At 55.7% G+C, this 136,778-nt stretch overlaps 7 protein-coding genes and 1 non-coding gene across 32 annotated transcripts in view; 3 read left to right on the forward strand and 5 right to left on the reverse strand.

Moving 5' to 3' along the window:
• Positions 1-3,460: 3,460 nt before the first annotated feature.
• On the reverse strand, positions 3,461-64,630 carry Kcnq2 (potassium voltage-gated channel subfamily Q member 2). Of its 20 annotated transcripts, none has more exons than XM_074075126.1 (18): positions 64,283-64,630; positions 45,460-45,550; positions 44,329-44,455; positions 43,806-43,981; positions 42,700-42,825; positions 39,051-39,161; positions 38,377-38,472; positions 33,214-33,308; positions 32,920-33,018; positions 28,868-28,936; positions 25,289-25,318; positions 20,723-20,776; positions 16,736-16,959; positions 15,986-16,091; positions 15,317-15,448; positions 13,491-13,598; positions 10,490-10,613; positions 3,461-9,810 (listed from the first exon to the last, which is right to left on the reverse strand). In XM_074075126.1, exons 1-18 carry the CDS (start codon positions 64,576-64,578, stop codon positions 9,085-9,087), a joined length of 2,790 nt encoding a protein of 929 aa, XP_073931227.1. In that variant the 5' UTR covers positions 64,579-64,630; the 3' UTR covers positions 3,461-9,084. The 20 variants fall into 20 exon arrangements, with proteins under 20 accessions (XP_073931227.1, XP_073931226.1, XP_073931229.1 ...); XM_074075125.1 differs by having other exon boundaries at positions 15,986-16,094; positions 64,283-64,629; XM_074075128.1 differs by lacking the exon at positions 32,920-33,018 and adding an exon at positions 32,031-32,060 and having other exon boundaries at positions 15,986-16,094; positions 64,283-64,628.
• An 8,882-nt stretch (positions 64,631-73,512) lies between these two features.
• On the forward strand, positions 73,513-73,642 carry LOC141423751 (small nucleolar RNA SNORA51). Its single transcript, XR_012448569.1, has one exon. It is a non-coding gene; the product is annotated as a small nucleolar RNA SNORA51 (small nucleolar RNA).
• Positions 73,643-75,114: 1,472 nt separating this feature from the next.
• On the reverse strand, positions 75,115-84,690 carry Eef1a2 (eukaryotic translation elongation factor 1 alpha 2). Of its 2 annotated transcripts, XM_020173732.2 has the most exons (9): positions 84,535-84,624; positions 83,482-83,528; positions 83,043-83,251; positions 81,358-81,537; positions 80,469-80,765; positions 78,640-78,790; positions 77,294-77,550; positions 75,976-76,210; positions 75,115-75,536 (listed from the first exon to the last, which is right to left on the reverse strand). In XM_020173732.2, the coding sequence occupies exons 3-9, from the start codon at positions 83,184-83,186 to the stop codon at positions 75,409-75,411; spliced, it is 1,392 nt and encodes a 463-aa protein (XP_020029321.1). In that variant the 5' UTR covers positions 83,187-83,251; positions 83,482-83,528; positions 84,535-84,624; the 3' UTR covers positions 75,115-75,408. The 2 variants fall into 2 exon arrangements, with proteins under 2 accessions (XP_020029321.1, XP_020029322.1); XM_020173733.2 differs by lacking the exon at positions 83,482-83,528 and having other exon boundaries at positions 84,535-84,690.
• Positions 84,691-96,031: 11,341 nt separating this feature from the next.
• On the forward strand, positions 96,032-97,209 carry Ppdpf (pancreatic progenitor cell differentiation and proliferation factor). Of its 2 annotated transcripts, none has more exons than XM_020173726.2 (4): positions 96,032-96,187; positions 96,429-96,508; positions 96,605-96,682; positions 96,805-97,209. In XM_020173726.2, the coding sequence occupies exons 2-4, from the start codon at positions 96,454-96,456 to the stop codon at positions 97,017-97,019; spliced, it is 348 nt and encodes a 115-aa protein (XP_020029315.1). In that variant the 5' UTR covers positions 96,032-96,187; positions 96,429-96,453; the 3' UTR covers positions 97,020-97,209. The 2 variants fall into 2 exon arrangements, with proteins under 2 accessions (XP_020029315.1, XP_020029316.1); XM_020173727.2 differs by having other exon boundaries at positions 96,047-96,187; positions 96,315-96,508.
• A 2,358-nt stretch (positions 97,210-99,567) lies between these two features.
• Ptk6 (protein tyrosine kinase 6) lies at positions 99,568-110,815 on the reverse strand. Of its 2 annotated transcripts, none has more exons than XM_074075142.1 (9): positions 109,521-110,815; positions 108,599-108,872; positions 106,930-107,051; positions 106,264-106,427; positions 105,697-105,850; positions 104,954-105,115; positions 103,476-103,657; positions 102,927-103,080; positions 99,568-102,600 (listed from the first exon to the last, which is right to left on the reverse strand). In XM_074075142.1, the coding sequence occupies exons 1-9, from the start codon at positions 109,756-109,758 to the stop codon at positions 102,413-102,415; spliced, it is 1,638 nt and encodes a 545-aa protein (XP_073931243.1). In that variant the 5' UTR covers positions 109,759-110,815; the 3' UTR covers positions 99,568-102,412. The 2 variants fall into 2 exon arrangements, with proteins under 2 accessions (XP_073931243.1, XP_020042755.1); XM_020187166.2 differs by having other exon boundaries at positions 108,599-108,862; positions 109,521-109,641.
• Positions 110,816-112,181: 1,366 nt separating this feature from the next.
• Srms (src-related kinase lacking C-terminal regulatory tyrosine and N-terminal myristylation sites) lies at positions 112,182-122,352 on the reverse strand. 2 transcript variants are annotated; one of them, XM_020187167.2, is made up of 8 exons: positions 119,257-122,352; positions 116,150-116,271; positions 115,547-115,713; positions 114,792-114,930; positions 114,525-114,683; positions 113,592-113,773; positions 113,352-113,508; positions 112,182-113,126 (listed from the first exon to the last, which is right to left on the reverse strand). In XM_020187167.2, the coding sequence occupies exons 1-8, from the start codon at positions 119,616-119,618 to the stop codon at positions 112,933-112,935; spliced, it is 1,482 nt and encodes a 493-aa protein (XP_020042756.1). In that variant the 5' UTR covers positions 119,619-122,352; the 3' UTR covers positions 112,182-112,932. The 2 variants fall into 2 exon arrangements, with proteins under 2 accessions (XP_020042756.1, XP_073931246.1); XM_074075145.1 differs by having other exon boundaries at positions 112,368-113,126; positions 114,792-114,933; positions 119,257-122,350.
• Positions 122,353-123,683: 1,331 nt separating this feature from the next.
• On the forward strand, positions 123,684-127,457 carry Fndc11 (fibronectin type III domain containing 11). The gene is made up of 2 exons (XM_074075146.1): positions 123,684-124,478; positions 125,905-127,457. Exon 2 carries the CDS (start codon positions 125,915-125,917, stop codon positions 126,998-127,000), a length of 1,086 nt encoding a protein of 361 aa, XP_073931247.1. The 5' UTR covers positions 123,684-124,478; positions 125,905-125,914; the 3' UTR covers positions 127,001-127,457.
• A 1,899-nt stretch (positions 127,458-129,356) lies between these two features.
• Helz2 (helicase with zinc finger 2) overlaps positions 129,357-136,778 on the reverse strand; it is a 14,285-nt gene continuing 6,863 nt past the window's right edge. The window contains exons 9-19 of one of the 2 annotated variants that reach the window (XM_020187165.2): positions 133,215-136,778; positions 132,952-133,070; positions 132,738-132,869; positions 132,480-132,641; positions 132,253-132,400; positions 132,039-132,155; positions 131,773-131,965; positions 131,248-131,601; positions 130,854-131,010; positions 130,604-130,771; positions 129,357-130,522 (exon numbers count right to left, since the gene is read on the reverse strand). The exon at positions 133,215-136,778 is cut by the window's right edge and continues 187 nt beyond it. In XM_020187165.2, the coding sequence (XP_020042754.2) occupies positions 130,398-130,522; positions 130,604-130,771; positions 130,854-131,010; positions 131,248-131,601; positions 131,773-131,965; positions 132,039-132,155; positions 132,253-132,400; positions 132,480-132,641; positions 132,738-132,869; positions 132,952-133,070; positions 133,215-136,778 (5,239 nt within the window). In that variant the 3' untranslated portion in view covers positions 129,357-130,397. Of the gene's footprint in view, positions 130,523-130,603; positions 130,772-130,853; positions 131,011-131,247; positions 131,602-131,772; positions 131,966-132,038; positions 132,156-132,252; positions 132,401-132,479; positions 132,642-132,737; positions 132,870-132,951; positions 133,071-133,214 lie in introns of those variants that run through there. The other variant, XR_012448344.1, reaches the window with a different exon arrangement.

The following is a 136,778-nucleotide window of genomic DNA, read 5'->3' on the forward strand; positions in this document are numbered from 1 at the left end:
AGAGCAGGGAGGCCACACCAGCTCTCAGGTTCTGCCCACAGATGGCTATTTGCCTGGACCCAGTCATTCTGCTGCCTGGGTTTCAGTTTCCAATTCTTTGAATGAACAGATTAGTGCTCTGGGCCCATTGCTATTGCAGTGGAGCTACAGAAGGTGACTGGACAGGTAGTGGGCAAGGAGCCATCAGTCCCGGGGTGAGGAAGAGCAGAGAGTTGGGCTCCCTGGTAGAGACACTGACAGGGTGGGGGGCGGGGGGTAACTGAGGAAGGACCAGGAGGTGATTCCAGGACCTCTTGGCCTCCAAGGTGAGGGGGCCCCAGAATCCCAGCCCTACTCCTGGTGCTCCGTACCTAGGTCTGCACACATTCACAAGGCCTGGCCAGGGAGTGCTTTACTCTGAGATGAGCTGCATGGAGGAAACGGCCCAGGGAGGAGTTCACTGGGCAGATGGGAGGGCTGAGAGGCATGAGCAGCCCTGGACACAGGGCAGGGGCCACAGAAAAGAATAAGATGCAGCCCCCACGTAAACCCTTCAGCCCCCTGCCCACCTCCATCTGGCCCCAACCTGGCTTTGCAGAAGGACCCAGGAGCGTGGGCCTGAGCTGGGCAGGTCAAGGGAGATGGGCATTGTGAGCTTCAGGAAATGAGGCCATCACAGCAGGTCTGTGACGGCTGTCTCCCTGAGTGGCAAGGTCACAGGACAGTCTGGCTCCCTGCTGCTCTGGATGTGGCCCAAGACAGGACAGTCCAGTACAGAGGCCTTTCCTGAGCTTTTGCTCCTAGAAAAGAGTTCCCAGCACTGGGCAGTGTACTCTGAATTCCCAAGGGTCCCAGTTGAAGACCTGACACAAGTCTGCTACCCAGGGGTCTGCCAGCCCCTCAGGAGTCCCACCATGGGCCTGTGGAAGGCTATGCCTCTGTGCTCCACCACACGCCCCCCACCACCACCACACACACACCTGGGTTCTTCTGCAGGCTCAGCCAGGTCCAGGAGACCAGGCCTGGGACACTGCTGACACATGTGGGGGCCCAAGCCATGCCAGCCTTGCCAGCCTTGCTGAGGACAGTTAAAAACAGAGAGGCAAGAGTTAGTAGGAGCCTCTCAGTGTGACCCCCCCATGCAGGGCAGGTCCTGTGTGTCTGGATCTGACTGAGTGGCCCCATCTGGTCTGGATCCCTCAGCCATTCTCCCCGGATGAACACTGCCACCTGGTGGGCATCGTGAGCAAAGCCTCAGCTCCACCATCCTGGGAGGGCTGTCAAGGGACATCCATCCCTAGAGAGGTCCAGTAGCTGGCCTGGCCCATGGTAGGGCTCAGAATTCACTCTCCAGATGCCCCTCAACAGGTGAGCCCCACACATCCCTTAAGCCCACTCAGATAGGTGGCTTTCACCCATTCCTACACTGTGTCCCGCATCTTCCTAAACTGCCACATGCATCCTGGACCTCCCCTGCCCTGTTTGGTGCCCGCAAGTGTGTCCCCTCATGAGCATCCTCAGATAGGAGACAAGTGACCAGGGGCATGGGGGCTGCTGGGGTTAGTGTGTTTGCATAGATGTGCACCTTCGTGTGCAGGGGACACAAAACACCCTGTGGGCACCTGAGACATACAAGGTGTCGACATCTCCATGCAGCAAACACCTAAGGAAACTGTGTCCTTGTCCCCCTCCCAGCTGAGGGTCCCTTTGAGAGGGAGGCCAGTACAGGGAACAAGAGGAGAAGGTGAGCTGTCAGGAGGTTGGAGAGACAGACAAATGGACAGAGACACCACCCATAGGTAGAAGGCACCTGGTGGACATGCAGTGGCCAGACTGTCCTGTCTGGTAGGCTGAAGGACAGGAGGTACCCCAGTGTGGGATCTGTAGTGGCCTCTCCTCTGAAGCCAGAGCAGAGCCTGATCACCTGTCTGCTCCTCACCCTATGGACCATGAATACCCAAGCCCATTCCTGCCCTGAGAAGAGGGTATCTGGGATCACTTGCATGTGGGACCCCAGCTGGTCAGCCCCAAAATTGGTCTGGAAGCCTCCTCCTTGTTCCTTCCTGCCCACCAGGCTGCTCAGCTCTGGCATAATGACCTCTAGACTTCCCCCTCCCGCCACCATGGTTGCCTGAGGAGCCTAGGGGACAGAAGGGTGTGACGCCTGGTGGGGACAGGTGTAGGGATCACTCAGGTAATTCCAAAGAATGGCCAGCCCAGAGGGGGCTCAGCAGTACTCATCCCCTATACTTATAACTGACCAGGGACGCCCCAAGTCCCGTGTCGTCTTATGACAGAGCAGCCAACACTGCTGTCGCCTCATGGGTTGGAGGATGTGGTGCAGGGAGCATGTGCCACACTTGGTTGGGTGTACAGCTGGGGCAGCAGGATCCTAAGCAGGTCAGCGGCCATGACCAGCAGGGGCAGGCATGGCTCCAACCTGGGGTACTTGTCCTTTCCCTCTGCTCTATTTCATGGTGCAGGGGTCCCATTTCTCACAGTCCAGGCAAAACCCTAATCCTAATCCTACAGAATCTCTGGTCACAGGGAAATGAGGCAAGTGCTACAGAGAGAGAGCAAACTGTGTCACCATTCCCCCATGGCTAGGAGGGAGAAAAGAGCCCAGACCACACCCGGCAGCATGGAGACTGTCAGGGTGCCCAGGATCCCTGAACTGCAGGGTGATCCACGGCTGCTGGTGCATCTGAGGGCCTCACCATGTCCACTCAACTGGCAGCACCAGTGTCTGCTGTAAGCCCTGGAGTCCTGTAGACCATCCTGAGCCTGCTCAAAGCCCCTCTCCACCCACACACTCAGAGTGGCGACAGGACATCTGGGTAAAGGCAGCAAACCCGCCCAGAGAACCTATGGCAGTTGGAAACCTACACGGGTTGGGTACTACAAGGCAGCCACAGAGGAGGAAGCTGAGTGTGAGGCCGGGGGTGGGGACGAGGTGGGGAATGAGATGGCTAGACAGGCATCCAAAACAGTAGGGTGGCACAGATGACATCAGAGCCCAGCCAAATACCAGTAGCGAGCTACGCTCTCTGACAGATCCCTGCAGTCCCAGGTGGCCAAGGACACCTCAGGACAAATGGACTCATGGGCTCTAACTTGATGCCTGAGAGCTGGGCTCATTGTGTACTGATGGATGTGGGGGCCCAGGCCAGAGGCTCCCATCCCAGGATCCACTGCTTCTTATGGCTGAGACTCACCTGTGCTTCTGAGGGTCCAGAGAGAAGGCCTGGGGAAAGGTGCCATGGGTGAGTCAGATTCTAGCCTTCAGAGCTGCAAGGAGATAAGTTTCTAGTGTTTCAATGCACCTGGCTTATGGTTATTCAAAGGTGGCCAGTAGCTGACAAAGCCAGACCTTGAGAGTCCATGGGCCTGGTCCCCTGTCCAGCCATCCCTCCCCAGCCTGGTCCCTGGGCTCAGACCAGGAGCCCAGGGACAAGTGCAACAGTGAAGAGGACACACACCATCCAGGTTGAATCACTGTATTTTACTAAGTGCACAGGCCCCTTGGGTGTCCGAATACGGCCCCATGGCAGCAGAACTCTCTGGAATTGTCCACATGCGTACCACTGTGGGATCTGCACCTAAAGTCCCCCACAAACCCACACCAGCCCGTTCACGCGGCACAAACGTCAACCTGTCCATGTGGCGTTAAGTATCTCGGCTAATCCGTTAGAAAACTAGAGTTCATTCCCTGGGCGTCTATCCCTAGAAGACGGCGGTGCACAGTCGAGATCGAAGTGTGCAGGTGGCAACGCGTCACTGGAAGGAAAAGGCCGGGTCGCTACGGCCCAAGGGCACATACGAAATGGTTAGGGTGCAGTCAGTACGAAGGCATTATGAAATATTCTTTGGAGCATGAACAAAAGTGCAAAGACAGCCAAAGGCAACTGCACAGATGGGGAAGCTGCAGCCACCATCACGGCCAGGGGATAGGACTGCAATGGGCAGGGGGGCACGGTATGCAGAGCCGATCCCAGGCACATGGACGGGGTCCAAAGAGATGACCAGCTTTGAGCCCCTCCATGTGTGACAACTGGTGACAGCCCCTCCTGCTGGCACTCATCTCCAGCTGGATCTGTGGACCCTCGTGACCTGGCCTGGAAGCAGGGTCCGGGATGTCTGTGCCTGGCAGAGGCCAGGGGTAAATGTGGTGACCTCGGTGAATTTCTGTCAACATGCATTAAGGCAACGACTTTGTAAAACCCAATCCGAGTTAGATGTGCGATGTTTAGTGACGAATGCTCCTGCTCGGGAGCCCCGGGGATGGCTGGCCTTGGTGACCTGGGGACTAATCCCCTTCTCCTGCGACAGAGTGTCAGACACCATGAGAACCTCAGGGTGGGCTACAGACCAGACCCAGCTTCCTCAGTTAGACAGGGGCACCAAGGCAAGCATCCAAGACAGAGCTCACTCACGTCCTGTCTGAGCCCCAGACACTCTACTTCGGAGGGTCTCCTGGGTAGCTCCTCCCTTCTCTCCACCCTGTTCCCCACAGCCTCTTCTCAAGGCCTGCTATCAGTCCCACCTCATGAGACAGCAAAGTCCAGCAAGCCATGCCTCCTGCCAGTCATGCTCACTCCAGAGCAAATGGCAGGGACCCCTGGGTGTGCCCAGGGCTCAAGTCTCCTAGGAAGGAGAAAGAGCTGGGTCTTTCCCCTGAACCCTGTCTCCATCACACCCTCTCCTTCAGGTAGCTCTCTGTGCTGCCTCTTCTCCTCAGCTCTATTGGGGCCCAGGAGGAAGCTGGGATAGTTAATCTGGGAGAGCTAACCTAGGACAGCCCGCAGGCACCCCAGCAGTGACCCTGGTCTGAAAATTCTACCCACACCCCATGTCCTGCATGTACAAATAGGTAGCCCGGAAGGTCTGTGTGGGGGTTTGGAGGGCTGGTCTGTCCTCTACATGGTCAAGGACAGTGGACAACCACACTGGGGATCTGATCCCAAGCCATGTGCACTGGGGGCCCCATGGGGGCTGTGCATGGAGTCCCTGCCCAGAACCCAGCCCTCCCTCCTGGAGGGCTGGAACCCCAATGCCACCAAGTCACCCCTCCATGGTAGGCATTGCTGTGCAAAATGTCCCTTCCATGTTTGTCTCAAGGAGCTGTGATCTTAGACGCTAAAGTGTTTTCCTGCTGATCTTGCAACATGAGATCCAGGGAGGCATCTCAGCCTCCACTCTGAACCCTATATACAGCTGGGGTGAGGTGACAGAGACACACCCTAGTGTTTTAGAAAAGGCCTCTGCCCTCAGCTCCTTTCACCTTTGGGGAAAAGTCTGGAACTATCTCAGGGCCAAATCTCCACAAAGAACAGGGCAGGGCTGTTCACAGGGCCCCCGAATGTGGGGCTGAATCCAGCCAGGGCAGAAAAAGACAGTGCTTCCTCCTTCTCTCCAGCAAGGTCCTGAATCCATGACCACTGGGGCCTCCAGCTCCATGGGAGAGAAGGTAGTCCTAAACTAGGACACTGAAAGGGAGGGGGCGAGGGGAAGGGGGGGAGAAATGACCCAAACATTGTATGCACATATAAATAAAAGAAAAAAAAGATATGGGTGGCCCTGGCCGTGGCTGTCCTCTGCAGAGAGACCTGGGATGACTGGACCCATAGCTTAGAGGGATCCCCCCAGAGAGGTCCTCAAATTACAGGTTACTCACCAGCCTCCAAGTAGGGGTTTGAAGCAAGGCCCCACGAAAGGAGACAGTGTCACTAAGGGGCAGCTCATGGGGAGGGCCCAGGCCTCTGCTACCCACCTTGTCCAGACACATGTGGGCCCTCACCCTCTAGGTGTCACAGCCATGTAGTCAGGGGGAGACTCTGGGGCTATAATTTAAGGGGACAGAAAGGGAGCTGTTAAGCCAGAAAATGCCTGTGGTGAACAGACACCTGCTTGGGGCAGGGCCTGGGGATGATGAGGCCAGCCACGTGTACCAGGAGGGCACCAGGAGCTAGCCAGCACTTTATGCTGACCTAATGCAAGGACATGTCTGAACCTTCAGTGGACATTGGGACCTCCCTGGCCCCAACCTCAGCCTCTCATCATTCAGCAAGTGGATGGCCCTGCAGCCAGTAGAGGGAAAGGGCAGTGAAGGACCCTGAATGGGCTTCAGGTGTCCCTGTTGCCACTGTCACCTAGGAATCCTGGACAGATGGAACCCTCACCCAGTGTTCAACACTCTGAACCACCTGCATAAGTTTTTAATTCCTTGTAGCACCGCCCCCAGCAGCTTAAATCAGGAAGAGCCAAAGAGAAAAAGGGTGACCCAAGTGGGAAACACAGTGTATGTGCACGTGTGAGTCTGTGTGAGTATGCACATGCCATGTGATTTGCTCATGTGTGTGCATGTGTGAGCATGCAGGTGCGAAATTGTGTACCTGCCATTTTTGTGCACACATGCATTTGTGTGCACCTGCGTGAAAACTGTGTACCTGATATATGGTGTGTGGGCTTGTGTGCATGCATGTTGTGGGTTTTGCCTTGTGTGTACGTACACATGTATGTGTGAAAGCATGTACCTTCCATGTGTGTGCTTTTGTGTGGCATGTGTGCACATCATGAAAGTGTGCACCTGGCATGTGTGGTCTGTGGGCATGCATAACAAATGTGCTGGAAACTAGCCATGGGGTAGCCCCTGGTCTTCCTACAGATTTCGTCACTCATTCTAACCCAAGAAAGTGACAAACCTCTCAGAGGGGCCTCCAGACTCCCTGTTATGCTTCTTGGGGGGGGGGCGGAGCAGGGGCAGTAAGCTCAGGCCTGGGTCTGGGGAAGCCTGGAGAGGGAGCTTCTACTGTCATCTCCTAGAACAGGCCCCAAGCACTCCACTGAGACATGCACCTTCCTCTTCCAAGGGGTCTCATCAATGTTCCTTTCTGATGCAGAGCAGGCCAGTGGTCTAGCCTCACTCTCTCTGCCTGTAACTTAAGAAAGGCCTCCTGCTACCCTACTGGAAAGTCAGGGTTTGAGGGGAATCCACTTGTCCACCATCTCACCCTGCAGAACCTCAGCCTAGGGCACCCCAGGCGCTCACTGCCTCAGCAGCACTGGGAATAGCACTGGAGGCTACATGTCTGCAGGACACACACATCATTGTGGAGCACATGGGACACGAGTTCTGGGAGCAAAGGGTCCCCCTCTCTAGCCCCTGACAGTGGCCGGGCCTCATGGAGAAGTAGTCTGGGGCTGGTGGTGTGTCATAGGAAGGCACACTTGTCCCCCTACTTGTGCTCCCAGCTGAAGCCTCCCTATCCCACCAAGAGGATGAAGAGGACTCAGATACCAGCTCCACCTGGCCCAGAGGGGCTGGTGAAGGGGTGACCACTCATCCTGCCCACATCACATATCTTGTCCAAAACAAACATGGCCTTGAGAACCAGAGGTACTCACGGTGAACCGTCAATGGCTCCAGGCCAGCAGGCTGATGGAGGTGCCTCAGGGTGGAATCCTGGGCAGGTGCAGAGGCTATAGCAGCGACCACACACCACTGATGGCAGACACAGCTCCCCAAAGCTCCTCACATGCCTGAGATCCCAATAGCCAAGCCAAGTCAAATTTCTTCCCAGTGGGCAAGATGGGTCTTCTGCTGACCACGAGGCCCTCAGCCCACCACTGGTCCTGGTCAAAATGGACTTCAAACATGGGCATGAGAAATGGGCCTATGGCTCTTCCTGGATTCACATTCTGGGAGTGCCTATAGCCAACCACCCCAGCCCTTGAACACACACCATTGCAGAGCCTTTCCCCTCCCCCAAACACAGTACTGTCACCCAATACCAAACACCTCTGGGCCAGGTGCTAAAGGACCAGATCTGGGGACTCCACTCTGTCTCTTGGTGCTGGGCTCCTGCCCCTCCAAAGCTGGCAGCTTGGTGGGCCAAAGTACCCAGCACAAGAGGGATGGAGGTCCCAGCTTACCAGGGTCAAAGTAGGGGTCAAGTGTCTCCAGCTCCCCAAACACCAAGAAGCCACAGCCAAGGGACCAGTGAGTAAAACACGAGCGGTCCCTTGGAAAGGACTCTCTGCCAAGCACAGCAGCTATTTTAAGTGGGGGATGAGCCAGCCATTTGAAGAGATGGTGACAGTGTTGTCCAGCCCTGCCTGGGTCTATCAGGGTGGGAGTGGGCAAGGTGGGCCCTGGCTAAGCACAAGAATGATCTGCTCACCAAGTGAATCTCCCCAACTGTTGGCCATACCCTGGAGACTGGCACCCCACCAGGAGAGAGGAGAGTCCACAGGGTGCCAACCCCTAGACCTCTTGGGCTGGGGTACTGATGGCTCTGATGCACCCCAGGAAAGCCCAGGGCTGGGGCGGCCAGTTTCCCCAAGGAAGAGGCTGTGAGAGACTGAGACCAGGAGGGTCAAAGGGCCACTCTCGGCTCCAGTTTGGTCCCTGGGGCCTCACCACTTCCTCAGTTCCAGGAAGAGGTCCTGTGCTTGGAGAGGCTTCTACTGAAAGACCCACTGAACCCGGAAGCTGAGGGAAGATGCTGGCCAGCAGCTCTCTAGCTGGGCACCCAGGGGCCGGGACATTGCCCAACCACGCATATAGACAGACTGAGGGCTGGGTGACACCTCACTGGGGGAGTCAGAAACCAAGGGACACACGGCCAGGGGTGAGGGTGGTCACATCCAAGGCCTGCCATACCCTCTTGGGAAACCCTGCCAAGCCCCAAGGCTGGCCATCTGCAGGGGCTAGACTGGCCCTCACCTCCACCTCCCCAGGGCATGCTCCCAGCCCATGCTTCCACTGGCCATGCCCATCATCACTCCACCCCCCACACACGCAGGGTGGTGGTCTGTCCCCGAGCAGACTGGACAGGGCTGGCCTTGCTACCACAGGGCCTTCCTGGGATGACCAGAGTCCAGCCCCAGCCTCCAGCCACTGGTTGGAAAGGAACTTCTGTAAAATGTCACCACACGGGCCAAGGAACCCTGCCTGTCCACCACCCCACATGGGTCCTGAGAGCTGGAACCCCCGGGTGTCCCCACTGCCCGTGTCACTCTACAAAAAGGTCCCAGAGGACTTCCAGCCTCCAACTAGGAGGTGGACTGGGACATGGCGTAGGAGTCCAGTGGCCCAGTGTGGCCTCACTTCCTGGGCCCAGCCCACCCCACATCTCCAAAGGGGCCCTCGCCCGTGGCAGAGCGCGGTGGGGGCCCGCAGGGCGTGCAGAGGTCCGAGTCTGTGTCAGACTCGCCCTCCGCAATGTAGGGCCTGACTTTGGCACATGGCGCCACAGCTGCGTAGCAGCTGCTGAGGGCATCCAGGCTCTCCTTGGAGTGGGAGATGCTGAAACCACTGAAGGAGCGCTCCAGCTCCTCATGGTCCACGGACGGGATGGAAATGGACGTGTCACTGTCCCGCAAAGCGCCCTCGTGAGGCCTGCAGGCCTGGGCATCCTCCAGCCTCAGGAACTCGGTGCTGGCCCGATTGCCCCCGCTGTAGGCAGACAGCGACCGCTCATGTGTCGGGGGAGGTGGGATGCGCACCAGCGAGCTGTGCTCCCCCACAGGGGAGGTGCCGTGGCGCTGATGGCTCTGCTGCTGCCATGAGGTGGATGGGGGACACTGGGTAGGGGGCATGGCCGGGGGTGCAGCGTAGTTCCTCTGGCCGGTGGAGCTGGTGGAGCGGACGATCTTGATTATGCAGCCATGCTTGTCTGCGTGCTCACGGCTGTCCTCAGGACTGTGGTAGGGTGGTGCCGGCTCTGGCTCCTTGGCCCCAAAATAGGCCTCTGTTTCTGCCGGGGGGATGCCCATGCGCTGGGTGTAGATGCTCACCAGGAAGTCCAGCTTCTTTTCCATGGACAAGACCTGCAGTAGGGCGGCTGTTGGGCCAGGCTTCTGGGGAGGGGAACTCCCATCAAAAGACCCACGGAACCCAGAAGGATGGGGGAGATGCTGGCCAGCAGCTTTCTAGCTGGGGACCAGGGCAAGAGGCATGGCCCAGCCATGCACACAGATGGATCAAGGGAGAGGGAGATTTGGGTTACTCCAGGGGAAAGGGGACCCAGCCACACCAGGGAGCTGCCTCTCCTCTCTCCCAGACTCTGGGCATCTCAGCATTTGATCCCACTGGTCAGTGTGTGGCCTGAGTGCAGGCCAGCTTCCAGGAACAGTCTCCAAGACAAAGGTCATGTATGACGGTTTCTGAGGATACACTCCCAGGAAAGTGGAAATGGATGTCAGACAAGGAGAACACGGGGTAGGAAGGCCAACCAGGCGTGACTTCTGGCAAGTTCCACAGAAAATTACTTTCCCCAAGGGATCCTTAAATGCCTTCATGCCTCACAGACACCCCCTTCCCAGGACACAGAGAGAAACACAAACTGCACACTTCCTACCTCTGGTCATGGCTGTCAGAACGAAAAGCGCCAGAGTGGGATGAGCTCCCAGTGGCGTCAAACACAAAGCAGCCCATGCTGTGCCCTTCCCTCCCACAATGCCTAACCCCCAGCCCCAAGCCTGCAGGCCCCTTCTGAGCCTCTCCCACCTGCTTCTCCACCTTCCCGAGCCGTCCCATCATGCTGGGGTCCTCAGGCAGCTCCGCCTCTGCTGGGCCCTTGGTCCGGTCCTTGTCTGTTATTGCTGGGCCCCGCCCCACGATCTGGTCCACTCTACCGGGAACAGAGACCCGGTCCCCAAGCATGAGTTCAGGGGGGTGTGACCAGGCCCTGGCCCCTTCCTCCTGGGCCAGCCCACAGCCCCCCAGATCTGGGCTCTACATCCCATCCAGAGCCGACCAGGGGGGCAGCAGGCGCCAGGACAGATAGACACGGGTCCTCGTGATCTCACGCTGCCTTCTGACACCCGCTGGTCCTGGGTCCTATTTGTTCCATTCCCTCCCTGGGATCTGGCACATTAGTGAGGAGTAAAGTAAGTTACTTCCACCTGGGTCAGCCCCCAGCTCCACCAAAGGGGTGCTCATCAGCTCCTCCCCTTGTCTAACCCACTCCCACTCTATGGTATGCTGGACCCATAGCAAACCAAGGCCAGGGGGTCAGTGATGACTGCTGGGCACCCAGCCAAGGGGTTGGCACACAAGGGCTGTGCCCTTGCTCTGGAAGCCATACACCTCCCCCCGCAAACTTTACTCCTATGTAATGTGCCACGGAGGCCCTCAGCCCCAATAGATGTGACAGGAATAGAGTTAATGTCTGCAGCGAGGACAACAGAAGCGGGGGTGGTGAGAATTGAGGCTCCATGCACCAGGACGAGGAAGGAGGGACAAGAGCTACACAGAAAAGTGCCAACGCACAACCAGAGGAGAGACGAGCACTGCCAACCAGAGGGTCTATGCATGTACATGTGTGCATGGGTGTGCACACCGGTGTGTGTGCCTTTGAGAATACACTGCACGTGTGCTTACATCCTTGCGAGTATGTGTGTGCAGGCTGCAGAATTCAGTTGCACAGATCTCTATCAAGGTCATAAGTCACTAATGCCAACAAGAAGGGGCCAGTTTCACCCCTCAGGAGCTCTGGTCTGTGTGGCGTGGCATCAACAAACCCCTGGCAGATCCTGTGGAAAGGAAGGGCCATGCCCACGGCTGGTGGGGCTGCAGGAGTGGGTGTGGGCTGAAAACTGCAGCTGTGGAGACACCATTCAGGAACAAGGGCCATACACTAAGTCTACAAGCCAACACTGGACAAGCGGTAGCTCCACAGAGGATGTGGCTGAGCAGGGCCAACCGAGGCGGAGCCACACAGCTGCAGACCCCAGTCTCGCTCTCTGAGATGCAGCCCAGTGCACAAGATGCACCCTTCCAGGCCCACGTGGACTGAACAACCTCACTCTGCCATCTGCCAGCAGGGCGGGCCTGCCTTCCTCTGTGGGATGGTGGGTGACTCTGTCAGTGACTCAGAAGAGGGTTCAGGCTTGTGTTAACCAGATGCAGCCTCCTCATGCTCCACTAGGCTTCATGCTGGGTGCATGCACAGGGGTGGCAGGGACGGCAGGAGAGGACCCTCTGGCTCCAAGCAGACGCCAGTGGCAATGGCGAGGGGACGGGCTTCCTAGTGCTCCAATGCCCACACAGTCCAGGCACAGACGCGCAGCCCCTTCACCCCTGCCACATGACGGGCTGCCTGTCTGGTGGGTTCCAACAGAAGCCTAGGTCCAAGGTTCAGTCTAAAGCTGCCTGCTGCTGGGGCAGCCAGGTGAGGGTCCTCTGAGGACCCTGTGCTGCCTCCTCCCCCTGGCTGGAGCTGGGGAATCAGACTCAATGCCCCATGCTCCATGTCCCTTGAGACTGAGTGCTCAGACTACCCTTTTAGATCCTTCCCCATGTGAATCTGCATGTTCCCTAGTTGCAGCAAGAGGGGACAGCTAAGGTGACTTAAAGTGTTGCAGGGCCACCCCAGCTCGTGGCTTGGATGCCCGGCCACCATGCCCTACAGCAATGTCCAGGGGACAAGGCTTTGGTCTCAGGGTAGAGCAGAATGGTGGACACAGCAGATGGTTTGGGGGCCTCCCTTGCTTAGAAAGCAGCAAACACAGCCCTGTCCACTCCCCTGGGAACCCTCTCTCATGGGAAGAGCCTGCTGGGTTAAGGTGTCCAGCACATTGACTCCTGCTGGTCCCAAGGGAGTGGGCAGATGTTGCACCTGCTGGCTGGCCCAGGTTCCATCAGCTCTGACATCCTGAGCCGCCCAGAGTCCCTCTGCTCCCAGGCTGCCAGGTAGGACAGTGTCTGCCTGCTTTCCCTGCCCCTGGGCTTTCCTCTTCCTGGCCAATCAGACTCACAGAGAGCGGGGCTACGGTCTGAGTGGTCCCAGGGAAGCCAGAAGGCTTTGGTGTCTGAACCATGCAAGAGCCTCCTTTGCCGCCTGACTGTACCGAGCCCCACTAGCCCATCATCTAGCGGATCCCTGCCACTTTCTTTATCAATGACACTAATAATGAGAATGGTAGCATGAGGTAACAGCAGCACCCACAAATCCTTCTAGGGGCCAGGCACCCAGCCATTTATTCCTCACGACAGCTTAGGAGGCAGGTGCTGCTGCTGTCTGCATCGCAGGCCTAAGGAAAGAGCCACAGGGAAGTGGTCCCACCTGCTCATATCCATGCAGCCCTCAAGTCGGGGCCAGGCATGTGGAGGGCACCCCAGCAGTGGGCAGGTGTGAGGGGCCTGAGTCAGTACCCAGGAGGTCACAGTGGCTTTGGCTTGACTTGGGTGAGGGTCTCAACTATTAATGCCCTCTGCTTCTGCCCAGAAACCACCCTGCTCTGGTAGATGTCACAAAGATGTCCACAGGAAAGTGGACCCAGCTGATGGGAGGACTTATGGCACCTCAGATGTCCTGGGGGCCTGGCACTGCCCACCCAGTGCTGGTCAGAAGCAGCCTTCCTAATATGCTTTTTTCAGAAGAGAGAAAATCTAAATGTCCCCATCCCATGGAGAGAACAGTGTGAGCTGCTGCCGTCATGTGGCCTGGAGTGAAGGGTCTAGCCATTTCACAAAGACAGGTCAGGAAGAGGTGCTGTGTCCTAACCTAGGTGAGTACTGGGGTGACTCTCTCGGAGGGGCCGTGGGTCCTTTGGTGGGGTACTTCTTGTGCCGGGGAGTTGAAGGGGGTGGGGGGCCCACAATCATATCTATCCTGGCAGCATAAACAGGAAAAGAGACACCAGCAAAATGCATCATAAAGCAACTTGAGGAGTCGCTGGAAACACACAGAAACAGGAACAACTTAGCAACAGTGATTCTTCTAGAAGCATGCCGCTCAAAACAGGGCATCGGCCAACACTGCCAGCAAAGTGCTGGACTTGCAAGTTGGGCCCCTGGGCAACCTGAGCCTCTGGTGGCTGGTCACAGAAGCATGCAGGTGCATGGAATGGACTGATGGCTGGGAGTAAAATCACAGAAAGGCCCTAGCTATGGGGCAACAGAAACTCAGGGTCAGAGGCCAGGAGCAGGCTGGACCCCTCAGCTGGCTGGTCTGTTTTTTCTGTTTTCCAGACAGAAAGGGAAGGGACAGGAGAAATGTAGGATGAAAGGGTCTGCCAAGCAGAAACAGCTGTGCAGAGAGAGCTGTGGGGACACGGCACAGGGCTCCAGGAATTCTCACTCACCTACTCGTAGCACAAATCCAGCCACCGCTCTGGAGAGGCCAACAGGAGGCCCCAGTCTGAGCCTGGGGGAGGGGGCACAGACCTGGCCCCAGCTGTGGGATCAGCTTAAGGCCTAGCGACCCTTCCTTGGCCCCCATGGCAACCCCATGGGCAGGCACAGAGGTGCGGGAGTAGCTCCCCATGACTTCTGGCTATGGCTCCCAGGCTTCCCTCCCTGTCCAGACCCTCTGATGGAATCAGACCCAAGCTCTACCTCTAGGCTGGGAAGCTGCCACAGCCTCACCAAGGGCCCCGGGCAGGAGCCCTGATGGCAGGAGTGTGTGACACACTTTAGGAGGGTATCCTGCAGGCAGCATAGACATGTATGTGTGTATGTCATATGTGGCTGAGGGTGTACACCTGTGAGCACATGTAAGGGTGCCAGGCTGGCACATGGTCTCGACATGGTGTGTACACATGCCCATACACGCCTACACATGGAGGATGCACTGTCTGTGTGAATGAGCTCAGGCCCTCATTTGCGTGATGATGAAAGTTATTTGTGATTCGTGGAACAAGCCAATTCTCACACACAGACAAGCCACAGATGCCCGCCTACTGCCAAGCTCAAACACACATTCTGCCTCAGCCTGCTGAACAAGAAGTGGGAGCCTCCCCCCCGTAAGGAGGAGGACTCTGTGCTCTGGAAGAAGAGGTGTCGGTATCATGACTGCTGCCTGACAGGGCCCACAGAAGTCCTACAGTTCCAGCTCTCCGTAAAATACTCCCTACCCAACACACGTGTGCACATGAATGCATATACATGTGTGTGTATCACTTCACGCATACACACATGGCACACCACACAGGCACACACCCGCACATGTCATACACACATGCGTGGACACACATGTGCACACATACATGCACTTCCACATACACGTGTGTACACATCCAGAGACCCACACGTGCACTTTCACACACATGCTTGTGCACACAAATATGCATGTGAGCGCGAGTGCACACACACACTTGCCCACCATAGGGCAGGTGGGTAGGGGAGAGAATGAAGAGACAAGAGAAATGTTTAAAAAAACCAAAACAGACACACTGCATGAGGACGTGGCAAAAAGCAATGAGAAGCCAACGTGGTGGGCTGAGCACTGGCCGTATTCTGTACACCTCCCACGCCAGCCCTAGGGTGCCATGCCTTGTGCACCTAGGCCGTGGCCAGAGGGCCCTGCCCTGCCCTGCCCAGGGCTCTTGCCTGGACTGCAGGCTCTTGATTCGGGACAGCATGTCCAGGTGTCCAGCCGAATACTGCTCGATTACATCCATCACGTCGTACGGCCGCAGACTCTCTTTGAACTTCCTCTTGGACACCAGGAACCGCATGACACTGCAGGTAGGTTGGGCTGTGAGCTCCAGGTAGAGGCTGTCCTGCCAGGCCAGACCCCGTGTCCACCTGCTTGCCACCCTCCCAGCATCTCTGAGACCACAGCCCCTAGGGAAGTAATGTCCACTGCATGACTGGTCCTCTCATCTGGGCCTCCCACCTGCCCCACACACTGGCCACTCTCAGTCCTGGCCTCATGGGTAGACTCTAGTGCAGGGCAGCTCCTGGCTGTCCACAGCCTCCTCATCTTGGGCCCCCACTACACCCAGACCAGCAGAGGTCCCTGTGCCCAGTGGGCACCTCAAAGGCCCCCTGCAAATTCAGGCACAAGGTAACATGAGGCATGAGTCACAGGCACGAGGGCTGAAAGGGGTCAGATGTGAGACTCCCTCAGCCAGCACCCCAGGCCTGCCTATGACCTTTCCTCTCCCAGTGGACCCAGCCCCCTGCCTGCTCTGCCTGGCCCCATGAGGACCAGCAGCAGACAGCGTCAAGGAGGCCCTTCCTCACCCCCATCCAAGGCCGAGAGGGGGCCCTCACCACACGGCTCTGATGCTGACTTTGAGGCCGGGAGTCAGATCCTCAGTCACAAACTCGCAGTTGTAGCTCTTGTTGTCCTCAACAATGTCCTCCCCGGGGAGACTTGCTTCTGGGTAGAAGGGAATGCAGACTGTGGGTGAATCAGTCACACACAGGCCTTGGGCCTACAGGTCACAATCCCTAGACAGAGTGTCCCTCAGGTGTCCTGCTACCCAGAGACCCCCCAGCTCTGCCTTCCTGCAGGGAGTGACTCATGTGAGGGTTTGAAAGGGCACCTGCTCAACAGATGAGTGGATGACTTCATGGGGTCCATCCATACACAGAACACCGTTCAGCCAAAGGAGGAATGAAACTCTTGACACCCAAAACATGGAGGAACCTGACAAAACTCAGCGAGAGAGGCTGGCATTGAGTAATTTCCCTCGCATGAAATGCACACAAGAGGAAGCAGAGACAGAAAGCAGATGGTGGTGGCTGGGGCTGAGGGAGGGAAACGGGGTGACTGATAACGGGCTTGGGGCTTCCTTTCTGGATGATGAAAATGTTCCCCACCTGGGCAGGGATCATGGCTGCAAACACTGTGGATGTATGAGATGTCATCTGATGTGAATTTTGCCTCAAAAAAAAAAGAGAAAGGACAGAGGCCCCCCCAGCACCAAGAGGCTCCGCTGATGCCCGGTAGCAGAGAGTCAGTGTTCTTCCCCCGGCAGTCACCCAGACTCAGGGAGAGCAATGCTGTGCCAGACCCACCTTCTGAGTTCTGCCGCGATGCAGCACCCTTGATGCGGAAGGCCTGGCGGGCCCGGCTGCGATCCCCGAAGCTCCAGCTTTTGGGCACCTTGCTTGGGCTATCCTCGAGGCTCTGGTCAGCACTGGGTGACCTCCGCACTGTTTGGGCCTGGGGAGACCCCTTCCCCTTGGCAGCCACGCCTCGGGGGCTGGAGAAGACACGATCTTTCAAACTGACCTTCTGACTGCTCCCATGAGAACCAACAGGCAGACAGACAGACATACACACACACACAGAAAAATAGCGAGAGAGGTCACTCTGGAAAGAACACAGGCCGTTTCTGCTCGCTGCCAGTGCGGCCCCACAAGACAGGAGGGAGACGCAGGTCCAAAGAACAACCAACCACAGGGCTCGAGCAGCTACGGGGGGTGAAGGACAGGGCAGTAGGGGAGCTTGGCCGGGCCAGAAGAGGTTATGGTCGTGGACACCTCGATCACTCAGCCATCACCACTGTCCCTCCAGCCCCTTAAGTCTGTGTCCCCAGATGCCCCAGGCTGGGGCTCTTTCCTGAACCTTCTGTCTGCACTGGCCTGGCCAGTAGCTTTCCCTGACCACCCTTCCAACTGCCCCCAGGAGTGGTGTCCCCCTTCCCAATCTCTCCATCTGCCCCAGGGTCAGGGGAGTCCAGGGCTACAGCCAGCACTTGTCTGGCCACACACTGGCCTTTCTGATGGGCCCTAGGGGCTGCCTGGCCTCCTGTGTGTGGCTTCTGCCCAGCACTTGCCCATCCACCCTGCCAGGACTCATCTGGACCACTAAACATCACTGCTTTTATAAGAATAGTAGGGACAGGTGTCTCCACGGTCAGGCCTCAGCAGTCGCAGGTCTCATGTCCCAAGCCCAGGGTGGGAGGTGGTGGCTATAGCACTGGGGAGGATGGTGGCCGATCCCACAATGCTCTTTCCACCAGGCTTCAGCTTCAAAACTCTTCAAAGTCCTCAGGCCTCCCTTGTCCCCGTTTCTTAGTATCCATGAAGACGGGTCTGACCCCTGAGTTCGCCAAGCAGAAGAAATGGATGGTCTCTGGCTGGGCTGCTGCAGGCAGACATGGCCCCCACCCCCTAGTTTGGGAAGCATCAGTCCCTGGGCCCAGGCTGGCCACCCAATGCTCCCACAGGTGACTCCACCACCACCCTCAGAGCAGATCTCTTGTGAATTGGAAATCTGCTTGTGCTAGCCACATGAGAGCCACGGGACTTACAGGATGGCTTCCAGGCAGAGCCCACGAAAACCCCAGGGTCAGGGAGGCCTGAGGGATCTCAAAGATGCCTCTGAGAGGAAGTTCTAATGCCTAGCACCACTCACTGATATCCATACCCCACCTCCATGTCTTTACCATGGTGCTACCCTAACCCCAAGCTGGAGAGAAAGACGTCCAGCAGACAGCACAGAAGTGACAGCCAAGGAGAAGAGGCAGCCACAGCACCTTGTCCATCCACCCCATGGACAGGGCCAATGCCCTTGGCAGCAGGCAACTTTGGAGACCATCTATGCCTGCTCGGGTCTCTGAAGAAGAGGAAGAAAGAGGCAGAAACCCAGGCTGGGAGCAAGGAGCCCAATCAGGGAGAGTGTGGCAGTAGGATGTCCTGTGTCCTGTGACCATCAGGAGCCAGTGGCATCTTCTGTCTTGGGGCACTGACCCCCAGTTTGTACCTCTGCACCCCACTGAAGCCAACACAGGCAGGTAGGGGTCAAGAACACCTAGAATCCACATGGACTTCTGGTCCCTGTCTCAACAGAGTCCCAGCTGATCCAGCTAGGAGAACTGAGCACTGGGGCCACACAAATGGCCACACCATGCTAAAGGCGTACCCAGGGCCACCTGGGCACCCAGACTTGTCCAGCTTAGGGGGACTCTGGCTTTCAGAATGTTCTTCTTTCCCCTGGTGGGCCCTTCCAGGGGAGCAGGCCAGGTACTAGGAATCCCTCTTCAACATCACTCATCTTCTGTTTTTTCCTCCAACCTTCGCTTTTGGCCACAGCTAAGGAAACGCTGAGTGGTATGGTAAAGTTGACTGGCTGAAACCCAATCACAGGGCCACCTCTTCCCTGGGTTCACAGGAGTCACAAAGCTGACAGCTTGCAGTCAGGAAGCATGAGCATCAAGCATCAGAGCCCTACCAGTTTCCTGCTCCAAGGCAGGCTGGAGCAGCAATGGACAGTGTGGTGTGAGGTACCCACCAGGCCACCAGGTCACACTTGGCCAGGAAGAGGCAGAATGGGAATTCTGCAGGCCCCTCCAGGTGAGAAGCCCCAATGTCAACCAATTCTACTTCCTGGTGGTGACTTCCTCCTCGGCCACCAGGAGAAGCATCCCTAAGGGACCACAGCCCCACACAAGGCTGCCAGGTCATGGAAGAGATGGAACCTCCAGGAAGGAGCTTCCTGCCTGTCTCATCTCTGCTGTCCCCAGCTCTTGACCCTGCACCCACCCAAAGCCTCCACGGAGACCTTGCTGGAGGAGGAGACTGTGGTGCGACGCTCACAGAACCCTCTGGTTCACCCAGCCTTCCTCGCCTGAGGCCTGGATGGCAGCATGGAGTCTTGGGAGCTCCCCTTCACCTCACCTCCCAAGCAAAGGACAAAGCAAATGAAAAGGGGGCTCTCAAGGACTTCCTCTGCCTTGCCAGTGAGAACCTATGGTCAGACCTACCCTGTGTACAAGAGATATGGTGCTGCGGTGTTTACAGGGGCAGAAGTCAACTCAGAAACAACCTGAGAGAGCAAGCAAGCCCCAGCTCTCCTCACCTGCCATCTTCCCTGGGGTGAAACTCCAAGGGAATCAACCGTGAGATGGCCCTCATCCCAGTCAGCACGCAGGGGCCCCGCTCAGCGATGCAGGGAGCCAGCATCCACAGAAAAGTGCCCATATTGGAACTGAAGATGCCCAGGTAGAGCAAGGAGATGCTCCATGGGAATGCACACGGCAGGCCAGAGCGGAGCTTGCAAGGCTCCTGCGGCCCCACACTTCAAAACCCTCTGGTCCCTAAGCAGCCTGACCCAAGCCCCTGCTCCCGAGTCCAGCTTGTGGCCAGAAGCACCCTGGACACAGATCTGGGCAAGCAGGGCAGCTTCAGCCAGGGTCCTAGCAGGCTTCCTCCTGGGGCAGCCCAAATGCCCACATCCCTTTCTGGGATTGCAACAGCCTCCCAGCAAGTGCCCACAAACAGGATACATAGGGAACCAAGGGCCCATGGGGCAAGGGAGAGGGGACCCTGCAAGCCCCTCTCCCAGTGGAGAAGGATCCAAAGCATGCACAGGTGCAGATGCACAAGCATGCTGCTTGGTGCTGACCGGCCACATGCACACGATGGGGGTTCTCGCAGGTGGGCACTGCAGCTACCTGCACGTGGCTGGGCTGCACCAGCCAGGAGGGGGACGGGCAGGATGGGGAGACCAGGAGGCAGGGGCCCCAGAGCAAGCAGGAGGACAGACGCCTTCACATACGGACAGCAGACAGGGAATAGGGACAGGAAAGGTATGGTCAAGGTGCAAAGGGTAGGGGCTTTTCCACCTTCCTGTTTCCAGTATGCCCTAAACCAGGCCTGCAAGTCAGAAGGGGCAGCCATGGCCTTGGGCTCTGGGGGGTCTGAAGAGCCCAGAATACAGCAAGCTACCTCCCTCGGCGAGGAGCTGGCTAAGGATTGGTCCTCCATGCCTAGTAGAGGTGCCAGACTGACCAGCTCCAGGGGAAACTCTCCCTGAAGGGCACTGCGTTGTGTCCAGAGCAGTGACCCTGGCCAGCCAGCCCCTGTTCCGGCAGGGCAGGGCAGGGCAGGGTTGGGCCTGGTGTGGAGGAAAGAGGCCAGGCTCCCAGCTCCACCCTGCGCTCTGCGTCAGGGGAGTCAGAGCTGGGTGGGGAACCACCGTGGCTCGTCCCAACCTCTAATAAGCAGGGCGGGCAGGGGCGTGCAGCGCGGTCAGTCCGTGCGAGCATTGCGTGGTACCTAGAGTGTCCGGGGCAGCATCCACACAGGCACCCTCGGCACGGTCTGCCTTTACTGGAAATGAGGAGAGCACAGTTAGTCCCGGGGGTGGCAACAGGACCCGACCAGAGAGCAGGTACACTGAGGCACCACAACCCCAGGGAGTGCTGGCTCGTCCCCAGCTGCAGAGTTTGCATCTGAGCAGGGACAGCGAGAAGGAGTGTGCGAAAGTCTTCCACAGCCTGGAAAAGAAAACAGTCCCCTATTTTTGGAGAAAAAGAATCCCTGGGTTTTTCCTCCAAAAATACCTTTTCCTTCCAAAGCCAGAGTTTGGGTTCATGTCTTAAACGATGTATTTTTTTTGCTGTACTCATGCCAACAAAAAAAATTAATACATGAGATAAGACTTTGCAAAAGGCTAGTTGTGGATGGACACCATCCAGGACTTAACGCTGCGAAGCATGCGCACGTTAGAGAAAAAAATGTGTGGTTTAGCTTTGCAAACCAATCAGCGAGGTTTCGCCATGCCAGCCTGTGGCCCGGTCGGAATTGGGCCTCAGTTTACCCAGGAGGCAGTAGCTGCCCCTACCTGGAGAAGAAGCTCAAGAGAAGGGGACACCTGGATTTAAAAGGACTTTACCTAGTCCACCTTGGCATGGAGGCCTTAGCAAGAAGAGCTCCATGCAGGGGCTTTAGAAAAGGCCCCTGTCAACTTCAAACTTTCCCAAGAATCCCACAAACCCTTAAGGCTCATTTCTTCACTAGAATATGCACATTTTAAAGTGCAAAATGAAAATAATGAACAATTACAAAAATCCCTTCTCCCTCTCCCTGCCCCGCCTTGCAAGTAGTGCCTAAAGACAGTACTTCTTAAACTTTGCACCTAAGGAACCCAACGTGTACGATGGTCTCAAATCAAAAGCAAACAGTTTCTGGGGACAGTGTTCACGTCTGTTTTCCTTCCCCACTTATCTGAACACCAACCAACGGTCCCTGCTATATGCTGTCCACACAAGCATCTTTCTAACAGTCACAAAGGACACACTAATTCTAACTGGGAGTCTTCTCACAGAGTGCCCTGATGCCCAGGGGGCAGCAGCCTTGGCCTCTCCCCAAGGAAGACCCTGTGCACCCATGGGTTTCTGCCTTAGTTTCCCGAGGGGCTTGGCTTCCAAAAAAGCAGGCAGTTTCAGGTTCCTAGTCGTTCTGAGGTTGTGGGCTGAGGTTGGACGCATGTAGCAAAGCTCCTGGTGACCTGGTCCCAGCACTTCATCATGCCCCCTCCCTACTGTAGTACCCAAGCCCAAACACAGGGCTGCTGCCTGGAAGGTGCTGGCTCCCAGAACTTTGAAGAACCCTAGTTTGGATCCAGCTCTTCCAAGAAGCACCCTCCCTGGACTAAGGCCCAGCTCTGCCATGGGGACATGTCTATACCTGCACAGTCTGGCAGGGTAGCTGCCGGCCACACGGGGCACTGAGACCCAGGGTTGACCCTCTAACTGTCCATTTTAATGAATATCACAGTGCTGACATTTTATAAGAGACAACATGGCCTGAGAGCCTGATCAGAGCTGGGTGGGGGCGCTGCTGACAAGGCTCTCCCTGAACACTCCCTGCCTGGCAGGATGTCGAGGACCCAACATGACACTGTTCATTCTCTTTGGGTTTGAGGCTGGCTCTGGGTTTTCCCTGACCCCATTAGTCAAGTAAAGCTTTATCCCCTCTGAGAATGCCACAGACCTCAAGCCTCAGGCACAAGCTACAGGCAAGTCCATGGGGTCCAGAGCCCATGGGGGTACAGAGATGTCCAGACACTGGCCAAGGCCAGGCAGGACAGGTGGGCACTGAAACATGCAGACACCTCCACACCTGTGAAGAAGAGGAGATCCACACAGACAAGAGGGACAAAGCCGAGGTTGGGGGCTCCTCCAGGCACGGGAGCAGGAGGCAGCGATGGGACATGGGACAGGGGATGGAACCACAAAGGACAGATCACAGCAACACAGGCCTGAGCCCCTGCCCACCCTGGCTCCCTCAATCCAGACCCGGACACACACTCTCCGAACGACTCCAGCCCAGTAATGAGGATATTGCCAGGAGCTGAGGGCCCCAACCAGTCAGGGGCTTTCCACCACATGCCTAGATCCTGAGTGAGGCCAGGAGTGTGCACAAAGGACACACAGAGACAGCTGAGGGAGAGCCCTGGGTCCACACCAGACCCATTAATATCAGTCTGGCCTAGCCAGATGGGGTACAGGGCTCCCACTGGACTGAGCCCAGCAGGCAGCAGGATGCTGGGGAGCCAAACTCCCCTTAGCAGTTTACAGAACATGCCCCTCGCCACGCAGCCTAGGGACAGCCCCACCTGCTACTCGTTACCCAAATCGCAGGCCAATTCTCTGCTCCCCACCTATGCGCTAGGCACTAAAGAGGGGCTGTGACTGCCCCAGGCAGAGGTCAGAGATACCACCCTCCATTACCTGGCCAGCAGGTGTGCACCCCAGAGAAGGAGATTCTCCATTGACAGAAACTGCTCCTCACTCCCATGGTCCCCAGTTGCCCATCAGGTGCCTCAAACCCACCAGGAGCTGAGTGTCCCTGCTGGGGCCCTGGGATCCCTGCCCAGTAACAGCCCCAAAGTGCCACCCCAGTTGAACATGTTATGAGGCATCCCAGGAGGAGGGCCAGGTTGATGGGCATTGGCCTCAGGTAAGGGTGTGGAGGCACAGGCAGGCAGGGACCACCGACACTCAGGGAAGAGACAAAGGAGTGGCAGGGGGTGGAGCAGGGGAGCCACGGAACATACCGGAGAGCCGGGGGCTCCCGTGGTCCTCACCTCGAGTCCTGCTTTCAGGGTCAGCACCTCATCCCAAAAGACAGAGCAGACGAGAAAGGGGCCCGAGAAGGGCAGTGACAGTGATTAAAAGCACTTGGGGGCAGCAAGATTTTCCAGATGGGGCAGGAGAGGGAGAGAGAGAAAGAGAGAGGCTGAGACGAGAACCGCACACTATGGCAGCAAGCATAAGAGCCTCTGCGGCCAGTCACTCCCAGCAAGGACACAGAGCACCAGGTGGGTGGGGGCAGCACAGAGATGGGCAGAGAAGCCTCCAGACTCATTTCCATCCGGGGCCATCTCTGTCCACCTGGGGCAGAGCTGAGGGTCAGCTTGAATCACAGCCTCAGCATCCACCAGCTGAAGGGGCTGGAGCTCCCCCATGTCCCACCAACTCCCAGCCCTCGGATCCCTAGGGGCAGTGCTGAGAGAGGGCTGGACCAGGGCTACCTGAGGGTGGCAGTGAGGAACCAGGGTGGACAGTTCCCCGACCTGGGGCAGTGAGACTGGGTACTCCTTTTCTACTTTGCCCCATCCAGGGCCAGGGCACTGGCTTTCTTATCCCCTTTTGTCAAGGGCAATGCTAGGTTCCACACTAGCCAAGGTGGCACAGCTGGCCACCTCTTTCCAGCCAGTTAGTGTTCTCAGTAGCCAGGGTTTCTGGTCATTTGTCGTCCTTTTCAGCTGGGACAATCTTTTCAATTCAAGGCACTACCTGCTATGCACTCCCCTTTCGTGAGATTGGTGAGGGGTGGGGCGGGGTGGGGTGTGTGGCACGGGGATCATGTCTTTCTCCAACCATCACAGAGGATGGAGTTTGGCCCAATTGTACCTTCCCCCACCCAAGCACACCTAAATGCATGTCCAGCTGGGTCACTCTAAGGTCCAGGAGGGCAGGAGGGGGCAGGAAGGTGTCCATCCGACTCAAGGTATGTGCAGCCAGAGTTATGCAGTAACATGTGGAGGCAGGAAGCACTGAGATGTACCCTGGCTCTGTGGGCTCAAGAGCCCAGCAGGGAGGCCCCACAGGCTGGAGCTTTGGGCTGGACTTTGTGAACCAGTTTTGGTGGTCTTTTCAGTGCTAGGAAGACAGTGGTCAGTTCCTCCTTCTCTACTAGAGCAGAGCTGGCAGTGAGCTCCACCTAACTGGCCTGGACAAACAGCACCTGGGAGACAGGCAGCATTCTGGGGAGGTTGGAACTTCCACTGAGGGTGAGAGAGGGGAGAGGGCATCCACCCCCCTCGGGAGGATAGCAAGACCCTCATGCTTTCCTATTTGTCAACAAAGCAAGGTCCTCCGCCAAGCGTGTGGCATGACGGCCCCTCTGCCAATGTCTAGTTCTGGGTTCTCCTCCTTGCCTGACCCAGATAGGGCTGAGGGACCCCTGCTCAGGGTTTTTAGCTAACAAGCATTGGCTCAGACCAACTGCAAATTCAGGCTGCATCCCTGCAGGAAATACTCTAACAGAAATCCTAGCCTCAGGTTCCCCTGGGAGCTGGGTTTGTAGGTAGGTGGGGGCTCACCCAAGAAGCCCTCAGCTGCTTCAGAATGAGTCCAAAGCCCTCGCAGGAGGCTGTGAGCAAGGAGCAGTGACCCTGGGCTGACTGGGACACATAGTGACACGCTGGCACATGGAAGCACACAGGGCCTGCATGACAGCCCTTGCCCCCTGACACATGGGGCACACACAGAGGGAGCAAGGCCAGATGGCAGGCACACACACACCAGGCAGCTGGAGGCAGGAGGGACTGACCTTGGTGATGGCTCTGGCTGTGGCTCCTTCCTTCAAAGAGGAACAGAGAGTTAGTTGCATAGCTCTGACAACCCCAGGAACATCTGATAACCAGGACAGGGGACTTCCCTCAGCACCCACCTAGGATCCCCCAGGTCCTGACACCCATCCGTCCGCACACTCCCGTGTCGGGCTGCACGTGAGGGGGCCTTAAGGCAGAGATGCTGCCCGCCGAGACCCTATCCCCACAGGGGCCACAACCCTCTGCCCCAGAGGAGGCTCCTACTCCGCATTTATGGTCACTCATTTCAACAGAATCACACTAATTTAAGAAAGTTTCAAAAGGAAATGTTTGCTAAAGAAAGCTCTTGACCTAATGGAATTTTTTTCTGTGTAATCTTATGCTGGGGGATGAATTAATTGTCCAACAGTTTTGCCACCATCCACGAGTCAGTGTTTGTTCCAATGCCAGGGTTTATCCCCAGGTCTGCTTGCCTGGCTGTTTTAGCCATCTGTCTTATCTGGGGTTGATTACTTCTACTGGTAATAGTCATTATAAAGTGAATGAAAGATTGGTACTGGACCTTCTGTAGCTAAACACAGGAAAATGGGGAGTGATTTCACTCGGACCTTCGGAGGGCAGCATGCAGGCCAGTTTGCTGTGATAGTAAGAGGGCTCTTCCAAATAAGAGGACTTCTCAGTGTACTTCCTAATCCTTTACACAAAGGTACTGTGTTGCCACATGGCAGACCAGTGATAACAGAGGAACAGGGTATGGTCAGGCTCCCTGCTTGGGCCTGGGGTCACTGAGGATGCGCCCCAAGCCACTTGGGCTCTGTTTATGCCCTCAGGAACAATGCACCTCAAAGAGGGTTGGACACATATGCATGGACAGAGCCTCCATGGGGCCGAGGCCTGCAGTCATCTGGCAACACCACTGGGAACTCAGATTTGCAGAGCTGCTGAGGATGCTTGCTGGCCTGTGGGGTGCTCAGCCCAGCCACAGCCCTGGGGCTTACAGTTCATCTCTGCCTTGGCTTTCTTAGCTCTTATGTCAAATTACCATGAACTTGGAGAATTTAAGAAATAGAGATTTATTCTTTTTGGGTTCTGGAGGCCATAAATCCAGAGTCATGGTGTTGGCAGGACCATGTCCTCCAATGCACCAGGGAAACTCTGCCTGCCTCTTCCCGCTCTGTGTCCTTTGGCACACAGCTCATCTTTCCAGTCTCTGCCTCCATCATCCCCTGGGGTGCTCTCCTGCATCCTCATGTCTCCTCTGCTGACCCTCATACAGATGGCTGCCCTGGAGCTGAGACTCACTGGACAATCAGGATCTCACTACCTCTGGCAAGGCCCCTTTCCAAATATGCTCACATCCACAGAGAGTCTGGGGCATGGAACTATCTTGGGGGCTAGCATTCAACCCTCTGCAGTCCACTACATGCACGTTCATCTTAGGTCCTGAATACCCTCACCCAAACCAACATCTCCCAAAGTCTCAACCCACTGCAGCATCTGCTCTACACCCACAATCTCCTCTGAATTCTATCAGCTTGTCAAGTTCCACATTCCATCACTCAAATCATCTACAGCCCTTGAACCAGGAGGGCTCCGGGTGCTATCACCCTGGGGCAAAGCTCCTCACATGACCATGAATCTCAAAAAAGAGTTATCAGCTTGTTAACTACAATGGTAGACAAGCATGGAATGACACTCTCTCTCAAACAGGGAGAAGGAGCAAAGGTGACCCTGGCCACCCAAGTTTGAAACCTAATGGACAAATTGCACTTGGCTTCAAGCTCTGGGAATAACCCTTGGCTCTTGCCTCCATCACCCTCTGCTCTGGCTGTGGGGCCCACCCTACCCAGCTCTAAAGGGCAGCACGTATTGCCTCACTCCTGCTTGCAGACCCCAGAAACCCTATGGCCATTCTCATTTCATTTGCCTCCCTCCTTTTCAGGCCACACTGGCAATGTTTCTGCTGCCAAAAAACCTGGGGGACCCAGTGGGACCCAGGAGAGTCCTCTGCACATCTATCCTGGATAACCATGCTGGCTTCCTTCTGGGCTGCAACATAAGTGCCATCACCTGACAGGAAGGCATTCACCTCACTCATCCCAGGGTTAATCCATTGATGGGTTCACAGCTGAATGGGTTGTTAGGAAGTGGAGCCAGGCTGGAGGAAGTAGGTCACTGGGGGCGTGCCTTTGAAGGGTATATCTTGTCTCTGGCCTCCTCTGTGTCTGCTTCCTGGCTGCCATGAGGTCAACAACCTTCCTCTATCACACCCTTCCACAGTGTTCCTGCCTTACCATAGGCCTAAGAACAATGGAGCCCTTGACCATGGGCTGAAAACTCTCAAACTATGAGCCAAAATAAACCTATCCTCCCTTACATTGTTTATCTCAGGTATTTTGTCACAGCAACAGAAAAATTAACAGCTTAGTACTTCTGGCAACACTCTGCTCATGACAATAAAAACTTCTTCTGTCATGATCTTTACTTCCTTTGGAGCCCTCACCACAAGCCCCATTGACACCACCTCTTCAAGGCAACATGGGTTTGTTCCAGCAGGTACCTCAAACCTCCTCCAGCCCCCACTCAGTACCCAGTTCCACACTCACTTCCACATTTTTAGGGGTTTCTTACAACAGCACTTCAAAGTCTGCACTGGTTGGCTAGGGGGTCATCAAGAAATGCCACAATTAGGTGGCTTGAGCCACACAAAGTTATTCACAGTCCTGGAGAAGAGAAGCCTAAAACCAAGGTGTCACAGGGCTGGGCTCAACTCCTGGCTTCTAGGAGAACCCATCACCTTTTCCTGCAATCAGTGGCTCAAGGTGTCCTTGGTTTGTAGTCACATTGTTCCAGTCTCAGCCTTCACTAGGCCTCTCCCCTGTGAGGCCTCCAAACCTCCCTCTCCTTTTATGGACAATGTAATTGCATCCAGAGCCCACAGGGAAATCCAGGATGATGGAGACGGTATTCACAGGTGCCAGAGAAGCAGTTTGGGGAACAGGGTCCACACTCAAAGTCACTGCAACCCTTCTGTCCTGCTGAGGGCTCTTCAGAGACAGAAAATGGCTTGGGAACAGGCTGGCTCTCCACTTCTGTTGAGGGCAAGCCCTCTGCACACCTTTCTCTGTACCCAAGCATGGCAAGAGTCACTGGTTTTGTAATTAAAGGAAGATTAGGAGATGCCACCAGTATATGCATCACCACCCAACACTGGAGAGGGTGCAGGGTTGGAACACCCCTTCACACTTGGGCCCTGAGGATAAGCCATTAGCAGAGCTTCTAGCCCTACTCCTCACCCACACCACCTTCCCTTGTGTCTACCCACTGAACCAGTGGCTCCTCTGGGGACAGAAGCTGCAACATGGCTAGCAGAAGTAGGAAGAGAAGTCACCAACATCACTAAGATCAGTAGCCAAACACAGCCCAGCAACTCCCTAGAGTTCAGAGGCTACTATCTGGGGCCAGCCCCCCGCCCGGGCTTCTTGCCACCGGCCAAGTCAGCTGGGGCCTCTGAAGAAGTCTGAGCTGCCTGTTCTGCCCCAAAGCTCCAGCCCCAGCCTGGGAGACCCTGCACTGACCTGAAGGTGAGTCCAGATTTACTCTTGAGGTTCCTCAGCAGCTCCAGCTGGTTGAGAGGTGGGATAAGTCTGGATGAGAGAAGGAGAGGGGAGTGAGTCTGCACAGGAGCTTCAGCTCAGCCCCTATCATCAGCATCCACTTCACCCACCAGAGCAGGCAGCAAATACCAGGGGGGGTGGGGGTGGCCAGACCTCCACACACACCCCACCCAGGGCCCTGGGCTCAGTGTTTCTGCTTCTGCCAAGCCCCAGGGCCTTCTTTATCCTCTGAGCTGCTCCTGGGGCTTGGGCCCTGGATGTGGGCATTTCCTGTCTGTACCCGAGAGCCCACCCTTCAGCATGAAGCCAGTCAGAGATCAGAGCCCAGGTTGGGGGACTCCCAACCCCTGAACATCCCCAAGGGGCAATGCAGCTGAAGACATAGCACCCCAAGACATTCAGGGCCTCAGGGTCCCCGAGCTCCTCTGCAGAGCTTTCTTCCTGCCAAGGCGGGGACACTGCAGGGGACAAGGTCACAGAAGTAGGCTTTACTGGGCAAAGAGAAGTTCATTTCTGGGCTGTAGGATGAGTGTTCTGGATAGCAGGGGACAACCTCTGGCCTCATCAGGCCCAGTCGCCCTGAGGACCTGGGCAGGTGGCCTGGCTCTGCTCCCCTCTCCCTAGACCTGGCCACACACTCCCCCGAGTGCCACACACCTGGCTCCCGCCTTCCCGCTACTCCACAGCCTCAAGGACAGAGTTTGACCTCAGGGTCAAACTCCTCCCTCCCCACTTCACTCTGCTTGGCCACCCCACTCTCCACCTTAACCCTCAGTTGCCACGGCGGCCTTGCATACTTTGCACCTTCTTTTAGGGAGAAATCTCTGGAGGATGGTAGACCACAGACCCTGACCACTCCTGTCCTGACTCATCCCACACCCTGCTTCAGGATCCCTTTACTCTGCAGAGCCTCCTGTGCCCATCTTTCTTGACCCTCCAGCCGCAGAGTGCAACACTTGTGCCCTTGTGCCCGGGGTCCTGTAGCACAGTTAGCCACCTCCAAGCCCAGCCCTCACCCAGCCCCACTCTCTAAGTGGCCACAGCCCCTTTCTGCATCTCTGCATTCCTCTGCCCACTTCACCCAGCTCCTGAAACTTCTTCCCATCCTTCTGCCCCATACTGCTTCATACTGCAGACCTGCCCAGCACCCTTGTCATTCTCCTACTCCAACACTCAGTTGTTCCCCAGGGCCTCCAAAACAAAACTACTCTGAGCCCACTGGCCCAACTAGCCATATTCCTGGCCCCAGATCCATCCTTGCTCCTCTGCCCAAAAAGAGCCTCTGTGCACTGGGATGCTCACCCCTAGTCCCACCTGCTCTGGACACCACCCCCAGAGTGGTGGGGGACCTCTGGTTATCTGGCCCCTCTTAAATCTATGGGTGTCCCTCCAGCAGGTTGCACAGGCTCCAGCAGGTAGAGCTGCCCCCAGCCCCTCCTGGCTTCCCGCCACCCCCAGCCCAGCAAAGCCAGGCCCTGGAGGGGCTTTGAAAATGCTGGTGGGGAGAGGGAGATCCTGTGAGTTCTTACTGCCTCTCCTCCTCCTCCTCCCCTTTCCCCCCTGTTGCCCTTCCCCCAGGTCACCCATTGTCCAGGTGGGTCAGCACCAAGCAGGAGCCAGTGGCCAGGTTGATCAGCTCCTGCCATGGTGCAGCATAAGCCTGTCCATGGGAACACAGGTGGTCTCCCCACCCCTTGGCTACCCACCCCTGGGCCTGGAAACAGCCCTCCGCCATCGGCCCACACACAGGCCCAGGTTAAAGACACAGGACATCAGCCTTCTGAGACGTGACGCATGCCCAGAACACACAGAGCAGCCACCAGGGCAGACACACGGGGCTGGGCCGTGCATAGCCTGGTCACCTCTGGGCACATGGAAGATGAAGGTACAATGTGCCAAGGGGAGGGTGGCAGGGATCGACACCAGGAGACAACATGGGCTGGTCTGCGGGTTCAGCCATCTTTAAAGACAACTCCAGCCACGTAGGCCAGGGTGGGCAGCTGCAGATATTCGGAGTGTCTTTTTCTTGGGTGAAGCCTGGCTGGAGAGATAGGCAAAAGGAACCACCCAGGCCTAGAAGAAGTCTCCAGAGCCCAACGCAGGCCCCTCGCCTACAGGGGAGCAGGGAGCCCAGGGGTCCAGGAGGAGGACACTGTTCCCATGGCCAGTTATACCTCTGGGGTCTGGGCAGGAGTGGGGGTGGGGGCAGACATGCCCGTGGGGCCTGACCTGCCACTGCCCAGTAGCTCCTCCCTCCTAGGAGTGGAAAGCTTGACCTCCTCACCCAGTCCTCGTGAAGGTTAGCCAACGGGTCACTGCTCCACAAAAGGAGCCTGGGCCCACTGATAGGGCCCTCCTGGCCTGGTCCCCAGGGGGGTGGCCCTACTCTGCAGGGGTCGCTGTGCCACCATCCAGCACAGGGAAGGGACCCTTGCCCCCATCTGAGCAAAGTTTCTGTTTCCCACCTTCTCACACCAACCAAAAGCACAGCCTGGGAGAGGCACAGATGAGAGGTCACTACCTGAAAGAGGGGGTGGCTGCTCAAACAGCTCTGCTCCCAGGGCCTGGACACTTCCCTGATATGGGGGGAACTCAAGCTCAGGGAGGGAAACCCCAGAGGCAGGCAACCCAAGCAGGGGCCCTCTTGCGGGAGCCAGCTTCCACTGGCCTGGGATTCTGGTCTGGGATGTACCCTTGGCTCTGGACAAGGGTCCCCCAGCCACATGGTGAGGCCCACAACCCCCACGCTGCTCTGTTCATACATGGGGTCATGGGGTGGGAGAGGAGGTGGGGGGGGGTGCACAGCTATAAGACAAGGCAGAAAGCAGGCCAAGAAACAAAACACGGACTGGAGTAAGGAATCCAGCAACAAGGAAGCAGCCACTGAGAAAGAGCAGGAGCCAGAGAGGGAGGAGAGCTCACACTGGGTTAGGGAGAAACAGTTGTGGACTCCAGGCAGGGAAGGCTGCAGGTGACAAGGTTGACAATGCCCAGCATGAGGACCACAGGGGCGAGTGCTCTGGGGCCAGTGGATGGGCCGTGGGGGCTCCTGAGGGCTCACCCCGTACCTGCCCCACAGAGAACAAGAACCACACACACAGCTTCTGACCCATGCATGTCCTACCTGGAGGCCCCGTAGGTTTGAGTTTGCGAGCTTTCGAGTGTTTTCACACACACACAAAGGGAAAAGAACCAAAATATTTAAAAGAACGGGATAAGAAAAAGAAAATGAAAAAAAAAAAAAACAGTCGAGGGAAGTGGGGGAAACAACAGAACAAAGAAAATTAGCAGAGGCCCAGTCCCGAGCACAGCACTGAGTGACACTGGACGCCGGAGCTTCCAGAAGGACCAGCAGGGCCAGTCCCAGGCTCAGTGCTCCAGAGGAGCCTGCAGTGGATGCTGAGGGAGGGTCCAGGCAATGCCGCTGTAGAGGACTGGTACCAGTGGAATGGCCTCTGGCCATCATTGCCATCAAGACCCTCAAGATGACCCCAGCCCAGAAATCCCAGGTGAGCTCTGTGTGCTTGAAGAGGGCTCAGGTGGACAGCTGTCTACTTCAGAACAGAGGGTAATGGCAGTGTGAGGCCCACTCTAAGGAGTCTGACCCAGCAGCACAGGCTGCATGGACTGTGTGCACAGACCTCAGTACCTCACCTTAGAGCCCAGCACACACAAGTCTTGGTGGTCCACCTGCCCTCTGCCCAGCTAACCTACAGAGCCTGTTGAGGCTGCTCCCGATGGCTCCAGAGAGGTCCGTCCTGTCCTCCTCCTCTCCTGCCCAAGGACTCCAGGGGAGGGGTGTCCTGGGCTCTGTCCAATTGGGGGCACCCTAGATAATGGAGTTTCCTAACTGAGACCCTCACTGTGGCTAGGGTCACGCCCCTTCCCCCACACAGAGACCCTGGACCTTGGTGGAGGATGGGGCTCTGACTGCCTTCTGCCTAAAACTTGGACCTACCAGTCACTATCGGGGCACAGTGCTGGAGGGGGTCCAGTGCCAAGGCTGCATTTACCTCGTAGGGTACCCTGAAGAGGGGCCTGTCCCCAGTGCCCACAGCAAGGGACAGAAAGCAAAAGGCAGGGAATGAGAGTGAGAAACAAAATCCACAACGCTAAAAAACAAAAGAAAGAAATTAATTTGAAACAAATCACACACAATTCTTTTTTGAAAAATACATTTTAAAGGAAAAAAAAGCAAAAGTCAATCAAAATTAATGAACAACAGAAAATGGGGTTTAACAACAACAAACGGAAATTAAAAAGCAAAGCCACGGTGGAAGGCAGGCAGGCAGAGCTGGGCGAGGTACCTGTACATGGGGACAGTGACTGTGCGCTCGTAGTACTGCCATGTAGAGTGCAGGTCGGTGCGTGAGAGGTTGGTGGCGTAGAACCTCCAGGCGGACTGTGGAGGGAGACAGTCTGGATCAGTGTGGGGCGGCAGCAGGGCCAGGGCAAACCCCTTTCTCAGGGCCTAGCCCACACGGTCCAGGCGGCAGGGGCTTGGGCAGAGGTTCAGGCTGTAGTTCTTGTGCAGTCCTGGCTCTTGTCTTCACTCCGCAGCCTCAGTTTACCCTTGAAGAACAGGCAGGCAAGATGCCTGCCGATGCTGGTGTAAAGTAGGGGGAGCTGACCAACGGATCGGCCCGTGGCTCGCTGCGGTGAGTTTGCAAGAAGCCTTGATGCTGTTTTCCTTCACTGGGTCTGGCTTGATGCTTGGAGGGTCTGTCCACAGTGGTGACCTCACTGCCCTCCCTAGTCCTAAGGGGATGTCACCCTGGACCTCTGAGTGGGGGCCTGCGAGGAGGGAGTAAGGCAGGGACACACCTTCGGCCCCTAGGCACAGTAGCTCCAAGTGGGTCTTGAATGTCTTGAACTTACTACATAGACTGACCTCCACTGGCCTGGGCTTCTTCCTCTTCCCTACCCTTTTGTGTGTGATGGAATACATGTAACGTAAAGCCCACTGCTTTAGCCGTTTTAAAGTCCACACACTGCTATGCACCCATCACCACTAGCTAATTCAGAACCTTTTTGTCCCTCAGAAAGGAACCCCACATTGCTCCCCATTCCCTCCTCCCCAGCCCCTAGCAGCCACCAATCCGCACTGGTCTCCAATTGCCTGTTCTAGAAACGTCTTGTAAATGGAATCACAGCACAGGGCCTTTCTTGTCCTGAGCACGGTGCCCTAGCTTCACGTTCTCCGAGGACTCCTCACACTTTGTCATGCATTCACCCACGGGCGGACACGCGTTGTTCCCGTCTTTTGGCTGTCGTACAGCTATGAACGCTGCACAAGCTTTGGGCTGAACACCTGTTTTCAGTTCTCTGGGGTCTAAACCTGGGAGTGGAATTGCTGGGTAGAATGCAAACTCCAGTTTGCCTTTCTGAGGAGCCTGTGTGGTGGCTTTCCAGAGAGCGGGGGTTCCAATGGCTTCCTCCACGTTCCCGCCAACGCCTGCTGTCCTTTAATTATTTAGGTTTTCTGAGACAGGTCGCACTCTGTATTTCAACTATCCCAGTGAATGTGAAGTGGCATCTCATGGCTTGATTTGCATTTTCTAATGACCAGTGCCTTTGGGCTTCTTTTCATGGGCCTACTGGCCAGTTTATTTTCTTTGCAGAAATGTCTATTGAAGTCCTTTGCCTAACAATCTTTTGGGTTGTCTTTGTCTTTTACTGAAGGGTTGTAAGAGTTCTTCATGTGTTCTAGATACTAACGCTTTACCACACACCTGATTTTAAAATATTTTCCTCCACTCTGTGGGTTTTCTTTTTCCTCCCTTGAGAGTGACCTCTGATGCACAAGTTTTTAATTTGATGATGTCCAACTTGTCTTTTTTTTTATTCATATGTGCAAACAATGTTTGGGTCATTTCTCCCCCTTCCCCCCGCCCCCTCCCTCTCCCCCCATGCCCAGCAGAAACTATTTTGCCCTTATCTCTAATTTTGTTGAAGAGAGTATAAGCAATAATAGGAAGGAACAAGGGTTTTTGCTGGTTGAGATAAGGATAGCCATACAGGGAGTTGACTTGCATTAATTTCCTGTGCGTGGGTGTTACCTTCTAGGATAATTCTTTTTGATCTAACCTTTTCTCTAGTTCCTGGTCCCCTTTTCCTATTGGCCTCAGTTGCTTTTAAGGTATCTGCTTTAGTTTCTCTGCGTTAAGGGCAACAAATGCTAGCTAGTTTTTTTGGTGTTTTACCTATCCTCACCCCTCCCTTGTGTGCTCTCGCTTTTATCTTGTGCTCAAAGTCCAATCCCACTGTTGTGTTTGCCCTTGATCTAATGTCTGCATATGAGGCAGAACATACGATTTTTGGTCTTTTGGGCCAGACTAACCTCACTCAGAATGATGTTCTCCAATTCCATCCATTTACCAGCGAATGATAACATTTCGTTCTTCTTCATGGCTGCATAAAATTCCATTGTGTATAGATACCACATTTTCTTAATCCATTCGTCAGTGGTGGGGCATCTTGGCTGTTTCCATAACTTGGCTGTTGTGAATAGTGCTGCAATAAACATGGGTGTGCAGGTGCCTCTGACATAACCTGTGTCACAGTCTTTTGGGTATAGCCCCAAGAGTGGAATTGCTGGATCAAATGGTAGATCAATGTCCAGCTTTTTAAGTAGCCTCCAAATGTTTTTCCAGAGTGGTTGTACTGGTTTACATTCCCACCAGCAATGTAAGAGGGTTCCTTTTTCCCCACATCCTCACCAACACCTGTTGTTGGTGGTGTTGCTGATGATGGCTATTCTAACAGGGGTGAGGTGGAATCTTAGTGTGGTTTTAATTTGCATTTCCTTTATTGCTAGGGATGGTGAGCATTTTTTCATGTGTTTTTTGACCATTTGAATTTCTTCTTTTGAGAAAGTTCTGTTTAGTTCACTTGCCCATTTCTTTATTGGTTCATTAATATTGGGAGAATTTGGTTTTTTGAGTTCCCTATCTATTTTGGTTATCAGTTGTCAGTCCTTTGTCTGATGTGTAGCTGGCAAATATTTTCTCCCACTCTGTGGGTGTTCTCTTCAGTTTAGAGACCATTTCTTTTGTTGAACAGAAGCTTTTTAGTTTTATGAAGTCCCACTTATCTATGCTATCTCTTACCAACTTGTCTTTTGTTGCTTGTGCTTTTGGTGACATACATGTATAGGAATATAGCTATAAATATGATGAACACCATAGAGCATGTTTTCTTATAAGGATTTTTAGTAGTCCAGCCTGCCCTTGAACTCACGACCTTCCTGTCTCTCCCGAGTGGGATAATTACAAGCCTGCGCCATCACATCCAGCCTCATCTTTTAAGAATGGAAACCTAGTTGTCCCAGTATGATCTGTTGAAGAGACTGGTCTTACCGAATTGGCACCCTTATCCAAAATCAACTCACCACACACGGCTTATTTATGGACTTTTCACTCTACTAATCTATATGTCTACCCTTATGTAAGAATCACACTGTTTTAGCTATTGTAGCAAAACTTGAAATCAGGAAGTGTGAGTCCTCCAAATTGGTTGTTCTGTTTCAAGATTGTCCTGGCCATTCAGAGTCCACTGTTCACTCCACATTCATCTTAGGATCAGCTTTTTCATTTCTGCAAATAAGGGTATTGGGCGTCTGACGGAAATTGCACTGGATCTGTGGATCATTGTTGTTAAGACCATACTAACAAGATTAACTTCCAATCTGTGAACATGTATGCTTCTGCAGGTCCTCATAATTTCTTTCAATGATGCTTCAATTTTAGTGTACAAGGGCCATGTGCAAAAGCCATGAGACCCAGGTAGGCTGACTTCCAGAAAAAGAGAGATAGCCCTCAAATATCCTGAGGGCACAGTGGGCACTGGTGTCTCCTCTGGAGCTTTCCCTCTGGGTCTTTTCCTCCCTGGGATCCGGAACCACACCCAGGTTATAGGCTTCTCAGAAAGTCCTTCCAGTCCCTCTTGCTCCTGAGGCAGGGCTGCTATTGTCCCCATAGCCCAACCTTCAGCCTTCAGACTTGAGGGAAGGTGGGTTTCCCTCAGAGGAGGGGCCCTTTGATCAACTGCTCTGCTGAAGCAGCAGACTTCACCCTGGGGCAGTCATCAACTGGAGATGTGCTGAAAGCTCTGGAAATGCTCCCCTCACCCACCTGTGGGGAAAACCTCCCAGCAGAGCCCAAGACACAGCATATGTCCTAGCAAGGGGGAACGTATGTGCAAATGCAGAAGCAGGGCGGAGGGCATCCCACTGCCTTTGGTGGCACTTCTGTCCTCTGGAGATGTGCAGGCTGCAGTTGAGTGACCTTGATGAGCAAAGAGGGGCTCAATCTATGCCATTCCCTGTACTGTTGAAACCTTTTAGCCATGGACTTGCAGTAGCTTTTTTTCAATTGTCAATAGTGAAGTGAGCTTATGGGCATTTTTATTCTTCTTGGTACTAGTTTGCAATTATAAAACAATATCCATTTGGATTTTTATAGTGAATGATAAAAAACATGCATACATATAGACATGAAAGTAGGCTGGACCCAAGGCCAAGACCACAAGGGCACATCTTTTAAACAGAAAGTGTCAGGAGTAGTCGCTTTCTCCTGTAATTCTAGCTACTCAGGAAGTGGGAATAAGGAGGATCATGGTTCAAGGCCAGTCCAGGCAAAAAAGTTAGCAAGACCCTATATCAATCAATAAGCCAGGTGTGATGATGCACACGTGTGATCCCAGCTACCCAGGAAGTGTAGGTAGAAAGATCTCTGTCTAAGGCCAGCCCAGGCAAAAAAGTGAGACCCTATTTGAAAAACAACTGAAAAGACAAAAGGGGCTGGGGGTATGGCTCAAGTAGTAGAGTGGTTACTGAGGCCCTGAGTTGAAAACCCAGTACCACCAAAAGAAAGGAAGGAAGTGGGGAGGGAGGGAAGAAGAAACAAGAGACAGGGCCACGTCCAGCTGGCAATAAACCCCAACTAACTTGAGGGTCCAGCAAGAATTTCTGCTGTTCAACTAGCAAATTCAGACGACTGATACATCTCCCTGTCCCTGAACAGTAGAACCAGCTGGCTGAGCTCAGGGCAGAATGGCACAATGTCCCCAGCTCAGGCCTGGGGTCACACAGTCATGGCTCAGGCACTCCTCACTACCTGAATGATGACCTAAGTCACAGGTCTGGAACGGGTGTGCTAAGGCATCTGCCTCACAGAATGCTGGAAGGTGACCTGGCAGGTCCCAGAGTAGCCTGGGCTGGACACCCACCAAGGACAGGGCCAGCCAGGATCGTCACCAGGAGCACCTGCAGTGCACCTCCCATGTCTGAACTGTTTCTCACACACGTTCACATTCCCATTCGGGCCCCTGCCAAGGGACAAGGACAGTGGCCCTGTCCACATGGGGAAGGGCCTGAAGACTCCTCAGGCTCAGAAGTCTAACCCACCCTCCTAACTCCTATCTCATCCTCAGGTCAAGGTCAGCATGCTCCACCCCTGGGCAAGACTCACCTGGATCAGACCAGCTGCTGGATTCCGCCTCTTCTCAAAGTGCTTCTGCCGATGCTGTTCCTGGACTTTCAGGGCAAAGCCAGACCCCAAAATGCCCTGCAGGTCACCAAGGTCAGACCAGGTCTGGGACCCATGCCTTCTCAGCCTTTGCCAGAATTCAGGCTTCATGGGTTCCACCCTCCCACTTCCCCAGTCCTTCATTCCCTGGGGACCACACTGGGAGGAACCCTGGGATTTGGGGTCAAGGAAAGCTCTGGCCAGCAGGAGGTGTGGCAGTGCCCACACCGAACTCAAAGGGGAGCCCCCTCCCCTGATCTGTCCACACCAAGGCCACGCCAGCCTCCCTCTGCTGGCCCTGATGGGGTGAAGTCAGCAGAGGCCCTGTCTTCAGCTTGGAATACAACATTGGTCTATGGGAGGAGCCAATCTGGCCAACAGAGCCAGGTCACAAGCCATAGACTGGGATGCCATGAGTGCCCTTGGATTTGGGGAGGCTGCCAGCTCCTAGGTCAGAGCAGCCCCATTCTGGTCCAGAGATAGTACTATCCAGGGGCTGTGGACACTGCAGGGACCCTGTAGGAACCCTGTAGGCCTGTGGTGGCCAGGAAAGCCTGTGGTTGAGAGTCCTGTGGGGAGCCTGTGAGACCCTGTCTCCCCATCAAGGCAGGACTTACTGCAGGCAGAGCAAAGAACGAGACGCCAATGAGGGTGAATGTTGCTGCCAGGAGCCTCCCGTTCCAAGTCTGAGGGTATTTGTCCCCATAGCCAATGGTCGTCAGAGTGATCTGAAGGACAGAGACCCACGTCACTCAGCCAGGCTAGCAATGGCTGCCACAGAGTCCTACAACCCAGGCCAGGTGCCCCTGTTGAGCCCTGGGGTGGAGGGTTCACCCACACTTCTAGGTGTAGCTGGACACCAGCAGCCACTAGGGACCTAAGCCTACACCATCCCCTTCAGGGCAAAATGAGGCCAGGGTCAGTGCTGGCTACCCTTCACTGGTGCAATTTCCCCAAAGCCTCCAAATCTGTTCCCTTTCTCCATGCTGGAGAGGTAGTCCTTCCCAGTGTTCCCAGGTCACTCAGGAAACCACAGCTTTCACATGAGGACTCAACGAAAGGAGAGCAGTCTCCTCCCCAAGTGAATTGCTGACCTGTCTGGCCCCTGGACTGTGCTCTGAGGTGGGGGAGTTGGGCAGTGAGGAAGTACCGAGCAAGCCAGGGCCTAGAGCAGGGGAAGTGTGTGAGGGACCCAGAGATACATGTGTGGCGGTCCAGCTGAGGGTGACATGTCAGCTGAGGCTGAAAGAGAGAGTGGGACTGGGGCAGAGGCAAGAGCGGCGGGAGGGGCTGGTTGGAGCTAGGGCAACAGCCGGGGCGGGGGCAGAGGTGGTGGAGGGGGCAGAGGCTGGGGCAGGAGCAAGAAGTGGTACGGGGGCTGGATCAGGGCAAAGGCTGGGGCTGTGGCAGAGGCAGAAAGCCTGGCCCAGAGGGTAACAAAAGGCAGCAGTAGCAGGTGGGAGGTGATCAAGAGGAAAGACAAATGGGTAGGAATGGACCCCACAGGGAGGTGCTACAGGAAGGGAAGGCTATCCTGAGTCCTGGGATTTAGGCTCAGAATTCTCTTGAGTGGGTGGTGGCAAGATGGGTCCAGGCCAAGCCAGTCTCTCCAGGTGAGTGCGGCAGCAACCCACTTGGGGTGACCTGGGGTGGAGCACGCTCAAGGTATCTCTGCCCAGGCCTGACAACAGTGTGGGGTGGGGGTAAGGTCTCACAGCACACTTGCCACCTACCACAGTCACACCTTCCACGAGCAAGAGGCTCAGGACAGCCTCACAGCCAGTGTTGAGATGTCCCTTGGCTGGGCCCAGGTGGGCCCAGCATAAGCGCTGGGGGATGGGACCTTAGATAAGTAGAGGGAAGGTGAGATGCAACCACGGAATGCTGTCCTTCCCACAGAGGGCACAGACACTGCTCACCAGGAACCCAGTGGTCCCAGCCCAGAGTCCACCCCAGACACATGGAGGACACACTGGGCAGTCTGAAGAACAGGTTGAAGCTGGTGAGTATGCTGAAGCCACCTGGCTGACCAGGCCCACCTACAACACAGCCACGGCCCAGGAGAGGGGCACTGTCAGCTGCTCCCTGTGTGCAGATCTGCACCAGGAAGCTGGTGACAGATAACAGGCCAGGCCTGGGAAACTCACCTCCCACCACCAAACTTCTCTCTTCCCCTCTCCCACCATGAGATTCTGCATGTACCTGTATTCCTGTGCAGTGTTTTGGTTTTTTGTTTTTCCCTTTGGTGGTACTAGGACTTGAACACAGGGCCTCACACTTGCTAGGCAAGCACTTGAGCTACAATGTGCAGTATTTTCACATAACTTCCTGTGTGTGTGTGTGTGTGTGTGTGTGTGTGTGTGTGTGTGTCAGGATTTTTTCCATTCTGCCATCTTTATTTTTTTAAACATTTTTATTAGGATACATTCATTATATGGGGGGGAGGGGATTCATACTGACAATTCTGATTAGACTTATATTGTACATTATTTACAGTCAGTGAGATGTGACTCAGGCCGGAAGGTTTGGGGAATGGGGCAGCCGGGTGAAGCTGAAGAACTCCAGAAGACCCAAGACCCTGGCACCACCGCAGATGGTGCAGGTCGGGCTGGACCAAAGGACAGGTCAGAGGCATCTGTGTGAATGAAGGTGGCCAGGCCCCTCCCTGGCACGCACTGGGCAGGCCAGAGAGGACACTTTCAGACACACGAGCTCAAAAAACCATCCCCGGAAACTGTTTCTTGGCAGCTATAGGACCTGTCCTCCAAAGTGCGGCTCTAGGTTGGGAGGAGGTAGGAGTAGGACCCTGTGAGGCCCCTGTCACAGGGCCTGAAGAGCAAACGGGGCTGGGGGGCAAACCTGGAGCTGCTACAGAGGAGGTGTGCAGCCAGCATCTGAAGTCTGAATCAGGAAATAGGGACATAGGCCTGTTGAGTGGAAGTCACCCCCCCAAAGCCACAGGGGTGCTGGCTGCAGAGACCCAGAAGGGAGCACGGGGAGCTGAATTGGGGAACCATTAGTTCTTTTTTGGCAGTACTTGGGGTTGAACTAAGGGCCTTGCACTTGCTGGGCAGGTGCTCTGTCACGTGCCTAGATCTTTTTGCTTCAATTATTTTTCAAAAAGGGTCTCACAGCTGGGTGCCTATGGCTCATGCCTGTAATCCCAGCTATTCAGGAGGCAGAGGTCAGGAGGATTGTGGTTCGAAGCCAGCCCAAGCAAATGGTTTGTGAGACCCTATCTCAAAAATACCTAACACAAAAAGAGCTGATGGAGTGGCTCACAGTGTAGGCCTTGAGTTCAATCCCCAGTACCGCTCCCCCCTCAAAGAAGGGTCTCACATTTATTCCTTGCCGGCTTGTGCTGTGATCCTCCTATTTACACATCCCATGTAGCTAGAATGACAGGCGCACACCACCACACCCAGTTTTATTGGTCGAGATAGGGTCTCACAAACATTTTCCCCAAACCATAATCCTCCCAAGAAGGTGGAATTACAGGCATGAACCACTGTGCCCAGCCCATCAGACATTTTAAAATATATACAAATATTACTTCGAAAAAATAGATAAAATTTTTACTTCGATTCTGAAAGAGAAGCCTTTGGCCCACAAGAGGACCAGGGGAGGACGGCCGTGGCACCAGCAAGGGGCCCCAGGGCCAGCCAGTCAACAAGTCATGGCAGAGCCTGGACAAATGTGGATGGTCAGTGGGAACCAGGTACATCCGCCCCTGGACCTGGGTCCCTCACGCACTCTCTCCTGCCTTACTCCTGGCAGCCCTGCTTCTTCTGGGGAGGTAAAATATGAGGACACAGAATTCTAGACTTCATGGCCTCGAAAGAACAATCACAAATAAACTGCCCTCCAGCCTGGCCCCCAAGGAAAGCCACCCAGCCTATTTCTCATTGGCTCTGGATGTACAGCACCCACCCAGATAACTGCAAGACCACTTGGCCAGCACATTCAGGGCCACCCAGGGGACAGGAGATTCTGTTCTGTACATTCACTTGTCCAGAGCATCCAGGGAATCAGGTGAGAAGGAGCAGTGAATGGGGAGGAAAGAATGCAGCCTCTTCCCACTACGCACATGGTGATGGTCACAGGCAGCCAGCAGGTGGCCCCCAAGAGACATGTCCACCTAGTTCTGCACTGGGTCTACCCTCCAGGACCTGAGGGGCAGTGCCCATCCTCAGGATGGTGGGTGGGAGGCAGGTGATGAGGAGGAAGCGAATAGTCCTCGGGGAAGGAACAATCACCAGGACTTACCAGGCCCCACCAAAGAGCATCTGCGTAGGTGTCAAAGTGGTCATTCTCACCCTTCTCTGCCAAGTACACCAAAAAGGAGGCCAGGATGAGGCAGAGGAAACCAATGTACCAGGCGGTCACCAATTCCTGCAAGCAGATAGGCCACGTCATCACCACACTAGGATCAGCCTGGCCAGTGTCCAGCCTGGGAGCCCTGCCCTGGGATCTGCATCTCCAGGACTTTGGGGGTTGGACCTCTGTCCTGAGACTAACAGAGATTCAGTCAGGGTGGGCCCGGCCTGTAGCATCAGAGGGGCCGTTGGTTGTACAAAGCCACCCTAGCACAATTCAGCTGCACATCTGAGCCAGGAAAACAGCAGCCAGTAACCAATGGACAGTATGCAGGGCCTGCCCAGGCTGAGAAGCATTTACACTGGCCAGCCTGAGAGTAATGGGACTATGGGGGCCCTGCAGAGATGGCACCCAAAATGGGAATAGGCCCCAGCCAGCATGTACTCAATCCCTCAATACCCAGCACCCCCAGAGGTCCAACGCCTGAAGCAACCATGGTCAACAAACGGCACAGGGGTCGGGAAAACAGGGAGGAACCTTTGGTTAAACAAGTCCACTTTGCCCAAGTCGGCCTCATGGCACAGCCGCAAAGAACCAGGTACTGGCCACTGAGGGACCTGGGACCCACCGAACACAGAACATGTGGCCACAGCCACCCCAGGGCTGTGGGATCCCCTTGCCAGCAGCCACCACAAGCTGCAGCTTAAACAACCACCTGGGCAGTGATAGGCAATGTTATCACTCCAGGCACTCAAAACCAGGAAAGGCGACACCGGACCACAGAGCGAGTGGCTCCAGGGAGGGGCCGGCAGACTGGCCTGGAGAAAAAGAAGCTTTCCGGGGACAAGTGACAAAGATAGGTCAAACTGCAGAAAGAAACCCCAAGAAGAAATGGGAGGAAGGTTCATTTGTATCTGGGCAGGCCCCCAGCCCAGTCCAGATTTGTTGGCCCCCTATCTTATCTGCCCAGGACCTTGGAGCAAGCCTGGGACAGTGGGGGACCCACGTGGACCCCAGCCTCCAGGCCAGGCCCTCCCAGGCGCTGGGCTGCTCACCTTGCTGTGGGCGTAGACCACCGAGCCTAGCAGTTTCCAGGTGCCCCCCCTCCGGTCCATCCTGATCATCCTCAGAATCTGCAGGAACCGCAGGCTCCGGAGCGCAGACGTGGCAAAGACATTGCCCTGGGAGCCGGCGGCCAGCACGGCGATGGAGGCGATGAGCACCATGATGTCTGCGGGAGATGGCAGTGTTCGAGGGCAGCCTCTTTTCCCCACTGAAGATGGGGTGGGGACATCCCCAGGGTGCCGGGGGGAAGAACAGACGAAGCCCACAGTGCATACAAGGTGCAGGTGTGGGGTCTGGGCAGTGTGGATGTCAGAAAAGACACTTGCTATTGTCCACCCTGCCTGCCAGTGAGGTCTGGGACGGGCTGTCCAATACCTCCTCCTCCCAGACATCTAGGCTACATTAGCCATGGGCTCTGACTCCAAGTCAGAGGTGAGAAGAAACTTCCACAAAGGAGCTGCCCCCTCGCCCATCCCTGGTGCCCAACTGGTGACCACTCCCTCCAGGCCTCACCAATCACACAGAACGGCTTCCTGGCAAACTTGAGCCTCCCCCTCCAGCCTCGGTATCGGCAGCAACAGCCTGCAGCCCAGATCCGCACAAAGTATTCCACTCCAAACACCACGATGGTCACGATTTCCTATGGGGGAGGCCACAGCTGAGGCCACCACAAGGCCCGGGGAGGGGCTAGGGCCATCTGGACACTACCAGGTGGGCAGCTCCAGTCCAGAGACAGAGCCCCAGTGCTTGGAGGCCCTGAAGAGGACCTGCAAGCTTGGACCCCCCAGCCAAGCCAGTCGCACAGCAGGGGTCATGGGCTTCTGTACACAGGACCTGGGGCCACAGGGCTGGGGCCCTCTGGGGAGCCTACCTTCAGGCAAGGTGGCCTAAAGACAACCCTCCCCACCTCCCCTTCTGAGATGAGAGTCTTGCCCTGTCTAAAGTGGGTGTCCTGTCTGAAGTGTCTGCCCTGTCTGAGCTGGGGGAAGGGGGGCTGCCCTGTCTGAGCTGGGGGGAGACTCTGCCAGGTGTGAACTATGGTAGTGTGGAAGGTACAGCAGGGCTGAGCTGAGGGAGGATTCCAGGTGACAACAAAGGGGGACCAGTTTCTGCCCAGCATTCAGGCAGCCCTAAGGCAGAGGGTAGGGGGGTATAGGAGCAGCGGGTGGGAACGAATCTCCCTGAAGGGCCCTCTTCCCCATCCCTGTTACCAATGGCAACACGGAAATCACAGTCCCGTTGTCATGGCACCCACCCCTGCCCCATCATGGGGCTGCTATGAGTAAGTATCACAGCCCCCCACCCCGTGCCCACATCTGCCAGGGAACACCCCACAGCTCCTGTGAGGCACCTGGGCTCCAGAAAAGCAACAAGGTAGACAGGGACAATGGGGACTGTGATGTCACCTGTGCTGGGGACTAGGAAGCTGGAGAGGGGTTAGAGGCCACCCCAAAGTATCAGGTGGAGCAGTGTCACAGATGCAAGGACAGCCCCCACCTAAACCTGAGACCAGGCTCACACAGGCAGAGTGGGGGGAACAGAGACACCACTTGTGGGGGCTGGGGCAGAGGTCTCGGCACCAGGCTGCGGTGGGTCCTTCCCATCCCCACGCCCCCTCCACCCACCGCCCAGTGTGGGGCTCACCAGGATGTAGAGGGCACCCTCAGAGCTCTTCTCATACTCCTTGATGGTGGAAAACACGGAGAGCACGAGGCAGGAGAAGACCAGAAGGAACCTGCAGGGCAGGGGACTTGGTCAGCTGGAACGCAGCCCCCAGTCCGACCACCCACCGAGAACCAGCACTGCCAAAGGCCTCACCATAGGGAATGTAAGATGGACACGGTCCACAGTCCCCTCCAGCCTCCCAGGACTCCCCAGACTGCATGGTGACACCAACATGATCTGGGATCCACACATCCTCTTGTCACCCTTGCTGGTGCCACACCCCACACTTTGGCCCTGACACCTCTGTGCAGCCTCAACCTTGTGCTTTGGGAAAATCCCCAAAACTATCCAGGTAAGAAGGGAATAGCAATGTCTGCCCACCAACTGCTACAAAAACAAGAAAAGCAGCCAGACCCACAGTGCCCGCCCTACAGAAAGCATGCAGTGAATATTCACCCTTTTTTTTCTGATAATGCAACCATTTCCTCTTCAGAAGCAGAAAACTTTTCTCTCCCAACTGGTGCTCAACAAGAATTTCTCAGGAAGAGAAATTCTTCTCAAAGTCTCTCCCTTTCTTCTACCTTGTAAGTTATAGGGGGGTCATCCCCACTGACTTAGTTTCTTGCTGTAATTATTTCCCCTCTCCTTTATTACCTGATTCTTCCTGACCCATAAATTCTTCCTCTATGCCTCTTCTTGGCCACTTGGCCTCCTCTGACAAGCTGGACCCCTGCTCCCTTGCCCCATCCCAGAAGGCTTCAGGGGAGGGGGCACCACCTTCTGAAGGCCCCACATGGGAACCCAGCCTGTTACAAGGACACCCTGAGTGGCTGTGATACTGAGGGGACAGTACAGCAGGAACCCTGCCCACAGAGAGCCATCACTCGCTCACACACCCTATCCCGTCACAGGAAGCCCTGGACAGGTTGGAGCCTGTTTGTTAAGAGTCTGCTCCTGTGTCCATTCAATGTTCTTGTACAGATATCAACCGGCCACACAAAAGGGATGTGTCACCGTCTAGTCACGGAATGTGCTTTTGCTATAAGGCACCAACAGGGGCTTCAAGTCCACCTGGCCACAGAAGAACCAGGAGCCATGGAGCAAAAGGATCTACTCCCTCACCTCCACGTCCTATGCTGTCCTCAGAGCCAGGCCTGCATCCACACGTCCAGCCACACAATGATGACAGAGCCACTGTGTCCTGCCCTGCCTCAGAGCCCTGACCCCATAGCTCACACCTGAATGTCAGATGTGCACAAGGGGTCAGATTCCCCATACACGGAATCTCCTTCCTGGGGTTCCTTGCCCTGTCCACCACTCCCCTCTGCCCCTTGGCCAGAGGAAACCTTGCCTGGACACCCACTGCCTGCAGGACCACAAGCACAGTGTCCTTGGAGGAGTCACTCCTAGCTCAGGCACATCCCTTGTCCTCTGGGCCACTGGAGTCAGGGTGGATGGAGCAGCCACCAGCCTCTCAATTGTCCTGCCCAGCGCAGGGATGGAGGTGTGCCCCTGGACCATGGCCTGGTGCCAGCAAGTTAGCTCCAGGATCTTTCCAGCATGGAGCCAGCCTGGGCTCTGATGTGGGAAAGCCTGCTACATGTGGAGTCACTGGGGGGGAACCAGCAGCAGGCGACTGGATGAAGTGGAACACGGTATGGAGCTGATGTTCACCTATGACTTAAGACACTTGGAGTTTGTTTCCACCTGTGCAAATAAAAGACCCCTGACTCTTCCAGGCTGTGAGTGGCTGAGGGATTGGGGCTGTCCTGCTCCAAGTCCCCACTCACTGCCAAGCTTCTAGGGGGAACTCATCCCTCTGCAGACAAACCACACTGAATGTCACATAAGTGGCCTTGGATCAAGAGGGGAAATCAAGTCCTGGATGTATGTGGAACTTTTGAGGAAGCACAGTCAAAGGTTAGCATTTAGCCATGGTGTCTGATGGGAGAAGACCCCCAGTGGAGTCCTTGCTGATTTTGTTCTCTTGGAAGAAAGATCCTGGAGAGGGACCAGGCGAAATGGCTCTGGTCTATTATCCCAACTACCCAGGAGGTGGAGATCCAGAGGATCCAAGTTCAAAACCAATCCTGGGCAAAAAAGTTATTGAGACACCCCCCATCTCAACCAACACACCTGGTATGACGGTTCACGCCTATGATCCCAGCTATGAGGCAGCCCAGAGGTAGGAGGATCGCAGTTTGAACAAAAACGTGAGACCCTACCCAAAAAATAACTGAAAGCAAAAAAGGTTTGGGGATGTAGCTCAAGCAGTAGAGTGCCTGCCCAGCAAGCACGAGACCCTGAGTTCAAACCCCAGTACTGCCAAAAAAAGAAAAGAAAGACCTTGGGTACTGTGAGAAGCATCAACCCAACCGTGAGTCGTGGGAGACCCCAGCTTCCTTCCCAGACCCCCAAGGCTGGGCTCCATGTTCTGGAACGAGATTCCTCTCAGACCGGCTGCAGTGAAGGCACACAGCACACAGGGCCCAGTGTCCAGGCTGTCCGGTCACGAAGCCAGGATACCATCCATCCAGGCAGCTGTGGGCCTCCAAAGCCCAGCCTCTACATCTCCAAACCAGGACTGACCCACTGGGCAGTGGCAGCAATGAAGGAGGTCATCATGATGGGGCCTGCACACCTTAGGCACTCAGTGCGTGCCAATTCTTGTTGTCAGTGCTACTGCCTGGCCACTTGAACTCAGTGGACAGCCCTTGGGACCTTGCTGGCCACCTCACTCACATAAGCTGCTCGCTGCCCTCTGTCCCTCTCCTCCCTCAACCAGCAGGCCCCCACAGTCCATGCAAAGCACTGGCATCTGCTCACTTCACTGGCTTCCACCCCTCACCCTGAGGACCTGCTCTTCATGGAGGACATCTGCTGGTTGACACCTGGACAGATGCTTGACTACTGGGGCTTGCTGGCCTAGATGCACTGACATGGAAAACTGCTATCTCAGGCCAGGAGGGGCCAGGGGCCTCAGCCAAGGCCTGCGTGAGCACCAGCTGACTCAGTGGTGAGGAGGGGCTCGGTGGTCAGGTTGGGGTCCCAGGACAGCCATGGGGAGGAACTGCACTCTCTGGACAGTGTCTCCAGTGAAGGCCTCTTCCCAGCACTGGCCTCACTGCCCAGCCAGTGTCTGCAGCAGAAGAGCCCATGAGTGCTAGTTAACGGGACAGGAGCCTCTGTGCAAGCCTGTGAGACTCCATGTCCATGACCAGGCATGCACCAGGGGTGCTGTTCCAGGAAGGACAGTGAGGGTGGGGTAGTGCCCACAGGCAGAGATAAAGTGGGCAGGGCTGAGTGAGAAGCACAGAGCAGAAGCACACCATGTGCAGAGGGTGGACGGGGCCCCGATGGATGTCGGGGGTCAAGCCCATCACCCCAGCCCCACCAGCTGGAAATCCAGATCACATGCCTCCCAGCAAGGCCTGAGGATCCCGCAGGGGCCAACAGTAACAGCTGACCTGTCCCTAGCTTGCAACCAAGCCCCGCACCACAGGAACTCTGGGCCTCAGCCCCAGGCTGAAGCCCCAACAAGGCTGGTGACAGTGCCCAAAGAGACATACAGAGCCCCACTGTCCTTCCCGGAGGGCTTCCTCCCACCAGACCCAGCTGCCAGAGTACCACTCCCCAGTTTGTGGGTCCTGAGGACATTTCCTCACAGTCAGGCCATGCAGCTCTGGGCAGAAACCCTGGCAGTGGCAAGAGGCTGCTGGCACAGATGGAGCACACGAAAAGCCATGGTCACATTTCAAAACTGCAATTAATTTCCTTTGCTCATTAGCCAATTTAATCAACTAACTGAGCCCTGAAAAAAAAACCACGCAGATATCTCATTTAGTGTTTCTGCCTCCCTGGTGGCGTTTTCTCCTAGCTCGGCCAGTGAGGAAATAGCAAGAGGGAGGACAAGTGGTTCCCAGTACCAGCCAGGACCTGGGGGTTGGGCAGGGGAGGAGACACACATAAAAGGGACACCAGGGCCAGCTCAGCTTAGCAAAGCTAGGCGGGAACCCAGGGGAGACACATAACCCTAAAGGGCTTTTCCAAGGTAGCGTCCTCTGGGCCAGGCCTTGCAGAGTGAGGAGGTGCTAGCCAGGCAGGAGGGGAAGCAGGGAAGGGGGCTCTCAGCGAAAGGAAGAGCTGGTGAGGAGACCCAGATGGAGAGGAGGGCAGGCATGTGGCAGAGGGTGTGCCTGGCCAGACAGGAAAACCTGTTGGGGACAGACCCACAGATTCTGCACACTGTAAAGCATTCTTTTAAGTTAAAAAGAATAAGGCCAAGGTGCCAGGTGACCAGGTCCTCTCAGCCCTGCTCTTCAGAATAGTCCAGAAACGCTGAAGGCAGGGCACATGTTGATGCAGCCATGATGTATGGATCTGCAGCCCTTCCCAGCAGTCAGGGACCCAAATGTACAAAGCAGGTGATTAATTCAGGGGATCGAAAAACCAGGCCCCTCAGAACACCCCAGCTCTGCCTGGGAGGAGTGACCCCACCCACTTCAGGAAAAAGACTGCTCTGGAGCTGTGCCACCCCAACAGGCCTTCAGAAACTGCCTGCAATGCTTCACGTTTTGTTTTTAAAGTTTTCGGAACAGACAGCACAGATGGCCCCGTGGGGAAGGCTGGTGCAGGGGAGCTGGGAGGGACACGCGGAAGACTCGCCCACGTGGCCTGGAGGCCGGGGCACAGGAAGGAGCTTGGCTGCACATCAGGACTTTCCCCAGGCACAAAGGTCCCCGAGGAGAGGGAACCCTGGCCCAGCCCCAGCCCCAGGCTCAGGGCAGGTCAGGAGAGAAACGACTCCCGGCTTCAATGAATCCCTCACTCACCTGCATGTATCCAGCTGGCTGAAGGAAACGTCTAGTTCCAGGCCTTGTCCCTCTGCAGGCCCCTCAATGACCAGCAACTACCCCATCAGCACACAGCAGCACTCAACTACACCCACTTTAGAGTTGGGGAAACAGACTGTCGAGGCTGGCGGTGCTGGGCATAAAGACATGCTCCCTTAGCCCTCTTGCCTCAGTGATGTGGGGCACTCCAAGGCAACCCAGCCTCAACCCCCTCACACACACCCACCATCAGGGAGGACTGGCCTGGCACTAGCAAAGGGTGGGTAGTCATCCTCAGACCTGGCCCACATCACAAGGCCAGATACCTCCAGGCTAAGCCTAGCAACCGAAGCCCACTGCGAGTTACCGGTCACTCGATTGGAGCTGTGCCCCGGCTTAGGGCAGAGACCATTCCGTGACTGTCCCAACTTCAGTCCCGTGGACCCTTCTTTCTTCCATCCTGCTGGCTGTGATCCAGGTCCTCACACTTACAGCTGCAGTGGTGGACCAAGGACCCCTTGAAAAATAGAGACCTCGAGAAGATTGGGTCCAACAGTCACCAGTGTGCTTAGAGGGGCCCGGAACCTCCCACCAGACCTGACTCCCACTGGAGCTGCTCTGTGACAAGACATTCAGACACAGAAGCTGGCAGCTCCAAGGGCCCCAGGCTGGGCAGTGTCCTCAGCTGCCAGGCTCAGCAGTGTCTCCCCAGCACCACCAACAAACCAAGGCCAGAGCCTGGGTGGGAAGAGGTCCTTTCCCACACATTCTACCCAACATGCACCTGCAGGAGAGGCCTTGGGCAGAAGGACACATTGTTTTCCTGCAGCTCAGAATGACAACACAAGGGGTTTCGAGGCTAATTATGATAATAGATTCAACTTCAGGACACTTCTCTGGCAGTGGTTGCCAAGGAGATGAGAATCACAAGCAGCTGGTCCCCAACCCCAGATTCCAGGGGCCAGGACAGGGCAGGCAGGGACCTCAGGCAGCCTGAGCAACCAAACACCTGAGTGTGGGGCAAAGGCCACCTGGAGAGCACACGTCACCTAAAACTGCCCTGGCGTCCCCACACATATCCGGGCTCCAAATCACAAAAGAGGGTCAGACCACAGCATGTTAGGAGACAGAACTAGACCATCTTTACCAGGCAGCAGGGGGAACCTGACCAGATGTGCAGGAGGCAGCCTGAACTCTGGGAAAAAGCCAAGTCCCCTCTAGAAATGAGACCTGAGTACAAAGATAGCAGGATGGGCAGGGGACAAAGGTGGGGACATGGGCACCCAGCCAGAGGGCCTCCACTGGGCCAGACAGCACCCCAGAGGGTGAGCAGGCTGCCAGCACCAGTAGGATGAGATGCAGGACACGTGTGTGTGTGTGTGCATGTGTGTATGTGCACGCGTGGGCCCCTGCACTCCAGGAAGCCTCTCCCACCCACCCCTAGCCATAGGCTTCTCTTCTTCCGCCTTCCCCTCCCACCCTCCCTCCATCTGACTGCAGGGATCTTTCCTTTCTGGAAAAGCACGACAAAGCCGTTGCTGCCTCATTCAGATCCCACTTCCCTCACAGGGGCCTGGCTGCCCTGAGGTCTGTCGGCAGTCACAAATGCTCCCAGACCCTCACTGTGGTCACAGACATACCGATCTGGTCAGGCTCCAGCCTGAAAGGCTGACCCCAGAGATAGGCAGGTTCTTGGTCTCATTGTACATGTTTAATGACCTAAAAATTCAACATGTGAGCAGCAAGACAGACCTGACACAGCTCTCCGTTCGGCTGGCCCCAACCCTGTCCAATGCCCTCAGACAGTTGGGAAGCAGGCAGAAAGGACCTGGCACTTGTGCTAAAATTCTCAGCCTACTGCCTTCGTGCAACAATACCCAAGACAGGAAAATGCTGTGACCCCATTTTAAAGACAGGCTCTGAGGCAACTTGCATGGCAAAGTGGGGATCCAACTGTAACAGGCCACTCCCTGTGGGCACCCCTCTGCCATGGGAGGACAATCCTGTGTCCTCACAGGGTCCCCTGCAGAAAACTGCCCTCCAGAACACTGTCCACTCACATAGGATTGCATGTCCTGGGATGGGGGGGCAGGGCTGGGAGCCCAGCAGGGCCCTGGGGGAGGTGGAGAGGAGCAGTCAGAGTGAGGCTGGAGCACCTTCCCTGTAGTCCAGATCACACCAGGCTCCCCAGGGACCTCTGGCCTGCCTCGTCCATTAGGCCACAGCCGGCGCTGCAAACTGGAATCTAATTTCGCCCTCTAATAAACTGCTCTGCCGCCAGGACCTGCCGCCTCCTCCAACCTCGGGGGTAAAGCGGAGTTGGGTGCTGACGGCAGCTCCAGGCGCAAACCAGATGGACGGCCTGAGCAGGCTCAGTCACAGGGCCTAACGGCAGAAGCCACACTCCATCCAGGGACTCTCATGCCATCCTGCCCCGGGGTCTACGTGGGCCATGCCCATCCACCAGAGCCACTCAGGCCCTGGGGAGGGGACAAGAGGTGCCTGGAAGAGGCAGAACCAAGCCTGAACACACCAGGTGCTCAGTAAATAAATGTCTGGGACCCTGACAGGCTGCAGCTCAAGAAGACCCAGCTGCTGGCTTAGCATTGGGGGCCTCCACAAATGGCCTTGGCCTACCTACATCTGACCCAATGCCCTCTCCAAACACCCAGGGCAGAAGGCACTATTAGGGGATCCTCAATGCCCCCACTGACCACTGGCCCCGCACAACCAGCGGTGGCTCTCTCCACTCTCCAGGACAGGGAGACTGCAGAGGTGCTAGAGGTCAGAGCCTAATCCCCCCACCCACCATTGTTCCCTAGCCACTTACCTCACCTGAAGCCCAAGACTCCCTGGGACCTCCAGCTCCCCCAAAGAATGTCCTCCTACCCAGTGCTGCCGTAGCAACCACGAGGTCTCCCCAGGAAGGGCAAGTGCTGGAGCTATGGGCTGTGGAGGGCTCAGGGCCTGGCAGGGAACCTGCTGCTTCAGCACCAGGAGGGAGCAGGTTGCTCCCTGGGCGCTGCCTCGTGGTTTGGAGCCTCCTGCCTAGGATCCCTGGAGACCGTGGTTCCACGCCACTAATTTGCTCCCATTAGCCACCACAGGTGCTGGACCCAGAGGTGCCAGGAGAGCTGCCTCTGGCTGCTGCCTGAGCTCATGCTGCATCCTCTGGTCTGCTTGACTGCCAGGATGGCAGCTCCTCCCCAGGCTCACAGCCCCCCAGTCAGGATGTTCTGGACTTTCTCCCCCTCTTGGCCCTACCCTCCAGCATGTCCCAACTGTGCCCTACTCCTGTCACCTGCGTCCCCCACCAAGGCCACAGGAACCCCATCCCATTTAAATCCCAGAAGTAGCCAGAGAGACCTGGCAGAAATGACAGCCAAGGCACATATGTCAGCCCTGCTCACATCCCCACATGGGTGCCTAAGAACAGATCCAGGCCCTGGAACAGCTGTGCCTGGCATACCCACCTGCTCCCCTCCTTCCTCTTCTGCTCTTTCTCAACTTCACCAAGCTATCTCCCTGCCCCAGGGCCTTTGCACGCCTCTTCTTGCTTCTCAGAGTTCCCTTCTACCCACATGGCACAGGGTACCTCCTCCTTACCCCCCAGGCCTCATTCTTGGGGCCACCTTCTCTGAAAGGCTGCCCTATTCCCCTCTTGCACCCATGTGGTCACTCTCCCCCAAGGACAGGGCCTCATCTCTTCTATCCACTGCCCAGGAGCCCAACCTGGCACCTGCAAACACAGCTGGCCACACATCCTGACCCATGGGACCTCCCCTGGCCAAGTTGAATCCGCCTGCAGAGCAGGGCCACAGCCCAGCTACAGCCAGTGCTCAGTGGTGCCTGACTGCTGCCCATGAGCTCAGCTGTAAGGGACAGGAACAGGACCAGAAAGCAGGGAGGCGAAATCCTGTGTGGGCATAAGGCCCACTCCAGGAGCCAGCCATTCCTGAGCCTCGCATGGAACAAATGCAGCTACTACAGATAAGGTCACATCCTCAGAGCAATGATATGTGTGTCACACAGAATACCAACAATCGTGGCAGCTCCACTTACGCAGCCTAACAGCATAGTCAACCCAAATGTCCACCAATGGATGTGGACAGTCAGTTGTATGGGTCCCCCAGAGAGCCACAGGAAGGAGTGAGACTCCAACAGACGGCAACTGAACCACACCGAGGGGAAGGCAGCAGACACAAGGGACAGACACTTTGTGACTCCTCTTGAATGCAGCGCTCAGAACAGGCACATTGCAGAGACAGAAGAGTCTGGTGAGTGTTGGGGGCCAGGGATGGGGGCACTCGGGGGGTCTGCCAGTGGGGACAGGCGACTTTATGAGATCATGAAGCCAAACAGCACCAGTGTCTGCTCATCGTATGCACACTAACCATCACCACGTTGCTCACTTTTAGGGTATGTTAGGAGAATTTACCTCAATCTTTTAAAAAGAAAATCAACAAGACCACGTTGTCTAGTTTGAGAGGTCAGCACTGCCCGCACCAGCAGCTCTGTGCCCCAGGCAACACTCACTGTACCTCGGAGCCTCTCCACACAGGGAAGATTCCTGAGGGAAGGACCAGACATCTGCACACACTGTCCTCACCGACACCCCAGCCCACAGGAGCTGGGCTCCACAGGGCCACCCTACTGGACAGGTGACCCATCTGGTCCCAAATGAAGGATGCTGCTCTGAGGCCTTTCAGGGCAAGCACAGCCCCGTCTCTCTTAGGAAGCTTGAGCATTGCACGGTGTTTCCCAGCAAAGGGAGGAAAACCACAGACTGTGGAGGAGACAGGTCTCCTTCCAGGGTGCGTTCACCTCCACAGCTGGAACACTCTATCCTTGGTCCTCTGTCTCCCAGCCTGGGGTCAACTCCTCCCCAGACTTCCACTCTCTGCCACGCAGGCCCCCAACCTGAGCATCTCTGGGGTCCACACTTGGCCTAACCTGAGCTCCTACCCTTGCGTGGGAGCCAGGGTAGAAAAGGCATTTCCCTGGACTATTGGGACTAAGGTTCAGGACGGGCCCCAGTGCCTCCCGAGGCACCCCATACTCCTTCATGGCTCAGGCTGCCTGTAGGCCACACAAACCCACTTAGGGGCTCATAGCACCCCAACAGCAGCTCCCCTGACAGAGATCCCGGGCAGGCCTTCCCCTTCCTCCCCTACCCCGAGACTAATGGAGCAGTCAGGCCCCTCCCTCTCACCCAGGCCTTGCTCCAGTCACTGGGGAGTGAATGTTCTCCCAGCTGCAGGCACACCTTCAGAGACAGAGGTCAGGACCTCGTCCTGACCTGTGTCAATCCCTCCTTTCACCAGTCATCTTAATGCATCTTAATGCATCCATGGACAGAGCAGGGACACCTTGCCACCCACTCACATGGCAGGGGATGTGGCATATGTGGGAAGGGTCCACCTGGGCAGGACACACCTGAGGATATATATATGTGGACACACAGGCAGGTTACCCACACAGCACAGTAACTCAGTCACAGCCATAACCCGAGTGTCTAGATGAGAGTGACAGCAGCCTGAGGGATGGAGACATGCCAAGACATGCCAAACTGTGGCCCACTAAGCCAGGAGGAAATCCCACCATGTGCCACGAACACAGGAAAAAGCTAGGCGCCCAAACCCCATTTTGTTCAAGAACCATATAGGGGAGCAAAGGCCTGGAGCCAGTCAGGAAGAATAATCACTCCTTCTTTTATGTTCCAGCATTCCCCAAGTTCCTGAACAGGCGTGTATTATTTTTGTAATCAAAAGAAACAATAGCCATAAACAGGCATTTCTGTGAGAAACAAAGCCAGCCGGCCATGCAGGAGCCCAGAGCCGCCTCTCAGATGCAGCCCTGTCTGCCCACCACCCAAGCTTGCAAGACTTCCTTCCACGTCCTACGAATTCAGCACTCAGCTGATTCAACAACACTTCTTGGAGGCCTGTTATGGTGAAACTGCTCATAGGCAGATCCAGGAAGTATGAAGCCTCCAGTGTGTCTCTGCCCCCACAGGACCCCCTGGGCAGCACCTCCAAAACACCAGCCCCTTCCCAGAGCCAACATCAGTGAGCTGAGCCCCCACCCTCTGAGGGCCTGGGTTGGGCCCATCCTAAGAACCACGCAAAGGGCCTTTCGCCCATGAGAAGGTACCACCGGGGGCCCATGTTCAGGACCATGGCCAGTGCCCCAATCCCCTCTCTTCTCCTGCCCTATCCCATCTCCTGACTGTGCCTCCTGTCCCCTCACCAGCCATGGCAGGCCTTCCTCTATGCCAGTCAGCTGAGTAGAAATGGTGGCAAGCAGGGTCCTTGGTACTCCCACCCTATTTCTGTCACCTCCTGAACACTTTCTACAAACATGGAATTATTCAGTAACAGACAACAAGGCAGCACTGTCCACTAGCTGGTCCAAGGAAAAACACCATTTGGGAGGAGAACATTTTTACAGTAGCCAGATAATTTCTAGGAATCTTTCCTACAGATCTGGACACCTGTGTGAAGACATCTGCCTGTCGGGAACCTAGTTTCAGTGCTGCTGGTGGTGGGGAAACCCCAAAGACAGTCTCAGAGCCCATCAGTGGGGAATCCAGCAGGCGCTTCTCACCACGCCCAGGCTTTGGGTCTAGAAGGGGTGAGCGAGCAGCTCCCCACGTTCAGGGCAGGATGACACCAGAACAAATGAGGTACAGGCGGAAAACACAGAGCCTGTGGACACAAACAGAGGTGTATGGAATGTACCATGGAAATGTGTGTAGACACCTCCTCTGGAAGAAGCTGGGAGCCACAGCTGACAAGGAGAAGACAGGGCCAGGATACCATTTTCACTGTTTTATACATTCCAGGGTTTTTCCCATTTCTGTGTCTTCTGAATGTGCAGTGAGTGTATTTCATATGAATTTGACCTATTTTGAAGGAAGGGATATAAGGGAGTACTAGCCCTAATAGCCTACTTGGTCTACAGAGAGAACCCGCGGGCTGCCTCCCATCCTACCCTGGGGCTCAGCCCCCAACGCCCCCATCTGCCTCCTCCAAGTAGCGTGCTGCACCACTGGTGAGTCCTGCCCCATCAGTGAGCTGCCCCTCACAGAGCTGGCCTCTGCAGATGGACACACTCTGAGTCCCATACATGTCCCTTCACTCCCCCAGCAGGATCTCATGGCGACTTGTCCACCACCTGGCCATGAGTGTCCACACATGGCTCAGAGTCCCACACGCTCACTGAGGCTCTCCAGTTCCAAATCCCTTCCGAACAGGCTTCCCAAAATTTCTCACCCCACTTTGATCCCTGAAGCTTTTCACCACTCCTCAAAACGTGGAACCCAAGGAGAAACTGGCTCTTCCTCCTACTCACCCTGTGTCTTTCTAAGCCTAAACAGAAAAGCAGTAACAGCGTTACAAGGTCTTCATCTAAAGTCAGGGCTGAGAGCTTTTGGGGGAAGGGATGGGACCAGGCAGGACCTGGAGGCCAGGGCATGCCCAGGCCAGGACACTGCCTCTCTGCAGAAGTGGAGGGGACACCAGTGGGACCCTCCCTACAGCCAGGGCAGCCTGGGGCTCCTGATACCTGAGAGCTCTTCAGACACTATTTCTAACCAACTTCCATCGGAACATTCTAGAACAACTGTCCACAAGTGGACATTCACAAAACTATTCCTGGTAATCCAAAAAGAGATCAAAGACCTAATTTTGGTCCAACCAGATAGTCAGCAGAGCCCGGTGGCAACCCGGAGGGTGGCTAGAACCCATCCTGCCTCTGATCCCCACACAAGAGTCATGGCCATGCAGCCCTTCTTCCCTTCAACCAACTGCAAGGCAGTGAGACGGATGGCCAGTGGGTGGGTCTTTCCACCCAGACCAAGGACTGGCAGCTTAGCAGAGATACACAGGGGCGGCTGCAGCTCTACAGAAGCCCACGTCCCCCTCAGCATGCCACTCAAGTTTGTCACTTAGCTCACCCACATGGGTCCCTCACCTTGCCTGGCACCTGGGGATGAAATGATAAAGGGAACACATAGCACCCAAGGGCTCTCATCCTCACAACCTCCATCTTTTGCAGTGTAGGTTACTTTCAGCCTGCTAGTGGAACTCTTTTCTGAGACCCCGCCTTGGAAACACGGACATGGCACCCAGCACCAGTCTACTTCCAACTGGTGGACACACCTGGTATTCTCAGAGGAAACCCATGAATGGTCACCAGGAAGCAGAGCCTGCTGGGCACACATAGGACCCAGCTGGGGCCGGCTGTGGAAGGCCAGGTGGGAACACAGCAGCGTGAATCATCCCCAGGCCGCCCCTCGGGGATGATCTCCAGTCAACTCACATCCTCTGCCTTCCTTCTCAGATCCAGCTAAATTGCTCTGGCTGTGGTTAGGCAATTGGACAGGTGCCGCTGGGCTTCCTCCTCCAAGCCACGGCCTGGTGCACCACCACGAGCGAGGCACTGGTTTAAAAAGCTCCTGCTTAAGAAGTGGTCAGCAAATTGTTGTCTGAAGATAGAGCCGAGCTCCAGCCACAAAAGGGAAAGGACTGTGCTTGGCAGGCATCCCCACACTCAGGGGACAGCACTCATCGCGAAACAGGCCCAGTCTCCCCAGCTGCATCAGAGCCGAGTCATCCATGGCCTGTGTGGGAATCGGATGTCCAGGGGGTTTAGACGGCTGTTCCTTCTCAGCCTGCAGGGTTCACCGGTAAAACCTGCCCCCAGAAATGTTTTTCAAGCCAACTCTTCCTCTCCTCTGCACCCAATCCTGAGGACACTGGTATGTGCCATTCTGCTCCAAACAGGAGGACATCTTCACATACCCACAGGTGCACAGCAAGCACCTTGTTTTAGGAAAATGGTTGGCACCCCGCTGGACAGCACACAGCAAGCTTTGGACGTTCAGAATCCAAGTCTCATGTACTTCTCATTACACAGCAGCTTGAACAAACTCTCAAGGTCAAGCCACTAAATGACATGCCTGAGAATTTGCCAAAGGACAGGCTGCGGGTCAGGAGGCTGAGAGACACGGCCCAGGACAGTCAGAGTCTCCCCCGGCCCTCCACACCCCACCAGGACAAGGTCTTCTGCTCTGCCAAGCCTCGGTGAGGATCAGGAGGACCCTCATTGCTTCACTGAGGCTGAAGGGCGTGAGCATCAGCACGTGTGACTCATGTGACTCTAATCTGCACCATGTCCAGGACTGTCACCCCAACTTCATGAAAGGAAACTGGGATCCAGGGTCCAGAGCTGGTCAGCAGAGGAGGCAGGTCCACCCAGAGCCCTTGGTCCCAATTTCTACCATCCTTCACCCCCAAAACGTAACTCAGGGCTTCCCGCCCCTCCTCCAGGAGTCACACCACTGAGGTTCAAACCTACCCAAGGGGAGGCACAGATGGCCAAGTCCATCCGTCCACAGCACATACACCCCAACCAGTAATTTCACACCTCAGGTACCCTATGTTTATACTTGAAAGTAGCCAAATGACCCGATGCAAGTGATGCAAGGTAGCCTGCATCACTTGGGTGCTGTCTGTAATAACAAGACACAGGAAACACACCAAGTTCCCCACAAGGAACACTACCAACATCACCACCATGTCAGCTTCACCTCAAAAGAGACAGTGACCACCAGCCTGGAGACCACCCACCCTCCTTCCAGAATGGGGCTCCCGCTTCACTTCAGCCCAGCCCCACTCCTTCCATCCAACCTCAGACAGCCCAGAGCACACCTCTCATCCTCCTCCATCCTGCCACAAGGCATTTCAGCCCTCGTGTGCTCAAACCCAGTCAAGACCCTTCACCAAGTTTCCCGAATTGCTCTTGGTCCTGAGGACTTAACTGTTTTCCTAAACAAAAACAAACGGGGAGAACACTGAAGACACAGTGTCCACACTGGACACCACCACAGGCTCTTCCAAAGTGCTCTGGGTTAAAGCACTTTCAGAACTGGAGACAGGCCCTCCCACTCATGGGGCCAGCGTCTGGGCGACAGAGGATCCCTAAATCCCAGGAGAGTCCACAAGAGCCCTCCTGGCCCAATGGCCACACTACGCATCCTCCTGAGTCTCTGTATAGAGTGGTTTGAATATCTGACTCACGCTGATATCTATAAAATTGAGGTTTTTTTCCGTTCTGGTCTCTGACAGAGCCCAGAGAGCTCCCTGCCGGTCTGCTAATTAATGATTTGTTGTGTTACCTTGCAGAGACAAGAATGTTTAGAGATTTACTCCATGAGTAACCAAGACAGAGGGATTAAAAATATCCCATCACTTCAGAGTAATTTCACTTTAAATTACTGGGAAGGGTTGCAAATTCTACCAGGAGACCTAGGAAGTTGGACAACCCCAGGCCCCCGAGAAATCCAGGTTTCCCTGGAAACCACAACTCTCTGATGCATTTTCACCTTTTGGGAAATTTCCATAAGATTCTCTGACTCCTCAATCAATAGACATTTCCTCCCCAGGAGGGCTGCAGGAAAGTTGAGAACACATCACCATCCAGCTACTGGGTTCTTTTTTCCACACATTGAGTCCCTACTCAGCAGACAGCAGATCCTGGTTCTGCAAGTGGCCCTCTCTGCAGTCGGAGCTGGGTGCAGCCCAGGCCTGCACTTACCCCTCAAATGCAGCCAAACTTTGGAAGCAAGTATGGCCAGCACTTGGGGAGACTAAGGCTGCACCCACACAAAGACCCCATCCAGGGCCTTGACCACCTCAAAGGCCCCTCCAGGACTCTTACCAGCCTCAGAACTACAGACAGGGATGAGGGAGTATGAGGGTACAGATCAAAGGGCAGCCTGAATTCCACCCCACTGACTTGTCCTGGCCCATGCAGTAAAAGGAAGCCCAGTTGGGCCCAAAACACCCCGACCCAGACAGGGTGCTGCTGTAAAATGGAAGGTGACCCTCGCCAGACAGCCCACCACTCAAAGGCCTCCACAAGGGTGCCTGGACACCGTCTGTGGACGGAGGGGCCTCAGTGACCAGCCCAAACAGTCCAGCCCACACAGAACTCCCTCCCAACCCCAGATTTTTCATCTGGCCAAATTTAAACTCCACTTCTTCCTGGCCATTCCTCCATGATGTTGGAAAGGTCAGGCAGTCTGCATCCTTAGCTAAAGCCCTGCTTTCCACTTACACAGGAAATCTTTTCAGCCTCAGTTTCCCAGTCATGACCCTCTGACAGGCCAGCACACGGCAGGACAGTTGTAATCTAGGTCCCTTTCCCTCTGCTGTCTGAGCCACATGAAGACTTCGGCCAGGCTCTCATAAGCACAGTGGGGGGACTCAGGCTAAGAGGCCCCTACAGGCTCACCCCAACAGACCTCCCTGGAGCAGCCCCATGTGGACACCCACATCTGCCCAGTCTGGGCCTTACCTGAGGCTCACACTCCTTCGAGAGGGACTTGGCAGTCCAGGCTGGCTCTGCCTGTGCAGTCCTTGGGCTGGGTGCAAGCCTTGGCTGGCTCCAGAGGCTCTTTTAGAAACGCTCACAGGTATGCACAATGACCACAGCTCTGCCAGAGGCATGTGGCAGAGCCCTGTGGCTGGTGGGGCTGACTGACCCTGCCCATCAAGTCCTGGGCCTAGGGCAGCCACCTCCCTCCTCACTCTGGACTGCGGCTATCCCCCTAGGAGTCCAGCAGAAAATGGCCAAGAGGCTGGCAAAGGTGAACCTCTCAGAAATCAAGATTTGGTGGCAAAAGGAAGGTGGCCCAAGAGAGTCCCATACTGCCAGGACATCAGACGGGCTTCCTCTTTGGGCCCTGACCCTGTCCTCCACTGCCTGCCCCAGCCCAAGGAAAGACTCCATCCCCACAATTACTGAACAAACCAAATGCTGCTGATGCATATCATGGTCCATTCCATGTGGGTCAGCAAGGGACACAAGGGCTGGCTGCACACTCAGGGACCACAGGCCAGCAGGCCCCCTGAGTTAGGTGGGACCTGGGCATGGAGGATTTCACATCTATGTAACTAGGGGATGGACCAAGAGCAACGACAGCCACTTGAGATGTATCACCTTTCACAGTGGACCACTGGGAAGTCCAGAAGAGAGTGGACACCCTTGTCAGTTGATCTTCACAAAGCCAGGGGCTAGGGAGTGGCTGACAAGAAAACTTGAGTGTCTGACCCAGGCAGTGAGCATCCAGAGACCTGCTCCTCACACTGTCCTTCCTACCTCCCTCCAGAAGAAACCTCCCTGCTAAAGAGTTCCCCCACTACCCACCCTGCTGGGGGGGTCTGGGGCAGGGATTTCAGGGGGGCCCATGCCCAATGTGAAGGAGCTGAGGAGGTGAAGGTCTCACCCCTGAAGTCCCACACTACATGGTGGGGGTGGGGGGGCTCTATGACAGGACCAGTCCTGACTCAGATATCCTGAAGAGAGGACACAGACCCCACCTGCAAGGTTCGCCCACACACTCTGCAGCCCCTCTGAATACTGCTACTTTTAGGAGGCAGAAGTGGGCAGCAGGGACAGAGGAGCTGACCAGGGACAAGGGCACACAGAGGGCTCCCCACCCAAAGGGGAGCCCAGGAAATGCTACCAGCCAGGAAATCCATGCCTAGCCCACTGGACACTGTGTCTGTCCTGTACACATCCCAGAAACCACCTCAAGCCAGGACCTAGCTGACCACAGCCAGCCCCACCAGAAGCCCTTCAGCCCAAAGACAGTAGGCAGAGAGGTGGTGACAACAGGAGGACCATGAGGGACACTCAGGGTCTTCCAATGACTAAAGAGCAACACACTGGACCCCAAACTGGGAAAGCTACATTCACCCCACTTGGCTGACACTTGGGGTGCCCCACCCTCACCAGGCCCAGAGTTGCCAGTAACAGCCCCACCTTGGGGAGTCTCAGGACTGCCTACTGAGGCCTCCAAGGCTGTGGTCACCCCTGGAATACTCACCCACAGGCAGCCTGGGATCTCCCTCTATGAACCTTCTCCCATCCCCAAATCCTCTCATGTCACACTTCAGAACACACACTCGCAGGCACACACTCAGAGGGCACACACCCTAGGAGTCCAGGTAGGCACCAGGCCTGAGACTTTCCCAGAACCTGCTCCCCACTCCTATCCCAAAATGCCTCTTTCATACAAAATGGCCGAGTCTCAGAGATCTTCCTGTGTCCCTGGTTCAGCTGGGATGGGAGAGCAAGCGCCCTCCTTCTGGGAGGATGTGCACATTTGCACACGCACTTACACACGAACCTGCACACGCAGCAACCCGTGCAATATCACACAAACACCATATGCACACGACCACGGTGTCACCCCCACCAGCCCTTCCCCAGGAGGCAGCAGTGCCCTCTGCTCTGCCAAGAGGGTCCAAAACCGAGAATGTGCAGGGGTCTGCCAGCAGCTGCGGAAGTCAGGGCTGAGCTGAAGGCAGGTGGTGAGGGGGAATCAGGCTGCCAGGAAGGGGTGCAGGCAGCTGCCCTCAGCCCAGAGCTGGGGTGGAGTGATGTTAGGACCCCTCCCCATCTCTGCAAACCAGAAGTCAGATGAGAGGATGGCTGAGGAGAGGGCCCCATTTCGTGGTGAGGGGGCGCCCAGCGCAAAGCAGGTCCGGGGAGTCCAGACAGGGCCGCACCGCCCTCCCTCCGCCGGCCCTTTGTTCAGCGCAGCGGACCGTGGGGAGGGGCCTTTGGGCTGAGGGGGGCTGGGGCGCCTGCCCATCCCGTCCTGCGGGGGAGGGGCTGGTGCAGCCCAGCCGGGCGCCCCCGCCCCACCTGAACGGCTCCTGACCAGAACTCCTTTCCAGACTCAATTCCAAAATCACTCTCCAATCTCCGCCCTTCGCTGAATCCAGGGACCGCAGTGCCCGGACCCAAACCCCAGGCACCCGGCGAGGCCCAGGCGGGCGCGCGGACACGCACACGGAGGCCCCTCCATCCGTCGCAGCTGCGCGCCCGCGGTCCGCCCGCGGCTGGGCCGGGGTCGCCCCGGACCCGCCGTGCGCCGCGCCTCGCCGGCCACTCACACGTAGGCGTGGTAGATGAACGCCCAGCCGCGGGGCCGCTCCAGCACGTTGTAGAGGAAATTCTGCAGCTTGCGGTAGAAGGCGTTGCGCTTGGGGGGCTTCCCGGTACCAGCGCCGCCCGCGCGCGGCTTGCTTAGAATGCTGCCACGCTTGGGGGCCTCGGAGCCGGCGATGAGCAGCGCGCCGTCACGAGTGGAATCGGGCGCGCCGGGGTCCAGCCCCACGAAGCCCACCTTGAGCTTCTTCTCCCCGCTCGGGCCGGGGTACACGCCGCCGTTGCGCGACTTTTGCACCATGGTGCCGGGCGGCGCCCCGGCCGGGCGCGGGCTCAGCGGGGGCGGTGCGCGGGAGGCGGCGCGGGCCCCAGCCCAGGCCCCCGGCCTGGGAGCCGCATGGCCGAGGCGGCGGCGGCGGCGGCGGCTCCGCGATCCTGCTGGGCCCGGCCGCGCGCGGGGACGCTGCGGCCACCTCACTCCGCGCGCGCCTCGGTGCCTGGCCCGCGTCCGCGCCGGCTCCGCCCGTCGCCCCGCCCCGCCCCGCCCCGCCCCGCCCCGCCCCGCCCCGTCCGCGTTAACCCCTGCGACGCCTCGCGGCAGGGCTGGGGAGGAGTGGGCAATCTGATCCGTAGCTGTCCGGGTCTCAGCGACCATCCCTTCCAGCACGCCTGGCCAGGTGCGCTTTGACAGGAGTCCGGTCCTATAGTCAACCTCTGAGGAAAGCAGGACCACGCAAGCGGGCCGCCTCACCAAGCTCAGCGTTCCTGGGATCCCAAAGCGGTGCCAGCGCCTGACTGCCTGACCGGGGTTGGACTCTGGCCATTTGGGCACCAGGAGTGGACACCTCTGGGACAGGAGTATACCGGCTCTTGCCAAGTTCTGGGTGAAGGCTCACCTCATACTCTTGGGTCAGGGTGGACTGAGCGTTTGGGCCTGGAACCCCACATTGGGTGTGCAGGGAAGGTCTGGGGAGGCTCCCTGGGACGCAGCCTGGGTGGAGGGTCCTCCAGATGAAAGGGCCTTCACAGAGGCAAGGAAAGAAGAGGAGGGATAAGAACAGTCAGATGAGACCTGCAAGCCTCAAAACCTGGACTTTACTCTGCAGATCCTAGAAGGGTCCTGCAGCAGGGACTAGCGGTAGCATCAGGGCAATATGGAGGGCTAGAGGCCAGTAAGGGCACTAGTGTCAGTCCAAGACATAGAACACAGATGCCAGCGTGTCCCCTTGGGGTGTGGATGTGGACACGAGTGGGCTCCCTCTGCCAGGGGTCAGGGGAGGGAACCCCTGGAACCCAGTGCTGTGAAGCTAAGGGGACCCACTTCTCAGACACTGCAGGCTAACCACTCATCTGTCAGCTGTTCACCCCCCCCCAACTGGGGACTCTCTCTTCACACCTGAAACGTGTGTCTCCTGACTATCCAGCCTCCTTCCACCTTCACCCAGCACCACATGGTCTGCCAAGAGAAAGACCCTCTTTTTGTGTTTTCTTTTTTGAGACTGGGTCTCACTGTGTTGCCCAGATTGGCCTCCTGGGCTGAAGCAGTCCTCCTGCCTTAGTTTCCCAAGTGGCTGGGACTACAGTAATGAGTACCAGACACTGTCTTCACAAGTAACTCACTTATAAAACAGCACTAACCCCAATGCCAGGCCATCCCTTTGGCTGTTTTTTTGTTTCCAGAACCTATGGCCATAGAGCTTGGTTTCTGGGGAGAGGACTTTTTTGTTTGCTTTTAATTAGGCTGAAAACATCAGGTCCAATGTGGGCACCATGCTAATTTTTCAATTATGTACAGTGTTGGGGGTGGACTGCAGTTTACACAGGCACATGCCACACACAGAGGTTGTCCCAGGACATACTGCTGACCATCTACCTGGCTGTGTGCATGCCCAAGCACTGGCCGTGAGTACAAGCTTACTAGTACACTTGCTAGTAGACTTGCCCCATCCAAGCCTACTGAGCCAGCACCGGTCAATTTAAGGAAGGAGGCACCAACCCAGTCCACTTGGGATGGGGGAGGATCTTGAGGTACAGAAGGAAAAAAAAGACCACCCACAGCACAGACTGGCTGGCTTTGCTGTCGCATCTGGGTCTCCTCTCTGTCCAAATTCTCACTCAGCAAAAGACCAGACAAAGTGATAAATCAAAGGTGTCAGCTATGGAAGGCCTGGGCAACCTCATCCTGCTGAGGGAAAGCCCAGGCTTATTCCTTCCTGGAAGCAAAGTGGGACTGCAGGTCAGAGCTGGTTCACAGGGGAGGAAGGTAGTTCCAAGATCCACTTTAGCAGTGGCACAGACACTGAACTGAGGGCCAAGTGCAAGGCTCTGTGGGGTCCCAGGGCACCCAGAGGGCAAACCTACTCATCTCGTCTTTTAGAAGAAAAGGAGTGCATCCCTGAGGTCTTGGGGAACCATTAACTGGCTCTACAATCTTCTGGGGGTGGCTGAGCATGAGGCCCTCCAGCAGGGATGGAGGGGCTCAAGGGGACCCACAGCCCTCTGTTTTCTCCTCTACCAACAGTGTTTTCACCAGCAGCTTCAAGACATCTCAGAAGGTTCCGGAAAGTGACTTCCTCATCAAGGCTTGGACCTCTCTGCTTCCTCTGCTTAGGATGTCCTCTCGGTGAGCTGGCTCATTAATCATTTACATTTTCAATATCGTGCCTTGCACACCTGTGAGTCACGTGCCATCAGCAACCTGACTATCAGCTTGCCCTCACCAGCCCTGCAAAATCAGTCGGGGTGAATTTCATGTAAGCAACAGGAACTCCATTTTATTCAAAGTAGATGGGAAAAGCCTTCAAGCTCAAGCTGTCTTTGCCAATACCACATCAACAGAATTCCAGAGAGGGGGAGTGGAAAAATTCAGATACACATGAGGCCTGGCTCCAGCTGGGGAGAGCTCAAGTCCAGGCAGTGGAGCAGCCTCATCCAAGCTGTAGCCAACAAGTCGGGCGCTGTCCTTTCAGCACCTCCAGCACTGTCTCTCCCTGGAGAACTCAGTCTGGTCCTACTCCTGCGGGCACGTTACCTGGTGAGCTCCTCCTGTCCCCCACTCCCCACATCTCTGGGATGCTGGAGCCCCCTCTAAGATGCCTGGGTTTCATCTCTTTGGACACCCAGCTATCATGTGGATGACTCACATCCAAGTGTTTGGCCACCCTGGTCCTAAGGGCCAGTGGCCACCGACAACAGCACACATGGATACTGGGAAGCAGGTTACCCTTTTACCTAACTCACAACCGTGTCCCATCACAGAAGAAAAGGAAACTTCTTTGCCGGTCACAGCCCTCAGGCAGACAGAGGAGCCAACAGAGGCCAAGAAGGGAAAGCTCTGCCAGCAGAGAAACAAGACTTAATTTGGGGAAATGAGAAGAGACAGGCTCTCAATCACTCAAGCTGGGTCAGGGCTGTTGTTGTTTTAATCCTATAATTTGGACAACAGGAAGTGCCTACCCAGGCGGAAAGGCCCAGCTACCCAACCCCCCTGCCACCAGAGGAATTTTCCGTTATTAGGAGGAGGAAGGGCTATATTGTCCAGCTTATGGGGAGTAGGGTTATGAGGAAGACATATAAGATGTGAAGGCATTGATTTTTTTAAACATCTTATGATAATGCCTATTGGTTAAAGTCAATAGAAATTTAATTTATAGTATTTTTTTAAAGGACCAGAGCTCTCAACAAGCTCCCCCAGGTGCTGGCGAGCAGCTAATTGCACAAGGGAATGAACTTGTGTTTCTCAGCCACTGACAGGGCCTTGACAGTAGGAGTTTCTGTTGCAGGTGACAGCTGGCAAGGGCCGGAGAGTGGAGGTGCCCCTGGATGTGTTTAGAAGAGGCTGAAGTCAAGCTGCAGCTTCCAGAATCTCCAGGGAACACTACTAATGCTTGTTGCAGGGGCTTGTCCCATGCTCCTGAAATCTTCTTTATCCTTTCTGGTCCACAGTTTCATATGTGGCAACCCCCCACACCCCTTCCCACATCCCCAGGCAAATGAAGGAGTTGTAATAATTGTCCCCATTCTGTTGCAGACAAAATATGAGAAATACTCATATTTCAGCAAGCAGCTCACGCAGGGAGTGACCATGGATCTCTCTCCATGGCCTGCACTCCCATGGCACTCTGATACTACCCCACTACTTTCCAAACCCTGGCTCTCTTGTCTGCCATTTACTATCAGACCACTCCAACCTCTGCCCCACCAAGCTCCTTGTCCTGCACACAGCAACTCACTGCCCCTCAAACAGGGGAGCTTTTGCATGGACAGTTCCCTCTATCCAGAATGCTGTTCCCTATCTTAGTGTCGGAGGACAATGGGCCTTTTCTCAGGGAGGCCCAGCATGCTGGTCTTCCTGAAGTCAGACCCCCCACATCCATTTCCCCCTTCCTGTTCTGGCTCCTCATCACAGCCTGAAACTGCCTTTCACCTACTTGCCTACCAGATGCTCACCTGCCCTGCACGCTGAGCTCAGTGACGGGCCCTGTAGCCCCTCACAGTCCCAGCCAGCCCACCAGCATTCACCCACAAGTGAGCATTCACTTTGATCTAGGGCTGATGTTGCTCCTAGCCTCAGCTGGATGTACCCTGGATGACAGCCCCGGAGCTTGTGCGGTTCAGGGACAGAGAGTGGACTGTGAGACATTGTGGGCAGTGGGGCCCAAGCAATGGAGACAGGCTCCTGCCAGCAGAGCGGTCAGCCGCCTGCCCACGCACAGGCTGCCCACACACAGGCTCCCGCCCACTGCTGGCCAAAGCTTGCTTGAATGCCTCACTTGACCAGATGTCCAGTAGGCTTTGAACAGGGCTGTCCAGCCTGGAACAGGGTCCCTGGGCTGTGGGAGTTCCTGCCCCCACCCAGCCCCTAACCCCAGACAAAGTCACCAATTGCCATGCCAGGGGGACAATTCAGAAAGGCTGGGTTCTCTAGCCAGCAGGTCAGGAACATATCAGGTTGGACAGAAGGTTGGACAGAAGCTAGAGTCCTTGCCGGTACCAAAAGCTCCATGGGCAGCTTTACCATTGAACCCCAGAGCTGCACCCCAGTAAAGTCACCTTCCTGTGTGACTGAAGGTGGAGCAGGCTTAAGTGAGTGGGGTAAAGGTGTGGCAAGGCTAAAAGCAGAGCTGGGCTGGCTGCAGAAAGCAGCCCCCAGGGCTCTTCTGAGCTGTGTGACCTTGAGCCAACCAGGCTGGAGTCCATGTTTGTGTCCTCTAAAACTCATTTGTTGTCATCCTAGCCCACAGCAGTGGTGAAGGAGACCAGCCTCGGGGAGTGAGTAGGTTGTGAGAACAGAACCCTATGATGGGGAGGAACACAGTCCCTGGGCTCCCCTCTCTACTCTGTCCGGCAAGGCCACAGAAAGGGTCTGCAAGCACCAAAGTGGAGCCTCCCAAAACACTTGACTGCCCCAGCACCTGGTCCTGGACTTCTGCCTCCAGAACGCTGAGAAATAGTTTTCTGTTGTTGAAGTCTCAGACTAAGGTCCTTCTGCTGTAACTGCCAGCTGACGGAGACAGAATCTCACCTTCCTCCTCCAACAAGGGAGAGGATCATGACCCCCTCCCAGGACAAGTCAACAAAGCAGAGGAATTTTCCCAGCTGCACCCAGCTTCAGGGCAACAGGACAGCACCCAGGGCTAGCAGGCCACAGCTCCATTGTACCCCTCTTCCAGAGCGTGGCTCTGATGTACCCCTCTCCCAGGCCATAGCGCCATTATGCTCCTCTTCCAGGCCTTACCTCCACTGTACCCCTCTTTCAGGCTGTAGTCTTGGCACACCCCTCTTCCTGGGCCCTTCACAGAGCTTCCCAGTGTTGCAGTAAGGACTAGCTCTTTGCCTACTTGCACTTTTTGCCATCCCCCCTCAGAGACAATATCCATTTAGGTCCATCGTTCTCACCAGGGAAGTTTTGCCTCCCAGGGGACAATGGCAATGTCTGTAGACATTTTTGGTTGTTCCAGCTGGGGGTGGGGGTGCTGCTGCTATCAAGCAGATAGAGGCCAGGGTTGCTTCTCAACATCCTGCAATGCACAGGACACCCCCATAACAAGGAATCACACAACCTAATGTCAACAGTGCTGAAGTTAAGAAATTTAGGTCAACAATGTCCTTTCTTAAAGTGCAAGTGTTTCTGGCATGCTGTCAAGTCACCCCTTAGCATGAAATAGCATAAACAAATTATTTTTCTCTCCCCACCTCCTCACCTCCTGTAGTTCTTGAGAACACCCAGCCAAGAGTTGAGAATTTTCATGGGAAAGGAGGCAAAAGTCAAGGGAAAGGAGGTGAGAGTCAAGGCACAGGGACCGAGGACTCTCCACTCCCAGAAATGCAGCTATTTGAGGGCCACTCAACAGTTAGGGTGGGCCCCGCATCCAAGTTCAATGAAGTACCCACAGGTTTTCTATACTGCTGAGCTCTAGCTTGATGGGAAAATGCTGCTCTTACAGCCCTGTAGAACAAACGCGTTGCTTGTGTCTCACAGTTGCGAGTTTGGTTTATATGTGTGACTCTGAGCCGGTCTCTGAATCTCTCTGTGCCTTGGTCTCCTCACCTGTACAAGGGAATAAGACAGTACATACATTGCAGAAGCACTAGGACCCTGGGGTGAGGTTTGTGAAGCACTCAGAGCACTGCCTTTCGGGAACGGCGTTATGTAAGTGTTAGGGTAAAAATAAATGCGCGTCCTCTGGGCTGACTGAGCACGTCTCTGCCAGGCTCTGTTAGGGGCAGACTCATGGCATCGGAGACACACAGAGTGAAGAAGGAAGTGAGAAGGCATCCAACGTGCCAGGCGGAAGCAACCTCGGCCTTCCGGGAGGCAGGACCACAAGGAAGAGCTGTTTAAACCCGGGAACATGGCCTGTGAGCACCAGGCTTCCTGCCCAGAGCTGCCAGTGTCTCTCACAGGGCAGCCAGTGGAGGCTCCCCAGAGCATCTTCAGAGAAACAGTCCAGAAAGCATGAGCTGCTCCCAGTCCCCTACTCCTCCTGCCTCTTGCAGAATCCCCCACCTCCCACCCATCTGGTCAATCCAGACACAGAGGCCTTGGGGACTGCTACCTTCCTCAGTCCTTAGCACTGTGACATCTCCCAGCACCCAGTGAGCCAGCACCTGGAGGAGGAGGGGCCTAGAGCCTGGGTCCAGCCAGGGCAAAGCCTTCCTTCTCCAACCTCCTCCGACCCCACTTGGAGCACAAGCGCCACCCTCTCTTAGCTCTTCCTTGTTTCCATGCCTCTGTCCTCCCTAGGGCCCCACATTCCAAGCCTGGATCCTAGTTTGGTGAGGCTGAGCTGACCTTCACGCTGGCAGGGACCATGGCTGGACCCCACCCTGAGTGGCTCTCAGCCCCAAGCAGCCTCATTCAGCCTTGTCGCCTCCTCTAGCCTCTTTCTTCTTCCTCCCCCAGCCAACCTCAAAGTGAGACACCAGCAATGGCAAATGGAGCCAGAAATGAGCCAGCACCTCACAGCTCCTTTAAACAGGTCCTGTTGGCCATCTCTCAGGAGGGACTTTCCTCTCTCCCACCTGCAGAGTCCAGAGTAGCCTGAGTCTCATTCACCAACCAGTTAAACCCAGTCCCCCCACACACTCCCTGCCAGAGCTTCTCTCTTCATGGCACCAGGACAGAAACAGCTGCCCCTACACTGCCTGGGTCCAGCCACCCAGCAGCCATCTCCCAAGAACTCAGCCCTGACCCCAGGCAGCCAGCCAGCAGCAGAGACAGAGCCAAAACACCCAGACATGTACATGTGTGTACACACAAGGTATATACAAACACGCACACATGTGCACACATGCACTACCCTAGCTTCTGGGGGCTCTGGGACACCCCCAAGTCCTCCCCCACACCCCACACAGCCTACAGAGATGCAGCTCACACCCAAGCCACACTCACACAGGCATGGACACTCACAGGACACATGGGCAGGCACTAACCCTCAGGCCTACAGTCCCACTCTGAGACGTACTGAGGCACCAAGGGTACCCACAGTCACCCTTAAGAGTGGTCATTCCTGTAGTTACTGCACATGAGAAGCACAAAGTACCATCATAGGAGGATCTGCCACAGACTCAGCCCCTTGGAATGGAGCCCAAAAGTCACTGTCCAGACACAGGATTGTCACTGTCAGGGGCGCACTCCAGGAGGTCACCTGACCTGGCAGAGGGCAGATCAGATTCTGCCAACTGAGCAGCCCCCAAACCCTATGTTCAACTCCTCGTGAATCTTTCAAAGGCATCCAAAGTGCACACTGAAACTGCCAGGCCATGTCTTGGTGGAGCCTGCTTTAAATTACTCACTAACCCACTGTAGGGCAGCATTCCCTCCACCATAATTCCTCACGCCCTGCCCGCAGGACCTGTGCCAGGTCTCAGTGCCTCAGGACTGCATGTGCTGGGCTCACACACACCTCAAATACCAGGAGCTAAGCCCAGATTTCTACCCTCTTCAGGCTGCCTGCCCACCTTGGGTACCCCACCGTGGGTCTGCTCAGGGACTGCAGCAAGGTTGAGAGCCCTCCAGGCATCACCTCACCCAGAAGGAATGCCCAGGGCTTAAAGACCTTCCCCAGGGACATCATCTTTCAGGTTATCATGGCCAGAGGACATTCATCTGCCAAGGACTCCAGTGGGAACCCAGAGTGCCCCACCCCTGTCCTCAGTCCTTCTGGGAGTCGAGGCTGTGTTCTCCACCTTAAGGCTGTGTCCTCCACTGTCCCTGATAGGGGACAGTGTGGCCCAGCACAGACCACTGGCCAGCAGGATGGGCAGAAATGAGCATTGGCTGACCTTGACTGACTTGCAGTGTCCGGTTGACCAGGGTTCCCAGAGGATGCCAGGGTTTGCAACAGCAACCAGGAACAGAAGGGTGAAGCCCTCTCCACAGTCCCTCAGGGTCTGCACACAGGTTCCTTCAACTCCAGATGAGGGCTATTTCGCCCTTTGGTCCTATCTCAGACTAATATATTTATTCAGTTTGACCCCAAATTGGTCAAGTGTGTAAGGACAACTTCTATGGGTCAACAGGCTGGTGAGATCACACTAAGTCCCTCCCACCAACAATGGTGGTGCAGGGAAGGCCCAGGACAGGCCAAGGGTCCAGGAAACACCTAGCATCCTTGGGTAGGGTCACCAGATAAAATACAGGATGCCAGTCAAATCAGAATTTCAGATGAGCAACACATACCTTTTTAGTGTGAATATGTCCCAAAATATTTTATGCTAAAAAATTATTTGAGACCCCCTGGTACTTACCACAGGATGTGTTCTTATACTGACTGTATAAAAAAGCAGCAAAGTAAACCTACACCTTGTACACATCAGCCCAGGTCCTTTTCCTGGTCTGTATTGCAAATGTGGAAACATGGTATGGGAGAAAAAGAGACAGGCCAAGAAAAACAAAGTGTTTTCTTTAAAAAAAAGTTTGGTATCCATCTGAAGTTCAGATTTGACTGGCTTCTTGTGTCTTATCTGCTAACTCAGTCACCTTCCATCAGAACTCTAGGTGACATTCATTGACCCAAGCACTCCCCATGTGGGTCTGCAGACCACCAAAACAGCCCTGGGGGATCACTTTTCCACACCACAGAGCTGCCTGGTAACATCGGTCATCCTCTTTTCCTTTTCTATGTTCACAGGGTGTTGAGGAACCCGTCCCTACTTTGGGATTGGGTGGAGAAACCAGCAGCCCCTCTGAGGATTCCTCTGAACAATGTACCCATTTCTCCACTGGCAAAACTGCCCCTCACTTGGGCTGTGTTGTCTCTGTCCTGCTCAGTGTAGAAGCTGAATATGTCCACAGATATCAGGAACCTGACACAGGCATCTGCAATCATGACTTGGCATGCAAGAATGAATTTTGCAGAAGTAAGTAAGGGAAGGAGTATCTGGGATTCTCCAGGTGAGGTCTAAGTGTAGAAAAGATGAGGGCATGTGACCACAGAGGTGGACACTGGACTAGTTGGATCACAAGCCAGCAGCCTTGAAAGCAGGGAACAACTAGGAACTAAGGGGGTCCAGCCTACAGCACCTTGACCTCTGCTCCGTGGTGCCAACTTTGAGATGGACTCCAGAAGCTGCACCTTTTGTGATCATGTGTCCCAGTGGCCCTGGGAGTCAACATATTGGAAACTGTGGGTGGCCTGCCTGCCCACCCTGCAGAGAACCACTGTAGTCCAGTATCCCGCCATGGCAGGAAAGCCTGGGGCCTGAGAAAGCCTCCCCCTCCCCACTCCTGCCCTGTGAGCTCAGCCAGACCTCCACCTACATAAGTAGAGGCAGTTTCCTGTAGCAGGGGTAAGTGCACAAAGAGCAGTCCTGCCATCTGCCCTGGACATGCTGACCAAGGTCAGGGCTGCCTGACCCAGATGGACCAGGACCTCAGGGAAGACCCAAAGTCCCCAGTTTCTGGAGTAGAAGTTCCTGTCCTCCCAGGGCAGAGGGTGTGGGCCCGGGTATAGCATGGGGTAACCATGGGAGAGAACTGAACAGGGCTTCAGGGTTGGAACCCTGAAACCTGAATGAAGGGATGCATGTGTCTACAACTCATGGGGGAGGCTCGTCTCCCATCTGTACCCAGGAAGACCCTCTAGGACGCTCAGCTGAGGTTCTTCAATTTGTCCTGCACACCCTATGGGAGCAACCCCAAAGCTTCCCACAGCCATCCAGGCCAGCTGGCCTGAGGGTCCTCACCTGGCTGGGGGTGACTGGACATCCAGCTAGCCCAGGAGGGCACCTAGCCAGGTCACCTGGCAATGGGAGAGGGGTGCATGACGGGACACCTGGGGCGACAGTACTTTGGGCGATCGCAGGGAGGGGGAGCAGCAGGCGCACACGGCTCTGGGGTCGCTCAGTTTATTGGGAAAAAGGGGCACTGAGCGTGGCGAGCGCTGGCGCAGAAGCCTGGGGCGGGGGCGCTTTTCCTCTTGAAGAACTTCCACTGGACCTTGATGGCGAGCATCCAGTCGCTGACGTAGAGCCTCTTACAAGCGGAGGTGCAGACATGCGCCTGGCGGGGGGGCGGGGCGGCGGGGCCGCGCCGGGGGCGGGGCCTGGGCCGGGGCCGGGGGCGGGGCCTGGGCCGGGGGCGGGGCGCGGCGCCGCCGGGGAGGGCCGCGCCGCGGACGCCCGCGCTTCACTTGCCCGCCTTCTGCGCCTTCTGCGCGGACTTGGTGACCTTGCCGGCGCCGCCGCTCTTCTTCTCCACGTTCTTGATGACGCCCACGGCCACCGTCTGCCGCATGTCGCGCACGGCAAAGCGGCCTGTGGGGAGAAGCGCTTGAGGGGGTGGGGCTGGGATGCATCGCGCATGCGCACTACCGCTCGCAGCATCCTCTCCATTGCCCCCTTTTACTATTAAGGAACAGGCGGTCTCAGTCTGAACAGGGCAGTTATCCACACAGGTCTACGGTTCGTCACTTGAGGTGGCCCCGGTTATTCTCTTAGGAAGTCAGTAGGCCAGCTGTGGGCTCCTGGCAAGTTCCTTAAGGACTTCATCAGCAGTGGGACACTATCCCAGGTCTGCCACCTATTCTCAGTGAAACAGAGGCTGAGACTCTCTTGCTAAGCTCTACTCTTAAACTCCGCAGAAAAGGTCGCCATAGTGAAGGAGCCCCACCTGCCCCTGCCCCCAAGCAGTGCCTGCCCTCAGCCTGGATGATGCCAACTCCAGGCTACATCTCCCTCCACCACCCCTGCTCACCAAGAGGCGGGTACTGGGAGAAGCTCTCCACACACATGGGCTTCCCGGGGACCATCTCCACAATGGCTGCATCGCCCGACTTCAGGGACTTGGGGTTGTCCTCCAGTTTCTTTCCGGAACGCCGGTCAATCTTCTCCTTCAGCTCAGCAAATTTGCAAGCGATATGGGCCGTGTGGCAATCAATAACCGGGGAGTAGCCGGCACTGATCTGCCCAGGGTGGTTCAAGATGATAACCTGGGGACAGAGTTGCATGTAGCCATGAGGCACGCCTTGGGCCTGGCTGTCAGAGGAAGGCCAACACCGGGCAGTCACAGGGAGCCTACTTCCAGATCCCCAGGGTCCTGACTGTGGACAGAGGAAGCTCAGACCATGGGGGATCCACCTCTAGACCTGGACCCCAAAGTCCTCACTGAGCACATGGCAAACTATTAAACAACAGACACCCGCACTGTTTGAAAGGCCAGGGAAGGCTCTGATGCTGTCCATTCCAGCCAGAACTAAGGTGGGCATGGCAAATTAGACCTCGATTGTTGTATTTCAGTTACGTTTCAATAGGCATTTTAGGAATTGTCATCCCATGAAGAAGTGATCAATGAGAGGGTACAGTTTAGGACTGTGCAAGGTAGTTGCAACCTGTAATCCAGGCTACTCAGGAGACACAGATTAGGAGGATTGAGATTAAAGGCCATCCAGGAAAAAAGTTAGCCAGATCCCATTTCAACAAATAATCCAGGTGTTATGTTGTTGGCCTGTGATCCCAGCTATTTGTGAGGCCACAGGTAAGAATGTCAAGGTTGAAGGCCAGCCAGGGAAAAAGTATGAGACTCTATCCTAAAAATAACTAAAGCAAAATAGACTGGGAGCATGGCTCAAAGCCAGCCCCCGGCAAATAGTTAACAAGACCCTATCTTGAAAAAAATCATCATAAAAAAAGGGCTGGCAGAGTGGCTCAAGTGATACATCTCCTGACTAACAAGCATGAGGCCCTAAGTTCAAACACCAGTACCACCAAAAATAAAATAAAATAAAATGTAGAAACCAAAGTATTACAGAACTGTCTCTGGCAGTAAGTTAATAAAATCATTTTTTCAGGATAAAGGCAGACTAGGGCTACACAGAGGTTGGAGTGCCAAGGCCTGGGGATTTGCTTCCCTTGCCTGTGACTATGAGCACCCATCTAAACCCCTTAGTCCTGGGTGGTCTCATGGTGCAATGGGGGGAGGGGGGAGTCTTTTTACTCCTCAGTGCAAGGTGAAGATGGGCAGCCCTGCTGCTGCTCTGGGCAAGAACACCCCGCACACCCGCACTGCTGCTGACCTGGGAGGTGAACTGGGCCGCCTCCTGGGGTGGATCAGACTTGCTGTCCCCGCACACATTCCCCCGGCGGATGTCTTTCACAGACACGTTCTTCACGTTGAAACCAACATTGTCGCCAGGCAAGGCCTCACTGAGTGCCTCGTGGTGCATTTCCACCGACTTCACCTCTGTGGTGATGTTCACCGGTGCGAAGGTCACCACCATGCCCGGCCGAAGGATGCCTGTCTCCACTCGGCCCACGGGGACTGTGCCGATGCCTGTGCCGAGAGAAGGGAGTTGTGAAGGGCAAGTGGGGGGGCAACGAGCCTGGAAACAAGGTAGGGGATATGGCCATGTGGAGTGAGTAAGAGGCAGGGAAGGCCCCAGACAAGGCAGACACTAAGACGCCAAAAGACATGAACACACCCTTGGCCCATTCAGGGAAATAAAGACTGAAAAGGAGCTTTCAGGTACTCAAGGACAAGGGCAGGGCAGCGTGAAGGGGGCAGCAGTCCCCTGAAGGGAGCAATATGGAAACCTCTCCTCTCTCTGAGGACCCCTCCCTGTGGCCTTCAGGCTGTAGCACCACAGCAAGGTCTGGACTTATTCACTGAGATTGTTGCTGCCATGGAACCCATGGTCCTGCCCACAGGAGGCTCCCTGGGCCCACTTTGGGGATGCAGTCTGTCACTGAAGGGGCCTCTGTGACCCTGCACTTCTCACAGGCCTGCTGACACGACTGTGTATCTGCCAAGGGTGTCCCCGTCTTCCCCCAGGGTATGATGGGGGGGCTCTCCGCTGTCTCCCAGAGACTTAGGTGGCATGACAGAATGACAGAGACTGAAGCTGGTGGCTGTTCTGGGGTGAGAATGACGCCTCTGGCCATAGCCTCTGGCCAGGAACACCCCATCATTCTCCCTCCTGGAGTCTCATCTTTGGCTGTGGTTTTTATTATGGCCTGCATTTCTCATTCAACTGGGACTGTGTCTCCCACAGACTGGGACTTCCGGGATGGGGGGGTGACGCATGAGTCATCTCTGTTCCTGCCTTATGCCGCCAGCTCCTGGCTCAGAGCTGAGTGCTTCCCTGGAAGGAGGGAGATCCTGGTCGATGCTGGGCAGATGAATGGATGAGTGGGTGGACAGAAGGATGGGGGTGTGGATGGATGGGGCAGTGAACAGATGAACAGGTGGATGGAGAGGATGGACAGTCCCCTAAAAAGTGTGTGGTATGAGGAGAGAGGTAGAGACAACCAAGCTCTGGGGCTCCTTGTTGGGACCCTGGTAGCAGGAGAGGGGTCATTGTGAGGGCAGAGTGACTGGACACCTGCTGGGAGCATGGAGCTCTGGCATGGCGCCCTCACTTACCCCCGATCTTGTACACATCCTGCAGTGGCAGGCGCAGGGGCTTGTCTGTGGGGCGAGTCGGGGGGAGGATCGTGTCCAGAGCCTCAAGCAGGGACACGCCACTTGCATTCCCTTCCTTGCGCTCCACTTTCCAGCCCTTGAACCATGGCATCTGAGTAGGGAAGAGAAAGCACCCATGGATCATGGAACCACCTATGGCTTCCCACTCTTGGGGCCATGTGGCCAGGCCTTCGGCCAAGAAGATTTCCAGGAATCTGGAGAGGGCTCCTGCCTAAGGGCCAGCATGATGGCACCCAGGCTACCTGATGCCCAACTATTCCAGCTAAATTGTTTTGTGTCCCTCCATGTACTCAACAATTCACCACTCACCCCTCTGCTCATGTTCCCAACCTCACGGATGAGCTCAGCGTAGGAAAGGGGGAGGGGCAAAGAGTAAAAGCCCCAGCCTCAGCCCAGACTGTGTTGTAATGCTCCTGACACTTGTGAACTGCCCCCAGTCCAGTCTGACTCCTGCAGCCCCTGGGTCGTTGGCCATCAGATCCCTGGACAGGGCAAGGGCCACAGCAAGAAGGGCCAGAGGCTCCCCAGAAGCTCTACTGGCCATCATGCTGTCTCCAAACTCAGGACCCACCATCACTGGGGTCTCTCTGGGAGCAGGCTGTGAGGCCTTCCTGCACAGAGCTCCCTCTGGCCTCCCATCACAGACGGGGAGAATCAGCTCCCTCTGTAGGAGCCATGTGTCCTCCTGCCCTTGTCCCCACAGCTGAATCCCAGACAACCCAGGTCAGCAGATGGCTCGCTGAACATGGGCAGGCATGGCCCCGACACCCTGCACAACAGAACTGTGGGGAGTGTCAAGGGGTCTCTGCTGGTTACAGGCTGCCCCTGGGATTGGGGGGAGTCTGCTTAGACATGGCTACATTCCATGAGGGGAAGGATAGATTCATGGGCAAACAACATTCAGCAGAGCAAGACAGAGACAGGCTGGGAGCATCCCCCCGCCTGCCTAGCTCTATCCCCAAACCACCAGGCTCGGAGCTCCATGTAGCTGGTCTAAGAGCCCCATGGCTGCCTCCAAAGGGTCCAGCTTCACACACTATCTCCCCCAGCTGCAAGCTGGCCGGAGCCAAGTGGCCGCTTTTCTGGGACCAGGGTCTCCTCTGGCTGGACAGAGCCCTGGAAATAGGATACCAGCTTCACCTCCAACAAGCCAGAGCCCCTGGTGAAGGCAGGCTGCTCAAGCCTCAGCTTCCCAGCTGGCCATCCAAGAGCCCCTGGTGGAGGCAGGCTGCTCAAGCCTCAAGCTTCCCAGCTGACCATCCAAGAGCCAGCCTCCACCCTCCTGTCCAGCCCAGGGATGAGCACATTTCCCAGAGACCAACCCCATATCCCAGGAGAGGCAGCCAAGGAAGCCCCATGGCCCCGCTGACCCTGCACAGGAGGACCAAGAGAATGCCTGGGGACATGAAAAGTAACCTTCCCCATAGTGAGATCCTGGGGGCCAGGCACATGGGCTTGTGCCCAGCAGCCACTGCCCCTGCATAGTCAACTTGGAGGACTATCCCTAGCAAGAGAAGGGGCCTCTGTTGCCTGTACCTGCCTCCTAGGGAGACTGAGCTGGAGGACCCCAAGTGCCAGGCTGATGTCTGACACTTTAATGCTTATGGAAACCTAGCTGACCAAGGGAAGCTGGGACCTGGTCCTCTGACCTCCCTGCTCAACCTGTTTGTACCTCACCCTGACAGCCTGACCTGTCATCCTGGTGCCTTAGGCTCTTGGGAAAGGACCGCTCAGCCAGTCCCCATCCGCCCACCCTGGCCAGCACTCACATTGGGCGAAGGCTCCAACATGTTGTCGCCATGCCAGCCTGAGATAGGTACGAAGGGCACCGTGGCTGGGTTGTAGCCAATCTTCTTGATGTAGGCGCTGACCTCCTTCACAATCTCATCGTAACGCTTCTCGCTGTAGGCTGGCTCTGTGGAGTCCATCTTGTTGACGCCCACAATGAGTTGCTTCACCCCCAGAGTGTAAGCCAGCAGTGCATGTTCCCGGGTCTGCCCGTTCTTGGAGATGCCAGCTTCAAACTCACCCACGCCTGCAGCCACAATCAGCACCGCGCAGTCCGCCTGCCCAGCAGGGGGCACAGTGAGCCCCTGCCCCTGCCCCACCTCTCACCCAGGCCCCACCACACACAGGATGTCCTGGGGATGGTGACCGGGTATCCACCTCAGGGGCAGTGGGGCTCACCCACCAGGCCCTGAGTCAAGGAGACAGGTTTGGGCAGCGGCTCTACCACCAGCAAGCTGGGTGGGTGAATCACCAGGCTTCTCTGGTTCTGTCCTCTGTCTGTCTGTGAATGCCCCAGAAGCATCTAATTGCCCATTCTGATTGTCTGCCCTTCTGCCCATCCTGGCCTCTATGTCCACCTGTCTGTGAAGGGCACATCAGTATGCCCGTCTCTATCCCCTCTGTCTGTCTGGTGGCTGGCCCTGGAAGACACTGACTGGCTGTCTGTGCAAGCACCCTCAGCTAGCTGAAGTCCAGCTAGCTGGACAGCACTGATTCAGTTTTCAGGGGACTTCATGCCAAGGGAAGGAGGGGTGAGTGGTGACAAGGATGAGGGGGCCCTGCCCTGGCAGGAAACCCAGGAAACCCCATATCCTGAAGCGAGTCCAGGACCCCTGTTGTCCCTGGGATGGGTGCCCTTGCTCCACCCACCTGGGACGTGCCAGTGATCATGTTCTTGATGAAATCCCGGTGGCCGGGGGCGTCGATGATGGTGATGTAGTATTTGGTGGTCTCAAACTTCCAGAGGGAGATGTCAATGGTGATACCACGCTCCCGCTCTGCCTTCAGTTTGTCCAGCACCCAGGCGTATTTGAAGGAACCCTTCCCCATCTGGAGGGGTTGAGGGCTTGGTCAGGACAGGAACCAAGTCTCACATAATGTCCACCTGCCAGGCCTGCCTGTCTCCAGCCATCGGAGCAGCCAGTGGTTGCTGAGAGACGGCTGTCAGGCTCTAGCTCCCTGCCTCTCCACTGTGGCCCTGGAACTCTAGTCCCATCTCCCTGGAGCTGACACCCAGATCCTGCCCTGTCACCGTCCACCCAAGGCTGCCTAGGTTGGCCTGGGCAGTGTCCTAACTAGCTGTCAACACACACATCCACCAGCAGGTGGCGCAAGGGCCTGGAAGCCTCCAGACCAAATTAAGTCCCCTCCCCTGGTGGAGGGCTCCCCTTTATCTGATGCTGGGGGACACCCACTCCTCCATCAGTTACAGTTAAATTACACCACTGGATTTTGGGCTGCCAAATAAAAGCCCATCTGTGTTATTTTTTTTAAAGAAGGAAAGGAAAAAAGAAAGAAATCAGATTAGGTTTGGAGAAGGGCCTGTGTTTCCAGCTTTCTATAGCCAGTGAGGACTCCCAAATACCTCCAAGACATACCTCCTTTTTCCCCGAGCCAGGGCTATGGTCACTGCCCAGTTGGGCACAGCTCCCTGCCAGGACCTTGAATAGACAGGCCTCTGCCCTCCAGGGAGGCTTCCCAGCCTGGAGCAACAGCCCAGACAGGACCAGGAAAGACCCAGCTGGGGCCCGACTCAGGCACCCTTCAGTCCTTTGGCTCCTCCCACTGATACCCCGAAGGCAGCATGACATAGCTTTGGGACCAGATGCACAGAGTGGTAGCTCAGGGTATCCCCTCCCCTGCTGAGGCAAGGGTTCAACCCAGACCATCAGCTGCCTCTCCCAGGCCCTGGCCTTAGCCCTCCTTATCTGGGTGCCAGGTGAGCACCCTCCCAACCCTCCAGAACCCAGGAATAAAGGACGAGGCAGAGAACAGACCTCCTCATGGCTACTTCCCATTCACAAGGTCTCAGCCGAGAAACAGGGAAAACAGCCAATGGGCCCCTCTCATCCTTAGCAGGCCACTGGGACCCCCCACCCCAGACACCACCTGGACAAGCAGCCCTCCCCAGCCCAGCCCAAGAAAATGGAACTGGCAAGCCGGCTGCCCATCAATCAGCTATTAATAGCAGCCCTGAGCCCTGGCTCAGCTCTGGGACAAGTGAGCACAGCACCACGTCCAGCCCCAGTAGGCAAGGGGACAAGGCTCAAGAACCCTCTAGCTCTGGCCCACCAAAACAGAAAGTCCAGAGCAAAAATGCTGCCTCTCCAGCCCCTTTCCCCACCATGGGCAAATCTGGCAGCTCAACACCCCCAGCAAATTCTCAGAGAGAGACCCCCAACTCAGCCCCACCATTATCTCCTATCTAGCCTTTTGCTCTGGAGGAGACAGTAATGAGCTGGGGCCAGGCAAACACCAAGCCCAGTGGCTGCCTAGGAGCCAGTGTATGGAGGGGTGGGAGTCCTCCCCCCACCCAATCTCATCATCCCCCTCACCTCAGCTGCTTCCTTCTCAAACTTCTCAATGGTCCTCTTGTCGATGCCCCCGCACTTGTAGATAAGGTGGCCAGTTGTGGTGGACTTGCCTGAGTCCACGTGGCCAATGACCACGATGTTGATGTGTGTTTTCTCCTTTCCCATTCTGCCCAGGTGGGGAAGGGGCTGGCACAGCTCTGGCTCGGGGAGAGGGGTGCTGAGCAGGAATTCTGTGGGGTCAGTGATGGGGAAGACAAGTGATGGGGAGGCTCACGGGGAGCTCAGCTGCAGCCCTGCCAGGGCACAGGTTGGGAGCACATCACTACCCACAATCCTCACCTTGAGACCCAGGCCAACCTCCCACACTGGGTGGGAAAGAAGGACCCTACTCCCAAGACCTGCTCCTGGCCCAGCCAAGCCAGGTGGCAGGCACAGGCCGCATGTGCCTCCTACCCCCTACCTTGGCCTGATGGTTCAGTCTGCTGCAAATGTCTGGAGTCCCCTTCCCTAGGAGAGAGTTAACCCTGTCTGCACAGCAAGGAGCAGCAGGCTGGGCGAGCAGAGCAGCCGGGAGTCCAGTGATGAGTCACCCTACTAGGCTCTCCAGTGCCCTGTCCTCGATGCTGCCACCCCCCCTCGCAGCCCCAGCTAGGGACACTGCGCCCCACCCCCACCTGCTGCCACCATGGAGAGATGGCCAGCACTCCCAACGCCCCTCTTCAGGCGGAGGGCGCCATCTTCCTCTCATCCCTGCCCGCAGGCTGGCACCGGGAGATAGGCAATATGGTGCCAGACTAGAGCCCAGAATAGCTCAGGCCCTCCCCAGATCTGGGCAGTGGGCAGACAGCAAGGCCAAGAGGTGGCAGGGGGGTCCCTATTCTGGCCAAAGAAGAAAGGATCCAGGATACAAATGCCCACTAGAGATGCCCTCAGCCTGGCGGGGGCACGAGGCTCTCATTCCCTCCCTTTCCCTCTGGTCCAGGCCCTGGGTCTCAGTCCCTGCCCCATGCAGAGGTCAACGGAGAAACCCAGGCAGCCCAGGGTTGTGTGTGCGTGTTGGGGGGGGGGGGTCTGGAGAGAGAAAGGCAGGAACGCAGCCCCCAAGGGTGGGAACCCCACGCGGCAGGGTGGTGGGGTCCCTAGATCTCACCACCTCCCCAGCCCTGCTCCGGTGCATCGCTCGACACCCCCAGAACCCCGACTCTCACTCCCCACCACCGCCACCACCCGCAATTCCCAGTACCTGCGACCCTACCCAGCCCTGAAGGGCCCGGGGGGGGGGCAAGGTCAAGGCGACAGGGCGATCGCGAAGCCACGCCAAGTAAACAAGCGCCGCGGGGACCCACCCGCACCCTGTGCACCCTCCGGGCTCGCGGGCGGCGAAGCCCGGGGCCCAGCGGCGCAGCCTCCCCAGGCGCCCTGCCTGCCCTCTCTGCCCCCGAACAGGTCCCCAGGAGGGGACCCTCTGCGGAAAGCTGGGGCGAGGGTGGGGACCCTGGGCGAGCGTCCTTACCCGGAGCCGAGGTCTCAGTCAGAGGGACTGGCGGCGCGGGCGCCGGCGGTTTTATCTCTCCAGGAGGGGGTCCACCTATTGACGGTGCGGGCGCAATGCACTGCGCCCCTGCAGTACGGCAATGCGGTACCGGCGGGGGGAGGGCGGGGCGCGGCGGGCGGGGTGCGAGGGATGCGGGTTGCAGGGGCCGCGCACCCACGGACGCGGGCGGGCGCGGACGCGGGAGGAGACGGCGAGAGAAAGAGCTGCAAAGACGCACCCGGGCGAGCGCAGACAGGGAGAGAAAAACAGACAGCCGGCGGCGCGGAGAGCTGGGGGCAGGGAGAGGGAGCCAGAAAGGGAGGGGCAGGGATGGAGAGAAACAGAGACCCGGGAGCCTGACAACCGGAGACCGAGAGGCCACCGGAGAGCCCAGAAAGAGCTACCAACATAAAAAGAGGTCCCGGGAAATAGGAACACCAGGACCGGGAGCCGGCAGGTGGGGGAGGGGAAGGCCCTGGGGCGGAGGAGCAGGTCCGGGTCTGGATGTCCTGCTCTGCTGCGTCTCCAGGCCGGCCCTGCTCAAGGTTGATGCCCAGCAAACATTAAGCTCTGCTCTGAAGGGCTCTGCCTGATGTGGTCCAGGGAGTACTGGTATCCAGAGGCCTGTCCACGCGAGCTCAGCATGAGAGACCCCTGAGGCTGTCAACAGATCCAACTCAGAACCACCTTCCCTCTGAGGCCCTGGAAGAGCCTTTTTCCACCTCTCTCCTCCCCACTGGGTGCTTGAAGCCCCTTGTGTGCATACCTGAGCCGCGCCTTTGCCAGTGCCATAAAGCAGATCCAAACAGAGTATCCCCCCCCCTCCCCCGCCTAGAGTAAAGCCTCCTCCTGGTCCTATGGGTGGGAAGCGGGGAGTCTTAGAGGATCCTGGGCAAATGAGGGTAATGAAAATGGGTTTTAAGGAGGGGAAGAGTAGCAGCCATGCGTCATGTGGATATGTAGGTCAGAGGCTTCTTCCCAGGGCCCCCACATTCACATTTTCCTATACTGCTGCCTGGTCTTTGTCACTGCAAGGTCTGGTGGGAGGGAGATAGCAAGGGGGCCCCAGGGAGTGTTGCTGAGTGACAACAGGCCCTATACCTCTCCCTCGACTCTGGGTGAGTTTTCAATGGGTATAGACATGGGAGGCCCTGGTCAGAACTCAGTGCCTCCCACTGCCCATGAAAAATCCCTGGAGACAGGTCCCCAGCAGGCCAGCCAGCAGGTGTGAGGAGGAATGGAAGGTGGGGCCCAGGCAGTGGGTGGGAGCTCATGGAAAGGGTCTGTCCAACCAGGGACAGGCCTTCTTCCCCAAGAAGAAGCCAGAGGCAGGGCAGGCCTCTCAGATGACCCAACACTTCCGAGCGCTGCTGATAATGTCAATTGGGAGCCAGGAATTAAAAATAAACACCTGGCAAGACAGCAAGACCAGCCCCGCCCCTGCTACCCAGCTGGTGTCTACCTTCTCATGCCTCCCTTCCTGCCTGAAGGTTAGGCCAGTTCAGCATTTGGAAGGCTGACATGCTACACATGCTATGATCGACCAAGGCTGGATGGGCCAGATGAAGCGGGTAGGAGTCTGAGTTCCTGCCCGCCAGTACCCAGGATCCTAGGCTGCCCCTCCCTAAACATTCTGGACTGCTGCTTTTCTTCCTCTGCATGCGTCTGGGTAGTGGTGAACCAGTAAGGCCCATGGTCAGGGATTTGCCTGTGCCAGGAAGTCTGTGCCACCTAGAGCAATGGTCACTGATGGCCAGATGTGGTGTCCTCCCTGCAGCACCTGTGCACTGAGCCTAGGGAGGGCTTCAGGGGTCCCTCCAGGTCTCCAGGACATGCTGCACTTCTAGCAGCTGTACTGCCCCCACAGTCTACCAGCATTGGAAACGATATATTGAGGAGTCTGTGTAAGGTAATGCCATAAGCCATAACAGCTAACCCTGCTTGGCAGCTTCTGGGGCCCTACAGTGCCAAGTGATATCTAACAACCCAACAATACTACGTAATTTCTAGGTACCAGCAACTCCCAACTGCTAAGCAACTTCCCCCAAGGTCAGTGTTGGAAAACTTAATCCTAGGCCAACATGTGGGGGTTGAGTCCTTCAGGGGGGCATTTGGGTCCTGAGGGCTCCACCCTCATCCATGGATTAATGCCCCCCAGAAAGGACCTGTGATAGGGGTCTCTCCTGCCTTTCCACCTTCTGCCTTTAGGTGGCGCAGTCAGAAGGCCTGGCCAGGTGTCCTGCCTTGATCTTGGACTTCTCTGTTCTTTATAAATTACGCAGTCTGAAGCATTCTGAAGTTGGTATAGCTCAAAACAGACTAGAACTACAGCTACTGAATTGTTACTTGGTGGTACTTGGGACTACTGAACAAGACTAAAAACCTGCATCACATAGAAAACGGTAACAGCCACCATCACCAAGCCCTGCGAGATCACCCTGTGCAGGGGAGGGGCTGCAAGTAATCATACAGCAAATAGGAGGGTCAAAAGGCCTGACCAGGCCAGTGTGACTTCCAGACAGGCATGTGGATCCCACCTGTGGACACAACCTGTGATGTCCCCTACCCCTGCCACAGGTCAGGCCTCGGCCCCCTTGACAGCCCTCCATCTGCATCTGAGTCACTCACTGGTCACAGTGGTTGGGGAGAACTGCCAATGGCAAAGAGGGTCACCAGCCAACCAGGGCTCCTTCTCCGTATAGGACAGAAAAGGAAGTATAGATGCTACCCTTCCTCAGTCCCCTCCCAGAGCCTCCAGGGCCCATTCTCAAGCTGTGTAGACACATAGCCCCCTTGTCTGGCTGGGGTTTCATGAGCCTCGGGAATGAAGATCCAGCTAAAATTAACCATTATCAAGCTGTCAGCCCTGGAAATAAACCTGCCTCCCATTGGCTGCTGGTGATGTCATCAGCAGGTTAATAATAGCAAGGGTGCACAGCTAACCACCTGTGCCTGTGCCCGCCTGTGAGCCTCGGGCCTGGCCTGCACCCATGAGCCAGGCAACCCAGATGGCTGGTGCTAGATCCAAGGTAGCCAGATAGGGGCTTAGGGGCAGGGTGAGAATCAAGCTGGGGTGTCTCTGGATCACCTCCACCCTGCCTCGGGCCACTGCTGCCTTCTAGCCCCAGAACATGTGCGTATTCAGTTCCCTTGGCATGGAGCCTCTCCTCTGCTTGCCTACCTGGGCCTCAGTGTACCCGACAGCCACGGTAACAAGGTCCTCCCCTGTGGCTAGCTCTCAGGCAGATACCCAGGTGACTGAGAGAGCCCTTGAGGCAACAAATTAAGCTGTCTCCATAGTGAGAGAGGAGCTCTTGGCTCTGGGCTCCTCTTAGAAAAGCAAGGTGGTACCTTCCTAAGTCTGAGGCTGGTCAGAGGACAACAGGTAACATGTAAACCAGTCCAGCCAGCCAGATGGTACATGGCCCCCAAAACCTCAGTGCCAGGAGGGTCTGAGGCTGACCTGAGCCTGCCAGGGACTTCCCCTGCCCCCCCACAACTCGCCGCCTGCAGGGAGCTGTTGCTATGGTGAGCGGGCAGCAACAGTAGGCAGCAGGAGGCTCCTCCTCTCCCTCCTCCTGGGAGCCCAGTCTCCAGTCCAAGGAACCCTGGGCAGTGCAGGATAGGCCCATTCTGTGTTGTCAAGCAATTGGGGAGGGAGCAACTGGACTTCTGAGGGAGAAGACTCTACAGGACTGCAGGGTCCCATTCAGCCCATTTCAGGCTGAGAGGCCAACAAGAGGCCACGCCAGCCCAAGAACGGACAGTCAGGGTGGGGGTGCTGAGCTGTCCAATACCCAGAGGCGGACCCCAGGGAGGTTCTGAAAGCCTACTGCCCCCTACCATTGGTCTTCTCTGGACACCACAGGAAGAGGAGAGTAGGGGGCATCAACCCTCTCCCTCTGAAGCCATCCCCAGTAGGGGTCCTGGGTGTGACTGGGTCTCCTCAGAGCTCACTGAACACAGAAGTCCCTCTGCCCTGGGTGGTAGGGGAGAGGCCACCACCTGGCCCCAGGCACATCTCCTCCCCATGCACTTGACACCAGGTTCAAGAAGGCCTGGGGAACCTGAGCTCATTGGTGACTGTAGGAGTTCGCTCCCCTTCTGAAGAGCTGCCCTCTGCTAGTGAGATCCATCAAGGAATAGCTGGCCTCAGGAGCAGCCAGTGCCTCTGCATATCCTCCAGCCTAGCAAGATCCATAGCTTGCCTGCCCAGGAAGGACTCCCGTGACTCCAAAAGCCAAAGCATGGCAGGGTGGGGGAATGAGGACACAGAGGGGACATTGATCCTTTCAAAAACCTGGAGTGAACATACCTGGAAGTGTGGAGGCTACCACTGCCCACTACTTAATGAATTTTTCAAAGTGAATGTGCCCTTGGGAGCACCACCCAGGCCAGGCGACAGGACACTGCCTTGTGCCCCTCCAGCCACAGTCACCACTATCCAACCCTGCACATGAGTTCACTTTTGTCTGGTTTTGAGCCATATACAAATGACCTTCATCTGGCTCCCTGTGCATACTGTTACTCAGCTTTCTGTCACCAGAACAAATGCCTGAGTAATCAACTTAAAAGTATAAAAAGTTCATTTTGGCTCACAGTTTTAGAGGTTCCAGGCCATGACTAATTGGCCCCCTGTCAAGGCAAATATGGCAGGAGCGAATGGCAGAGCAAACCACTTACCTCTGATCCAGGAAGCAAAAACAGAGAGAAGAGGCTGGGGCCCTACAACCCATTCAAGGACCACCCCCACTGATAAAGACCTCCCACTGGGCCCCAAAGTTTCACCCACTCCCAAAAGCCACACCCTGAGGACGAAGCCCTCAACACATGGACCTTTGGACAATATTCAACATCCAAACTACAGCACACACCATCAAGGCCATGAGATTCATTCATGCATCTCATGTAGTCACCATTCTTGTTGCTCCGTAGTACTCCACTTCCAGTTTTAACCTACTGCACACAAACCTGCCATGAACACGTCTGTGCTTATCAACTATGCAGGTGTTTCTATGTGGTGGGTGCCCCCAGGAGCAGAGTTCTAAATCAGAGGTTCAAGATCTTTGGTTTATTGACTCTTGGCTCTAAGTCCAGTCTTCCAGGTCTGCTCTGCAACAATGGACAGGATTGCTCTAAGTATCCCCTCCACTGGAACAGATTTGTTTTCAAGGCAGGCGGTGAAGGGTGCATGTGCCCATGGAAGAAGGCTCATTAGTGCCAGCATTTTTCCTCAACTATGGGCTGCACTTTCTCCATCCTGGTGTATCTGGTGACCGTTCACTAAGTAGGGAGCATTGTGTAGCAATGGATCCTGTTATCTTCTCGGAAGACAGTTGGCCTTTTATTAATCGCTCCGCTCCTGACCCTGTGAAGGCTTGTTTCCATGCATTGTCTGTGTCGGCCAGTGCAGAGTCCAGGGTGTTTCTCAAGCCCCCCCTACCTTGGTGACATTCAGCCTCAGTTTCCATCTCCCCTAAGACCTCTGTGGGGTTTGACTTAAACTTGTGTGGATGGGTGTAGAGTAAGGCATTGCTGTGAGTTGAAGACCTGTCTAAAAAAAAAAACAAAAAACCATCATCCACACTGGCTGGGTCTACTGCTGCCCAGTACTACACTCTGCCTGAGGTAGCCAGAGCCTGGGGTAATACCTAGTGACCACAGCATAAGTGATTCCCTCCCTGGTGCACAGGGAGACTGTCTGGCTCAAGAGTGGGAGAAGGCACTGAGAGTCTCCCCTGTGACTCTGTGACTGGCTCACAGTGCTCAAGGCTCTGACCTACAGCCTGCCTAGTGAGTACTTCTGCAGGTGAAGGAGGCCTTGGCAGGGGCCTCAAGAGCCAAGGGTCCCTAAGATGTCAGTCAACAAGAAACAGGGACCTCAGTTCTTTATATAAAAGCATCCAAAAACTCTTGCAAATGATACATATGATAAGAGAGTGCATCTTGAATATGCAAAGAATTCTTACAATTCAATGATTAAAAAACAAACAATCCAATTTAAAAACAGAGGATCTGAAGGCTAGGCACAACAGCTCATCCCTATAATCCCAGCTATGTGGAAGGCATAGGTAAGAGGATCAGGGTCTGAGACTAGCTAGGCAAAAACACAAGACTGGATCTGAAAAATAATCTAAAGCAAAAAGGGCTGGGGGTGAGGCTCAAGGGGTAAAACACTTGCCTAACAAGCAGAAGACCCTGAGTTCAAACTCCAGCACCACCAAAAAAAAGGAAGAAAAAGGAGTCTCAATAGACATTTATCTACAGAAGACACGTAAATGCCCAGGAAGCACATGGAAAGATGCTCGATGTCCTTGGTCACAAGGGAATTGCAAATCAAAGTGTCACACCCTCTAAGGTGGTTATAACCAGAAATGTGGAAAACAAGTGCTGGAAAGGATGAGAATCACTCAGAAGCCTCCCACGGCAGCGAAGATTCAGCTCTGGAGGAAGCAACACGCACAGCATGTCCTCTACAAATTCAACAGAGAATCACCAGCAGCCCAGAAATTCCACTTCCTGTTCAGACCTAAAAGAGCTGAGAACAGCTGTTCAAACAAAAACATGCACGAGCCGTTCACAGGAAACAGAAGGTGGAAGCGGCTTCTACATCCATCACAGGTGAGTGGAGAGTCAGCATGGTGCACATGGAGTATTATCCAACCATAAACAGAAATCACTCTGACACTTGCTACAATGCGGATGAACCCTGTAAATATTCTGAATTAAAAAAGCCACTTGAAAGGTCACAATGGGCCTGATCCCATTCACGTAAACTAGCCAGAGACAGAAAACAGACCAGAGGAGGGGCTACCTAGTGTTCTCCTTTCAGGGCAAAGAAAATATTTGGGGGGCAAATAGGCCACCCAGCACCATGAATGTGCGATGACAACACTGAGTTGCACACTTTAAAATGGTTGACTTTATGGAATGTGAATTTTAACCTCAATTTTTTTAATTGGAGAAGTACAATTTATATTCTTATTTTTTAAATTGCTTTAGTGATTCTAGTTTGTCTTCCTATCCTAATTTTAGGATCTGCTTGTCTATATCTTCAAAAAAAAAAAAGTCTGAGATTTTCACTGGAATTGCATTAAACCTATCAATCGGTAGAACTGGTATGTTACTACTGAGGTACCGTTGGCACAGGCTGTCTCCATCACCAGCCTCTTTCCATCTCCCTCGCCAGCCTGTCATCTACGTGTCTGCTTCTGACCAGATGTTCCTGGCATAGAGAAATACCCTGATTTTTGTATGCTGACTTGCAGTCCTGCTGCCCTTACTTATTTATCCAGCTAGCTTCTCTGTATATGCCTTGGAATTTTCTACATCAACAGACATGTCATTTGTGAAGTGGGACTGCGTCACTTCTTCATTTCTGATCTGTATGTCTCTCACCCATCTTCCTTGCTTGTGGGTATTGGAAAACAGGGGCGAGAGTGGATATCCATGTCCTACTGCTGGTCCTGGAGGGGGGAACAGCAGTGTTGGTCGTAAATACTTCGGCTGTGATCCTTATTAGAATAAAGACATTTTTTTCTGCTCTTGCTCTGCGGAGAGAGAGTATTTATCACCAATGACTGTTGAATCTCATCCAGTGCTGACTCTGCACTATTTCATAGTAGAATGTTCACAACTGCTTGCTGATACTTTTTATTTTTACAATGGCTGCTCTAAGGTTTCTGTCAGATAATTCCAACATCTGTGTTATCTCAGCACTAATGTTGGTTGGTCCCTGCTTCCTGTGTGAATTGAGATTTTCCTGGCTCTTTTTTGCTGAGTAATTTTGGCATTTATCCCAAAGTTCAGCATTTTTGATGAATAAACATTTACCTCTTCAGTTTGTTGACTCTCTCTGGTTGAAATCCAGAACACTGAAAAGGCCATTTCAGACAGTTCTGCCCAGGTTTATGATTGCATTTGGGGAACAGGATTTGTTGACTTCCTCACCCCGTCTGGCTGGAAATCTTTCATATCTTTTATTCATGATTCATTCTTTCATCAAACACATTTATTAAAGGACTACTACACAGCCGGTTCTGTCTTAGTCTTTGGGGACCCAGAGGTGCACAGATACACTCTCTGGCCCCACAGATCTCACTTGGCCAGCAAGTAAACACATTAGACTATTTCTAATAGCAAAAAGTGCAATGAAAAAATATAGCTTTTTGTATGTGTGGTGCTGGGTATTGAACCTAGGGCTTTATGCATGTTAGGCAAGCTCTCCACCACTAAGCTACACCCCGGCCTAATAGCTAGCTTTTATGAGGTACCTACTATGAGCCAGGCACTGGTCCTAGCACTTACAGGAAGCCTCCTTACCTCAGAACAGCCAGCCCTCTGAATTGGATACTTCACTTTACAGACGAGGAAACTGAGGTTGCCAGCCACTCCCACTCCAGGACTTCACCTAACCACATGAGGTGCCGCCCACACAGCAAGCATTTATTAAACATTAGTCAGTCATCTTATTTACTTCTTCAGGTGGAGGCACCAGCTCCTGCCAGAGAGCCAGGCAGTAAATGCCACCTGGGGATGAAGAGCTTCTGGCCCCAAAGAAAAGGGGCAGGGGCTGGGCCGCTGTGAACACAGCATTTACCAGCTAGAGGTGACCAAGTTCCATCCCAAGCCTCAGGGCCCCTGAGCCTGGGTTCTCCCAACATGAGCTACAAGCTGGGGACGGGTCAAAGCCCCTCAGCAGAATAATGACCTGAGCCAGCCTCCTCCACCAGGCATTTCAGAGGAGATAAGAAAGGGGTGGATGTCCACCCTATGGATACACCATGTAGTCTTCAGAGGCTGGGGCTTGCCAGGGACTGAGGCCTCCACAGCTCCTCTCCCCACTCTCACCAGCAAGTGCCGAGGCCACTGTCCCTGTGGCTTGTTATGGGGAGGCACCCTGCCTTCTGGGCAACTTCTACTTCTCTATTTTAAAGAAAGAACATCCCAAAGCTGGATGTGGTGGCACACACCTGTAGTCCCAACACTTGGAAGGCTGAGACGGGAGGTTTACTTCAGCCCAAGGGTCCAAGGACAGCCTAGAAAGTATAGCAAGAACCCATCTCAAAGAAATGAAAAGAATGAGCTCTCCTCTCAGGCCCCAAGTCGAGCAGCTGTTCTCACACCAAAGAACCTCCTCAGAGCTAAGGAAGTCACATGATTGAATCCAGAGATTAAAGGGATTTCCCCAGGCCCACCCAGTTTCCGGGTGGCAGAGCTTGAACTAGAACCTGTCTTCTGATTCCTAATCCATATCTGCGGAAGCTGTGTGGACATTATGGAACCTTGAGATCAAATGCATGCAAGAGAGTCACACTGATCTTTATATCAAAATCTCCTTGTGGGCATCCAAGTCCAAGTTTTACCCATTGAGCACCCTCTGCACCTTGCTTCTGCCAAATCAAAGCTTCTGACCTCCAGATTTCTCTTCTCAACTTGTACCTTTCATCTCAAATCCATAATGTCAGCTCAGTAATTTCAAGGGACAAACAAATAATGCAGAGACCCAAAAGTACAAGACGTCTGAATGCTAAGAGCATGAAGAAGATGTAGGTAGATATAAAAATACATGGAATTAATCTTCCAGTGGGGTCAATCTTTCTCAGGACAGACCTGTGGTACAAGGACAGGTAAGTATCGAGGCCTTGCTTTCTTAGGAAAATGACAAACATGCAATCAGAAAAAAAGATACATAGTGATAAACACAATTAAAACTAGAATGCATGGCTAAAGTACAAGTTCACCCATTTTGATAGTATTAACTACCTAGCAATAACTACCGTTATTACAGATCCTACTCAGTACTACCACTTTTGAGAACCTGCGATGTGCCAGGAACTAACTAAACACTCCATACACATGATTCTATTTAACTGTCAGGCCAACTATTTGATGGATGGTAAGTCCTTCATTTTACAGATAACGAAACGAGCCCAGTTTAGACTTATGTCCTGAAAGAGGTGGAGCTGCAGTCTGGCCCCAAATAAATCTCCCAAATTTGTGCTCTTAAAAAGTTCAGTCAGTGTGGTGGTGCACCTGTAATCCAGAATTTGGGAGACTGAGGGAGGAGGATTTCAAGTTTGAGGCCAACCTGGGCTATGACCCTATCTCAAAAGAGAGAGAGAGAGAGAGAGAGAGAGAGAGAGAGAGAGAGAAGGAGAAAGAGAAGGAAAAGTTCAAAATCTGATGTTCTCTATAATGTTCAAATATAAACACATGGAAATTTCTGAGTATGTAGAATGTGATTCAGTGCTTTTGTTTTCGCTGTACTGGGAATTGAACTCGGGGCCTCTTGTTTACTAGGAGGTGCTCCTTTCACATCCCCAGTCCTTTCACTTTTAGTTTATTTTTCAAATAGAGTCTTCCTGTGGGGCAGGCATCAGACTACAATCTCTCTGCTTCCCAAGTAGCTGGGATTACAAATGTTCACCACCATATCCAACCAGTTTTGAATATGATACTTTAATAAAATTTTTTCTCGCAGGGTGCTGGTGGCTCACCTCTGTAATCCTACCTAGTCAGGAGGCAGAGATCAGGAGGATAGTAGTTCAAAGCCAGCCTGGGCAAATAGTTCAAGGGACCCTATCTCAAAAAAAGCCTTCACAAAAAAAAAAAAAAAAAAAAAAGGTTGGTGGAGTAATTCAAGGTATAAGCCCTGAGTTAAAACCCCAGTACCAAAAAAAAAAAAAAGGGGGGGGGGAGTTTCTTTCTCTGAAAAAATAAAAGGAAAAGGAAATTCCTTCAGACTGTTATTAATGTTGGTAGGTAAAGTTGAGAAGGAAGTGGGCTGATGGGGCAGGTTCAGAGCACAGCCTAGCAGGTGTGGGTGAGGCAGAATAGCCTCACTGTTCAGCTGGGGGAGATCTGCAGATGGCCCCCACCCTAAACTCCCCCGTCCAAGGTCTCCCCCCTCCAAGTTGCTAGAGGTCTTCTCCCAAGGCCTCCTGCTGTCAGAAACTAAGCTCCCTCCCTCCCTCCGCTCCAAACCAGTCCCTCTTCCTCTGCCTTGGGGCATGAACCGCAGAAGAGACCCACGCACTTGGCCAGGGCCAGGAGTTCAGGGAGGGGAGTGGCCAGCCCCGAGCTTTGGGTCTGTCAGAACCTGCAGCGATGAAAACAGCAAGATGTCACCTAGATAGATTGGTCATCTCCTCGGCGACCCTGCCCACCTTCCCCGCCCCCTCCGGCCTGCGGGGCTGAGCACTGGCGATGGAGTGAAAGTGCATGGGGCCAAGGGGGGCCCGCGTCCGAGAAGGTGGCCCGGCACGAGGTGGAGCGCATAGATCCGGCTCTAGTACACATCCGTTAACCAATCCCGCGGACAGAACTCTGGCATGGGACAGCCAGAGTCCGACCCAGGAGGGTGGGGCCGGGGCGGGGTTTCGCAAAGCCCCGGGGCGGGGGCCTCCCGGAGTAGGGGCGGGGCCTATCATGACGCTCCGCCCCTCATGGCGCGTGGCAGCACGCGCATATAAGAGGGCGCCTCTGCGCGTGCGCACGCTGCGTGCAGGGCTGGGTCGTTGAGCGGCCTCCCCAGGCATTCTCCCCAAATGGGTTCCGGGGCCTAGCGTCCACGTCCCTGGCCCCGCCACCCGTGACCGCGCGCCGAGGCCCGCGAGGAGTCGCTGCCGAGGTGAGGGCGCGGGACGGCGGGTCGCGCGGGCCGGGCCGGGCCGGGGCGGGCCAGGGGCCAGGGGGCGGCCCTGTCAGCTCCTGGCTCCCGCACCCGGAGCACAAAGCACCTTTGTTCGGCCGCTCAGCCGGCCCTGGCTGGTTGGAACCGCCCGGAAGCACCGGCGGCAGGCGGGGTGAGGCGGCGCCGCCCCTGAGTACCCGTTCCCGGGGCGCCGTGATCAGGTCCGCAACCCGCGCAGGTCTCCACCAGCCGGGAGGCGAAGCATGGCTGCCATCCCCTCCAGCGGCTCGCTCGTGGCCACCCACGACTACTATCGGCGTAAGTAGGCCCCTTGCTGACCCCAACGTGACGGAGCCCAGCACTGCCCCTTGCAGCCACTGAAGCCACTATTGCTGACCTGCCTCCCCTCTCCAGGCCGCCTGGGCTCCGCGTCCAGCAGCAGCTCCTGCGGAAGTGCTGAGTACCCTGGGGAAGTCACGCCCCATCACCCGGGTGAGTGCGGGTCTAACCGCACAGATGGACAGAGTCTACTCAGTTCCTCGTGGGGCAGCAAGGTGGAAGGGGGGAGTCCCACTTGGACAGGCAGCATCGTGACCCCTCTTTGCTTCTTTCAGGTCTCCCCAAGGCCGACCCTGGTCATTGGTGGGCCAGCTTCTTCTTCGGGAAGTCCACTCTCCCGTTCATGGCCACACTGTTGGAGTCCCCTGAGCAGTCCACGGAATCCTCCCAGGCCTCCAGCAGCATGGTCACCAGTGGTCTGGCTCCAGAGGCCATGAGGAAGCAGCCAGTAAGCCAGCCTAGCCAGGCCAATGCCAGGCCCCCATCCTGACCTGGTGGAACCACCAGCCTGGGCTTCCCAGGTGCTAGGCCAGAGCCCTGCCCACCCTGTAGACTAGATAGCGTGCAGCAAGCAACACACCAGCAGGAAGCCCCATCGGTCCTGGCTGCACCAAGCGTTCCTGACCCTGTAACTGTGCCTTGCACCAAACAAACAATAAACTCCAAGCAGCTGTCCCACATCCATGTCTCGTTTAAGGTGTTACTGAGTCTCCAGCCTAGCTTCCTGCTGGAGGCTGCCCTGCTCCCAGGCCTGCCTGGGACCTTGCTTAGCCCCCTCACAGTGAGTCCCTCCTCTCAGTTGTGAAGAGATGGCTCCATGCAAGCAGGCCCACCCTGAGACTGGGGTGCCTTTCTGTTTCTGGGGAAGCTGGTGGTCCTGGAGCTGGACAAAAATTCCAGGGTAGCCCCTTTGGCCACCTGGTGGGCCATCTGAGGAAAGCTGGGAGTCCTCAGCCAAACAGACCAGTGCCCCTTGAAGAACCCCTTGGTGAAGCCCTCCCTCAACATCAGGGAGGGTGGTAGGATGGACAGTACTGAGGCCAGTCCTCCAGCGTTCCCCCCCCCACACAAGGGAGTTGTCTCCCTACCCTGGAAACACCCCCATAGGCTGAGTAGGGACTTCAGGCCCATAGGGAGGTGGGTGCTGCAACTAGTAGCCCAACTTAAAGATCAGCAGGTACAGGAAGTGGAGAGTATGGCTTGTGGGATACCATAGATAGGGACCAGAGCTGTCTGAAACTTAGGCCTCTCTGCCACTCTCCTTCTGCAGTACAAATAACTACCTTCTACGGGGCCTGTGCCCCACCTGCCTACCCTAGGGTGTCCAGGAGGCTTGTTGGGTGCTGCCCAGACTCCTGGACCGGGTGGGGGAGGTTCTTTTCCCACCTCCCAGAAGGGAGGTGTTCCACAGGGTGGTTTGAGTGAGGCTCAGACAAGGTCCACAGAGCTCTGGTTGCAGCTGCCAGTTATAGCAAGAAGCCGGGGATAGCTAACTGGACAGTGGGCAGCAGTGTTTCCCTGCCCATCCACCCTGTCTTCCCATTGAGACTCCTCCTCGTATACTTCTGGTGTGTGGATTGAAGATTTCCTTATCAGGTTTTCCAGGTGCAGCCTGCAGGGCTTTGGGGAAGGGGCCTTTTGAATATTTAGTGATTCCAAGCCAGAAGGGTGGGAGAAAAAAGTTTGGTAGTCGGATATTAGAGAAACCAAAGGATTTGGGATCCAGTGTGGGTCACAGGTGATAAAACCCCAGAAGTAATTGATAGGTCCATGATGTAATGTTGGGTATACCATAGTTTTTTCTGAAATGTAATCTTTCTCCCCACAGTCACCCCCATTTCTGTTAAAGGCAGTAAGATGAATCTGTTCACAAAATAAGTTTCTTCATGTAGTGTGGCCTGATGGTTGCACAAGGTCAGCAGGAATAGTATTGACCGGACAGATACCTGTGACTTACGTACAGAATCTCAGATTGGACTTTAAGGCTTTCCTAGGCTCTAAAGCCAAGCCCAAGATGAACCACCAGTTTTGCCTGCAGTACCCACGGATTTGAGTACAACCCACGGGATTGGCTTCCTCTTCTCAAACTTTGTAAAGTATCTCAAGGTTCCTAGGCATGCCATAAGTAACATCCTTTCTCAGCCTTTTATCCAAGAGACCAGGCCTGTTCTTCCCACCAGGCTTTGTGGGCACCATGACATCAGCCTTAGATCCTTAAAGATAGCCACATCTGAAGTAGGACATTCTGTGTCCTACTTAGTATTGCAACCAGTGTTTCTAGCTGGGTCCTTTGTAAGGATGACACTCCTGCTAGCTTAGTCAAATATCTATTGCCACAAAATAAGAACACTGGCTAATCGTTTGTGAATCCTGGAAGGACCAAGAAAAGTATACCTTACCAAATTGCTGTGTGCTCTAGATAATTAAGAAAAAGTGTTTTCTTAAATCAGAAAAACGAAATTATCCTCACCTTTCCTTTCAGTACTGGCTAATTGTTTCTTGTTCTGACGGGACTTGGGATAGCAGAGAGCCACTGAGTTCTTTATTTGAGTCCGGGAAACATCAGTACAGTGGCGATCTTAGGTGAATTCCAGAGCGCTTTTCAGTCTTTCATGACTCTCCTGGAAGAAGTAACTTTGGACTACAGCTGATTGCAAATGCTTTGGTTTCAGAATTAAACATCTGCAAATCATAAAATATTTTTAAAAAACCATGGCTAAGCTCAGAATTATTAGTGATGCAGTTGACAGAAGCTTTTTACTTCTGTGGCTACAACGTTTTAACACAACAGCAAAAAATTATGACTGATAGCATACCAGATACCTAGGAATCTTAGACAATTTCTGCAACTCATATCAATAGCTGTAAATATGACCCAAAGAAGGATATGACCATGCTTCCCGTACAATAGAACACATCAATCTAATTAGTTTGACATCTGTCTTACAAGGCGAGAGATTCTTCTGAAGTAGGGGAACTCTCAGCCAGTTAACGATCAAAAGGAGTTTAGGATTTTTAGATGTTGTCAGACATGTCAGGAAGTTTAAAACACCGGTCTTTATTGACAAAAGGATTTTAAAGGCAAAATTAGAAGGTTGTGTAGTTATGACAAAAACTTGTCCCTTTTAATAGAAAACACTTAAGTAACCAAAGGTGTATCTGCAGACAACATAAGACACAATACTGTGTTTAGACACCAAATCCTTGTTTTGTAGGCCAGTCACCTACAGATAATTTCACAAGGCTAATAGTACATCACTGTACTAATACTGAAGCTAGTTTTTTAAAGAACCTTTTAATAAGTCTTAACTGGTTATGTAAGAGTCCTTTTCCGAAGATCCTTTATGCTTTCTTTTATAAATACCCGTCTGCTTCTCTTGCCACATTTTTCTCATTCTGGAACAACCAGTCATTCTACATTTGCACACAATAATTAACTTCTTTTTTCCCTCAAAAGATCCTTCAAAACTACTTATGACTAAAAAATACATGTGCCTTATACATTTTGCATTCATAGTTGTCTCCCTGTTTTCTAATGGTTTTAATTACATATAGTTGTTAACTCTTGAGTTTCTAAGACACCACGGGTTCTAGTGGAAGTAAGCACCTGAACTCTGTCCACGAGCTCTCCAGTGAGGGGCACCTTTCCTAACTAGAAATCTGCTCTTCCTCATCCCACAACTTCCACTGTTACTAGCAGACCCTATATGTTTACTTCTCATACTGTATGAAAATGGTGCCATGAGTATGTAAAATTATGTTTAGTAACTACTGTTTCAGTATCTTAGAAGTGACCCAGATAGTGATTGAATGTCTGTCACTCCATTTAACTTAGAATAGCTTTTAAGGTTGCAAGTCACCAAAAGGTCTTGGAAGCTTTGTGAGTACGTATCATCCATAAGATACAATTGTGGAGGAGTTTTATCTCACGCCTCCCTGACTGCTGGCAGTGACGCTGAACAGGAACTATGGTGAGGCACTGACAGCTGGTCAGTACCCTAAGTTACTTTTCTTGTGAATGAGGCAGGCAAATACCAAAAAGATAAATACAGTTATTCTCATTCTCTCCAGTACATTATATTTGTGGGTTGGATTTCTAGTTTTATTATCTTAAACATTCAGTAGAATTAACATGAGTTGTTTGACTAAACCCAGGTAGGGAAAAAAAATGTATATGAGGCTGACAATTCTAGAGATGTTCCTGTTTCCATTTTACCAACATTCTTCAAACTATTTTTTACCAAAGATTATTTTGGCTTGATCAGGAGCCAGTGGCTCACACCTGTAATCTAGCTACTTGGGAAGCTGAGCTTGGAACCACCGAAGTTCAGATAGTTTGTGAGACCCCCATCTCCAAGCTAACTAGAGCAGAATGGACTGAAGGTATGGCTCAAGCTGTAGCGTGCCTGCTTTGCGATACAAAACCCTGAGTTCAAACCCTAGTCTCACCAAAAAAAAACAAAACAAAACACTCTATGTTTTTGTATTTCTGGGATTTAGGAATACTGTCATGAGCACCCTTCCATCTTCAGGTCAGTGTGCATAGCACTGTAAGGGGTTTTACATGCTCTGGGAGAACACTGAGCACACAGAACAGTGTGCATACATAAACAGCTGCAAGCACCCTGGGACTCTCATCTTAGGATGTTCAGTCCTGAGCCAGTAAAGCAGCCATGAACTCACTGGTTTACATCCACTTGCATTTTTATCCAAATTGTGTTTCTGGCAAAAAATGAGAGGTTAAGCTTACTCACATGGCTAAAACTTCTGTTTGTGCCAAAGACTTACAAGGTTTTCATTTGCTCAGTTTCCAAATAAAAGTTTTCATCTCAAAGGCACAGAGAAAGCTTGTTCTCATCAGGGTTTGGGGCACATTTGCCTCTCATCAGAGATAGTCATCCAAGGCTATAGACTGTTTCAGGCAAGTGCCTGAGAGGACATCCATCAAGGTCATTTAGCCCATTTCCTTGTCATCTTCTGGGGGCTGCTTTTGGGAGACCCTGAACCCCTCAAGAGTATTGGTGTCAGGAGGGGCAGTCTGGCTGGAGCTTCAGGAAGCCATGGAAGGATTCAAGGAAACTGGAGGAAAGAGGAGGGCATGGGGTGGAAGAGGCCTCCAGAGCCATTCTTGGGGCAACTTAGGCCCAAAGGACAGGGAGAGGATGGACAGAGCTCATGTTCGTTAGGTTTCCAAAAGGGGATTCCTCTAACGGAAGTCCTTGTGAGAGGTCAGATGGGGAGAAGAGCACACACTGTCAGCCTGGACATTTGCTCCCAGTTAATCCAGCTTCTGAGCAGAGAGCTCTAAACACCGAAGTTCCCTCATCAGCTTTCAGCTGCAACAGACAGTAAATATGCCTAGCAGCACTGAAATCCTTTCTTCTTTTTAACCAAAAATACCTTTCTAGCAGCAGAACCAAACCATGTGTGATTTCACGTGTGACTTCATGGACAAAAGAAACTCCTTGAAAAGAGGACAGAAAGGCACACAGGGCCCATGTGTGTTCACAAGCAGCCCTGCAGAGGAGTGACGGGATAGGTGTACCCTGAAAGTGAGGAGCTGGCCAGAATTCAGCAAGGCCTGTTGGTCAGATTTTTCTTGGCATCTGTGTGACAGTCCTTAACCCCAGGGTTAGGGGAAGGTCTTCAGGGTAGAAGGGTGGGAGAATCCAGAGAGTAGACTCCTGGGGTTTGTGGCCTGCATCAGGGAGGAAGTGGGAGGGTCCCTCAGCTTCCACTGTTTCCTGTTTCCAAAGTGCCATGTTTGCCGCTTATCTCCAGCCTCTGTCATCTCAGTAAACTGGAGGATGGTGCACACCCTTGATTGAGGTCCAGGACAGTCACCAGGCCCTTCTCGGCTAAGCCTTACTGCCTCCCAGGAGCTCAGAGCAGGTTCTCATACCTGGTGAAACCTGATAGTTTCTCGCAGAGGGCTTTGAAGCAAGGCCTCTGCTCAGGGTCCCGACTCCAGCAGGAGCGCATCAGCTTGTGCACATTGGGTGGGCACTCCCGGGGGCAAGGCATGCGGTAGCCAGCGTCCACCCTCAGGAAGGCCTCGTGGTTAGACATGCCTGTGGCCGGGAGGACAAGAATTGCTGCAGAGTGGAGGTGTGCCACACCTAGCTATGCAGCTGTCCCAAGAAGCTGTCCCCTGCAGTGGTGACTGCCACTGTGTCCTGTGACCACCACCATGCCCAGGGCATTTTCCAGCACCCTGTGTACAGCTTGTGCTCTCCCCCTGGACAATGACTTCAGGAGGTGATCTCAGGCCCAGGACAGATGCCCCTGGATGCTCAGGGAACACCATGCCACTGGGGAAGCACCTCCCATCATCCCTGACAGCTGCTCGAGACTGCACCTCATCTGCCCACAGTCAGTGACACTAGGGAGCCAGTACCTGTGTAGGGCGTCTGCCCCCTGCTGAAGATCTCAAAAAGCAGAACCCCGAAGGACCAGACGTCAGATTTGATGGAGTAGTGCCCCTGGGAGAGTGCCTCAGGGGCCGTCCACTTGTACGGGATGTTGTGGTCATGGGAAAGATATATGTCCTCCTGCAATCAGGCCAGATGGGCCATGGGGGGCCAAACTGTGCCCTCCCCCTCCTCGGGCAGCTTGGACAGGCACAGGAGCTGAGGTCCACACTGCCCTGACCAGAATCTGACCCACCGCCCTGCTGCCACCAGAGGGAGCTGCTGCTAAAGCGGTGAAACTAGCGGCAGCCCTCCCCCTCCCTCTGCGCCCCCCTCCCCCCAGCTGGGGCTGGAAAAGCATGTCCCATCATATCCACGGCACCTACAGCTGGGCCAGGGTGGCTGTGAGCGAAGCCGTGTTGATGGGGCCACGCCTGCCCTACCAGGAACCTGTCTTGCCCATGGCTGGATTCACAGCTCTAAACCCAGAGGTGAGAAGCCTGCTGCTCCCAGCCTCCATCCTCCAAGGGCCCTACCTTGATGAACCTGGCCAGTCCAAAGTCCCCCACTTTGCATATATTGTTCTCCCCCACAAGGATGTTCCTGGCGGCCAGGTCCCGGTGGATATAATTCTGTGACTCCAAGTAGCACATGCCCTCAGCCACCTGTGACGCAATGTCCACTAGCTCCGAAACAGGCAGGGCTTTCTCATCAGACTCTGCAAGGCAACCAGAGGCCAGGGTCAGCTGAGCCGGCCAGGCCCAAGTCCTCATCTGCGTTGGCATTGCAGCTCTGGCTCCTCCTCCCCGGGGCAAAGGGCAGCAGGCCTGGTTTAAGATCAGAAGACTGGGCCGGCCTAGCCCTTCTGCAATTATGCATCAAGAGCCAAAGAGCAGTTCGTGCACCCACCGCCCAGCAGTTCTTTCTGGGAATCCAAGATAAAGCAATCTGAGTGCAAAGAAATGTGTGTTAGGACATTCACCAAGCTGCTTTTAACCATTGAACACTCCCAAGAGGCTTAGCAACAGGTAAAGGGCAAGATGGCTGAAGTGTATCTGTGCACTGGTGTTGAGACATTTTTTTCTGAAGGATTTACATCCTATGGAAATTACTTTCAACAATCAAGCTTATGTGAAAAATGTAGGCTACAAAATTCCAAGTTTAAGTGTTTCAAATGCTAGTGATATGTAAATACATATATCTCAGCCGGGCGCAGGTGGCTCATGCCTAAATCCTAGCTACTCAGAAGGCAGAAATCAGGAGGATCGCGGTTCGAAGTCAGCCCTGGGCAATAATCTCAAAGAAACCCATCCCCAAAAAAGGGCTAGTGGAGTGACTTTAAGTGGTAAGAACACTTGCCTAGCAAGCGTGAGGCCCTGAGTTCAAACCCCAGTGCCACCAAAAAAATAGAGATATACGTCCATCTCCAGGCACACAGACGTGCACTAAATCCCATTTCTCCTGCACTGCGACATTTCCTCTGAGTCTTATCTGAAACAGGGCAGCATCTCAATTAGCTGGCACAGTTTGTCTTTGATTTTGGTGTTGAAGGAGATGATGAAGTCCCTGAGTGGCTGAGATGTGTGTGGGTGTGACATCCACTGTGCATGCACAGGTTCAGACACCTGAGGGAGGGGCAGCAGGTCCCAGGGAGAGAGAAGCCAGAGGGCCAAGGTGGGTCAATGCTGGGGTCTGGCAGGCAGCATGGGACCGATTAGTAAAGCAGCCTCTGTTAACTGTGGGTGTAGGAATTGTGAGAGGCTTTTCTTGTCTGAACTCAGTTGTATTTTCCCAAGTCTCTATAATGAGAAGATGGTAGATTTGTCATATTTTAAGTCATAAACAAAAAAGCAACAAGCTTGACCAAGAGCTCCCTGGCTGTCTTGCATAGAAAGGGGGAAATCTGCATTTCCATTTGCTTCCTGTTTGCTAGTTTGCATGTTTCCTGTCACCTTTGGTGATCCTCTGTCACTCTTGCCCCTGGGAAAGGGGGACCAAGACCCTGTGCACTCACCCCGCAGCAGCTGCAGCAGGCTCCCCTTGGTCATGAGCTCTGTGATGATGTAGACGGGGTCCCCCACTGACGCCACGGCATACAGTGCCAGGATGTGCTTGTGCCGCAGCTTCTTCATGGCCTGGATCTCTGACTGGAAGGTGTGCTGGTGCAGGAGGTTGTCTGGGGGAACAGCAGCCTTGGTGGGCCACAGCCCCTTACCTAGTCCCAATGAGGAGGCCCTGTCCTCCTGCAGTCGCTCTGAGATATGGATGTCCTAGCAGGATGGGACCCAGGTCCCCAACCATGATACCAAGGCCTCCGCAGCCTGGTCCTCGGCACCCCAGGCCTCGTGTGTGGCATTTGCCCCTCATCATCCCCACCCAGCCCACTCTGCCTGAGCCAGGGCTTCCAGGCCAACACCTCAGGGTCTAGCTACCATGACTCCTAAGGTGTGGGGTACAGACCTGAGAGGCCCCCAGGTTTCAGGTGAACTTTTCAGATTTCCAGTGATTTATTTATTTTAATGATGATTTATTTTATTTTAAATCCTTAAGGTTTAAAATTCCTTCTCACAATAAATGCATGTAGGTAAAAACATGGGTGCAGATGAAAGAGATGACGCCCCCCGCAATGATGCTATGGGTGCCCAGTAGTACTGTTGGGCTCCACCCCTGGTGGGGTGAGGCCAGAAGTACCTGTTGTAGGGACTGGTAGGAAAAGGGCATAAGGTCAAGTGGAACCCCCTACCTGGGCCTACTCACCTCGAGAAATCACCTTGATGGCCACCCGGACCTGGTCTTTCCAGAGCCCCTCAAAGACCTCTCCGAAGTAGCCGGCCCCCAGCTTCTTGCAGAGCGTGAACTCCTCCCGAGGCCTCTCCCAGTCTGCCCAGTGGGGCAGTGGCTCCGACTCATGCTGGAGGAACAGGATGCTGGCTGTGTTGCCTGCTCGCTCTCAGAAAGGGTCAGCTCTGGACCTGAACTAAGTGGCTCTCATGACCCTGTGACTAAGTGACTCATGGCCCTGTCTAGCCTGGTGAGGTCTGAGTGCACTGCACAAAAATGCCATCATCCCACTCACCAGAGCCTGTGGCCCCACTCCAGCTGTCAGCCCCTGTGCGGGTGACCCTCCCCTCTGGCTGTTGGGTCCCCAGGCTTCCCGGAACAGGACTCTACAGTAGCACAAGTGACCTCCAGTGAGTCAGTGTGAGAATGTCCAGGCAAAGGGGACGTCTCTGGCCACTCCACCCGTGCTCTGCAGAACCTCAGCTTCTACTCCACCCTGGCTGCTCCTGAGTGACCACGTCATGAAGGGGCAGGTAGCCCTACCTTCCAGCAGGGCACTGTCAGCCGCAGACCGTGAGACAGGCTCTGGGCCTTGTGATAGTCCACAAGCTCGGACAGACTGGAGAAGGACACGGTCTCATTCAGATGCAGCCGGCCCCCCGCATGCCGCCGGATCCTGTAGTGCCGAACAGCCTGAGCATCCCGCACTGGGGGCGGGGCAGGTGGAGGGGCTGTGAGCAGGCACCCTGGCCTGCATGTGCCCCCAGCCCCACCTGACACGTGGCCCGGCAGGCCTGGGTCCACTGTGGGCTGGTGGGCTTTGCCCACCCTCCTCGGGGCCCTGTTCCTGCTCCCACCCAAGGCTGATCTTCCCAGCCTCTGTCTGGACAATAGCTGCCTGCATTCCAGCCATCTAGATTGTGGAGTGACAGGAGCTTCTCTCCCTCCTGTACGCCTTAGGTGCAAGGTTACACACAGGGACACCTGCAGGGTCAGTGCTTCCCACGACACATGGCCATAGGCCCGCCAGCAAGAGAGGATTAGGAAATCTCTATTCTGCTTGCTGCCAACAGAGAGCTAGATCCGGGCAAGGCTTCACCTTTGTGGAGGGAGTCAGGGCTCCTATGTGGCCACCAGGTGGTCAGGAAGGCCTAGAGATGAGGAGTCCAGCAAAGGTGTGCACAGGCGGAGGAGGGCAGGGACTGGTACCTGAGAGGACATAGTCAGCACCCGCCTTCTCGCTGACCCTGATCAGGAAGGTGCCGGTCAAGCTGCCCTCAGCCTGCAGTCGGTGCATAGCTTCTGAGCGGGAGATACGGCCAAAGAACCACCTGTCGGGGCAGGGCATGGTCTGAGCCCGACTGACCCCAAACCCAGCCCTACATTCACTCTGGACCTTCAGCCAACCTGCACCCTGCCCACTTGGAGTACCAGCCACCCTTGGCTATTGCCTCATGTTTCCAGCCCCCCACAGAGACCACTTTACCCATCGTGGACCCTGAGGTCTCAAATGGCTGGTTCTGGACACCAGGTCCTACTGACACAGAAGGGGCAGACACTGACCACCTCTTGTCTTAGATGACCCCTATCAGTGGATCAGGGCCCCCAGAAGGCCTGCTGTCCCTCACATGAATGCCCAGCCTCAACCTCTCTGTGGGAGCAGAACCACAGACACCTGCCCTGGTCTGGGGCAGCTTGGAGAAGGGCAGTGAGCTCCTGGTGCTGCTACCCCATTTGGAATCTCACATAGCCACTCACACATGCATAGATGCGCGGGTATGTGTACACAAATGTACACTTGCGGTGCACTGACTTGCACACACGTGTGCACTCATACAAACTCATGCCCAGACGTGTATACACTTGATCTGCATGCTCACACAAGGGTGGACACGTGTAGATGTGAGTGCACACTTGTATACATGCACTGACAGTTGCACAGATGCACACACGCTCTCACCTCACAAATATTTGCACACACTGGCTCCCGACACCATGATGGATATGCCTGGACTGTGAACTATAGGGTGGGGCCTGTGGGTTCCCCAGACAACCTCTGCCCTGCCCTTTTGTGTGCTCCACCCACCTGTGTGGTCCCCATCCAGCCCACCTCTGACACGGTCCCATTTACAGTTCCATGGGCTTATGATCCTCTGGTATGCGTGGGTTCTCCACACGGGTGATAAGAACAGAGTTGGGGGTCTCAGGAGCAAAGCAGCAGGGGGCCCTCACTGGGCCCTCCCCAACCCTAGTTCAGAGCCGTCTCAGACGCTGGAGCTCTCAGGTGGCTGTGGACATGTACTTCCTGAGGCTCCTGGGCATCCTGCCGTGTGGAGGGTCAGGGATGGCAGGTGGGGTGCCAGGAGAGGAGGGGACACCCCACTGCAGTGCCCCTCCCGCACCCATGATGGGCGACAGGTGTGTCACAGCAGCCTTCCTGCTCCCTTAACTAGGTCGCACATCTGGTTCTGGCTGTTTGGAGAGTAAGGGAACTTCATGCCCCCAAAGGCCCTTGGCCTCTCACACAGGCCTTGTCGCTGGGGGCCAGTCCCCGAAAGCCCACCCTGGACCCTTCTATCCTCGCTAGGTTCCAGTAGAGCAGTTCCCACAATTGAGCAGTGGCCATGGGCAGGGTCAAAGAAGAGGACCCATACCCAGATGACCGGCAGCAATGTGGCCCAGTCAGCACACCTGTGTACCAGGATGGTGAGGACCAGGGATGGGACTTAGTCAGATGTCCAGCCTTGACTGTGCAGCCATGGTCCCACACCCTCTTGACCTCCCCAAACCTGTCCAATGTCTTACCCACCCCCTGTGCCCAGGCAGCCACCCTATTGTAGCCACTGTTGCCAGCCCTCCATGGCTCATGGTCACTCACGGCTCAGACTCCACGGTCTCCTTCTCCGCCAGGTAGTTTTGGGGTACATAGCCCTCAGCCAAGGCACCACCTGCTTCATCCAGCAGGGTGGCCCACCACCACTGCTCCTCCTTCCTGGCCACATGGAAGAGATCTCCTGCCCGGAAGCTCAGCTCCTCATCTGTTCGGGCCTCAAAGTCCCAAAGGCCCACGTACTTGGGGCCCAGGTGGATCTGGTTCCGGGACACCATAGCAGGCACACTGGTAGGACAAGCTGTGAGCTGGCTGTGGACACCTGTATCAGGGAGGGGCAGGCAGGGCCGCCTCCTACAGACCAGCCCAACCTACTTCCTCATGACAGGCAAGAGGCCAACCACACCCAGTGCCCATAGAGGTGGCCTGTCCTGGTAACACCCTAAGGAACCTACTGTCCCCCGCCCAAGTGTCCTCATGACTTCCAGGGCCAGGCCAGGCTGGGTGCCCACATGTATCTACAGTGGAAGCCTACCAGCTAAGCAACCATGTGTCTGGACCTGAGCAAAGAAGCTGTGGGCAGGTCTTTGGAGGGGGCATGGAGCAGAGGAGGGTTCAGGGTGCCCACTCTTTTGTACCGGAAGGTTTCCTGTACTTGCTGGGTGCCTCTCCCAACTTAGGAAGCCATCTCACCCACTCTGACCAATGACAGAAGCTGTGATGGGTGTAGCAGTCCTGAGGACGGCCTCCCTGGGCAGATATCCACCAGCCAGATGCTGGCAAGACCCACCCTGGAGAGCAGGGGTTGCCTGAGTTGCGTATGAAGACAAAGCTGGTGGGGTGGGAGGCAGAGGGGGGTCTGAGGGGAGACCTGTGGACCAAAGTGGCACACCTGGGCCTGGACTTCTGCCTCTGCCAGTAGGGTTGCCACAACTCTGCTCCCCCAATGTGAGGACACTCAAAAACCCACCTGCTCTTAGAGGAGCGACAGCCCCCAGCACCTCCTGCTGGTCCAGATCTGGGCAGCTAGGAAGTCCAACAGGAGACCTGGGACATGAGGAGTCAGGGCAGCCACAGAGGTGCGGATGGACCTGGAGGGCTTTCTGGAATAAGAGGGTACCCATGGAAACATCTGCAGCCCACAAGCTCCAACAAGGACACAAGAGGGCGTCCAAAGACGGTGAGCAAAGACCTAGAAGCACCCACATCGCCAGGGCCCCCACAACCCCGTCACACTCCTCCCTCCCTCCTGGGCAACCACTTGTGCCCTGCCTGGCCCTGCCCCTTCCCCCATTCCTAGCAGCCCAGCTGTGGCCTTCCCCACACGGTAAACCCAAAACTCCAACAAAACTCCAACTCAACTTGAAACTCAGAACTTGAAGAACTAAGTCTACTCTTGTTCCCCAGGTGGCCCCCTGACCACCTCCCTCCCCTTGCAGATGCTACTGAGTACCCACAGGTGTACTTCTACCTGGAGTCTGGAGGACAGCCCCGTGTGGGGGAGGCGGCTGGGAAGGGGAGATTGCCAAGTCTAAAAGGATGAGTGGCCAGGGAAAATTGCATAGTAAATCCCATTCATTTGAACTCCTCCCCCTGCTTTTTTGTTTCTTTCAGTGGGGATCTAACTCAGGCCTCATGTATGCTAAGTAAATGCTCTACCACTGAGCTACAGCTCCCACCCTGAATTTCTTTTTAACTGAAAAGAGAAATCATGGTGCCATCCACCTACTTCATTTTGAGGTTAAGAATAGGAATATAAGGCACTGGTGGCTCACACCTGTAATTCTAGCTACTTGGGAGGCTGAGATCAGGAGGATCATGGTTCCAGGGCAGCCTGGGCAAAAAAAGTGAGAACCTATCTCCAAAATAACCAGAGCAAAAAGTGTGGCTCAAGTGATAGAGCACCTGTTTAGCAAGCACAGAGACCTGAGTTCAAACCCCAGTACTGTCAAAAATGGAACATGAGCTAGGTTTACAGTGTTCTGGTGTGGGAAAGGGCAGAAGAGGATAGAGGTCAGAGGAGGGACTAGCTGGGGAACAAGGACAGAGGTCAGAAGGGCGTGAAGAGAGGGACCTCAAAGTGAATCACCACCAAGCATTGGACAGGTCAGCAGCAGTCAGGCCCAGGAGGTCCAAGGACCTGCTCTGCTCCAAGGCCCCTCAGGCCTTGGGCCACTGGCCCACAAGGTGTCCCTGGGTGCAGACATGTGGGTGGAGGAAACTCCCCAACCCCTCCCAGAGACCCAGGAGGGGCAAACCTGCTCAGCGGTGGCTGACAAGACACCCAGGAATGTGCTGGGGCCCAGACAAACCTGCTTCCACAGCCCGGCTACCTGCAAAAGTTCCAATCCCGTCACATTCCTTCCCTCCAGGCCCTGTGCCTTCCGCTCCAGACTCACTGCAGGCTCCCCAGTCCCAGGGAAGGTCTTGGGCCCACACTGCTGCTCAGCATGCTGGGGAAGCACCGGGACAGGTCCAGCTCCACAGCTGGGCTCAAGACTTCCCGTTTCAGCCCTTCCTCTCCCCTCCCGGGGTGGAGCAGAAGGTCAGAGCTACAGGCTGAGGCAGAGGCGTGGCCCAGCTGGCCAAGGAGGCCCACAAGGCTCAGCCCAACCCCACTGCCCCCACTATCCACAGGGTCAGTGCCAGCCCCCCTCCCTACCGCCATGCTCCCTTCTAGAACCACCCTCTCCCCAGCCATAGCCAGATTGATCTGGGTTCCCAGAGTAGCCAGTGTCCACTGCTTCCGCTGTGGGTGCTGCCCTTGCCCTTGGCTCCTCTTGCCCACCCCATCTCCCTCTGGGAATCTCCTGATCTTGCCAGACCCATAGCCTCTGCTTTACCTGAGTGGAGTCTCTCTCTTCTGGTGGGACTGGAGTTTGAACTCAGAGCTTTGCGCTTGCAAAGCAAGTGCTCTACCACTTGACCCATACCTCCAGCCCACTTTGCTCCAGTTATTTTGGAGATGAGGGTCTCATGAACTATTTGTGGGGCTGGCCTCAGATTGTGATCCTCCAGATCTCAGCCTTCCAAGTAGCTAGGATTACAGGTGTGAGCCACCAGCGCCCAGATCTGAGGGGTGTCTTTGCATACAGGAGTCCAGTTCCCAGTTCCCTCCTGTGCCAGCCCGAGTGGGGCCTGTAGTCAGTGATTATCAGCAAATTGGCCTCCGTGGGTACAAAGCTGACTCTGAACTCTGTCCCCTCCAGGGGACAATGAGCTGAGTCAGTCTTCCTGCTCCATGACCTTCTGGGTATTGCTGCCAGGAAAGTAGGCATGGAGCTTTGGAGGACCTGACCAAAGGCCTCCCTCCTCAGCCTCCATGTGCCACCCCTGAGCCTTCCAGTGTGCAGTGATCCTGGGCCCAATTCTCAAGGAGTTACACCCAAAATGCAAATGTGGCCCACTTGGGACTTTTCTCCAGAGAGCTGCCAGCACACCCCGGTATCCACCTTTTACCCTGCCCAACCCTGCCAGCCAGGAGACTCAGCACTGACCACTGCCCACCCTGAAAACCAATCTCCACTGCAGGGTCCCACTCCTGGAAAAGGCCTCAAAGCACTTCTTACCAGCCTCTGAGTTCAATCCCAGCCTGGCACCAGGGTGGGGTGTGTGGGAAGGGCTGTTCACACAACTGCAGCCTCCACCAGCTCCCACCAAACACCCCTGTGGCCCATAGTCTGACAGTGCCATTCTGGGCACCATGATGCCTTGGGGTGGGATCCAGCTCCCTCTCCCACCTTTGGTAGCTGGGTGGACCCCCCATCAGCTCCAGCACCCCGTTCTGAGTTGGGGAAGCTAGTGTGTGATGTATCTGGGCACACACTGTCCTTAAGTTCAGACACATTTATTGACTGCTTGCCCATGCATGCCCAGGTTTGCTAGTCCCAGGTTGATGGCGATGTCCCCTTAATGTGCACAGCCTGTGCTAGTAGGGTCTGCTCTGCTTGGGAGCCCTGCCAAACTCACAGTGGGGCTTGGGGGAAAATCGGGCTTCTCATCCTTGACCCTGGGAGAGAGCCCAGGAGGCCCAGGATGAGGCTAGTGCAAGAAGGGAGCTGCTGGCTGCAGCTGGAGCATCTCTGCCCAGAGGCCTTACTTCTATGCCTTTCTGGAGACATCAGAGACCCAGGCCATGCTGGGCAGAGGACATCAACCCCTTCTGCCATCTGAGTGGGTGGTGGTAGCCAGGCATCAGCCGCATATGTCCACTTGTTGAGCTCACGGGAGTGTATGCCACCCTGTGTCACAGCCAAGTGCCTGGCTGGTGCAGTTCCCAGCTGTGTGGCATCTCTGGAATGTGCTGGTGACAAGGGTTGTCCTGGCAGATACCCTGCAGGTAGCAGTGGCCCCAGACGCTGTCCATGGGCCTGGAGCCCTGGTCATGTGAGGCCCAGGTGGAGACGCCTGTGGATGACTCCTAGCTTCTCCCGCAGCGTAGCGAAGGTGGGCCGCTCCTCTGGGCTGCCCTTCCAGCAATCCAACATGAGCATGTAGACCTCTGCGGGGCAAGCAGCGGGGCGCGGCAGCCGGTACCCCCGGCTGATCTGCTGTAGGGTCTCGTGGTTGCTCATCCCTGGCAAGGGGGCCGCGAGGGGCCCGGCAAGAGCTGCCTTGATTCTGCCTGGGGTCACTCTGAAGACCTCCCCAGCCCCAGTCTGCCCTTCATGCGGCCTGGGGTTCCCTCGGGGTCAGCAACTCCCAAGCAGGATTGTGCCTCCTCCTCCAGGCTGTACCCTAGGCTTCCTCCCTCCAGACTAACTTTTCCAGACCAGGCTTTGTCTCATCTCGGGTGGCTCACCTTCGTAGGGACACTGACCATACGCAAAGACCTCGTACAGCAGGATGCCGAAGGACCAGACATCCGACTTCTGGGAGAAGATACGGTAATTGGCTGCCTCAGGTGCCGTCCACTTGACGGGGATCTTGGAGCCACTGCTCGGGGAGTAGACATCATCCTAGGGTGAGGGGAGGTGACAGTGGGGCAGATGGATCTGTGCTCTTCCCTCCTGAGGGCTCAGGAGTCCAGAGTCCTACACACCTTGAGCAGCCGGGCGAGACCGAAGTCAGCCACCTTGCAGGTGAGGTCATCACCCACAAGCACATTCCTGGCAGCCAGGTCCCGGTGGACCACACGCCGCTCCTCCAGGTAGCTCATGCCCTCAGCCACCTGGCAGGCGAAGCCCAGCAGGAGAGGTGGGCTCAGGGCCTGGCCCTCAGGGCCTGCAGGGAGAGGAACTCAGAGGCCAAGGCACGGAGGGTGGGCCTCATGGGGGTATTGGTCCCTGCACACGGCCCTTTGTGTCACACACCCCATCTCTAAAAGGAGTGAGGTAGCACCCCCAACCGAGACCAGTGGGCAGAATGTGAGACAGGAAGAGGGGGTCTTACACCCACCATGTGTTCCTCTGAGCAAGCTGCTTCTCGGCTACTGGACTGGGCCCCAAGGGACACTGGGGGCAGAAGACACCAGAGGCGGACAGCACCTGGGGCTGGGCTGAGTCCATGGTCACATTACAGAGGCTGGTGATCTAAATGGACCACCCTCCTGCCTGGACTCCAGCCCCAGCCCCAGATCCACTAGGCCCAGATTCCACTAGGCCTGGTCAAGATGCTGTGCTGGTCACAGGCCGATTAGGGCCAGGTATCTGCAGCCTAAGCCACGTGCATCCCATGGAAAGGCCTGATTTAATATCCAAGGTCCAAGAGTTCACCTCTGAGTACTGAGTGGGTGGGCGCTGTCCCCATGGGCTAAGAGGGACACCTTCAGCCAGTGTCCCTATGAAGGTAAACTACCTGAGAGAATACAAAGCCTCATCCAGGGAACTTTAGTTTGAGTGTGGAAGCCCGGGCTCCAGCCTGAGGGAGGAGGCACACCTGCCCTGGAAGTTGCTGATGGGAAGGGGCACCATGTCCTCTGGGGGGTGGAGGGCCTGTGTGACTGCTGCGGGGCGGTGGGGTGGGGGGTACTCACTGCCCAGGTAGGCCTGCAGGTTGCCCTTGCCCATGAGCTCAGTAACAATGTACACAGGCTCCCCGGAGGAGCACACTGCGTGCAGCCGGATGAGTCTCTCGTGCCTCAGGCTCTTCAGTGCCTCTATCTCCTTGGCAAGGTCGGCCAGCTTCATGTCGGCTGCGGGGAGAGGACACTGCTCCAGGACCACCCACGCCACCTGCCCCCAGGCTCCTGGTTGCAGGAACCAGGGTCCTGGTTGCAGGAGTGGAGCAGGCAGGGCCTCACCTGACTTGATGACCTTGACTGCAACGGGAATGGAGCCCAGCCATAGACCTTCCCACACCTCCCCGAAGTAGCCTTCACCCAGCTTCCTCCGAAGGGCAAATTCGGAGCGTGGTCGCTCCCACTCGTCCTGTGCTGGGAGCTTCTGTGGAAAGGGACACTCAGTGCTCAGCCTGCTGCTCCCCTGGCAGAGGAGTCAGGAAGACTGGGCAGGGTGGGCTGCCAGCAGGGCGTCAATCTCATCCCCAGCACACACAGCACACACATGCTCTGGACCCAGACTGGGCCACAGGGGAGACCATGTTGATCTCCCGGAGACCTGGCCCACAGCCCAGAAGTGAATTGCTTTGGGGGCCTAAGTGGCACCTTTACAGGAGCCGGACATCCGTCTACAAACACTCATTACTACCCCGGGCCGGCTGTCATTAGGAGACCAGAGAAACCAGATTGCTGCCCTGGCCCCCGCCGCACACTTGCCTGGGACAGCCCCAGAAACAGCAGTTTCGGAGATTAGTGTGCCTCCCACAGCTTCTGCCCGGGGGGGCTGGGGCAGCTGTGGGTGCCTCCTCCAGACTGAAACTCCTGCTCCCATGCAGAGAAGGATGAGTTTGACAGCCCCCCGGGACCCCCGCCATCCTCCCTCCACCAGCCTCAAAGGGAAGCAGAACTCATGCAGGGAATGGAACCATCCAGAGGCATAAGAACCTCTGGGACAGGGTCCTGGGGTACCCCGAAAGTGGGGCGCATCTCAGGCCCACCTGGGATGCACAGGGCTGCAACAGGGGAGTTTGGATTAGCTTCCAGTTGGCCTTGTAGTAAGTGAGCAGGGCCTCTAGGTTGGGGAAGAGCCGGCCCTCCTGCAAGTAGAGGCTGCCGCTGGGTGCAGTGCAGATGCGATAGTGGCAGACTTTGGCCTGGGTTCGGACTGGGGGACAGAGACGGACACCAGTACCTCAGCTATGCCTCCCCAGGCACTCCCACTCCAATCTCCCAAGTGGCCTGGCTCAGACTGGTTTTGGGGTCCCTAAGGCGGCCAGCAGCATATGCAAGAGGGGGCACAGACAAGAGGGCAGCGAGTGGGCCCTGGGGACACAGAGTAAGTGATTAATAGATTCTTGTCGAAGAGTGAATCTACAAGTGAGTGAGTGAATGGAGGAAGTGAAAGGAAGAAAGGCAGAGAGGGAAGGAGGAAGAGATGAAGGATGAAAAGGGCAGGCGCACAGGATGACAGGTGTGTCTGTTGGGAATGAATAAGGGGCTGGCAGTCTGGAACCAACCACTCCAAGGTCAAGGGCATCTGAACTGGTGGGGCTGGACAAAGTGCTCTCCTGGGAGAGACAAGTCTTCTGCTGCCCCAGTACCTGACAGTGAGTAGCCGCCAAGGCTGCTCTCACTGGGCCGGATGAGGAAGGCCCCTGGGGCATTGGCAGGAGACAGGAGCAGCTGCTGGGCCTGGATTCTGCTGATCCCACTGAAGTACCAACTGGAAAGGGAAGGCACCAGTGGTCACCTCACAGGTCCAGCCCTGTGTGACCCCAGCCAGGCTTTGGGCCTTGGCTGTCCTATCATCTCTTAGGGAGAAGGATACCCAGTGCCTGATGCTGGGCTCTCAGCCCAGGCTCCAGCCCCTTGCTGGGCTCTCAGGGCTCCGCCAGGGCTGGCACAGTGGAACATCAAGTGACTCAAATACTGTTCCCTGCAGGTGACAGTATGCACTCACCAAGGCCATGTGCTCTCAGTTGGCTGTGCTACAAATGACCTTCAGTTCCCTGCTCAGAAAGGGACCATCAGCCCCAGTCATAGGCTAACAATTGGTCTTGGTCACAGGCTGAACCCACCAAACTTGAAACTTTGCTGAGCCCCTGTGTGGAGAGTTCACAGGGAGCCAAGGTCTGCAACAAGCTGCCCTGCTGGGAGAACCATGGGTGTCACCTGTCTGGGCGATTGGCTAGATAAGCCCCCAGAAGAGGCAGCTTGAGCCAGACTGGACACAAGGTCAGGAGAGGTAATGGGGGAGGAGGTGCTGGGGGAGGGCTTAAGGCTTCTTGCCCCCCTTTGAAGGACCATGCCCAATGCAAGCTGGCCTCAAGTTCCTGCACTGACCAGAGATGTCCCTCCTAACCTGGGTGCACAAGAGGCCATAGTGAGTACCGCAGAGCACGGAGCTCCAGAAGCCCACTCCTAAGATCCTCAGACATGAGTCCACATGCCTAAGCATTGGCCTGGTCTTCTAGGTCCCCCCATCCAAGTGGGCCACCTACCTATGTTACACCATTCCTTCCTGGGAGACTGAGACATCCTGAGGAGGAAGACAGTCACTCCCAGCCCCACCCCTTGGTGTGTCTCTGCTCCCCAAGGCCCAGGCGGGGTCGCACAGCTGGTTCAGCTTTTCACTGGCACCTCCCATTTCCGGGACCTTCCAGGGACCTAGCAGGCTGGGGCTTGCCACCTCCATACTGGGGACCACAACCTTGCGAGCACAGCTGCTCATCCACGCAGGTTGTGAGGGAGGTGTACAATGAGCCAGCATGGGAGTTGAGTCAGTCAGGAAAAAGGATCAGGAGGGCTCTTGGAGGACATTCATAATGACACACAAAAGCAGACAGATTCTTATGTGCCTCCATCCCAGGGAGCCACAGGGGAAGATACTGGCACAGCCAAGGCAGGGGGCAGGGCGGGTTAGAGGGATGGTCACAGCTAGAGACAGGGAGAGGCAAGGGGACAGCAGGCAGGCTGAGGCCTGAGAAACAGGAGGCACTGTCAGCAGGCAGGCTAGATGAACAGGAGGGAGCACCAAGACATGGCTATCGCCTGGGCTGAGTCACCTGGTGGACACAGGTCACTCTGAGACCTGTCTGGGAAATAGGCTCAGAGAGGCCGCAAACTCATTTGAGGGGTGGGAGGCATGGCCTCATGGGCTGCCCAGCCTTCTACTGAGTACCTCCTGCAGTTGGAGTCCCTGCCTCCTAGAATCTGCTGGCAGGGACCCTTGGGCCTCTAGGATCTCCTCAAAGGACAGCAGGACTCTCTGTGTGGGCAGGGGGGTATGTTCTCCAACACACCCTAGCCTTCCCTGAAGCCCCATGTCAAGTCCTCTGCAGAAGGTGATGTGGGCCTTTGTGCACACCCTGAGTGGGGAAGATGTGCCTTGGGGTCTCTTCCTGGAGCATGGGGCCAGGTGTCTGGGACTAATGACATTGTGAGTGTGGTCAGCCCTTTCATCTCCAGGCCAAAGCAGTCATTAGCTCTCCCACGAGCAGCCCTGCCCCCTAGGAGCCCTGCCTGCCATGCCTGAAGCCTCCAGGAGCTGCTCACAGGTCTGTCTCCCACACCCCCATCAGAACAGCTGCTCAGCTCTTGTTGAGAGCCAGCCTGGAAAACCTGGGGCATGCAAAGGCCTGTGGCTCCAGCTTCACCCACCACATGAAAAACGTCCCAGGGGTCTGTGACTATTGAAGGGCCCCCAGGAGGCTGGGACCCTAGGCTGGTTTGCAAAGGCAGGCCCAGGGCTCAGGACAGCCCGGCCAGGCACAAGAGCAGCAGTCTGCAGGCAGCCACATCTCCCCGTCAGCTCCCAGCCTATTCCTGCCCAGTGACCCTGCTGAATGACCTTCCAAGCATGCTGCTGCTGAAGTTAGGGCTAGGGCTAGGGCTAGGGTTAGGGTCCCCAGGGCAGGACTTGCCCCACCTTGACACTGGGGGTTGCAATAACCATGAGATCTAGACTGACCAGCTTCAGGATTTGGGTCAACTGCTGAGGTCACTGCCCTGTGTCCATTGCACAGCAGGGCCCTGCTTGGAACCAACACACAGGAATGCTTGACCCTTCAGACCCTCGGCTTCTCCAGTGACCCACCCAAGAGAGAACTCAGTCAGATGACAGACCGTTGTGCAAACAATCAAGCATCCATCCTGATTACTCACTGTGGTGGACCGCCCCAGCCCTGGGGACCCCAGGTGCTCTGGAAGGAATGGGTGGGCTTTCCTCCCCCGCACCCACTCCCCCAAACAAGCCAGAGCCACATTTGCCCAACACCTGGGCCCAGCCTGGGGTGGTTGGATGAGCGTGGACAGATGAGAGGGGCAGGTAAACACATGGCTCTGACATGGCTTAACGCCCCTCACAGCACCAGAGGCCCCTTCGTGGCTTCTCAAGCAGCATGATACACATCTCACCTGCAGGTGCATCCCAGACACCAGCCCCTGCTTGCATACAGTGAACCCTAACAAATCCCTGTGTGAAGGCAGAGTCCTAGAGTGGCTGCCATGCTGGGTGCTCTGCTTTTCTAGCCACTTACCCTTGGCCCCCTGGCTCCTGCATTCCCCTGGGCTCCTGCATTCTGCTGTCACACCTGTCTGTTCAGCCTGGTGCCAGCAGGTACTGCGTAAGTTGGCACTGCAGCTCCCACTCAAAACCCGGCCTGATTCCACTCCCCAGCCCAGCAGGCTCCCAGACCCAGGTACTCACGGCTGGTCTGAGTGTGTCTCAGGGTTGGCTTTGGCGACGTAGTTGATGGGCACCAGCCCGGTGCTGGGGGGACCCGAGAGCCTTCGGGCGAAGATGTAGTCGCCCTCCTCCTTGAGGGCGTAGAGCCTGTCCCCGCGGCTGACGCTCAGCTCCTCCGCGCAGCGCGCCGTGAAGTCGTAGAGCGCGCGGAAGAGCTGGGCGCGCGGCGCGGGGACATTGCGGGTCTCCGCGGCAGCGGGGAGCTCCGGCTCGGTGTCGGGGCCCGGGAGCTCAGGGATGCTGTCCTCCGTCTCAGCCGCCGGCCAGATCTTATCCCAGAAGAAGGACAGGAAGGTTAGCCGCTTGCGCAGGAAGGGCTCCATTCCGGGAGGCGTCGGGCCGGACAGCCGACGGGGGCGCACGGGCCCCGCGCCGGGTCAGCACGCTGGGCCGACGGCCCCTCGGAGGTGGAGGAGGCCGAGCACAGCCGCCATGGGCCGGGAGCCGAGCGCGCCAGGCAGAAACTGGATGGGCCGGTGGGACAGCCAGGAGCCAAAGCGAGCTGCGTCCCTACTTAGCACACGTGGAGTGACAGGCGGCACTGACCCCTCGATCACTCCAGAGGGCCCTTCAGCAAGGCACACAGCTCTCGCCTGTTTCCCGGGCTGGTGCTCATACTAGTGGGGCAGAGGGCGACACCCTGGGCTACACAGGCATCTCCTCCTGTGCTCCACGACCACTGTGATATCTCCTCTCTCTCCAGAGCCCCTGCTCTCCTGAGAGCAGCTGGGGGCAGGGCTGGGACAGTGTTAGCATCCTGGGAACCAAAGACCTGGGTGGCGCCTGGGCGGGGAGGGGCGGGGCCTCTCTCCCTCCACTCCCAGGCCCAGGCTGGAGGGGCTGGCTCTGCCCTGCTGGTCTGGGCTAGTGCAACCCGAGAAAGGCCGAGGCCAAAGCCCTTGGCCAGACAGTGGGGTCCATGGAGAAGGCAGCTGCTACTCAGTGTTAATGAGCCGGATTTGTATGAAAATCTGCTTGGCTATTTAAATGTTCACCAAATTTTTTAATGTCGTAAAAGGCCTGTGTGTGCCACACAGATGTGAGCAATCTGTCTAACCTAGTCATGGCCTCAGCACCCTGGTTCTCCAGACGTTGGTGGTGATTGCAGGGGCTCAGTGGAGGGCCAGATGCACAGGAGCACTGGACAGACACAGGAGTGATGATGGGCTGTGACTTCTGGGCCACCCCATGGCCAGGAGACTGACAAAGCCACTGCAGGGAAGAGGAGGCTCAGAGGATCTGGGCCGCAACTTGGGATATGAACTAGCTGGTCGGCACGCAGGGACAGGCCAGCAGGCATGTTTCAGACAGACTTGCACCTCAACCTGCATCCCGTTCCTGCACACCGAAGCAAACGGTCTGCTACCCGGGGAATGTGAATAGGGGGGTGTAGAGAAGCAAGCCTTAGCCAACTCAGCTCTTGAGCACGGTCCTGGGGCAGAGTCTGGGCCAGGGTCTCACCTGCAGGCTCTTTTTCCCCTTGCTGGCATCTCACCAATCAGTGCCTTTCGCACCTGAGTGGTCTTTAGTGAGCCTTTCAACCTGTTCTACAATTACTGCAGACCATTTCCTCCACAGCTTAGACTTCTTCAATACACGAACTTCACATTTTGTGTTCCGCTGAACATCAAATGGGGTGACAGCTGTCCAGCCAATGAAAGTCCCTTGCCCCCTACCTGCACTAGCGCAGCAGCAGGTGGACGTCTCTCTGAAATGCATCAGGGGCAGTTTTTGAGTTGTGATGGAGCAATAATACCAATGAGCTCTCTGGCTCAGGGTTTGAGCAGCCCCTCGGGGGCAGGAACCCTGAGAGGCACAGACTCTGTGCCATGGGGACTTATGCTGTTGTGGTGTGATGTCCACGAAAAGTTAATTACAAACACAGAACTGGGGGAAGCACTGAAGCTCACACCCACCGGCTTTGCAGGGAATTTGCCACCACCTGCCACGCCATATGCAAGTTGTAGTTTTGCACATCATTCTCCTTAAGTCCTCCATATCCATGCTGTACCTCCCCTGGAAGGACACCCAGCTTCTTGTCTCCAGTGCTCCAAGCCATAGGGAAGCTTCCTCTGGCCATGGGAGGATCCCTTCTGTGCTGACCACAGTGGGGTCAGGCATTCAGGGCACTGAATGCAGATTCCTCCTGGATACTCCCTTTGTCTTGAAGCTACTGAGTCCTGGCCTCTGGGACTCAGCACATTCCTTTGTAGCTGGAACCCAAAGGCAGACCTTGCCCAGGGGAAGAGAGGATGACTTTGCTTATTCCTTTGCCCAGCCCCCAAACCTGGTCCCCAAACCTCTTGTCAGCTCAAGGAAATGCCCAAAGAAACAGGGGCACAGCACGATGGGCCACCCACCCTCCCACTGCCAAAAGAACTCCAGGGTAGAAGGAGTCCTTCCTCCTTCAAGGAAATCTAGCTCTGTCCATCCCTCCCTGAGATCAGAGCAGGAGGGAAACCTGAGCTGGGCAGTGGGATCCATACCCAAAGAATAGTCATCCATCTCCTGTGACGGGGACAGAGGGTCTGAGTCTCTAGGAATTCCCTCCATAGGGTCAGAGGCCTAGAGAGTCTTAGGGACCAGGCCAGAGAGTTCCTGGGCAAGCTGGCCCTTCCACAACTCTCCAGTCCAGATGGCTCTGTAGGGAGTAACCCCCCACATTACCACTTCAACCCTGTACCTCACATCTTGCACTCCACTCTGAACCTGTATACCAGGCTGCACCCCCACACCTTATACACTGACCTGACCCTGTACCCCACATCTTGCACCTACCTGATCCTGACCCAAGCCCCTTCCTAAGCCCCAACTGCATAGATTCTCAGGCCCACATTCTCCATCAGGGAGTCCCTTGGCCTGGGTGTGCACCCCTCCTCTGTCCTGCCAGCCTTCACATTACCTCTCTCCATCCACCCTGCTTGCCCGCTCCAAGCAGTGCTGCCCCTCACAGGGCACATGTGCCAGGAGCTGGTGTCAGGTAGCCTGAGACCAGCAGGCCCACTGCCCTGTTCCCTGCACTTGGAGGTTTTGCAGGCCCCCCATCCCTGCCAAAAAAAAAAAAAAAAGCACTTACCTGGCACATCAGGACCTCCTGGGCAGCCAGGATATCAATCCCCTCCCCTAACTGTACCTCCCCACTGTTAGCTCTCCTCCCCCACTGACCCTAACCACAGTCACTGCCAGTCCAGTAGGGATCAGATGACTCAAGCTTAAACCTACTACAAGATTACTGGTCTTGCGACCATGGCGTGGTGCTGAATGTCTCTGTGCCTCGGTTTTCCCATCTGTAAAGAGCACTGAGTTTACAGCAGCAGTGAAGACGCAGACCAAGTGAGCTGTGGAAATGAGAGGCTCCCTGGGAGTCAGTCTGAGGTTGGCTGAAGGGCATGGTTGGGGTGCACCCCTCTTCCCCAGGGCTGGGACCTCACTGACTCTAGGCTACACCACCCTGAGGGCCCAGGGAAGCTCTGTCCACCAGGGTCAGCAGATACTAAGCACTCATTGCCCACCCAGGGTCAGGCAAGACTGAAAACAAACTGGTCCATCCCTACCATGGAGTGCAGCCCAGCAATGAGAAGCAGTTTCAGCAGTCAATCCCACAAGGCCACACACTGTGTGTCTCTAGTCATAGAATACTCTTGAAAAGACAAGATTAGCTAGCATTTGCAGGGGCTGAAGAGAGGTGGGGCGGTTTGGGGGTGGCACCATGAAAGTCCAATGGACCTTCCCTGTGCCTGTCAATGTCAGTGTCCTGGTGTCATCTTAGGTTTCAGCTTTGCAAGATGGTCCTATAGAGAAAATTGAGTAGCTATACTCCTTACAAATGCATATCTATATATCTCAAAATGAAAAGTTTAATTGAAGATTAGTTGAAAAATTTAGAAAAAAAAAGGGAGGGGGTAGGTGGGGTTAAGGGACAGGCAGAGCCTGGGACAAGCCTGGCCCCAGAAGAGGAAGTTAGTTTCTCGGTCCCCACATCCTTCCTCTGGGGGAGGGCTGCAGGGCCGGGGGAGGGGTCTTCTTCCTTCAGCTTTTCATCCCCTTTCCCTTCCCAGGTGCCAATCTCCCACTGGACCTTCAGCACCCCCTTCTCCAAATAATCTAGCTCGTCCCTCAGCCCTCCCCCCAATCAACAATAGCCACCATGGCCACCATTTATTGAGTTAGAGCCCAGGCAGGCATAGAACATGCCCCTCTCCCCTACCACCTCCCAGACCTTGGCCCTGGGCCAGAATAGGGTACAGGTATCACCCAGGGCTGGTGATACCTGCAGAACAGTCTGGGTGGAACTCAGGGACAATCCTACTCTGTAATGAAGGGCTGCCCTTGACCTCTGTGGAGTGAATACCTTCCCTCTCTCTTCCCTTCTCCCATAGGTGAACCAGGACACCTTAGGGTGTCCGAGGCCATTGCTGAGTGAGACCCCAGGCTGGCTCCCTGGCCATGGGGCAGAGCAACACTTTGAACCCAGTTTGGGGTACAGAAGGTTGGAGAGCCTGAGAACTCCTTTGGGGGATCCCTGGAGCTGTGGAAATCTTGTTTATCCAGACCCAGACTGGCGTGAGCTTGAGCAGGCCCCGCCAAGAGGGCCCCTGTGGTAGAAGAAGTGGTCACATGCCGAGTACTTGCTGTGGTGACCTCATCCACCAGCTCTTTGTCATCTTCTCTCCCCACTTCCTCTGAAATCAGCCCTGCGCTGCAGGTGCAGGTGCCCCTTCCCACACCCCAGAGGCCCTTACGCACACCTGGCATTCCAGGGGCCAGCCCTGTGTTCGCAGGAGGACTGGCGGCGGGATCCCTCGCACTCAGCATCCCCAGCCTCAGTTTCCTGCATTCGGAGGAACCCCACTGCGAGCCTGGCCACTGTCGGTGCTTCACCTGGGACCGTTCCACTCACGGGCAGGGCTGGCTGAGGACGCGCTTCTTTCTGGTCCACGGTGGCCCGGGCACCAGGCGCGCCTTCGCTCAGCCCTCAAGTCAAGGGGACTTGACACCCTGGCCCTGCTGGCGCGGCGTCACAGTGGCCTGCGGTCCCCATGGCAACCCGCTGGCGGCGGCTCCAGGCGCGCGCGGAGAGCCCCAGACTGTGCGCAGCGCGGCTCCGCTCCTCCAAGAGGCGGGGCGCAGGCGGGGCGCAACCCGGCGCTTGAAGAGGAAGGAGCTCAGGGAGACAGAGAGGAGTAGGTAGAGGAACTGGGGAGTGGGTACCGGCGGGAGGCGGGTGGGAGTTGGGGACAGGGAAGGCAGGTCTGGGAGGTCCTTTCCTGAATTCACACCCAGCGCCATTTAGCTGGAAGCTGTTGTCCTCACAAAGGTCCCAGACCCACTGCAGAGGCCAACTCTCCCTGCATTGGTGAGGTATACCAGGCCTCCAGCCTGAGGGGGCTGCATCCGGGTCCTGGAGCCCTGCTTTCAGCCTGCACTCGCCCCCCAGAATCCCGCTCTGCTGTGCCCAGGGTCCAGTTCCTGGGCAAGGGTTGGCCCAGGGGCCTATTCTGGCCCTCCTGCTCCAGGAAAGTCAAGGAGTATGCGTTTGGGCAGTGAGGCTGCCTTGGGTCACATCCTTGCCAGGGACCTGTGTGGACTTGGGCAGTTCTGTTTGTCACTCATCCAACCCCAGGTTCCACAATCTGAGATGCCCAAGTGAAGTCGCTGGCCCAGCATGAGGTCACTAGGGGCCGGGTACAGCAGCCAGGGGTGTCGGGCCCTTCTCCAGGGAGCTCTGGAAGTGCGCCAGCTTGTGGTGTACCAGCCCCTCCACGGACATCCAGAGCTGGGCAGCAGGGCAGATTCTGGGGTCAATAGCTCAAATCCTAGAAGAACTGAGCAGAGTGTTGTCATCTATAGTTCCAGCTACTCAGGAGGCTAAGGTAGGAGGGTCCCTTGAGCCCAGGAGTTAGAGACTAGTCTGGGAAACAGTAAGACACTGTTTCAGAAATAAAAATAAACAAATAAATAAAAACCATGGAAGGAGACAAACTAGCAAGCTTATAGCCTCAGGCTCCCCATCTGTGAGATGGGGTGATGGTGTCTTCCCCCTTCATGTGGATGATCTAGTTCATCCAGGCACATGAAGCCCTGTGCACATGACAGCGCTGTAGGAGGAGCTATGGGGGTGGGGGGGGTGGGGGGTGCTGCTTCCTTTGAGCCCTAGCTTTGGTTAGCTTTTGCCTCCTGCTCTGCAACTTCAGGGAGGCATAGAGGGTAGGTCCCTGGGGAGAATCAGTAAGCAAAGATGGTCCACAAATGCCCCAGGGTGGGTTCCTTTGCTGCTGAGGACAACCAGGAGTCCTCTCCACAGCCCCAAGGACACCAGCCAACCCACCCTGGTGTCTGAGGGAGAAACTGAGGCTCATGCCAGGCCCCACAGCCTCCATCATTTACTGGGGCCATTCTGGCCCCAAGCCCTCTTTCATCACTGCAAAGGACAACTGGCCCCTCAGTAGAGGGCCCCAACATAAATTTTTGTCCAGCTGTACTGCCTGTCCATCTGGCCTTCCAGGCAGCCTCTTCCCAGAAAATTGTGCCCTGGGGGAGGGCAGAGGACCTGGGTGGTGTCACTGGCCAGTCTGATTGTCAAAGCTCACATCCAGCCCTCACCCCCAGCTCCTAGACAATGAACTTCCAGGTGACAGGCCTGAACCTGGACAAGATGAAGCTGGATAGTCCACAGTCCTTCCTGGATGTGGAGGAGGTGGAAGAGGCAGAGGATCAGCAGCTGCTGGACCCGGAGGCTTGGAGGACCTACATGGAGCGCCGTAATGTGCTGCGGGAGTTCCTGACCGCAGACCTGAGCCCCCACCTGCTCAAGCGCCACCATGCCCGCATGCAACTCCTCAAGAAATGCTCCTACTACATCGAGATTCTCCCCAAACACCTGGCCTTGGGTGACCAGAACCCTCTGGTGCTGCCCAGCACCATGTTCCAGCTCATTGACCCCTGGAAGTTCCAGCGCATGAAGAAGGTGGGCACAGCACAGACTAAGATCCAGCTCCTGCTGCTTGGGGACCTGCTGGAGCAGCTGGACCGTGGCCGTGCACAGCTGGACACCCTGCTGGAATCACCCGATCCACGACCCTTCCTGGCTGGTTGGGGGCTTGTGGAGCAGCAGCTGGCCGACTTGTCAGCCGTCATGGACAACTTCCTGGCCATGATGGTGCCAGGACGACTGCACATCAAGCACCGCCTGGTGTCCGACATTGGGGCCACCAAGATCCCACACATCCGGCTCATGCTGAGCACCAAGATGCCTGTCATGTTCGACCGGAAGGAGTCAGTGGCTCATCGGGACTGGGTCAGCCTGCGCTGGTTTGTCACCGTCCAGCCAGCTGCGCCAGAGCAGTTTGAGCTGCGCTTCAAGCTGCTGGAGCCCCGGACACAGCAGGAGTGCACACAGTGTGGCATGGTCCCTGTGGCTGCCTGTACTTTCGATGTCCACCACCTGCTGCCCAACCGCACCTACAAGTTCACCATCAAGAGGGCAGAAAGCTACACGCTGGTGTACGAACCCTGGCGGGACAGCCTCACCCTGCAGACCTTGCCAGGGCCCCGAGGGGCCACCCCCAGTCACAGCCTCACCTTGCAGACCTCACTGGGGTCTCGAGGGGCCACCCCCAGTCACAGCCTCACCCTGCATACCACTCCGGGGCCCCCCAGAGCTGGGCAAGTCCAGCTGCCCCTGATTGCACCTTCCGAGAGATGAGTTTCTAGTATTTATCCACTAATAAAGAGGAGTATACTCATGCAGAATTAAAGACACACCCCTACTTAGGTTTTAAGGCAGCAGCACATGTGTTTTCCTGATGTCTCAGCACCCCACAAGCTCCAGAACCCTCTCAGAAAATGCTCTCTTTTCCAGGGGAGCCCAGGCTGAGCCTTCCAGGACAGTTGGCCCTGGAGCAAGAAGTGCCAGCTCCAGCACCTGGCTGCAACCTCCAGTAATGAGAGCTGCTCTCAGGGGCTCAGCCACCTTCACCCCAGCACCTGTCCCCCATCACCTGCCTCCTGATTGGGGCTCCCTGAAGGGATGACATTTGGGGTCCTGCCTGGATACTTCTGAAGGCAGTCATAGCCCTAGTGTTTAGCATCCCCGGCTTTCTTGGAGCCAGGGTTCTTGAGGCTTAAAGAACATTTTATTTTTAAAATAAAAGATAAGTCTTTTATCTCCCCAAGGAAAGCTGAAGTTCGTTGGCACCCCGAGGTGGGTGAGGATCCTGGCAAGGGAGCCTGTGCCACAGCTCCTGAGGGGTAGCCATCCCTGCAGCCCACTGACCCTCCTGCCAGCTGCTGCTGTACAGCCCCATGTAGGTGACCCTCATGCTGCCCACAGAGCATCGACACTGTCCTCCAGCTTGGTCATGTGACCCTCAGTGCAGCCAGCAGAGCATCCCAAGCACAATCACTTGATTCAGGAGATGGGGATAGAGGTCTGGCCACCTCCAGGTCTAGAGGGACAGCACCTTGTGCCCTAAGTGAGGAGGGGGAGGGCTGGTAAAGGGAAGGAGTCCAGAGCCATCCCAGCACATGTGGGCCTAGCTTCCTTCCCACCATGGTGGACTGAGATGGCCAGGTCTACCAGGAGCAAATGCTCAGGGATGGAGAACCCTCACCCACTGACAGATTGGTGGCTTGGTGAGAGGGATGGGGGTCAGAAAGGCCCCAGCATCCTCCCTCATGTAGAGGTGTGCTTTACTGTTCTAGGCTCAGCTTGGTTGTGGGGGAGCTCCCTTCTAGGCTTCTCCAAGCCACCAGCCTACCCATGGCTCCTGCAAGCCAACCAGGCCTGTCACATTTGTAGCGTCATGTGGCCATGATGGACTTGCTTGTGGATGTTCCACAGGGTAGGGCTGTCCTTCCAGAAGGGTAGGCCAAAAATTACCTATATGTGTTGGGAGGTAGAGATTGGGTACACCAACCCTGCCAAGAGGAGAGGCCTGGAATGGTGGCTAACTAAGGGAGGTACAGGTGGGTCTAGGGGCCAGGTATATAGACTGGGGACTAAGCAGGCCCTGGTGCCTCCCATCCCCCACCCCACCAGGGCCCAGCCTTGTGCCCCATCTGCAGGTCCAGGGTAGCAGTGACCCAGAGGCAGGCACAGGGCAGAGCCACCACTAGGTGAAGCCCTTGGTGCTAGGAATAGGTTCATGCCCAACCCATGGCACACATCTCACCAGTGCCACCCCTCCTTAAGGTCCACTGCTCCCCACCTCTACCACACAACTTTGTTCCTGGTTGGAGCTAGGCTCTCTCCTTGAGAGGTCCAACACTGACCTAAAACCACTATCATCATTGTCTGGCACCATTTCAGCTCCTGCTTCCTGCCAGGAAGACCCCATTCTCCAGAAACCCTCCCTGAGCCGACTGGTGAGGTCCTACTCTTCCTGTCTAGCGGTGCCTGTTCATCTCAGGAGATATCCCCAAACTCTGCTATACTTTTTATGGTCAGTCTAGAAATGCTCTCCAAGCACCACTTCTTGCTGTCCATTCCTCTGGGGACACACAAGCCCAGGGACCTCTTTTCCCTAAAGTGTCTCTCTGTGACCTCCCATCTGCTCCTTAGGCTGCCACTGGAGGGCAGGGCCTGACATGCTTTTCCTGACATGCTGGGGAAGCCAGGAGAACCAGCCACAAGCAAGCCCCAGGCTAAAGGAACCCGTCAACCTGGAGAAGGAGACTGAAATACCCAAGAGCCCTGGGGAACAATTTCAGACCAGGCAGGATGCCCTCGAAGCCACAGGCATGGGGACATTGGACTTGGCCCCACAGGCTGCCTCAGGGCCAGCCCAGCCTGGGGACTTAGTACGGTGGACTGGGCCTGCACCATGACACATGGGCTCCCCAGCTGGGGCCTGTCCTTGCCAAGCCACCCCCAGCTATCTGTGTCCTGGGCACAGACAACCCCAGGCTGCACAGCCATGTCTTCAGCCATAAAACGGGATGTCACTGCCCCTCTCCTCAGGCTCCTGGGTCCAATTTTATCTCCTGTGTAGCCTTGACAGCCTCCATGGCCACTTCACAAGCAAGATGAAAGCCATCCCAGCCAGACTTCCAAACACCCAGAAGTGAGAAAGTATTTATTATACAATTAATATTCAATATATAATGGGGAAGAGATTCAAAAATCAGGTATTCTGATTTTTGCATCTCGATTTATTAAAAAATAGACACTCCTCCTGCAGAGAGCCTGCAATGAGGCAAAGGGAGACCAGCCCCTCCTGGTATAGACAGCAAGAACTCAGGCCCCAGGAACAAAGAACTGTGCTGAGAGAGTGTAGCCCCAATGTTAGAGCTGCCTCGAGGTGGGCCTGGTAGCTGGAGGTGGACATGGAGGGGAAACTGTGCCCGCTCCTTCCCATCAGAGAAAGACACTCCCAGGCAAGTTGTCCTGGACCCTGGACCTGCGCAGGCACAGCTTGGGGCAGAAACACAAGCCCTGCCCGCCTCCTGCTTTCATGGCTTCTCTGCACACCTCAGGAGGGGCTCTGCCTTCCCCTTTCCTGTCAGGCAACCCTGCAGGACACAGGGCAGTGGAGGACAGAAAAAGTCTCCCTCCTCCAGGGAGGCCTCTTACTGAGTGTAAGAGATTGTTGGCTTTTAGTTTAAAACTAGAAAATTAGGTCAGCACATCCACGGTACTCAATGCAATCACAGAACGATCCAAAGGTCGAAGTACAGCCTTGAAGGGGTCCCCTTCTTGCCTAAGACTCTCCAGTAACAGCAGAGGTGTCTCTTGCCAATCTGGGACTCCTCATGGCCACTAAGAGGCTTCCCTGCCACCAACTGTCCCAGGAAAAGCAACATAACAGGGAGGAAATGATCCCACCCCAGCTCCTTCCTTCTCCCAAGCTCAGGCACAAACAGGAAGGTCACCACTTGGCCTGTTTCCCATCCAAGGAGAGGCCAACACCCACAAGACTGTCATTTCTTCATGACCGTGGCCAGTGTTGGGGCCCTGCCTCAGCAGCAGCAGCAGAATATGATGAGGACCAACTGGGCACAAGGCCACGGCAATCTGCCATGTGTCTGGGCCTACAGCAGAGGAGGATGAGGAATGTTTCCTAGGGCCACTGGCACCTCAAGGGTGGACAGGTAGGGACTCTTCAAGAAGACACAGCTGGCTTCCTCTGGACCCGCACCTGCCCAGCAAGCACAAGACTCTGCTGGGCCTTGCAGAAGTCCAGGAGACGGCACCAGAGTGGACAGCAGCGCAGCAGGACCTGGTCTCCTGTGGGGAGAGTTGGGTAACTACCAGCCCCATCCCAGGGCTGCCTCACCCCAGTGCCCTCCTGAAGTCCCCAGCCCTCACCGATTAGACAGAGCCCCTCCTGGGCCCGGGTGAGGGCCACGTTCACTTGGTTGGGGTCCATGACAAAGCCCAAAAACTTCCTGAGCCAGCTTTTGGTTGGCTTCTGGTCCACGTCACTCTCAGGACATGTTCGAACGGTGCTCACCAGCACATAGCGCCACTCGCTCCCTGGAAGAGGTGAGCTCATGCCGTCCCCTCTGCACCCCTCCCGACCCCAGCCAGGTACGGCCTCCCCCAGAGTCAGCCTCACCCTGGCTCTTGGTGATGGAGGACACGGTCACTCCAGTGATCCCCTCCCGCTGGAGGTCCTTGATGATGAGTGCAGCTTGTGCGTTATAGGGTGTGAGGATGGCGATGTCCTTGGGATCCACTGTCCGGTCCAGGGTCAGCTGCTTTGTGATGCGGACCTGAGGGGATGAGGGGGCAGGTGGAACTGGACCCTGGGCCTCTTCTGACATGGGCACAGGAGACTCACTTGTTTCCTGGGGACTGTCCTCTCAAGGAAGCTTTCCTGAACCCCTCCTCCTCCCTGTCTCTGTCCCCTTCTACTCCCCTTCTACCTTCTTCCTTCTCTTCCTTTTCCTCTTTTTTCTCCAGAAAGCCGTCTCTGACCTACCAGGCAACAGGAAGAGTCTGACACTCACCACCTCTGCTGCCTCCTCCATGTTGGCCCTAGAGTTCTCATTCCCTTCATCTGTGGACACCAGCAGTCTCTGCTCATGGCCCTGCACATGGCCAAAGATGACAGAGCAGCTGTCCTTGCCCGCATGGCCTAGGAGGCTAGGCGGCCGCCGCAGGCCAGACCAGGTCTTCAGCCTCTTTCCATAGAACTCCATAGAGGGGAAGGAGCAGATGCCCTCGTGCATGCGGTACTGTGTGTCCAGCATAAAGGCGTCCCTGTGATACCGTTCGAAGAGAGACCGATCCATCCCCAGGTTTCGCAGCTGCTCATTCTTGACCACAGGCCGCAGTTGTTTGTGATCTCCAAGCAAAACCACCTAGAGGCACAGCAGGGGTTGCCCTGGCACTCCCACACCCAGAGGCACCCCAGCCCCTCTGCTATCTCCAACCCACCACAGCACTCACCTAGTAAGCCCCCCAGGAGCCCAGAGCAAGCTACACCCAGGGGCACTGGCCTGGGGCACCAGTTCCTTTCAACTGTCCCTCACCTTCTTGGCTTGTGAAAAGCACACCAGGGGGATGAGGGTTTCTGGCTCAGTGGCCATGCCTGCCTCGTCAATGAGGATTTGCCAGACATTCAGGTTTTGGAGGCTGGCTGAAGCAGCACAGGAACACGTGCACAGGATGACTGAGTGTTGGTCCAGCTCAAACTTCCGTGCCTTCCCCAAGATCTTCTTATACCTGCACAGGGTGCTTTCTGTCACCCTGACACCCCTGCTAGCAGGCAGCTCCACATCCCAGCCCTGCCACTTACAAGGCCAGGTCATCCCTAGACAAGGATTCCCCTTCCTGCAGTCGGACATCAAATTTCCTGATCCTTGGGGCAAACGGGTTGGAGGGCTGCCGGATTCGGTGATGCAGGGTGATGCTCCTGGGGACAAAGCTTCAGTAAACTCCTGCCCAATAAAGGGCAATCTGGACAGCTTGGGTCTCTCACCTCCATCCAAGTACAGACAGACAGGACAAACCTGAGGTTCTGGTTCGGCCTCCCCTCCCAGGAGTTCTTGCTGAGCAGGCCCTTGCTGCCTACTCCTGGCAGTGGGAACTCAGTGGCCTCGGACTGCTCGCTGTACACACGCAGGGGCCTCAGCTCTGTCCTTCTTCTCAGGAGCAGTCCTGGGGGTAGTTGGAGACATGAGGGACTGTCCCTTGGTGCCCAGCACCCCTGGCAGCCCCACACATCACCCCTGCACACCTGCCAGGACATCCACCGACTTGTTCGAGGGGCCGCAGTATAAGATGCATGGGCCTCCCAGCCGCTCCTCTCCATGAGGACCATTGCTTGTCAGTACCTGCTCTTGGTTTGATCTGTGGAACCAGTATATGATGTGGAGACCCACGACTGTCTTCCCTGTGCCTGTGTACAGAGAGAAAAGTGAGCAGAGCCTAACCCTGCTCCCCGTGGCCCACACCTGTCTGGGGCAGCCCTGCTCCCCCTGCCTGGGGGCCCCACCTGGTGGACCCTGGATGACGGTGAATGGTTTCTCCAGAGCCCTCCTGATGGCCCTGTTCTGGCTGGGATTCAGCTGGTAGTGTCCTCCAGGGATGTTATAAGCCTGTCTCTCTAGGAACCTGTTGGCAATAACTGCAGGGGACAAGGATCAGGGCTCCCTGAGCACCTGTGCAAGATGGAGAGGGGCAAGAGGGAGAGCTAGGGGCAGACCTACCCCTGCAGAGGGGCCGTTGGCGAGGTGAGGGGCAAGGCTGGGGGATGGGCTGGCCTAGGGCAATACGGATGGCCAGTGAGGACGCCTTCTTCAACCGACGCACGGCTTCCTCCTTGCGGCTGGGGGTGAGGAGGGACATCAGCACGTCAACCAGATTCTCCTAGGGAAGGGGCTGCCCCTGCCCATGAAAGGGTTGCCCAGGGAGGTCTTGCCCACTGGCCTTCAACGGTCTCTCCCTGGCCACAGGCCAAGGAGACACTTACAGGTCTGGAAGCTGCTTGGACAGCACCTCCACAGTGAACTGGGTGCCAGGCCTCAGCACCTCTTCTGGAACCTTCTCCATAGCCATTTGGTGGATGGAGAAGTGCACTTTCCTGGGTGCCTCCTGCTGGTCCACACAGCCCTCCTGGTCCCAGTTGTCAGCCAGCCCATGTGCCACCCAGGTATAGGTATCAGGATCAATGCTGAGGAAGGGGCCGAGGCTGCTGGGCCCAGGGGGCTGGGAGGGCCGGGGAGCCGGGAGCTCCTCTAGCCGGATGCAGAGGTAGCAGCTGCCAAAGTGAACTTCGATGCATTTTTCCTGGAGGAAGGCAGGGTCCAGGTGGAAAGTGCCTTGCAGCTGCCCCTGTGGTGTCCGCTTCTCATCCCAGGAAATGAGCACATGCTGCAGTGTAACAGAGTCACATTCTGCAACAGCGTTGGTGACAGACTCCAGGGCACAGAGTGGCCCCCACACCTGGAAGTACTCTTTCACATTGTGGTACCAGTCCTTCGAGGCCCGGTACGTGTGGCCTGAGAAGCAATCTCCCGGCCGCTCCATGTGCTCCAGGCAGAGGCTGAGGCCAGGCACCACGGTCCACAGCTGGAGGGTTGGTACCAGGAAGCCCCGCTGTACGCTGGCACTGAGCTGTACCTGCAGCGTGTCCCCACTGCTGAGCTCCCGGGTCACCTCCACAAAGTGGCCACAGCGGCTGTGGCGTACCTGCACCATCTCCCGTGGCTGGGACTTCTCACCCTGCTCCTGGATGAGGGCAGCCACCTCAGGCCAGCGCTGCTCCTCCACCAGCGCCAGCAGCTGCTTCCACAGGGCTGCATCGACAGTTCGGGTATGTGGGTCCAACAGGGTGCCCAGCTTTGGGGAGGGCGGTTTGGATGACTGCATTGAGTAGATACGGCGTCGCCATACAAGCTGCAGGCCTGGCCGGCCCACCAGGCTGTGGGGGTGGTCAGCCAGCTGCAGAGAATGGTAGTGGACAGCACAGGGGTCGGGCAGTGTCTCCCGGTTGACGGGGAAGAGTAGCTTGAAGCAGCGGACGCCAGTCTCCACATCCACCACAAAGCCCAGCTTCTCTCGAGGCTGGGCGTGGAGCTGGGTGGCCAGGTACAAGCTGCGGGCCCGCCGCTGGAAGCTCTGGGCACATGCATGCTGGCGGCTGAAGTCCTGGCAGAGCCCATCAATGTCTCTGGTGGAATACGTGGAGCCCCCACAGCCCAGTGCCAACAGGATCAGTCGCTGCAGTATCACATCCAGGTACCTGCGGATGGGTGAAGTGGCCCACGTGTACCAGTCCACCTGCAGCGAGTAGTGGCCTGCCGGCTGCTGGTCACCCTGGCTGGAGCGGCTGAAAACAGAGCGACCCAGGGCCTTTCGGAAGTCTAGGCCCACAGGAGCCAGCGAAGGGTGCATGTCATCTGCAGCAATGAGGTCCACCATACGGCTATAGTCCTGGGTGCGGGCGGCAAGCTGGACATGCGTCCAGAGGGAGGCCAGGAGGTGCAGCTGCGTGCTGGGGCTGTTGCGAGCATGCAAGTGGTGGCGGAGGTGCAGGGACAGGGGTATCAGCTCTCTGTGCCTCTCACATACGGTATCCAGCTGGTGGCTGCTAGGCATGGGCTGCCACCGCAGTGGTGTGACCATCTGTGTGTGCTTGTGACCCACCAGGAATTCAGCCACCAAGCTATTAAACTGAATCATGTACTCTTGGACCATGATATGGGCTGCACGGAAGCCCAGAACGCTGTCTTCATCTGGTGGTTCATAGTGGCAGGCAGCTCGCAGGCGGTGCTGACGCAGCACCTGGGAGAAGTAGCAGGCAGCCACCACACAGGCCTCCACGGTATCCAGATGAGCCGGTAGCTCTAGGCCAGCTCCTGGATGCCCCTTGATCAGTGCCTCGGCCTCCTCGTAGGACAGCTGGCAGTCAGAGCGGATCACGGAGGGCGCAAAGCGAAGGCTCTGGAGCTGACCACTGCCCTTCTCCATGGTGAGGAAGAGGGAGATGGCAAGGCGATCCTGGCCTGGCAGGAGGCTGAGCAGGTCCTGGCAGAGGCTGGCTGGCAGCATGAGCACTGGCTCCCTGTCGGGGGCATAGAATACAGTGCCCTGCCGGCGGGCCTCCACATCTAGTGCCCCATCCCTGGGCACCAAACTGGCCACATCGGTGATGTGTACAACCACCTCATACTCAGAGCCCAGGTCCCGGACACTGAGGGCATCATCAAGGTTGCAGGCGCCCTGGGGGTCCACAGTGAAAGTCAGGATGTGACGACAGTCCTCTCGGTGGCTGGTAGCCATGCTCAGCTCCGCACTGTATTTCTGCAGCACCTTGGAAATGGAGGCTGGGTCTGGCGAGGGGGCCCTTAGACCATGTTCCAGGTCAAGGACATGAAGGCCCTGCTCCCAGGTCGTGGCCTCAGGTAGCACCTCCAGGACAACGCCCAGTGGGTAGTAAAAACGCTCCCGCCACAGGACGATGTGGATCCAGAAGAGCCGGGTTCGCCATGCGTCAGCTGTGAGACTCTCATTCCTTACACGCTGTACCTGGCCCTGGAGGAGGCGATGGATTGGAACCTGCTGCCGGTCCTTCAGCCCAGCCACAAAGATCTTAGTGACAGAGCCATTGATAGGGATCATGATGCGGGGATCCCACTCGTCCATCCGGCACACGAAGGCCAACTCTTGTCTTCTCCTCTTCAACACGCCCATCACGCAGCCCTGCAGCCGCCCTGGAGCAACCCTGTCATTAGGTGAGCGACCTAGAACCTTCACCAGCACCTCATCCCCCGTGAAGGCCATCCCACAGTTCAGGCGGCCCCTGACCTGGATGGGGCTGGAGGCCATATTGTCCAGCGGGACAGCTGATGCCCGCTCAAAGGTCTCCTGCAGGAAGGTACAGCGGCGGTACAGCTCAGGGTTTGTGCGCAATAGCTTCCGCAGTGTGGCTGAGGGCAAGTTTGTGTGCTGCTGGGCCTTCTGTGGGGATGTGGGCCTTGCCATGATGTCCAGCAGCCCATCCTCCCTGACAGTTATCATGACCTGCCGGCTCTCATCAAGAAGCTCCTTTAAGATAGCATCATCCTCATTGAGCTCCCAGTTAGAGGGCCAGAAGTCAGACTCTGAGTCCTCAGGGTCCTCAGACACCCTGTCCATCAGGGAAGTTGCTCCTGCTGCTGCATCCCCAGGGGATGAGCTCTGCCTTGCCATGTCCCCTGCTGATGCTGCTTCTATCTGTGCTGTGGCTGCCTCCCCCACTGCTGGGCCCCCAGCAGTTGTAGTCCCTGCCTCTGCCTTCACTGTGGCTGCACTTTCCTTGCGCATAGGTCCTGGCAGGACTTGTACCACAGCCCTGTGCTCCACAGCTGAACTCCCAGCTGTCTCCTTCAGGATGGTGTTCCCGGCCACTGTTGTCCCAGGCTCCTCTGCTCTGAGGGCCACAGGGGCCCACTGCCACCTCTGGGTCACACCTTGCTCAATCTGCCCCAATGACAGGCCCTCAGGGCAGACGCTGTGGTGCTCTATGCACTCCTTGATGAAGCTCTTCCAAAGC

Source organism: Castor canadensis, chromosome 5, assembly GCF_047511655.1.
Source record: "Castor canadensis chromosome 5, mCasCan1.hap1v2, whole genome shotgun sequence".
Taxonomy (NCBI): Eukaryota; Metazoa; Chordata; class Mammalia; order Rodentia; family Castoridae; genus Castor; species Castor canadensis.

Excerpts from the sequence above, each read along its gene's own strand:
- Kcnq2 (XM_074075125.1), bottom strand. The coding sequence starts at position 64,578 with ATGGTGCAAAAGTCGCGCAACGGCGGCGTGTACCCCGGCCCGAGCGGG. Across the intron at positions 45,551-64,282 it reads TTCATCTACCACGCCTACGT|GTTCCTTCTGGTCTTCTCCT; the intron begins GTGAGTGGCCGG and ends CCTGCCCTGCAG. Across the intron at positions 13,599-15,316 it reads ATCAAGAGCCTGCAGTCCAG|GATAGATATGATTGTGGGCC; the intron begins GCAAGAGCCCTG and ends TTATGCTGCCAG.
- Eef1a2 (XM_020173733.2), bottom strand. The coding sequence starts at position 83,186 with ATGGGAAAGGAGAAAACACACATCAACATCGTGGTCATTGGCCACGTG. Across the intron at positions 80,766-81,357 it reads TGATCACTGGCACGTCCCAG|GCGGACTGCGCGGTGCTGAT; the intron begins GTGGGTGGAGCA and ends CCTGCTGGGCAG. Across the intron at positions 78,791-80,468 it reads TGTTGGAGCCTTCGCCCAAT|ATGCCATGGTTCAAGGGCTG; the intron begins GTGAGTGCTGGC and ends TTCCCTACTCAG.
- Ppdpf (XM_020173726.2), top strand. The coding sequence starts at position 96,454 with ATGGCTGCCATCCCCTCCAGCGGCTCGCTCGTGGCCACCCACGACTAC. Across the intron at positions 96,509-96,604 it reads CACCCACGACTACTATCGGC|GCCGCCTGGGCTCCGCGTCC; the intron begins GTAAGTAGGCCC and ends TCCCCTCTCCAG. Across the intron at positions 96,683-96,804 it reads AGTCACGCCCCATCACCCGG|GTCTCCCCAAGGCCGACCCT; the intron begins GTGAGTGCGGGT and ends TGCTTCTTTCAG.
- Ptk6 (XM_074075142.1), bottom strand. The coding sequence starts at position 109,758 with ATGTGGGTGCTTCTAGGTCTTTGCTCACCGTCTTTGGACGCCCTCTTG. Across the intron at positions 105,851-106,263 it reads TGACAGTGCCCTGCTGGAAG|CATGAGTCGGAGCCACTGCC; the intron begins GTAGGGCTACCT and ends CTGTTCCTCCAG. Across the intron at positions 103,081-103,475 it reads GACTGGCCAGGTTCATCAAG|GAGGACATATATCTTTCCCA; the intron begins GTAGGGCCCTTG and ends GCCTGATTGCAG.
- Srms (XM_074075145.1), bottom strand. The coding sequence starts at position 119,618 with ATGGAGCCCTTCCTGCGCAAGCGGCTAACCTTCCTGTCCTTCTTCTGG. Across the intron at positions 113,509-113,591 it reads GTCTCGCCCGGCTGCTCAAG|GATGATGTCTACTCCCCGAG; the intron begins GTGTGTAGGACT and ends CCCTCACCCTAG. Across the intron at positions 113,127-113,351 it reads TGGTCAGTGTCCCTACGAAG|GGATGAGCAACCACGAGACC; the intron begins GTGAGCCACCCG and ends CCCCCTTGCCAG.
- Fndc11 (XM_074075146.1), top strand. The coding sequence starts at position 125,915 with ATGAACTTCCAGGTGACAGGCCTGAACCTGGACAAGATGAAGCTGGAT.